General features: G+C 46.5%; 1 protein-coding gene across 1 annotated transcript; it reads left to right on the plus strand.

Annotated features, from left to right (window-relative positions):
• The first annotated feature begins 16,708 nt into the window (after positions 1 to 16,708).
• LOC148524686 (5-hydroxytryptamine receptor 3A-like) lies at positions 16,709 to 100,813 on the plus strand. The gene is made up of 9 exons (XM_088471934.1): positions 16,709 to 16,780; positions 29,973 to 30,124; positions 72,927 to 72,971; positions 75,914 to 76,023; positions 81,641 to 81,813; positions 85,560 to 85,696; positions 93,445 to 93,646; positions 95,256 to 95,462; positions 100,518 to 100,813. The coding sequence occupies exons 1-9, from the start codon at positions 16,738 to 16,740 to the stop codon at positions 100,811 to 100,813; spliced, it is 1,365 nt and encodes a 454-aa protein (XP_088328060.1). The 5' UTR covers positions 16,709 to 16,737.
• Positions 100,814 to 144,179: the final 43,366 nt, after the last annotated feature.

The following is a 144,179-nucleotide window of genomic DNA, read 5'->3' on the forward strand; positions in this document are numbered from 1 at the left end:
TTTTTTCCATGCACAAGATGATGGCTGTGTGGAATATGTGGAAGAGGTTGCTTAAAATACCAAAAGCGTTCTCCACAATCCGCCGTGCCCTGGATAGCCGGTAATTGTATATCCGCTTTTCCTTGGTCAGGCCCCTTTGCGCATACGGATTCATCAAGTGTTCGTGTAGTGCAAACGTCTCGTCAGTCATAAATACAAAGTTAAGGCCATGCTTCGTTTCCGCTGTTGGCAATTTCAGGCTATTGGAGGTAAGCCTTTCATAGAAGCGGCTGTTTTAAAGGACTCACCATTCGAAGCACGGCCATTTTTCCCAGTGTCCACAAAGATGAACTCATACTTGGCGTTCACCACTTTTTATATTACCATTATAAACCATGTTGGCTGATAACACATTAAAATGCAGCCTTGTTGGTAGCTTTTAATTTCAAATATGAAGCCATAAAGGTTGCCATGTTACATATATACACCCATGTTGGCTGTTTTGTTTCTACATTTTGTTAAAAAAAACAAATAATTTCTTTCACCAGAAAAACATGTGTAGTGTTTTTACTCACTTTAAAGTAGTGGTACTTCAGGACATTCACAATGGCTTTGCAGGTGTCCGGGATGATGCGCCCCAAAGCCTGGGGGGAAATGAGGGTCTCAAAGGACCTTCCTGTAGCCAGGTACCTCAGGATAGCAATGAGCCTCTCCTCAGCAGGGATGGCCCTCCTCATATTGGTATCCTGCCTCCGTATATAGGGGGTCACCAGACGCAGCAACTCCTGGAAGGTGGCGTCATCCATGCGCAGGTAGTTGCGGAAATCGTCAGGGTTATTCTCCATAATCTTCATCAGCAGGGGCATGTGAGAATGAGTCTCCCTCCTCATTAGCTACCCCTTCATCCAGCAGGTCCTCATCCTCCTCCTTTCCTCAGCTCCATCACTTTTCTGCTTCAGATAGCCATAGCGATAGGAATCCATCACCATAGAATAGAATGTACTGTAAGTCAAGCCAAAAACAAAGCAGAGCACAATAGCAATGTACAGTGTTCAGCAGGTATAAACTAGGGGTGAGCGGGTTCGGATTTCTGAAATCCGAACCCCCCCGAGCCCCCCCGATCCGAGGCCGATCTGAGTCAGGCTCGACTTTTCCACCTGACTCGGATCTGAAATCGAGGCAAAGCGTCATCATCCCGCCTTCCGGGTCTCACGGGTTTTGGATCCTATATAAGGTACCCGCGTTGGCGCCATTTTCTCACTCGGCTGTGGACAGTGAAGAGGGAGGGTGGGAGTTAGGGCTGGCTGGGCTGTGTAGTGTAGTGTAGTGCAGAGTAGTGTTGTGCTGTGCTGTGCTGCGCTGTGCTGCTGCTGTCCATAGGGGCTGTGTCCACTACTTCAAAGTCCATAGGGGCTGGCTGTGTTGTGCTGTGCTGCTGTTGTCCATAGGGGCAGTGTCCACTACTTCAAAGTCCATAGGGGCTGGCTGGACTGTGTTGTGCAGTCAGTTGTCCTAGGGGCTGTGTCCACTCCAAAGTCCTGTGCAGTGTCCCAGTCCTAAAGGGGTGCTGTAGTGTTGTCCAGGGGGTGCTCTGTCCATCAGGGGTGCTCCCCCCATGTGCTAAAAAAATATATTTTTTTTCTGTGTTTGTGAATTGTGTGCGCAGTAGCCGCACGTGCATCAACAAAGCAGCGCCAAGCGTGCGCCTGTGTCATAAGTAAAGGGCCGGCTGGCTTGACCGTTAAAGGGTGCTGTAACCCCCAAAGTACACTCCAAACCAAATAAAAAAATATTTTCTGTGTTTGTGAATTGTGTGCGCAGTAGTCGCACGTGCATCAACAAAGTAGTGCCAAGCGTGCGCCTGTGTCATAAGTAAAGGGCCGGCTGGCTTGACCGTTAAAGGGTGCTGTAACCCCCAAACTACACTCCAAACCAAATAAAAAAATATTTTCTGTGTTTGTGAATTGTGTGCGCAGTAGCCGCACGTGCATCAACAAAGTAGTGCCAAGCGTGCGCCTGTGTCATAAGTAAAGGGCCGGCTGGCTTGACCATTAAAGGGTGCTGTAACCCCCAAAGTACACTCCAAACCAAATAAAAAAATATTTTCTGTGTTTGTGAATTGTGTGCGCAGTAGCCGCACGTGCATCAACAAAGTAGTGCCAAGCGTGCGCCTGTGTCATAAGTAAAGGGCCGGCTGGCTTGACCGTTAAAGGGTGCTGTAACCCCCAAAGTACACTCCAGTCCAAACCAAATAAAAAAATATTTTCTGTGTTTGTGAATTGTGTGCGCAGTAGCCGCACGTGCATCAACAAAGTAGTGCCAAGCGTGCGCCTGTGTCCCATAAATAAAGGGCCGGCTGGATTGACCGCTAAAGGGTGCTGAAACCCCCAAAGGGCACTCCAAACAAAATAAAAGAATATTTTCTGTGTTTGTGAATTGTGTGTACGCAGTAGCCGCATGTGAATCAACAAAGTAGTGCCAAGCGTGCGCCTGTGTCATAAATAAAGGGCCGGCTGGATTGACCGCTAAAGGGTGCTGTAACCCCCAAAGGGAACTCCAAACAAAATAAAAAAATATATTTCTGTGTTTGTGAATTGTGTGCACTGTGGCTGCACGTACATCAACAAAGGAGCAGCGCCAAGCATGCGCCTGTGTCCCATAAGTAAAGGGCCGACTGGCTCATTTCTTAAAGGGTGGTGTAACCCACAAAGTGCACTAGTCTCCACCAAAAATAAAAAATTATTTTCTGTGTTTGTGTGCGCCTTAGCCGCACGTATATATCAATATAACATAAATGGAGGACCAAACTTTCTCCGATAAAAATAAAATAGGGAAAGATCAAGAACCACTTCCGCCTAGTGCTGAAGCTGCTGCCACTAGTCATGACATAGACGATAACATGCCATCAACGTCGTCTGCCAAGGCCGATGCCCAATGTCATAGTAGAGGGCACATACAATCCCAAATGACAAAGTTCAGGAAAATGACCTTGAAAAAAACATTTAAATCATCTGAAGAGAAACGTAAACTTGCCAATATGCCATTTACGACACGGAGTGGCAAGGAACGGCTAAGGTCGATCCCTATGTTCATGACTAGTGGTTCAGCTTCACATGACGATGGAAGCCCTCCTCCCACTAAAAAAATCAAAAGAGTTAAGCTGGCAAAAGCACAGCGAAGAACTGTGCTTTCTAAGAAGATATCACAAATCCCCAAGGAGAGTCCAAGTGTGGTGGTGGTTGCGATGCCTGACCTTCCCAATACTGGACGGGAAGAGGTGGCTCTTTCCACCATTTGCACGCCCCCTGCAAGTGCTGAAAGGAGCACCCACAATCCACTTGCTGATATGCAAATTGAAGATGTCACTGTTGAAGTACAACAGGATGAGGATACTGGTGTAGCTGGCGCTGAGGAGGAAGTTGGCGAGGAGGATTCTGATGGTGATGTGGTTTGTTTAAATCAGGCTCCGGGGGAGACAGTTGTTCTCCGTGGGATGAAAAAGCCCATCACGGTCATGCCTGGGCAGAAGACCAAACATTCCACTTCTTTGGTCTTGCAATATTTCTATCGAAATCCGGACAACAACTGTCTTGCCATATGTACCATATGTAAAGGTGAAATAAGTAGGGGTAGGGACGTTAACCACCTAGGAACATCCTCCCTTATACGGCACCTGCAGCACATTCATAAAAAGTTACTGTCAAGTTCAGAAAGTTTGGCTAAGACCGTAAGCAGTCCAGGGACACATAAATCCCGTTGTCCTGTTGTATCCAAGCACCTGCAAACCACACCGTCAACTCCCTCCTCGTCAATTTCCTCCTTAGTCAGGATCGGAAGTAGTCCTGCAGGCCATGTCACTGGCATGACTGACTCTCCTATGCGGGATTCCTCCGGAGGATCCTGCATTGCTACGCCTCCTGCTGCCGCTGCTGCTGTTGCTGCTGCTGGGAGTCGTTCATCATCCCAGAGAGGAAGTAGGAACACCACTACTTTTACTAAACAATTGACCCTCCAACAGTCCTTAGCGAGGAGGATGAAGTACGACAGCAGTCATCCTGAAGCAAAACGTATAACTGAGGCCTTGACTGCTATGTTGGTGTTAGACGTGCGTCCGGTATCCGCCATTAGTGCAGTGGGATTTAGACAATTGATGGAGGTAGTGTGTCCCCGGTTCAAAATCCCGTCTAGATTCCACTTCACTAGGCAGGCGATACCGAGACTGTACAGAAACGTCAGAAAAAGTGTCCTCAGTGTCCTGAAAAATGCTGTTGTACCCAATGTCCGCTTAACCACGGACATGTGGACAAGTGGAACAGGGCAGACTAAGGACTATATGACTGTGACAGCCCACTGGGTAGATGTATCACCTTAGGCAGCAACAGCAGCAGCGTCACCAGTAGCAGCATCTCAGAAACGCCAGCTCGTTCCAAGGCAGGCTACGCTGTGTATCACCCGTTTCAGTAAGAGGCACACCGCCGACAACCTCTTAGAGAAACTGAGGGAAATCATCGCCCAGTGACTTACCCCACTTAGACTCTCCTGGGGATTTGTGATATCTGACAACGTCACCAATATTGTGCGGGCATTACATCTGGGCAAATTCCAGCACGTCCCATGTTTTGCTCACACAATAAACTTGGTGGTGCCGAATTTTCTGAAAAGCGACAGGGGCGTGCAGGAGACGCTTTGGGTGGCCGAAAAATTTCTGGCCACTTTCGCCATTCAGCGACTGCGTGCCGAAGACTGGAGTGCCAGCAAACATTCTTGAACCTGCCCCGCCATCACCTGAGGCAAGAGGTTGTGACGCGGTGGAACTCAACCCTCTATATGCTTCTGAGGATGGAGGAGCAGCAAAAGGCCATTCAAGCCTATACATCCACCTATGACATAGGCAAAGGAGGGGGTATGCACCTGACTCAAGCGCAGTGGAGAATGATTTCCGTGTTGTGCAAGGTTCTCCAGCCCTTCGAACTTGCCACACGTGAAGTCAGTTCAGACACTGCCAGCTTGAGTCAGATCATTCCCCTCATCAGGCTTTTGCAGAAGCAGCTGGAGAAAGTGAAGGAGGAGCTAAGACGGAGCGATTCCGCTCGGCATGTGGGACTTGTGGATGATGCCCTTCATTCGCTTTGCCAGGATTCCAGGGTGGTCAATCTGTTGAAATCAGACCACTACATTTTGGCCACCGTGCTCGATCCTAGGTTTAAAGCCTATGTGGTGTCTCTCTTTCTGGCCGACACAAGCCTGCAGAGGTGCAAAGACCTGCTGGTGAAAACACTGTCAGCTGAAGCAGAACGTGACACGTCAACAGCTCCTTCTTCATTTTCTCCTGCAACTGGGGCTGCCAGGAAAAAACGTAGGTATCCTAAGCAACCCGCTGGCGGTGATGCAGGGCAGGCAGGACCAAGTTTGGACATCTGGTCCGGACTGAAGGACCTGGCAACAATTTCTGACATGTCTACTGTCACTGCATATGATACTGTCACCATTGACAGAATGGTGGAGGATTACATCGGTGACAGCATCCAAGTAGGCATGTCAGACAGTCCATACCTGTACTGGCAGGAAAAAGAGGCAATTTGGAGGCCCCTGTACAAACTGGCTCTATTTTACCTGAGTTGCCCCCCCTCCAGTGTGTACTCCGAAAGAGTGTGTAGTGCAGCTGGGAACCTTGTCAGCGAAAGGCGTAGGAGGTTGCTTCCACAGAATGTGGAGAAGATGATGTTCATCAAAATGAATTATCAGCTCTTCCAGGGAGACCAGCCTCCAGAACGTACAGAGGGACCTGTGGTGGTGGATTCCAGTGGGGACGAGTTAATACTCTGTGAGGATGAGGATGTACACAACACTGAAGAGGGTGAGGAATCGGTGGATGAGGAGGATGAGGATGACATCTTGCCTCCGTAGAGCCAGTTTGTGCAGGGACAGATTAATTGCCAGCTTGTTTTGTGGGGGCCCAAACGAACCAATAATTTCAGCCACAGTTGTGTGGCAGACCCTGGCGCTGAAATGATTGGTTTGTTAAAGTGTGTATGTCCTGTTTATACAACATAAGGGTGGGTGGGAGGGCCCAAGGACAATTCCATCTTGCACCTCTTTTTTTTCTTTGCATTATGTACAGTTTGGGGCCTAGTTTTTCAAACTGCCATCCTGTCTGCCACTGCAGTATCACGCCTAGATGGGTCACGTGTTTGTGCCGCCCACTCGTGTTGCTTAGCATAGTCATCCAGCTACCTTGGTGCAGCCTTTTGGACATAAAAACACTATTGTGAGGTGTGAGGTGTTCAGAATAGACTGGAAATGAGTGGAAATTAAGGTTATTGAGGTTAATAATAGCATAGGAGCAGAAAAACCTACAAATTCTGTGATTTTAGCTGTTTTTATGCTTTTTAAAAAAAAAATACAGATCCAAAACGCAAAACCCAGAACCCAAAACACGGAAGGGTGGTTTTGGCAAAACCAATCCAGATCCAAAACACGAAGAAAGATCCAGATCCAAAACCAAAACACAAAACACGAAAAGTGGCCGGTGAACACCTCTAGTATAAACTAAGCCTCACTAGTCACAGAGCAGAATGTGCACATACATAAAATGGATGCTGTCTTTTATACACCCTAGTTAAGCCCTCCCATTATTAAAATTCCAGCAGATGAATATCGGTTTCGATCTGCAGTTGTGTACGACCCATCTATAACGTTTGGTCGTTTGTACAATTGTTCCGTGTGTGGGCACAATATTGTATGACCGAGAGAGTTCAGGAATTCAGGGGGAATTGCAAACGAGATTGGATCATAAGCAAATCGCACCCTGTATAGGGGCCTTTAAAATAAAGCTTTCCTTAATTTGCAGGCTACAATACATGCATAAGCAGCCAGTATTTACCCCCATACAAAAAAAAAAATTATGTATTTGCACCCATTGCATTGTTACATGGTTTGTCCATGTACACAGTTACTTATACTGCTTTTATACCAAAGTTCCGGGTCTGACCCGGAGGTTGGGACAGGGTTCCAATCCACATCAGAGTCGGAACTTCCCCGGCGCCGGTCCAGGATATTCCCGAGTCTGCGTCATTCACATCGGAGCCGGGTCTGCAGTGACCCAGCTCTTCCGGTGTTGAAGTGGATGCTTGGAGATGATGTCATCTCCAAGCGCCACTGAGGCCGGCATGCGGCGCGATCCAGGTCATCGTGACCCGGATCACGCCATTTACACTGCAGGGTGGTACGGGAATGACACGTGGCCAACCCAGCAAAATACCTGATACCTGAGGTGGATCCATTTACACCAACAAAAATCCTGGGTTCATGCGCATATAACCCTATCTTACTCTATTCCCAAATCTAAATCAGGATCCTGTTAGGTGAAGTAGTAGCTTATATTTAAAACATACTTGCCGACTATTAGCTCCTTCCGGGAGGGAGGGAGCTGTTGGGCTTCCACTATGGGGGAGAGTGTGTCGCTGCATAAGGGGGCATGCCAGCGCGATCGCGTCACCGTGGCCCCTCCCCCTCTTCACACTGCTGATATTAATCAGAATTGTGAAGCAGGGGGCGGGGTTTATGATGATGCGATTCAGCCGGGGTTTATACTGTAACCGCAGGGGGGGGGGGTTGGACGGGTTACCGGGGCCGGGAGGCTTGTCTGCCTTTCCGGTGGGGCTGGGATCGGCACCCGATTTTTTGGGAGGCTCCCGGCCATAAGTATGATTTAAAAAGGAGTCTTTTATTATGTTAAATTTGTAGTTAGAACAAGCAGTAGTAGACATATACTTCAACTTGTTTCTACAGCATAGGGCTGGATTCAATTAGAGGCGAAAAATGGCGTGCAGATTCGGACTTTCCACCTGTTTTCACAGTATCTCCATATTCAATTCCAGGACGATTTCACCTAAGAGGAAACTCGCAATGTAATAGGCGGAAAAGTATCTCCTATGAATAGCAGGAGAAAAAAGTGCAAAATTGTTATTTTGGGGTGCAAATGTGGGGAAGCGACTAAGAACCCTTGGGACAGCCCCTGAAAGGAAAATGACCTCAGAATACACCAAAAAATTACTTTCGTTTTGGGGGCAAAAAAATTAAAAGTGGGGGGACAAGCATAAAAACTAGCAAAAGAGACTTCTTGGGGGTGCTGTAAGGATGGGTCAGGTGTTTTATGATTGCAGGTGCATGTAGCAGGTGCATTTTGACGTTTTTTAAAAGTTCACTTTAGAAACATTAAAATATGCTTCACCCATTTCAAGTATATGGGAAAGATTTCTGGACTGCACAACCTGACTATATATATGATGGGAGGTGCTACCTGATGAGACTAATTGCAGGCACAGAAACAGACAAATCTCAGATGCACAACTCCAAATTATTAATAATATATATAAATGCAATAAAATTTTGCAATCAATAGAGGTTTTTAGCATAATCATGGCCAAGGTTATGGGCCCACCCACCATATCCAGGTAACCTCTTTCGGATAGGTCCCTAACATACTAGGGTTCAAATCCAGAGCGCAGGACCCCCCTAAACTGGCCCAGCTAAGCCGCCCCAGGGCACCACCATAGTAAGAAAAGTGCAGTGTAAAGAGATAGTTAGAAGCAGCTGCAGCTGCATATAAAGAATGAAAATAAAAAGTGAAGTACATATATATTAAACACACACAGTGAAGGGTTAAAATGTGTTATAAAGGAAAATGTGTTATAATGCGGTGCCCTGAGACAGATTAACCAACGCAATCCAGGGGGACCCACACCCCAAAAATGAACCAAAGTTGCACTACAGTATATAATATTTTCATTCTTTATATGCAGCTGCAGCTGCTCCTAACTATCTCTTTACACTGCACTTTTCTTACTATGGTGGTGCCCTGGGGCGGCTTGGCTGGGCCAGTTTAGGGGGATCCTGCGCTCTGGATTTGAACCCTAGTATGTTAGGGACCTACCCGAAAGAGGTTACCTGGATATGGTGGGTAGGCCCATAACCTTGGCCATGATTATGCTAAAAACCTCTATTGATTGCAAAATTTTATTGCATTTATATATATTATTAATAATTTGGAGTTGTGCACCTGAGATTTGTCTGTTTCTGTACCCATTTCAAGTACCCCAAATGTGACTGAACTACTTATTTTGACCAAAAAATACTGCGTTATGCCATTCTGAACCACTATTACAATAACAGTAATACGAAGCAATTTAAACTACTTAAGTACCCCACACTTTTATTAGGGCTATTAGTACACATGTACATTGATTCCCTATGTTAGTGCATCTTTTTGGGGGGTACAGACTGATTTCCCCACTTCTGACAGTACTTTCCGCCTGTTCCACATTCGCCACTTTCCGTTTTCGCCTGTTTAGGAATTGAATAGGGAGAAAAGCGAGGACGCACGCGTAAAATTTCCACCTCTGAAACAGGCGAAGGAAGCGGAAAGTCTGACAGGCTAAACTTTTCCGACTTTTCGCCTCTAATTGAATACGGGCCTTAGTATGGACAGGTTTTGTGCACAATAATTTAAGTATGTGACATATATGAAGCAAAAACATTCCTTACAATAATTTAAACACACTTTTCTGCCAAAGGCCTAGCTCATTTAAAAACAGGTTAGTCCATTGGCTGATCTGCAATTATACAGGTGTAATTTACTGTTTGGCATTTGGTTTGTGTCTGACACATAATTCTGAGCTTATGTGTACTGTATTTAATTTTCACTATTATGGGGTAAGAGCAGAAATAATGAGTTCCTGCATATATTATTGGTATGCAGTAATTATATCCCAAATATCTTGTTTTAAACAGGCCAATTCCAATTGTGGAACTATGGAGGCAATTCAGAGGTGGACGCATGAGGGATCAGTGCTGCATCTACACTAGCAGCAGACCTGAAAATTTCTGCAAATGCTGCAGGTGCTGTCTTTTGAAATGAGCCGCCCACTACCGGTTTCTCAGACCCGGTGAATGCATCCGAAGATGCATTTTGTGGACCATCGTGCATCTGGGCTACCCTCAAGGTGCCCACACACATAGTGATATTTTCCACGATCTGGCCGATTCCGACACATTGGAACGACAGATCGTGTAAAATATGGCCAAATCGTGAGAAAATCGTGAGTCCCAACTCACGATCACAATGCGATGCGCCTCCCCGCTGGTCGCACATCGGATCTTCAGATCTGCCATGCAGTAGGGCAGATCTGACAATCTAGGACACGATGCACTGTGAAAGTCTGGATGCAGGAGAGATCGTTTGAAGATTGGACACCAAATTGTGTGCAAACCATGTGGAGATCGTTTGCTGAGCTGCCGGGGAGAGTTTCAAGGGAAATCGTACACATCGGCTGATCGTGGGCAGATCGGTATGTGTGTGGGCACCTTAAGGTTGCTAAGATTGTCCACCGCAACTAAGCTTCTGAGGCCAGTGAATCTGTGTCGGAAGGCACAGTTGCTGTCTTTAGGACGCTCCCCATACGGCAACAACACGCCTCACCTCCCCAAACGCCTGCAAAATGTCAATCACTCTGCAAGTAATAACACAGTATGACCGTGGCCGCAAGACCATGGCGCACATACGCACTGCGGTACCGGTGCATGCACAGAATAGAAACCATCAGTCGTTTGCGACAGAATCAGAACAATGTTCGCCTCTGAATAACCCCTACGGGCCTAATTCAGAGCTGTAAGCAATGCCGAAGTTTACGTAGTTAAATAATTTTCATTTTTGCGTGTGCCTGAAAATCCCTAAAAACTCCACTAGTGCATGTGCTACAGAGTGTACCCACAGAGGCACTGCTGCAAATGAGATGCAAGGTATCAGATATGGTGGAGAATCAATGGTGAGTGTTCCTGGACGGTGACAGGTAAGTGGCTCAGTGCACGTATGAAGATGGTACGTCTTATGGGAGTGTTATGGAAGCGTCGGGGGCGTGTTGGTGAATTGGTAGTGTATACAGGGTCTGATTCAGATCTGCACGCAAATGTTTTTGCAGCTGCCACATCTTATGGGTCGTCAATTGCTAAAGACTCACTTGCCGTCCAGTTCTTAGAGACGCCCGCTGACAGCATCTCACATCCGCTGCTCATGCACAAATCCGGAAGCATTGAAAAGATTGAACGCAGATCCGGTGGCCATCAGCCTTCTGAGTAAGTCTAGGCTGCCACAGACACAGCGTCTGCGAGCAAGAATACAGTGGCTAATTTATGCACGCCCGGAAAACAGAGTTAAATGGTCAGACATACCTGCGTTTTTCTAACCACCCTGTTACCACTCTAAAGACTGACTTCCTGTCACTCACTTTGCTAGTAAGTCCTCTGTGTGTGTGTGATCACATGCTAAGTGCGGCTTTCATGCATGCGCAATTTGCTAGCAATTGCTCTATCTGCGTAAATATCGGCATTGCATGCAGATCTGAATCAGGCCCCCAGATGCACAACCACTCATATATAGGCGGAGAACCTGCATCTGCTATAGGGCTAATGCACGTTTTGAGGGTGCGACTGATGGTGGCATCTAAAGATACCCCAATCGGTATTCCAGCGTTTAGGGATGCTGAGAGTGTGCGTCTGAGTCCTTGCACATTCATACTGTACGCACTTCTCCATACACCTCTATATCAGTCCCTAGGTGCCACTATACCGCTCAGCCAGCGACTAATGGTGGCTTCAGTAACAGTTGTGAGGTATTTTGCCCAGGGCCAGATTAACAATGGGGCGGATGGAGCTACAGCTCCAGGCCTCCACATAAAAATAGGCCCATTGTCATGACAACATGATGATGACCAGCCATCTGCTCTCCACATGGTCAGCCATAAATCATAAGTAGTGAAATTGTATTCTATTTACCTCACAAAATGAAGATTTTTTTTTCTTTTACATATTTAGGGAGACATTGGGGCTGAGAGTATAGGGATGTACATGCCCACATGGCACTGGCCACATCCACACAGCACTGGTCACACCTCCTCTGCTTCTCATACTAGGCCCTTGGTCATTTGCAGCTCCAGGCCCATGTAGCCCTCAATCCGGCCCTGATTTTGCCCACATTTCCCAGTGGCAAACACAGGATTTCTAGAGGGGGGTTTCCAATGCTTGATCTTAGAGAGAGTGTGGCAGGTCCATGAAGAGGACATAATTATTAATTACCACTTATCCAGCTGTAATATGCATCAAAGGACCTGATTCAGAGCCGCTCGCAAGTGGCCCAATGGTATGCGTATGCGCATGCACACGCTTCGTTCTGCATGTGCGCAAACTACTCTGCGCCATCGCAGCCCACTCGCTCGCCCAGCAAAGACAGGCCAGGGAAATGAGTGACAGGAGAGGCCGTTTGTGGGTGGTAACAGGGGCAGGACACTAATAACGGGGGAGTGGAGGTGTGAACGCAGGCTTGCCTCGGTGTTTCCACAACGTTTTTAAGGCGTGCATAATTAACAGGCAGCGTCACAGTACCCGTCACATGCCTGGGTTTTACACTGAAGTCCTTACAGTGTTTGTGGTAGGATAAGGCAACCACAAGCGCTGCTATCGCATCCGATGGTGCTTGATGTACCAATGTTTTAAAGCACTTCCTGGAGATGACGTGCGCTAGTGGGCGCCTCTAAATACGCTAGTGGGTGTCTGCATACACAGAGCGATCGCTCACACCGCAAACGTGGGTGTGCTTATGCCTTGGCGAGCGAGCGCTTCCTATGGCGTCACTTTGAAAAATTTGCATACGCTGGATGTGAGTGATCGCTTCTAGCGAGTGGCTCTGAAAACTGTATTGTGTATCATAATTCCAGCATATACAGGACCAGTTATCACAGTAAGCCATTATGTGCGACAGTTTTGCCCTCCTGCCTGAGCTGAATGTTTTTATTTTACATGTGGGCACCATTCCAGAGTATGGGAGCAAGTCCGGGAGAGCAGCAGAAGAACCTTGCACTGCCCTGGACGTATATGTACATATTGGGCTCTATAGCAGTGCATCCCTAACAGTGCATGTTTTCCAAATCCCCTAATTGGAGCACAGGTTATTTATTACTGGCTGATCCACAGGTGGTGCTATTTATTTAAGTTATGATACTGAGAAGAACATGCAGCGCTAGTAAAATTCCATTATATTACTATTTCTATTGTGGTCATAGTGTGGGCTGGGAAGGGGGGTTTCCAGGCAGATGGAAACCCCCCCTGCGTTTGCCTATGGTTCCCCTACATACAGGGCCTGATGCTGAGGCGCACACAGGGCTGTAATGTATGCATGTCTATCTTGACAATTTCAGCAAACCGAGCCTGGATCTCAGCCGTTTCTCTCCATACGTGAAATAATCTTTTCATGGTGACAATTGGAGAACCTTCTTGTGTGAGTGTGGTGAGGGTGTAGTTGGCATGTTGCCAGAGTTACACCATATTCTGAGCTATGCGTATGCCGAGGGGATGCCTATTTCAGACTGTCCTCTTGTACCCAGTGTGTGTTAGGTGTAAATGCAGATACTAGCGATGATGCTAACAGATGGAAAACAGTGGGGTGGTGCGAGTGCTGTGATGTACATATACAGGGCCGGAACAGGGCTCTATGCCGCCCCCACTGCCTGTGGGCCCACCCCCTCCTCTAGTGATTAGGTTCAAGACTGCACTTGAACTATACATTATACATATGTTACATTATTCTACACAGGACTATGGTGTATTTTCTACAATGCATTCCAGTTATTAATCTGGTACATTATCATGCATGCACTAGCAGAATTCACTATATATACAATTTTAAGGAGCCCAGTCCATGCACTCTCTAATGGTTAGCCAAGCCTCTGTGGAGGCTGGCCACACCCCCTTTAGAGGCTGGTCACACCCCTAAATATGGGCTCCTATCACTTCATTTTCCCGGTGGGCCCTTCATGTCCCAGTCCGCCACTGATGTCATGATGCAGTGGCGTCACAAGGAGGGTGCGGGGGGTGTGGACTGCACCTGGGTTTCACCCACCAAGGGGTAACACCAAGGTGCAGACTCCCCCATAGTGACAGGAGCTGGGTGCTGCACTGTATAATTAAGTGCAGCACCCGGCTCCTGACACTGTGAGGGAGCCGGCCGGCACTGCGCACATTGCAGTCCGCATCTCTGGCATCCCCCCTTCCCCCCAGTAATAACGGGACCACGGGGTTTCACCTGCAAGGCTACACCTCTTCCCGCGAAGCCACACCACTTTTTCATCAGCACGCGGCTTCGCCACGCACGCAGCATCCCTCCCCGCACCAGGTGACACCGCGTGGAGGGACGCTACTGCATGATGTCACGTCTGAGGGCGGGGCCACTGGCTCTGGGAAGTAGAGCACTGTCCAGAGCATCCTAGGGACACTCAAGGCAGCTTCATATATTGCAGGGTGCCTGCCATTAGCATTCCTTTGATGCTCCGGGGGCTCTGCAGCAGTGCTGCTGGGTGCCATTCCGGTATGTGTTGGGAAATGGAGGTGCTGCTTCGAATGCTACTGTATAGTTAATGGCTGTCCAAATCACAATACAGCAAACAGCTTTGTTGATATTTGATGGGGTCACCTTGATGTGGTGAATGACAATGCATTTTCAACGAAATGTGATAAGAACCTAATTTATACTCCATGTTAATCATAAGTATTTTGTTTTCTTGCTTAAAGTGTGCACCTGCGTTTTCTTTTTCCTGTATGGTACGACAAGTCTCGGCATGGTAGCACCTCTTATTATGTTTAAAATTACAGTTGTGCCGTCCATCCCCCCGTCCTTTAATCTGTCACTTGTCCCTGTCCAAGTTAACAACTTGCCTCTACAGCTTACGGTGCACTTGGAATCTCTGGGCCTCATTTATTATGGATCGCAACCTCAACAGCGTACGCTGATCGGCCAATGGTGCGTACTGCGCATACGTATGCACCCAAACTAAAGAGCAGACTAAGCTCAAGTAGGAGAAGGTAATTGGGGCGGCCATTGAACATGCACAAATAGGTTCTCCCTTTCCATTTGTAGCTGTAATAAAGGAAACACTTATTATGTTATAGGTGGTATATGGTTCCCACCAGGGTGTACGTCTCTTCCACAGTTCATCCCTCTATGGTGTAGATTCCAGTACCCATTACGTGCCGCATTTACTGGACTTGCAGATTTCTGGTTGCAGCCCTATGGAACAGCGTACAAAATCCACGATTCCAAGGTGAGATCGAGCTGTATGTACCAGCAACGTAGGTCGTTATATGCAACAAGAATCATAAAGTTGAATGAATAGATGATTATTACCTTTACATCTTAGACAATGTCGGCCTCCCACTCGTCATTCACTAACCTCTAACCACTCACCTACCTACCTCCATCTGTGCCATAACACATTTCAGATCTTGATTGCTATGAAAAATATTAATCCTAGGGCCTGATTCAGCAGAGGACGCTAATGCGATCGCAGCTGCGATTACGCACGGAGCGCAGCTACGAAAATATGGTAAGAGTTGAAAAGCTTAGCCGGGCATAGGGACACCCAGTACTGACTTCTCATCTCGTCCGATGTTGCATACCTGTGTAAGCAATGGTAACATCGACGCAGATCGGACAACCATGCGGCCATTGCGGCAGGTCTGACCTGTCTCAAATACTGCATCTCTATTCGCACACAGAGAGGTCTCATGCTGTGAAAGCAATCGTAATAGCTAATTTATGCACAGAACGGCTTTTATTTGGTCAGACACGCCTGCGTTCACCTAACCACCCCCACGTTACAACAACCCCCAAACGCTGACCACATGACATTCACTTTGGGAGTGATTCCTATGTGCGTACGTAATCACAAAGCGATCACTATGCGCGTGCACCTTACCCCTTGTTTTTAAAACTTCTCCAAGTAAGTCGGCACTGGTCGCTTCATACTACAGCAGAGCCGGACAGACTGGCCTTTCACCATCGCTGTTTATACAAGCAGGATGTCAAACATTGATTGATGGCTGAAATTGCTGCGTTCTCTTACAGTGGAATTTAGTTGATACATTTTCTTATTGTTTTAATCCCTGTGGTGCAGTCTATCGGAACACTGATTCTCCATTACCCATTAGGAGTACCCACTCTCCCCTTTTATTTCTTGTTACCTTTTTTGATTATTTTTATTATTAATGAGTTTTAATTTTTGATATTTTCTTTTGTTTATAATAAATGTGTTTATTTATTATCATGAGTTTTTGAGACATTAATTGCTCAGGAATGGTGCGCAGTTTATACATTTGTTTTCTTTGTTTTTTTCTGAAGGGTATTGCACAACCTCCTATTACACAGCTGCACCTGTTCCTTTTAGTGCTTTGATTAGCGCCAGACTTGGTTTAGATTTCTGATTCTGCAACTAATACGTATGCGCAGCGGCAAATATTTACCTGATCTGTGTAAATCGCAGAATTGCATCAGCTGCTGGATCAGGCCCCTATTTCATAACTACTTATGGGATGCTGATATATGTTTCTCTCTGTTTGTAATTTATCAAAGGGAACAGTGAATCATTTTATTTATTTAATGTATACAGTATATTATCAGCTCTGGGAAATATGCTACATTTCAAAGTGAACTCTTTACAAAACTAAAGTCATGAAGAAATTCGATATCTGAACAATTCACATATATAAGGAAACTGACATTTTCCCCTCTGTCATCAGCAAGTTTAAAATCTTTGAAACAAGTTTAGCTACTTGCGTAGAATCTTTTACCCTGTAATATAATAAATCCCTCCTACAGAGAGAGTGTTCTTACACACAGTAACAGCGGGTGACATTTTCTGCCCTGTCTTCACAATGTCTGTACACAGAGTGTCTCTGCTACTCACAGCCTACCTAGGTATGTCATTCTATATTATCTATAATCTATTATCTATATTGTGAGTCTTTCCTCATAGTTACTGTACAGTCATTTCTAAATAGGCAGCGTTCCGGTACCACAATATTGCTTAGCCTTGGGTTCCATGTGTGTTTGGTGATTGCATCTACTACAATTGTCAAAATTCAAGCAAGACATTCAGGATTAGAGTAGGCTGAAGCAGGGCCATAACTAGGGTAGTGCGGCCAGTGCCATGGCACCACAGGTCAGGGGGCGCTGTTTGGGCCTGTCAATTTTCAGTTTATTATCAGTCTCACTTGTAGCTTCCACTTATTCATCTCCAGCATCTCCTGGCCTCCCCTATCTCTTCCCTTGCCCTTCCCCATGAGGCCATGGCCCTTTTTGGGTGCGTTATGTGCCTATTTGAAAAATGGGGTGGGCGCCAATGCTCTTTCTGGCACAGGGCACCAATAAGTCTAGTTACGGCTCTGGGCTGAAGTCTCAGAAAGAGCTACAAACAGTGTTTATTTTGCAGCTACTGTAATGCTAATCTCCACCTTTCCCTCTCCATTATTGCTAATTACAAATTATAAAGTAGATTGAAATAATTGAACCAGAAGTGAATAGCTATTGTAGCCGATGATTGTGCGAGGTTGAGGAAATCAGTGGCATTTTATATATACATTGGGTGGTCTTTATGTTCTTTATGGGATGGGTACAGGATGCCGGCGTTCGGGATACCAGCGGTCAGAATCCCGATGCCCTTAGTGCCTAACCCTAATGCCAACCCTCCCCGTAACCCCGCTACTTACCTTTGGGATTCTACCTTGAGTCTGACAGGTATCTGGATTCTGGTGCCGGCATTCTGAGCGCCGGAATCCCGCATCATTGACCACATCATATTCTTTATGACATGTATATTGATAAATCTGTTATGAGCTATCCACATTAAGACTCCATCTTGCCACAAGATGGTGTGTGTCTTTTAAGTATTCATAAGCTTTAAATGTGTAAAATTACAAAGAATGATTTCTGCAGAGCTTTGAGCTGAAGACAGTGGCGTCACTAGGGGAGTGCGGGGGGTGCGGCCCGCACCGGGTGTCACCCTTCAAGGGGGTGACACCAAGAAGAGCAGTATGTCACACCTGCGGGCCGCACACCAATGGCACCACCGCAGACCATGAACTGCTGGAGCCAGAGACACTGTAAATGAGCCAGAGACGCTGGTCCGTCTTGCCGCTGGTCCTCTGTTCTGCCCCCCGCCGCTGCCGGGTGTCAGCTGCACATTCTATCACTGCGGCCGGCGTCCAGAGCCACACACAGGCACAGAGATTTCACTGTGCCTGTGTGTGGTTCTGGATGCCGGCCGCAATGATGTCATTGCGCACGCCGGCTCCGCTTGTAGTTTTGGGGGAGCCGCCCGGCGCCCAGCCTGATGGAGGAGGAGGGACTACGGGCCTGTGAGCGCGCTCCCAAGAGGGACTTAAGCCGAGTGCGCACCCCACCCGGACACACCCAGTGCAGGCCAGCAGGATGTGAAGAGAGAAGAGAAACCGAAAGATTGCATAAGAAAAGAGGTGTTTTAAACCTCTAGGATGGGGGCAGGCATGTATGCAAATTACTTGTGGGAGTTAGCCTATGGCAAGCAGGGGCGGGTTTGTAACAGGAACATTATATAGTGGGATAAAAGTGTGGGCCAAAGCCTCTTTGTTCCAGATTCCTCCAGGACAGGGAAGTGCATTTTGTCAGTTGTCATTTTCCTTAATAAAACTCTCTTAGTGCTTCTCCTTCTTCTCTTCTTCTCTCCTCCTTTTCCTTATTGTATTTAGTCATTCTTTTCATTTACTTCATATCATTGCTTTTACTTTTCCTTTCTGTCCTCAATCACTGTCTTTTCTGATTTCTTGTTCTGCTGGGGGTGGGTGTAGCTATGTCCTGCCTAGTAATGAGCCTCCCCAGACCCTGGTCCCTGGCTCCACAGTGCCCCCATGTTATTAGGAGCTGCAGGTGTGGTTCCCCTATTGATAGTTCTATCCCCCCTCAGGCTGCTGCAGCAGCTTTGTGGAAGGTGTGCCAGTGCGGGGGAGGGGTGCTTCCCTTCAGTCCTTAATGCCCCTGGTCAATATCATCTTTGTGGCTGCAGTGGCCAGCACCATAGGCAAATGCAGGAGGGGTTTATGAGTGCCTTGCCTGAACCCCCCCTCAGCCCACACCATGATGACTACAATAGAAATAGCATATAATACTAAAGTTGCATGTTTTTTAGGATCCCCTCAGTGTCACAAATGAAATAACTAGCACTACAGTCCCTGTTGATCTTTTAAATGTGTCAGCCAGTAGAAAAAGTTAAAAAGCCAGTAATGAATATTGTTGTGCACCAACTAGATCTGGAAAACATGCACTGTACGGGGTGCACTGATATGGATCACCTATTGGATCAATTATTAATACTGGATAATACACCATCCAGTACATAAGGGGACCAATCTGTGCATCTATGTCCAGGACAGTGCATGGTTTCTTTTTCTGCCCTCTCCCAGATTCCCCAACTTGCTCATATGTAAAGGAGCCTGCACATGAAATAAAAAGATTCAGCTCAGACAGGATGGCTCTACTTCTACATATAATTGCTTACTGTGTTTGCTGGTCCTGTATATGCCAGAATTATATCATTCAGTACATTCGTATGATGTATTTTATAGATGGTCTAAGTGCTGATTATGCCCTCTTAATGGTAGAAAACAGTTGCAGCAAACAGTGTCAGTATTATGCTGGGCATTGAGGTATCATTGGGGGAATAGAATGCTTTAGTGATGCGTTATCTGACAGTAAGGGGTAATGGCTTTGACACTGCTTTATTTATGTATGGCACCTTAGATCTAGCTTTTATCTCCTTTGAATCATATTATCAGTCAATAGAGGAGATTGTATTATATACTGTATTCTGAGCATTTAACTTACAAAATAGACAGAATACATGTGCTACAGTGAATTTCTACAGGGGTGCACAGCTTATTATTGCAATCACTGCCCCAAGCAGCTATCACCGGGAAGCTCCATTCTCAGCTATGCTCCTACTTCGACAAATATACATTGCTGGAGGTCACGCAGCCTTCGCGTCCTGCCTATGAGGGGTACAACGCGAGCAAAGCAGCTAGTTCAGTTCGTCAGGGCTAACAGCAGGCGTCTGGGGAAAATGCTTCGCCTTTAATAATTCCACCTGTACGCAGGGACGAAAATGTCGTTTTCGTCACCTCTGCTTGCGATGTGGTGGCAATCACCCAGTTGCCAAGTGTTTCAAGGGGGGTGCCCAGCAGCAGCCTGCACAGCCAGCAAAAGGCACAAGTGCTAAGTAAAGTTCCATCCCCTGTCCGTGTCACAGCGATAGCAAAATGGTTGAGTTGGTACCCGGTTCTGCAGGACGCAGAATTTTCGTTAAAAGGCTTCAGTTTTGGTTTTTGTTTACCTATTTGCAGGGATGTCGACACATATTCGCCTAGAAATTTGAAGTCTGCCTTTGAATTGCCTCACATTCTTAGGGAAAAAGTGGCTGGCGAGGTTAGCGTCAGGCGCATTGCAGGGCCTTTTGCAGAACCCCCATTAGGGATCTTGTGAATTCCCCGGTGGGAGTGGTTCCCAAGAAAATTCCAGGAAAATACAGGCTCATGCAACATCTGTCTTATCCGCCAGGCTCGTCAGTAAATTATGCCATACCAGTTGAGGTTTCCTCGGTGGTGTACCAGTCTTTTGACGATGCTTTGGACGTCATTAGGTGTTATGGTCCGGGCGCACTGATGGCTAAGATAGATGTTGAGTCAGCTTTTCGTCTACTTCCTTTGCACCCAGAGTCATTCCAGTTTATGGGTTTTTAGCTTGGACAACGGATATTGCATAGACAAATGCTTGCCTATGGGGTGTTCTGTGTCCTGTGCGTTTTTCGAGCATTTTAGCACCTTCCTACACTGGTGCGCGGAATTTATTTATTTAATTTTTGCGGTAGTCATGGAATAGCCCACTATCTCGATAACTTTCTGTGTGTCGGCCCTTCCGGTTCAGGCAGATGCAGTTATCTTTTATTTTCTTTACGAGCGCTGTTTTCTCATTTGGAGTTCCCGTTGCTGCGGACAAAACGGAGGGCCCTTCCCCTTGTCATTCCTGGGTATCGAGATCTGTACCTCGGCGGGTTCTTGTCGCATTCCTCTCAATAAGCCTGTCAAGTTGCGTAATGCCATAGCGGAATGCACGGCTTCCAGTAGAATTACCCTGCGGCAGGCGCAATCCCTCCTGGGCCTGTAAAGTAATTCCTATGGGCAGAGCTTTTTCACGTAAATTGGAAAGGGCCACGGCTGGTGTCACTAACCGAGACATTTGCTACGTTTATCCTCAGAGATTAAGCAGGACCTCTCTGTCTGGGTCTCGTTTCTTCGGGATTTTAATGGCGTTCGGTTGTGGATGTCTCCAGCCGCTGACAATTTGCAGCTGCAGCTGTTCACCGACGCAGCAGACACCACAGGGTTCGGATGTTACCTTGATGGCTCCTGGTGCGTTGGCCGTTGGCTGGAAGAATGGGTGGGAAAGGGTTTGACTAAGGACTTACTCCTTCTCAAACTCTTTCCCATAATGGTTTCCTTGGAAATCTGGGGGGAATGGTTACGCAAACGCAGCATCATTATCAGGTGTGACAACCTGGGCGTGGTCCATGCGATACAATCAGCAACATGCGGCTTCCCTGCTGGTTTTGCGCTTGCTAGCGCAGCTGTGCTCACATGTTTGCGCTGTAACATCATGTTTAAGGCAAGACACGTTCCTGGGGTGGAGAATGAGATAGACGATGTGTTATCACGTTTCCAGTGGGCTAGGTCCCGATCTGTGGCCCCTGGTGCTGACGTTGTGCTTTGCCCCTCTTATGTTTGGCAGGTGATCGAGCCGGCATGGAGGGCTTAGCAGAACAGTCTTTAGCCCCCTCCACGTTGTGAGCATATCGGCAGGCATGGAATGAATGGGAAGATTATTCCCGTAGCAGCAAACAGGCAGGTAAGAGTCAGCATCGTTCGATGCTTTCTTTTATTTGGAGTCTCCATTTGGCTGGCAGATCCAGGGCTTCTGTTGCGCGCTCTTTGGGGGGCATTGCATTTTATTGTAAATTGAAGGGCCAACCTGACTTTACTAAAAGTTTTCTGATTGTGAAGGCTTTAAAGGGTTGGGCACGGGTCTCCCGGCCAGTAGCTGACCGTAGGAGACCTGTGGACGCTCATCTGCTTCCGGCAGTATTAGGGGCGGTTCTCGGAGTGGCTCTTACTGCGTATGAGGCGGTCCTGATTCAAGTGGTGTTTTCAGAGGCTTTTCACGGCACCTTGAGGGTATCGGAGCTGGTGGCATCATCCAAATGGGTTGATGCCGCCATGCTCCTCTCGGATATCCTGGTCAGTGAGAGGTCTGTTCTCTGTAGGATTCGGCGGTCAAAGACCGACCAGACTGGTAGGGGTAGGTGGATCTCGTTGGGTCCATCTAGGTACGAACAGATCTGCCCCGTGGCACTAGCTATGCGGTATGAGTTATTGCGGCCGGATGTTCCTGGTTCATGACTCATGCATATGGACAGGACTCCGCTTACCAAATACCAGTTTGGTTGGTTTTTGAAGAGGTGTGTATCAGTTTTAGGCCTCCCGCCTCAAGATTTTGGTACACACTCGTTTCTGATCGGAGCCGCAACTTCGGCGGCAGCTGCGGGTTTCTCGGCATCAGAAATTAAGGTCCTAGGACGTTGGAAATCGGATAGTTATAAAGGTTACATTCGACCTAGGCGTGAAGGCCCTTTGTTTTAAAGTCATTTCACAGTCTGTTCCGGTTACGTTTATATTTTATGCTTGCCTGGTTTTTGTCTTGTCTCATGTACTGTCCTGTCTTGTCTGTTACCCCTGTCCGTCCTACTCGGGATTAGCTACTCGCCATTGCTGGCAATGGGAGTCTTGAGGGATTTTACAATTTTTACCTGAACTGACGGATTCAATTCGGCTATTCTCAATCATTTAATTAGGCCATAGTCCATCCCTCAGCAGGTTTTTATTTTACCTCTTGCCGAGTTCACCTGTTTTTTCCCAATTCCCCACCCATTCTTCCCCTTTGTGTCTTCTGTTTGTCTCAGCCACTTCAAATAGTAAAGTCGGCGACCAATAGAAAATTTTTCTTTTTGGCAGATACTCACTTATGTTCTATCAGATCCCACTAATACACCATAAAATTTTATTGTTTTATGACAATTACTAATTTTTTATTTACTGCTTTCCTCCACCTTTAGGATTGCTCTTTGACACGCAGGACATTTGGGTTATAGGCCACTCATATATTTTCTGGGCTGCTAGGTTTGAGTTCAGATCAAGCTCCAATTTTTGAATATTCAGCTAGGGTCCGTTGGATAGGTTCCAGAGGTATGAGATGGCATTCCTTTTGTCCTAAACTGTTAGAGTATGCAAGGCTTTTTGGTAGGCCACGTATTTTGGTGGCTTATTTAGGAGGCAACGACTTAGGGCAGAGGTCCACTGTAGAATTACGAGTTGATATTGTCAACGATTTGGCGAGGGTGCTATCGGCCTGGCCCTTGTGTAAATTAATTTGGTCTTGCATTGTACCTCGACAGGTCTGGCGTGGGGTTAGGAGTTTTCCTGCTAATGACGAAGCTAGGAAGAAACTTAATTTCGCAGTTGCCAAATTTGTGATGGCCAATTATGGCCGTTTCATTTACCATAAGAACATTCAATTTCGATTTAGTTATATGTATAGACCTGATGGAGTTCATTTAACAGAGGAAGGTTTGTCATTGTTTATTGGGGATCTTTTTGAGGAGTTGGCGTTATTGGGGTAGTACTTGGTATGGTGGCGGTGCGGCGGTTCTATAAGCAGAACCTTGCTGTGGCGGGAAAGAACGGCAGGTCGCCAGTCCGGGTGCAATTATGATTTAAGGGCGCTCCCTTCGTTGACTGGTAGTTGGCTGTACCAACCTAACGGATGGCAGTATCACCACCTAAACGGGTGGGAAGTCAAGATGGGGGTGAGCGTTACCTTTTGTTGATGATATGAGTTACATGGTTATGTGTATGCACTCTGGGCGATCTACGCCTGCTATGCCTTTTGTTGTTTGTGTGTGGGCATAGCAGATCTGGCTGATTTCTGGCCGTCCTTTCTTTGCCACCATACATCCTTAAATAAATAATAATTATTATTGCTCCAATAAATCGCCATCAAGTTATCTGCCAAATCCACGTCTCAGTGTCTTTATTTTATGTTAGTATGATAAGTGGTTTGCACACATGACAACACCTCATCCGATAGAAGGTTTAGAGAAACCGAAAGATTGCATAAGAAAAGAGGTGTTTTAAACCTCTAGGATGGGGGCAGGCATGTATGCAAATTACTTGTGGGAGTTAGCCTATGGCAAGCAGGGGCGGGTTTGTAACAGGAACATTATATAGTGGGATAAAAGTGTGGGCCAAAGCCTCTTTGTTCCAGATTCCCCACCCTCCCTCCCCTATAAATTTTGGTATGTTGTGGGTTTGGTTTTGGGTGGCGGGAAAGAACGGCAGGTCGCCAGTCCGGGTGCAATTATGATTTAAGGGCGCTCCCTTCGTTGACTGGTAGTTGGCTGTACCAACCTAACGGGGGGCAGTATCACCACCTAAACGGGTGGGAAGTCAAGATGGGGGTGAGCGTTACCTTTTGTTGATGATATGAGTTACATGGTTATGTGTATGCACTCTGGGCGATCTACGCCTGCTATGCCTTTTGTTGTTTGTGTGTGGGCATAGCAGATCTGGCTGATTTCTGGCCGTCCTTTCTTTGCCACCATACATCCTTAAATAAATAATAATTATTATTGCTCCAATAAATCGCCATCAAGTTATCTGCCAAATCCACGTCTCAGTGTCTTTATTTTATGTTAGTATGATAAGTGGTTTGCACACATGACAACACCTCATCCGATAGAAGGTTTAGTAAGTACTGACTGACTGCTCAGGGGAGGGGGCACAGCATAAGGGGGATTACTGGGGCCACTGCATAAGAGGCGCTACTAGGGGCACAGCTTAAGGGAAATTGCTGGGGGCACTGCATAAGAGAGACAATACTGGGGGCACTGTATAAGGGCACTACTGGGGGCACTGCATAAGAGAGACAATACTGGGGGCTCTGTATAAGGGCACTACTGGGGGCACTGCATAAGAGGCGCTGCTGGTGGCACTGTGAGTGTATAAGGCATACTGGGGCACTGTATAAGGGGCGCTACTAGGGGCACAATTTAAGGGGCATTGCTGGGGCACTGCATAAGAGGTGCTACTAGGGGCACTGTATAAGGCGCACTTCTGGGGGTACTGTATAAGGGGCACTGTATAAGGCGCACTTCTGGGGGTACTGTATAAGGGGCACTGTATAAGACACACTACTGGGGATACTGTATAAGAGGCACTCCTGGGTGCACAACATAAGGGGGCACTCAAGGGGCATTACTGGGCGCACTGAATGAGGGGCACTACTGGGGCACTGCATAAGGTGCGCTACTGGTGGTAAAGTATAAGGGCACGATGATATCACAGACTGTGTGCGGCTGCGCCGGGTGAGTGGTCCCGGTCCAGCCTTCGGCATACACATGGTGAATTGTAGTTTTCTATTTAAGGTGAGCGTTGTTTTGTGTTAATTAGCCTGATTAAACAAGCACTGAAATGTTGCAAATTTAATGCCAGAGTTGTGTTATCTGTAAGAGCATGGAATGCTGCACCCTCTGCTACTGTGTGTGTGTGTGTATATATATATATATATATATATAATTATATATATATATATATATATATATTATATATATATATATATATATATATATACATATATCTCTATCATACAAAAAATGTAAGATACAGATCAGCACACCACCGTAGGTTGCAAAAAATATATACTGTATTTAAATGTCCATAATAAGGTGCATTAGCATATTTAGCAGCAAGTGTATACAGAACGTATTTGTAAATAGGAATGTTACTTATCTAGTATAACAAAGAAGCCATGTCAACCGTCTTGGTCGATATCCGTCGGCTTGATACGATGGTGACCTGGTAGCCAGATAGTAGTCACTTTTGGGCAGGCTATTGTCCCTCCCCCAGCCATATCAGTGAAAGTAGCAAATGGCTGCTTTGACTGATATGGCTGCTTTGTTATACTCGATAAGTAACATGCCTATTTACAAATATGTTCTGTATACACGTGCTGCTAAATATGGCACATAATAAACTTTATTATGGACAGTTAAATATATATTTATTGCAACTTATGGTGGTGTGCTGGTCTGTATCTTAAATTTTTTGTATGATATCTATGTCTATTGAATCCTTATGTGATTTCAGCACCCAATGAAAATTTGAAACAGGCTTGTGTGCATTTGTCAGTGGGGCCGGCCCCAGACGGTAGGCGTTCCCATGGGAACGCCTCCGTCTGAGCAGCAACGCCCCTGGCACGCCCACCATAGGGGGCGTGCTGTCACTCACCATCGACAGCACGACCCCTTTGGTGTGAGACCCATAGCAACGGCTTGGTCGTCGCTATTCGGGTCTCGCGCATGCGCACGACGGAGCTTCCTCCGTCGTGCGCATGCGCACTAGGGCAACATCGACCCGCTTGCGAGCGCTCCGCTCGCGAGCGGGTCTGAATCAGGCCCTGTGTATCCTAACCCCCCTTAACACTCCCACATGTACCAGACAGTGCTAACAAAGACTGCTATAGTGAGATATAATATGTGAATATTCTGCTATGTTGCAATGTAATGAATGCTGTGTTTTTAATTATTGTCGACATGTAAATAGAACCAGAGAGAATCTTGTAGCCAAGTGTGGTGGTGGTGATTCTGTCTACTGAGGTTTCAGTAATAATTCAGGGGTCTGACATACACTGATGAACTTGGGCTGGTGATTCATCACAATAGATTAGCTTCGATCTATCAATGTATAAACCTCAGCACTATTGTAAATGAAATTAAAGTAGGGGAGAAATTACATTGTTATGATGTAATACTATAAAGGTCATTTACAGGAGTGTAAATTGGGCTTGATTCATTACCGACCGCAATTGCGATTACGCACGCAATCGGAAAATTGTTGCGTTCTGCGCATGCGTACTCATCAATCACACTACGATTGCAGTGTCTACACAGACACATCGCAAAGTGATTGACAGGAAGTGGGCATTTGGGGGTAGTAACGGGGTGGTCAGCGAAACGCAGCCGTGTCAGTGCATTTGAATGCCGTTACAGAGGCGTGCATAAATTAGCCACTGTGATACCATACGCAGTTTGGGCTTTTACTGCGTGCGCTGAGATTAGAAATTTCTGAGTAAAGGTCAGACCTTGTGCAAGTGTGTGTGAGGCTCCGATCGTACTCAATGTTACCGATGGTTTCGCAGACTTGCAAACTATTATGGATATGTGTATAAGGTAAAGTGGGCGTCCTTATGTTAGGCTGCGACGGCATGGCAATAGTATTCAGTAGCAAATTTTCGCAGTGGGACTGCGTGCGTTATCGCAGCTGCGATTGCAATAGCGATCCGTAATAAATCAGGCCCATTGTCCGCTTCTTACACAACACTTGACATCTGTGCAGAATCTGATTAAGGGTCAGATTCAGCAAGGTTCACAGTTGCTAATATGTACGCAACACGGGGGGTGTGGTCCGGCAAATGCAGGCCTGCCAGTGTGTTTCAACGGTGTTGCATGGGCATGCAGAAATTATCCACTGCGATGTCCTACGCAGCCTGAGGCCTCATAGCGTGCGCTGAAGTTAGCAGTTCCTGAGTGAGGTCAGACCTGCCGTAACTGTGCGTATGGGTTCGATGTTACTGAATAATTTGCTATGTTGCCAAAGTATACAGATGTGAGTAAGAGGAAGTGGGCGTCCTTATGTTAGGCAGCGATCGTAATGCAAATGCAATTATTTACATATCACCGCTGATATTAGCAACTGCGTTGTGTGCGTATTAGCAGAATAGCGATTCTTGCTCAATCAGGCCCTATGTCCACATAGAGTCCTAGGCAAGGCAATCATTTGGATATCTACCTCACTAACCTCCATTTGTTAAAAATCTATCTATGCAGTAATATCAGATGTATGACAGCGACTAGCCTGCAGTACAATAGAGAATAACACAATATGACTTAGGCCATCCCTACAGACATATCTCCTAACCCCCTGGAAATCAAGACTATTGTGGGACTGCTGAACTGGACAGTCCCTTCAAATCTGGATTTTCCTACTGAGATCAGGGCAGTTGAAAAGGGATCCGAATGTCGGCACCAAAATGTCGACAGGTTCTGTATATCAATATGGACATAAGGTAGACAAGAAAAATGTCGACATTCACACATGTTGACATAGTTAAAATGCTGACATGTTCATAATGTCAACACTTAACATGCCAACACCAGAATGTCAACAGTACATTTGTGTGTTATTTGTAGGGTTAAGTGTAGGGGTTAGGGTTGGGCTAAAATATGAACATGGCGACATTTCTGAATTTTCATACCACACCCGTTTCAGTGAATACGATAGTTTTTAAATAATTGCGCTGAATTGAAATAATGCTGTCATGAGAAACAAGAGATTTTAATACTAATAAAAGTGACGTTTTAATGTCATCTGAAACTGTGGATCATAAAGGCATAAAAAAAATTTCTAGAGTATATTTAAATTTTTTTAAATATTTGGAATTCTTTTGTAAAACAATAGAACAAATAAAGCTGAAACTTTTCTAGCTCAACATACAGTACTTACAATTATCCAAATGATCTAATTCCTGACACCATGCTATAGGGTATATACTCCTCACTAGGCTCTTCATGGAGACCACAAGAGCCTCTCAGTGTAAACCAAATGGATTTTACAATCTTAATCCAATATATACTACAGGATGAAAAGGATTTTTATGCTTTCATATAACCAGTCTATATTCTCATTCATTCAGGGAGATAATTGAAAAATTGTGTTCATTACATTAGACCTCTTGGAATATATAAGGATGATTTTTCTGTCTTTCAAGGCCTCAGCTAGTCTTGGAATACAAATTATTTCAGATGTGATCTTCATACATTTCTTGCTTCCATCCTCTGTCTGTGCCATCCAAACTTTACACTCATCCATTGATAGAGTTAATTACAGACTTATGCTGCATACACACGGAACAACTTGAACAACCATAGATATCATTGATAGCTTTCCCTCCAACTTTCTGTAGTGCAGGTCAAACGATTTTGGTTGTACACACTGATTGATATCTACGATAGATATATCAGTAAAGCTATCTTTTTACAGGCAAATCTGTACCAAATCGTCCAGGTTGGCCTACATGTATGAAAGACCATAGATATCGTTATCGTTCATGCGGGAACACGCATCGGTGGTCGTTGTAAGGTTGGTGACTGCAAAAAAGTGAACGATATGAATGATAACGATATGAACGATATCGTTCAGATCACTCATAAAAGTCGTACCATCTGTACGCACCATTACTATCTTGTTAAAGGGCTCACTATCATGCGTGCCATTAACGGATGCATTTGAGAAGTCTCATTTTGCTACTTTGAAACATTCACAAAAATGAAGGAAATTGTTACTGATCAAGTTCTGTGATTTTCATTCAGCACTTCGTAGAGTGGAAAGTCTTAAGGCCGGTACACACTAGACGATCTCTAGTGTGTAACGACCTCATTAGCGTACACACACTTGCTGATGCCGGGAGTGACGATATCGCCCGTCAGACCTGCATGCATTTAGTAAGACTCATACTTCTGTAATTCACCCGTTCTGTAATGCTACTGATTCTTTGGGGTCTATTTACTAAGCACTGTTAGGAGACAGAGTGAAAAGTGATAAGAAAGTGATAAGGTGCCAGCCAATCAGCTCCCAACTGTCATCTCACAGGCTGTATTTGTAAAATGACAGTTGGGAGCTGATTGGCTGGCACCTTATCACTTTCTTATCACTTTTCGCTATGTCTCCTAACACTGCTTATTAAATAGACCCCTTAGTGTACTGAAAGGCTGTTGACACATTTTTTTCAATATTTCATTGCATGGCTGACTATGACTATGAAAATGTAAAAAAGTGTTGCTGTTTAAAACTGTTTTGACATTAGAAGTGTAATGTATATATAAGATCTTCATCTTTGTCCTTTTCTCTTATATTAGGCTTATGTCACTGCCAGACAAACTGCAGTTATGAATCGTTGATGACATATTTGAGTTTGGGAACCCATAGTCCCGATGTGCGCCCAGTAAGGAACTGGACAACACGAACCGAAGTACCTATAGACATAACCCTTTACACCATTGTCAAACTGGTGAGAATTTCATCCTGACTTTGTGCTTTGGAATGTTTTTAATAGGTCATTGTAGCCCACAGGACAGCACACTTGAAAGATACAGTAGTTCCTGACTGTGAAAGTGTTGCCATGACTACTGCTCATACAATTCTCTGATTGGATGCTGAATCGCTGTCTGTGCTGTACAGGAAGTAGTGGACATTATAGAATGTGCGGTTTTTTTGATATTATGATAATTTGGACATTGTACTCTTGATAGTTGTTACCAAACAGCAGATAACATTCATATTATTTTTATATATCTAAAGACTGTAATCAGTAAACATGCCTACATCAGCATTTTTTCAAAGATGGACAAAATTAAACAGCAAGCCACAATATCCACAGTGTCAGCAATGCCCACTAGCATCATCCCTGGGAAGACCAGAGGAGAGAAAGAACCAGGATAGATGGTGAATCTTTCCCACAATGGAAATAGAACACACTGTTTAGTAGTGACAATGATCTTCACCCGGTGAGTGAATGGTCATCATCGGCCCTAGTGCCCCAGTTACTCTTTTCCACCACTTGTGTTTTCACACAGCGGTGGTGGAGTGTACATTGTGCATGGGCATGCAGAGGGTTGACTGGAATGCCTTGGGGCTCTGACACTGCCCCCGCCTCCGCTGTGACGCCGCTGTCTCCCCCTCACCTCCCGCTGCTGCCGCAATCTGAGCTCAGCTCCGATCGGGCAGTACAGCAGACAGCCGGTCAGGTGACGCACTGACTGCCTGGTAGCCAGGTCAGAATGAGCTTCTGCACAGAAGCTCATTCTGACTATTGGCTACAGTAGGAGACAAGATGGCTGCGGGAGGGCATGCTGTGCATGCCCAGCCACGGCCACTCCTCCCATGGGCCTTTGCAGAGCTGCTTCCAGATAAGCTGCCGGCCCGCCACTGCAGTGCCCAGCTCCCGGCCCTTGGACCAGGCGTCAAGAGGAGCAGCATTAGCTGCATCGAAAAGTAGGTGTAACCTGCTCAGGCAGGTAGGCACTGTGGGCAGAGAGGGGGGCTGTGCAGCTGTGTCATTTATATATATATATCTATATATATTTTATTGATATATATATATATATATATATATATACATATCTAGAATATATATATCTCAAATGCAGAAGAGTGGCAGCAGTCCGTGGACTTCAAGGAACTAACCACAGCACAAGGCTTAATGTTGGTAATATTATGCATTGTGGTGTGGTCATCTCCTTGAAGTCCATGGAGTGCTGTGTAAAGGGGTCTGCAATGGTCTCTGGATGTGCATCTGTATATATATATATATATATATATATACATATATGTATATAAGTATATATGTGTATATAATATGTGTGTGTACTAACGATACTGCCTTTGAACCTCTATACACCCCTGCCTATACCTTCTGATATCCTGCCTATAAACCTCTAAGGATGACGCTATTTTGCGTACGCAGTCATACAGTAAATAAAGACTCCAGACCTAGAACCTGTGGTTCCAAAGCACAAAGTATTATTCAAGTAAAAGTACAGTCAGTTACACGCTATGATCTTAAATACAATTCTAGCGCAAAGGAATTATACAGACCCAAGTACAGTTATACATACGCAGCGCTTTCTGGTCCAGATGTAGGCATCATCAAGAAACCCCCGTCAATCAGCATTCAGCACGAAGACTAGAAACCCAGGGTCAGAGCGCACATATTTATACCCCCCAGAAATAGACAACACAATAGAGAAGTTTGTTGCTAATACCATTGGTCCTGAAAGGAGATGGCATATGTTACAAGGCATCTAACAGGTTGGTTCAAATAGACACAGTCCAGCCTCTAACAACTGGTGGTCTCTGGTTTTCCGCCTTATGCAAATCCTAACAGTTGGTCATATAATGTACATTTTGTTGCTGGAAGTCTCTGCGGTCCATAAGTTGAGAATGCATGTTGCGATCTCTACATCGATATTACCGGAATACTGTTGAGAGAGTACGCATCAGTACAATACCAAACATGGCTTACTTATCACGTATAAAACCTTGGCTACAAAATAATCTTTATTTCATTGCAATTATAGTAAATGTGCATACTTGAATCTTATACCTTAAAGCTTATGGAACCTTGTATGTGAATATGTAATGTGTGAGTAGGTGGGGTTGATGTAAAGATGCTAGTTAACTTGGGGCAGATGCGTGTGCATGAAGCTAATATTCGGTGTTTTCATACAGGATCTAATGCATTCGCTAATATGCGACTAGTTAACTGCGCAGTTCTGCGTATTAATGTGTGTATGAGAAATGGTGTAAGATGTAATCGCATGATGCTAATAGTAATATCGCCACATGTACTAAAGTGTGAGTTTATCTAAAAATGGCGCTTGGGTGGCCATTCGCAAAATGGCGTCTTGTGATTTCATTTCCAAGATGGCATCTTGCGGCCAGTCGCAAGATGGCGTCGCTGCGATTCAATTTTAAACTGATCTTGTCTCAGCCAATAATCCAGCTTCGACAGTCCACCCTTTGATAGCGAACAACATGCTATCACAATCTGATTTTAAAATATAATTTAGGCTTACATTTACCTGTATATACTATTTTGTGTTATTATGGGATGGCACAAGGTGGTTCTTAATCCATAAATAATGTGTCTCTGAGTGGGGACATAAAACTACTATTATACACACACTGCGGATCTTTGAAGTTCATGTGAAAGGTGTGGGGATACACCAGTCCTATAAAGGCAGTCTTGAAGGGGAATTTCAGACTTTACATTATCTGAGGTGTTTTAAAAATAACATTTCAATAATACATTCTATGTAGGTCTAAATATAATACATTAAATGATGGTATTTCCTAGTTCAGGGTTGTAATGCAGTTCTGTATTTACCTCGGTATTCATACTGACCACCATCATAATTTCGTTCTTTCATTTTACTCTATTTTTACATTTTCCACACTTCAACACAATAGGAACACACCGGACACATATGCCAATTATTATGATGACAATCAGTATAAGGATTAAGAATTTGCCTATGCTGGCGATCCCTTCCTGGACCCATTTCCCTAGACTTGAGAACCATTTCACTGGGTTCAGCCATGAAACCCATCCTTCTATCTTCTCCCCTACTTCAGCCACTGAAGCATTATGGTTCTTACGAAATTCCCATTTTAGCTGCAGAATTTCATCCATCTTTCGGTCCATCACCTCCTTGGGGTCGCTGGTATCATTGGTGACATAGGTGCAACATTTTACTCCAAATTGGGTGGCCAATGTTACGCAATACCCTCCAGTAACAGCAGTTAAACAATTTAACACTAGCCTGTGTTGCACCAATTCTTTCTTGTACGCTTGCAATTCTCTCCCTGTATACCTGAATGTGTCATCGTACATCTTGGTGATATTATCTATTAATTTAGCAAGTTCTTGAATATATCTAAAATTTAATGTACCCCGAGCGATCCTGGTGGGATCCAATGCGACTAAAACTTGAAAGCCAGTTGTCTCACTAATTAACTGAGTGGCTTTATGCACGTCACCAGGTATCATATATCGTTTGCCTCTGTGTTCATATTGCGTGTGAAGATATGGTGATGGTGTGTTTTTATGTATACCAAGCATTTCAACATGTGTGAGGGTCATAACTTCTGGGACTACTCTTCCCAGGTAACACAAACCTTCGGAACTCGGGGAGAGCCACTCATACGCTTTTCTTCCACATATAAAATATACATTATCAGGGAGAACTTAAGGAATGGTATGCATCATTATCATTAAGCACATTTCCCTTGCAAACAATCCTATTTCTGGGTCTTCCATCTGGTACATGCAAGTCTCTGGCTGTATTATTTTAGCACAATAACCATCTGGCACCTTACCAATAATTTCTTTGGTGGAACTCAATGCATACCGGTACCTAAAATGTCTCCCACTAGATTTAATTGAGCGTAACAGATCATGATTTATGGACTCATTATCAGCTCTTTGTGAGAAGGTCACCATCTGATTATTCCCTGTCACTTCCCAACTCCCGGGTTTATTGGGGTTGGTTATGTTTAAACACAAAAGTGATCTATCTACTTGGAATTCACAGAGTTTGAAATGAGGTGGTTTGGATGAGAGTAATTTTCCATCCAATGTTTTCCCTTTTTGTAATTCTAAAATTTCCGTGATATTCAGCGGAAATGGCACCAACCCTACATTATGCTGTCCCTGTGGCACATGTGAACACACCCAGCAATCAGTTTGATTTAACACTTTGCCTACCATGCTATGATAATCCTCTAAAGGATACCCACCCCAGTACGGGTTATATTTAGGCTGGCACCGTTGGATACAGTTCTCATCAACTAGGGACCCACAAAGCTCACAAATACAGGAATCTTCAGACGATAAACCTCCACACCGTCCCCGAGTATCCGTAATAACAGCTATCTTAACAATAACAGTACTAAGATTGGTCAGACACTCCCCTGATTGGCATTGCACTCCTTCTGACTCCACTCCATCAGCACTGCCATCAACTCTCCTCTCCACAATCGGTCCCCCTTCACAGAAACCGGACATTCCCGAACCGACCAGGATGGTGAACACTCTAAAAGAGAACATGAAAATGAACACAGCAGGCCCGTCCATTGCCACAACAAGACCTGCAGATTTCTTTTAGTTCAGGTATCTCACTACGACCATTTCAATCCTCCTGTGACAAGCTCACGAGTGACAGGTCCACGCTATCAGTCTTGTCTCCGACTCGTTTCTCCACCAGTTGATTGACCTTTTTGCAGTGAGTGGAATGGACCCAGGTATCTCTCAGCCACCTTCAAAGATGTAGTACTTGTCAGCAGCACCTGGTATGGACCTTCCCACCGATCAGTCAAACGACCTGAACGCAAGAAATTTCTGATCATAACATATTCTCCTGGTTCAACATCATGCCAGTTAGTTTCAGGCATATCATTGGACAACAATTTCAGTTTCTGCTGCTGTTGTTTTAACTGCTCACTCATTGATATAAGATACTTTACAGTTACCTCGTTGTTACCCTTCAAGTCTTCCTGTGAACTTATAATCAAATGAGGTTGTCTACCGAGCAGTATTTCAAATGGGGACAGATTTAGAGGGGGTCTAGGAGTGGTCCTTATACTATGTAGGACCAAAGGTAACGCTTCTGGCCATCCTAGTCCAGTCTCTGCCATGATTTTACTTAGCTTATTTTTAATAGTCCTGTTCATCCTCTCTACCTTGGCACTGGCTTGCAGTCGGTAGGGGGTGTGAAGTCCACTATTAATACCCATCAGCTTACACATATTTTGAAAAACATCACCTGTGATATGAGTACCCCTGTCACTCTCAATGATTTTAGGGATACCGTACCTGCATACAAATTCCTGAACTATTTTCTTGGCAGTAAACGCAGCAGTATTAGTGGCCACTGAGTAGGCCTCAACACAATTAGAAAATACGTCATTGCACACTAATACATACTTAAGATTCCTGCAGGGTGGTAATTGGATGAAATCAATCTGTATCACCTGGAAAGGTCCATCAGTCGGTGGAATGTGGGACGGTTCGGTAGGGATCGCTTTCCCTATGTTCTTCCTCAAGCAGGTCAGAAAGGACATTGCTATCTTTTCTGCTTGTGAAGAAAAACCTGGTGTGCACCAGTATGCTCTCACCAACTTGCACATACCATGCATTCCCAGATGAGTCAGACTGTGTGCTGCCTCAGCCAGGCTGGGGTAATATGCCTTGGGGGCTACTGGCTTACCTTGTCCGTCCCTCCAGAGCCCGGAGGACTCTTGCCCACATCCCTTGGACTTCCAAATGGACTTTTCCTGAATTGAACACAAATTTTGCATCTCAATTAATTTCAGCATATCAATTGTTTGGAAAGACATAATTTTTTCAGTGGGAAAAAACATTTTTAACCCTGCTGCCCATTTTGCAGCTTCATCGGCTCTGTTGTTGCCCAGTGACACCGGATCATCCTCACATGTATGGGCTTTACACTTGATTACTGCCACCGCTTTGGGCAGTTGGATTGCTTCTAAAAGCTGTTTTATGTGTCGGGAATGTGCAACTGGTGTGCCTGCTGCTGTCATAAAATTTCTCAGACGCCATAGAGCCCCGAAATCATGCACCACCCCGAACGCGTACCTCGAGTCAGTGTAAATGTTAGCAGATTTGCCTGCTGCCAGTTCACACGCTCTAGTTAGTGCTACTAACTCTGCCACCTGGGCTGATGGAGGAGGACCAAGAGGTTTAGCTTCAATGATGTCTGTGTCATTTACAACAGCATAACCTGTACATAATTTACCTGTGTCTGTTTGTCTATGACAACTCCCATCCATGTAAAAAGTCACATCTACATTCTCTAAAGGTGTGTCGTGAATGTCAGGTCTAGCAGTAAAGTTCTGATTCAGATATTCCATACAATCGTGTGTATCATTATGTCCGCTGAACTCACCCACTGCCAGCAACTCGTCTCCTTCCACCCTTTGTACATCATGTTGCACATATGGTAAATACGTTGCTGGATTCAGCGTGCTGCAACGTTTAACAGTGATGTTTGCAGGTGCGATTAGAGCTAGTTCCCATTTGGTAAACAGGTGGGGAGTGATCTCGCTACAGTGTCCAATTGGGCACTGTAGTATGCTACGGGCCTACTGGCATCACCATGTTTTTGTGTAAGGGCACCTGCAGCACAACCATCGGCTTCCGTACAATACAAATCAAAAGGTTTTTCATAATCAGGTATTCCCAATGCAGGTGCTTTTGTCAGACTATCCTTAAGATCAAGGAAAGCCTGCTCTGATTCCTCTGTGTGTATGACACGATCGGGCTTTGAGGAAGGAAGGGCTTTATTCAGAGGCGGCCATACGGTCTACGACCGCACGGCCGCCTCGATGTTTGTCTACTGCGCATGCGCACGAGGGAGCCGGCTCCTTCGTGCGTATGCGTGAGACCCGCTATGGCCGACAGCGCCGGTCGTAGCGGGTCTCTTTCCAAAGGGGGTGAGCTGTCGATGTTGATTGACAGCTCGCCTCGTTTGGAAGGTGGGCCGGGGGGGTGGCAGCCCAAACGGAGGCATTCCCATGGGAACACCTGCTGTTTGGGGGAGGCCCCACTGACATCACTAGTGATGTCAGTGGAGAGCTTCTGGCTCTGAGAGAGCCAGAAGCTCTCAGGGGCTTACAACAAGTGAGACCCTACCCTAGGGTCTCGTCGTAAGCCAGATGGTCGCGATGGTCAATGACCATTGCGACCCTCACCCTAGCGGTCGTTAGAGCTGTGGGTGTTAACCCACATCCTAACGACCGAAACATAGGCGGCCGGTCAGAATGCAAGCGGCCGCCCAGTTTCTGAGCGACCGCTTGCATCCTCCGACCGCCTCTGAATGAGGCCCTAAGTCCTGTAAAGGCAAGGCCAAAATAGAAAAACCTGGGATCCACATTCTACAGTATCCACACATTCCCAAGAAGGTACGAATTTGCTGTTGATTCTGCGGCAGTGTCATGTCCTGTATGGCCTGGATTCTATCATTTGTAAGATGTCTTAACCCCTGGGTTAGGCAGTGTCCCAAATATTTTACTCTGGATTGGCACAGCTGCAGTTTCTCCTTAGCCACCTTGTGTCCTGTATGCGAGAGATGAAGCAACAAAAGTTTAGTATCATTCAAACATGACATAAATGAATCAGAACACAGCAATAAATCGTCCACATATTGAATTAGAACAGATCCATTGTCAGGTTGAAAAGATTGTAAACAGTCGTGCAATGCCTGGGAAAAGATACTGGGGCTGTCTATGAAACCTTGGGGAAACCGTGTCCATGTATATTGCACACCTCTGTATGTAAATGCAAATAGATACTGACAGTCAGTGTAGAGAGGCACAGAGAAGAAAGCAGAACAGAGGTCAATGACAGTGAAATGGGTTGCATTTGGAGGGATCTGCATCAGGATGACACCTGGATTTGGCACTACGGGGAATTGGCTCTCTACGACCTTATTAACACCTCTAAGGTCTTGTACCAGCCTATAACCCCTCCCACCACTCATTTTCACCGGAAAGATGGGACTGTTGGCTACACTAGCTGTACGGACTAAGGCCCTCATTCAGAGCCGTACGCTCTGAGCAGAGCGCACGCTCTGAATGAGGGCCGCCCTCCATAAAAATGGAGCGTCCTCCTGGACGCTCGTATAGCTGTGGGTCACCACCCACAGCCTATACGAGCGTGCAGTTTGATGGCCGCGATGGTCGTGACCATCGCGACCATCGAAACTGTGAGCCGGAGCCTGCGGTTGAGGTTTTCAACCGCAAGCCCCGGAGTGATTTTGGCTCTATCAGAGCCAAAATCACTCCCACTGACATCACTAGTGATGTCAGTGGGCCGGCTTCTGACGGGAAGAGTTCCCGTGGGAACGCCCCCGTCAGGGAGGCACGCCCCCGGCACGCCCACCAAAGGGGGCGTGCTGTCAATCAACATCGACAGCACGCCCCCTTTGATCAGACACAACGAGCGAAGGACTTTCCTTCGCTCGTTGCGTCTGGTGCATGCGCACGATGGAGCTCCCTCCGTCGTGCGCATGCTCAGTGCAGACCATCGACCCACTTGCGAGCGGACAGCCGCTTGCGAGTGGGTCTGAATCAGGGCCTAAATTCCCTGTTGCAATAATCGTTCAATTATTGGAAAAACCCCTAATTCTACCTCCTGTTTTAGTGGGTACTGGGGAATTTTTGGAGCTTGCCTACCACTTTTCAAATTTACCATTATGGGGCTTACGTTTGCCATTAATCCAGTGTCCTGTCCATCCTTAGGCCCTGATTCAGAGCCGGACGCTCTGACCAGAGCGCTCGCTCTGAATCAGGGCCCACCTCCATAAATATGGAGCGTCCTCCTGGACGCTCGTATAGCTGTGGGTCACCACCCACAGCATATACGAGCGTGCAGGATGATGGTCACGATGGTCTTGACCATCGCGACCTTCGCCACTGCGAGCAGAAGCCTGCGGTTGAGTTTCTCAACCGCAAGGCCAGGAGTGATTTTGGCTCTATCAGAGCCAAAATCACTCCCACTGACATCACTAGTGATGTCAGTAGGGCCGGCTTCCGACGGTAGGCATTCCCTTGGGAACGCCTCCGTCTGGCAGGCACGCCCCCGGCACGCCCACCAAAGGGGGCATGCTGTCAATCAACATCGACAGCACGCCCCCTTTGATCAGACACTACGAGCGAAGGAAAGTCCTTCGCTCGTCGCGTCTCGCGCATGTGCACGACGGTGCTCCCTCCGTCGTGCGCATGCGCAGTGCAGACCATCGACCCACTTGCGAGCGGACAGCCGCTCGCGAGTGGGTCTGAATCAGGGCCTTAGTCCATAGGGAATCTGGAATTTGGGACAACATTTGATCTACCTTGGATGGATTTTCATTTAAACTGGTAGAGTGATACATTATCCTTTGGGGAGTGTCCAACATATCCCGCACCTCGTGCGCAACTCTCTCAGGGATATCTAAAAATACACCATCAGGGGTGCAATATATAACACATCCCATCTTACATAACAAGTCTCTGCCCAGCAGAGGAGCCGCAGCAGCCAAAAGAAAAGAATGCTTGGTATGCAACGGCCCAATAGTAACCTCTGTGGACTTTGTTAAATGATAATGTTCCACTTTACCTGTTACACCCATTGTTGGTACTGTCTCGTTGGTCACCTGTAAATTAACGGGAGATTTTATCACTGACCTGGTCGCCCCTGTGTCTACAAGAAAAGGATATTCAGTACCTGCTACATCAACCATCATGACCGATTCATCCCTAGTACTCCCCGTTAACCTGACTATCTGTAGACTACAGGTATGACCTGAACCCTAGCGTTGGCTACCATTCTCCAATAAAGCATTAATGGCCACAATTGGAGCTGGTGCCTGCTGGACATTTGCTGTTCTCTGTGCATATCCCTTATGGGGATATCCAGGTACTGTCTGGTTTGGAGGTCCTACCCTTTTTACTCTGCAGTTTTTAATTAAATGTCCTGGCTGGTTACAATTAAAACATATTCATGGATCGGATGAAGACACGAGTTGTTGTGAGGTTTGAGCAGGGGGAAAAGGTGGTGGATATGAGTAGGGATATGGAGGATAAGGGTATTGTGGGGGATATGAAGTTTGTGAGTAGTGTGGGACCTGTGGTTGTGTAGGGTTAGTAGAATAGAGCTGTGTTTGCTGTCGCGTGGGATTAGTGAGGGCATATAACTGTTCAGGTGTAGGTGTGTGTGTAGATGCAAGTGTGTCTGTTGGCTGTGATGTTACTGTCATTCCTTCCAGAGCTTCAATACTGACAGCCATTAGTTTTTCGCTCTGGGTCTCTCTTCTTTGAGATGTTCTTATCATGTTCTATGGCACATTCTAAGAGTGTATCTATTGTGACTCCCCTCCAGCCAGGTTGTGAGGTCTGAACCCAAGTCTTTAAGTTTTCCTTAAGACCGTCCATGAATACCGTGACTATCATTCCCCTGTGGTGAGTGCTATCTTTAATATCTTCTATCCCAGTGTACTGGGTGATAGCCTACAGAGCCCGGTCGCAATACTCTTCTGCAGATTCACTCTCCTTTTGCTTTATGGTGAAAATTTTGTTCCAGTTAACTACTACCGGAAAATATATACCCAATTGAGTTACAATGTGGGAAATGTTACCTTGGTTTACTTGGTCTTTTAAGGGAACGTCACCATCCAATACACAATCCATGATAAATTGTGTGGTAGACAGGCCCTTAACACCACCCGCCAATCTTTATTAGTTGGCTCATGAGAACTACCCAAATTCCTCAAAAATCTTTGACATTTGGCTAGTTCCTTTTTGGGATCGGGGAAATCATTTATGATGGAATTTAGTTCTGCTCTTGTCCAAGGACAATGCATTACCACTTCCCTTGTGGGCACTACACCGTTCGCATCTGCATTTCCATTCGGAACAGTTATTGTCCGAATGGGATGCAGACCGGTAGCGCTGCTACCTTTGACCTTATTACCTTGCTGGGGGTTTAATCTGTTGCTGCTACGTATGGTATTAACAACCTCCTCTATGGGAGCAGAGGGTGTTAGCACTTCCCTTGCTGTTACCGATGGAGATGGCGGCACCACTCGTGATTGTCGTGGCGTAGCATCTATCATTTCTACAGCATGTGAAATGGCAGACATTACAATAGGCTCATCATCCACATCATGAACATTTTCTTTATAGTTGCTTAAGAGATGGTACAAATTGCTTGTTACATTTTTATGGGTATTTTTTATAACTGTACTTGCACCTCCATCCACATAAGGTGGGGGTGGTGCGCGTGATCTGCTGGCAATACCTTCCGCAATGCGCGCCATTTTGCGGCTCTCCCGCATTGCAATTCAGCATCGCGAATGTATTCTCTGGCAATGCGCTCGCAATGCTAGTTTGCGTCGCTTGCGCATTTTTAAGCCACGGATCCCCTTCATGCTGCCACAACTTTAAACATTCATAATATTTGACCTTTTTCTCTCGGGAGTGCATCAGACTGATGTGATCCCGGACTTTATCTAATACATCTTTATGTAAACTACCAATTCTGGGAAACGGTCTAACACTCTTCTTCGTCTTCTTAAACCATACATCACAATACCTTATTGCATAAGTACCGTATTTAGTATGCATAATACGACGGGCCTATCCAAGCGGCGCTTCCATTAGCAGCACATCATTGTCTAACATCTCTATTGTTTGCGTAGCTCCCATTCTGAGACAACTCCTACGTTTTTCAATAAAGATTTAAACTGGTGAAAGACAGTCAAGATACTTTCACTTACCTGTGAACGTCTTGGAAAAAAGGCGTATTCGCAAATCTTATGGAGGACCTCTAGACGCTTCCACTCACCTACGGAAGTAAAGGCCGCTTCCGCTCAGCAATCCCTTTTTGACTACTTCTCAACTGCTAGGGGGCAGCAAAGTACCCATTGTGTTCCAGTTGATTTCATCCACTCTCCCACCAGCTCACAATCACAATCTAGCCAAGATTATGCGGTTCAATTATAGTGTTCAAATAAGCCTAACAGATCACAGACATTGATTACTGAACGCTATAATCATGCTGGGGGCTGAACCCTAACAAAAATAACAAACCATACACCTGCTTTGTGTAAAGTAAACAGTATGCTGCTACCGAGTCACTAGGCCAACTCCTGCGCCTAGCACTTAAGGGTCCTATGATACCTTTAACACTTAGGTCCCCTGTTACACCATAAACAAACACTCACAGTTACACACTTTTTTCCTGAAAAATACACGTTAACCCAGATATTTAGCAACAATTGATAATGTAAACTCAATAGCTTTGTTTAAACATGTGGCAGCACAACCGGAAGTACGTATACGCTATTGTGCGACCAGTCGCATACACAATAATGCGACTACCACACAATCGTATGACAACCTTTAGCTGCGTACACAAAAGTGCATCTTTACTGTGCGCAAAACTGCGACTCAGCCGCGTGTTCAATACTGCGGCACCCCTTTAAATGTTAGGTTCTATCAACAAAGGAAAACAAACTTTTTCCTCTCTTGTCCCTGGATTCTAGTCAGCGTCCCTGGCTCACACGAAAATGGGTAGCGATCTCTCAGCACCGAGCGGTTGCAGGTAAACCCTGCATGTGGCCACTCCACCCTTTGGTGAGATATCGGTAACCGTATGTGCCGTGTGAGTGGGTAAGTGACTTCACTACGAGCCCCCAACTAACGATACTGCCTTTGAACCTCTATACACCCCTGCCTATACCTTCTGATATCCTGCCTATAAACCTCTAAGGATGACGTTATTTTGCGTACGCAGTCATACAGTAAATAAAGACTCCAGACCTAGAACCTGTGGTTCCAAAGCACAAAGTATTATTCAAGTAAAAGTACAGTCAGTTACACGCTATGATCTTAAATACAATTCTAGTGCAAAGGAATTATACAGACCCAAGTACAGTTATACATACGCAGCGCTTTCTGGACCAGATGTAGGCATCAGCAAGAAACCCCCGTCAATCAGCATTCAGCACGAAGACTAGAAACCCAGGGTCAGAGCACACATATTTATACCCCCCAGAAATAGACAACACAACAGAGAAGTTTGTGGCTAATACCATTGGTCCTAAAGGAGAGGGCATATGTTACAAGGCATCTAACAGGTTGGTTCAAATAGACACAGTCCAGCCTCTAACAACTGGTGGTCTCTGGTTTCCCGCCTCATGCAATCATAACAGTTGGTCATATAATGTACATTTTGTTGCTTGAAGTCTCTGCGGTCCATAAGTTGAGAATGCATGTTGCGATCTCTACATCGATGTTACCAGAATACTGTTGAGAGAGTACGCATCAGTACAATACCAAACATGGCTTACTTATCACGTATAAAACCTTAGTTACAAAATAATCTTTATTTCATAGCAATTATAGTAAATGTGCATACTTGAATCTTATACCTTAAAGCTTATGGAACCTTGTATGTGAATATGTAATGTGTGAGTATGTGGGGTTTGATGTACAGACGCTAGTTAACTTGGGGCAGATGCGTTTGCATGAAGCTAATCTTCTGCGTTTTCATGCAGGATCTAATGCATTCGCTAATATGCGACTAGTTAACAGCGCAGTTGTGCGTATTAATGTGTGTATGAGAAATGGTGTAAGATGCAATCGCAAGATGCTAATAGTAATATCGCCACATGTACTAAAGTGTGAGTTTATCTAAAAATGGCGCTTGGGTGGCCATTCGCAAAATGGCATCTTGCGATTTCATTTCCAAGATGGTGTCTTGCGTCCAGTCGCAAGATGGCGTCGCTGCGATTCAATTTTTAACTGTTCTTGTCTCAGCCAATAATGCAGCTTCAACAGTATGTATATATATATATATTTATATATATATATATATATAAACATGTGTGTATATAAGTGTGTATGTGTGTATATAATATGTGTGTGTATATATATATATGTATATATATATATATATATAAATAATAAATATATTGTGATAGGATCACTGGTAAAGTGGTCTGTGGCAGGTACATTTGTCCCAGATTCCTGTCTTATGTGTTTTAAACCCCCAGGAGAAAGTCTGCAGTGTAGCAGGCTTGAGTCTCGGCTTTTTGAAAAGCCGGTTTGGGACCTGGGGGTTGTGGGTGAGAGGAGAGGGAGGGCTCCACCCACGGCCACTCCAGGTTTTGGTTCTCGCAGCCTGGTAACAGGCTTGTTAGGGTTCCCACCTGAGAGTGGCCAATATAAGCCTTGTGTGTTTAGGGCTGAGTGTCTCACCTGGGAGAGCAGGCAGGGAGTTTGCTCAGAGACACTTGAAAACCTAACTGTGAGTGTTGTGCTGTGCCTTTGTTGCTGGTGAGGGCATTAGGCCCTGCCAGGTTCTGGTAGTGAGGGAACCCCCTGTGAAGTTAGTGCCCCGACAGGGCTAGGATTTATGTTTGTTTTCTTTATGTTGTTTCTGACATTGTACAATAAAGACTGGCACCGACCAGCTTGTACTCGCAAACAGACTGGTGTGCTGCTTCCCTGCTGCTGTGTGTGTGTGTAAGGAAGGAGACCTCTACCCAGGAGAGGGACCCCTAATCTGACTGTGTCACAATATGGTGGAGAATGCGGGCACCCACACACGCTGAAGTTGCAGCAAGAGGAAAACTTTCCGTTTAAAAATTAAAGGGACAGACACCCAATTGGTGAGTGTGGAAATAACACTGTGTCCTTGGAGTCCCATAGAGGAGGCGTCAGCCAATGCTCAGAGAGGCAAGGTTCAGTTTCCAACCTACACCCCAGGACAAAACGGAGGACATTATTAAGGCCTTGCTCCAAGCTACAGCAGCTCAGCAGGAGACAAACAGAGTTCAGCAGGAATCCACCAGGGTGCAACTGTTGGCCTTGGAGACAGCCCAGAGGCAACAACAGGTCGCCGTCGAGGAAACCCGCCAGGCCTTAGCGGAAAACAGCCGGGCCTTAGCGGAAAACAGCCAGGCCATAAAAGAGGTGGTACAGCACCTGGTCGCCCAGCCCAGAGATGTTACTACTGGTCCTCCCACCACCACTCACTGCATACGAGCCAGTCACTTCCTCCAAAAGATGACTTCGAGCGATGATGTGGAGGCCTACCTCACCGCATTTGAAAGAACGGCCGAAAGGGAGAGTTGGCCCAAGGAGCAGTGGGCAAGTCTGGTGGCACCTTTTCTGTCGGGGGAGCCACAAAAGGCCTATTTCGACTTATGCCTGGCTGATGCCAAGGACTATAAAAAACTAAAACAGGAGATCCTAACTCGCTTGGGAGTCACCACCTTTGTTCGTGCCCAACGGGTCCACCGCTGGGAGTTCCATATGGATAAGCCTCCACGTTCACAGATGCATGACCTCGTCCATCTGTCCTCAAAATGGCTACAGCCGAGACGTTGACGGGACCACAGATCGTGGAAAGGGTCGTGATGGACCGGTACCTGCGATCATTACCTGTGACTCTGCGCAAGTGGGTGAGCCATGCAGACCCTAAGTCCGTGGACCAGTTGGTCGAGCTGGTGGAGAGGTACGTGGCAGCTGAGGAGCTGATGAGTATGCCCCACCAAGCCCCGATGGCGCACCGGCGAACTCCCACAGACACTGGTAAGACTGTTCCAGGGGAGAAGGGTGCTGGGCGGTGGAATGTACCTAAGACTGAGGGTGTAGAACCTGGAGACAGGCCTGCCAGGCCGAGAAGGTTCTTGCCCCGTAAACGACTAGGCATTAATATGACTCAGTGTTTCCGATGTGGTGGCTTCGGCCATATTGCCGCTAATTGTTCACTTACAACTGAACCTATGCAATGTGATACTGCTCTTGTCTACCGCAGGGGGTCTTTCTTTGCACAGATAGCCTGTACGGCTGACCGGTAGGCTGAGACTGATAAGCACATGTGTGTACTCACTGTAGATGGCAACCGAGTAGAGGCACTATTAGACTCTGGTAGCTTGGTGACACTTATAAAAGCTGAGCTGGTGAACCCCTTGCGGCGTGAGGGGAAAACTGTTGGTGTGACCTGCATACATGGGGATACTCGATATTATGTTACTGCCGAGGTGAACATCGAGACACCATGTGGTTCTGCTATAGTTTCTGTGGGTTTGGTGCATGGTCTGATGTACGATGCAATATTGGGGAGAGACTTTGCTCACTTCTGGAAGTTGTGGGAAAGCCGTTTTGTTCCAGAGGTGAACAACCACGATCCATTTGAGAAGGTTGTCGATGTAGTGGAGGAGGGAGTTTCTTCTGAGTCAGAGTTATTCCCTTTTTCTACTATGATTGGCGAACTAGAGAATGCGGACCGTGACGGTGGCCCGCCAACTGATGTGCCTCCCATTGAGGTGGGAAGTGTTGTTGGGCCAGGTGATCGTCTGCCTGATTTAGAGGTCAGAAGAGAGGTCTTTGCCGTGGAGCAGTTGAATGACCCTACTTTGGTAAAAGCCAGGGAGAATGTAAAAGTAGTTGATGGTAAACCCGTAGACCCTGATAGTCCTTTGTTCTATCCCCACATGGCAATGTGGCAGGATTTGTTATATCAGGTGACTAAGAAGGGGGAAGATGTTGTGGAACAACTAATAGTTCCCAAAGCCTACAGAAGAACAGTGTTGGATCTGGCCCATGGTCATATAACGGCAGGCCATCTAGGGGTAGAGAAAACCACTGAGCGAATAATGCAGAGGTTTTTCTGGCCCGGGCTTCATAAAGAGGTATCTGACTTTTGCGCATCCTGCCCTGAGTGTCAGTATCATGCTCCCAGGCCACATTTTAAGGGTCCACTAGTTCCATTGCCTATCATAGAGGTGCCGTTTGAAAGAATAGCGATGGATTTGGTTGGACCCGTAATGAAGTCTGCCAGGGGACACCAGTATTTTCTGGTCATAATGGATTACGCTACCAGGTACCCGGAAGCGATCCCGTTGCGCAATACATCAACCAAGACCATTGCCAGAGAGCTAGTTCATGTCTTTAGCAGGCTGGGTATACCTAAGGAGATACTAACTGACCAGGGTACACCGTTTATGTCAATAGTCATGAAAGAGTTATGCCGCCTGTTCAAAATCGAACAATTAAGAACTTCGGTTTATCACCCCCAAACCGATGGGCTGGTCGAGAGGTTTAACAAGACGTTAAAACACATGCTTAGGAAAGTGGTCGACAAGGATGGTAGGGATTGGGATTACTTATTGCCGTATTTATTGTTGGCCATAAGAGAAGTTCCCCAGTCCTCCACCGGGTTTTCACCCTTCGACTTGTTGTATGGGAGACACCCAAGGGGGTTACAAGACATTGCCAAAGAGACATGGGGGGGCAGTCTAGTCCTTACAAAACGGTGATTGAGTATGTTTCTCAAATGCAGGAGAGAATTGCTGCGGTAGTGCCGACAGTGAGAGAGCACCAGGAACAGGCTCAACAGGCACAGCAGAGGGTATACAACCGCAATGCTTGGTTACGCAGCTTTGCTCCTGGGGACAGAGTGTTAGTATTGGTTCCCACTGTGGAAAATAAACTTTTGGCTAAATGGCAAGGGCCCTTTGAAATCTTAGAAAGAGTGGGGCAGGTCAATTACAAAGTTTACCAGCCGGGGAAAAGAAAGCCGGAACAGATATAACATATAAATCTGTTAAAGCCCTGGAAAGATAGAACGGTACTGTCGGCCGTCCGAGCCCTTCCAGTAAATCCAGGGCCCTTAGTTCCCGAAGTGACAGTGGCAAAAACCCTGTCGGCAATTCAACAACAAGAGGTCAAGGAGTTTCTGATCAGAAATAGGGTGCTGTTCTCTGACGTACCTGGGAAAACCTCGGTCATTAAACATGACATCATCACTGACCCAGGGGTTAAAGTTAATCTAAAGCCCTATAGGTTACCAGAAGCACAAAGAGAATCGGTGTCGAAAGAAATTAAAAATATGCTAGAGTTAGGGGTTATTGAAGAATCACATAGTGAATGGTCAAGTCCCATTGTGTTGATTCCAAAGCCCGACGGGAGTGTGCGTTTCTGCAATGACTTCCGAAAGTTGAACAGTGTTTCAAAATTCGATGCCTACCCGATGCCAAGAGTGGATGAACTGATTGAGAGACTAGGGACGGCAAGGTATTTAACCACTCTTGACTTAACCAAAGGGTATTGGCAAGTACCGTTAACCGAGAGCGCTAAACAAAAGACAGCTTTTTCAGTGCCAGAGGGCTTGTTTCAGTACAAGATGTTGCCCTTCGGGCTACATGGGGCACCTGCTACCTTCCAAAGAATGATGGACAGGATTCTAAGGCCCCATAGACGGTATGTGGCTGCTTATCTGGATGATGTGGTCATTCATAGTCCTGATTGGCAGTCTCACTTACCCAGGGTACAAGCAGTGTTGGACTCCATCTATAAGGCAGGTTTGAAAACCAACCCAAAAAAGTGTTGTCTAGGCATGGAGGAAGTAAAATATCTGGGATACACCATTGGCAGAGGCCTGATAAAGCCTCAGCTCAATAAAGTTGATGCCATACAAAACTGGCCACGGCCTCTGAATAAGAAGCAGGTGAGAGCCTTCTTGGGAATTACGGGGTACTACAGGAGGTTTATACCCAACTTTGCCACCATGGCAGTCCCACTGACTGACCTGACCAAAGGCAAACAAAAAGTCATGGTAGAATGGAGTCCTGAGGCAGAGAAAGCTTTTCAGGAGTTGAAAGTAGCATTGTGTTCCCAACCAGTCCTGATGACTCCTAATTTTGAAAGGGAATTCATAGTACAAACCGATGCATCAGAAGTAGGTATAGGAGCGGTCCTGTCCCAGAACAAGGAGGGTGAGGAACACCCTATTTTCTATCTAAGCAGAAAGTTGAATGTACATGAGAGAAACTATGCCACAGTGGAGAAGGAGGCGTTGGCCATAAAGTGGGCGTTAGAGGCTCTCAGGTACTACTTGGTTGGAAGAAATTTCAACTTGATCACTGATCATGCCCCTTTGAAGTGGATGTCTGAAAATAAGGACAGTAATGCGAGAATTCCGAGATGGTTCTTGGCGTTACAAACTTTTAAATTTTCAGTGGAACACAGGCCAGGAAGCCAGCTGGCCAATGCAGATGCGTTGTCACGCGTTCATTGTTTGGGGGCTTCAGTTGTTCCACCCCACAGGTCAAAACAAAGGGGGGGGATATGTGATAGGATCACTGGTAAAGTGGTCTGTGGCAGGTACATTTGTCCCAGATTCCTGTCTTATGTGTTTTAAACCCCCAGGAGAAAGTCTGCAGTGTAGCAGGCTTGAGTCTCGGCTTTTTGAAAAGCCGGTTTGGGACCTGGGGGTTGTGGGTGAGAGGAGAGGGAGGGCTCCACCCACGGCCACTCCAGGTTTTGGTTCTCGCAGCCTGGTAACAGTCTTGTTAGGGTTCCCACCTGAGAGTGGCCAATATAAGCCTTGTGTGTTTAGGGCTGAGTGTCTCACCTGGGAGAGCAGGCAGGGAGTTTGCTCAGAGACACTTGAAAACCTAACTGTGAGTGTTGTGCTGTGCCTTTGTTGCTGGTGAGGGCATTAGGCCCTGCCAGGTTCTGGTAGTGAGGGAACCCCCTGTGAAGTTAGTGCCCCGACAGGGCTAGGATTTATGTTTGTTTTCTTTATGTTGTTTCTGACATTGTACAATAAAGACTGGCACCGACCAGCTTGTACTCGCAAACAGACTGGTGTGCTGCTTCCCTGCTGCTGTGTGTGTGTGTAAGGAAGGAGACCTCTACCCAGGAGAGGGACCCCTAATCTGACTGTGTCACAATATGGTGGAGAATGCGGGCACCCACACACGCTGAAGTTGCAGCGAGAGGAAAACTTTCCGTTTAAAAATTAAAGGGACAGACACCCAATTGGTGAGTGTGGAAATAACACTGTGTCCTTGGAGTCCCATAGAGGAGGCGTCAGCCAATGCTCAGAGAGGCAAGGTTCAGTTTCCAACCTACACCCCAGGACAAAACGGAGGACATTATTAAGGCCTTGCTCCAAGCTACAGCAGCTCAGCAGGAGACAAACAGAGTTCAGCAGGAATCCACCAGGGTGCAACTGTTGGCCTTGGAGACAGCCCAGAGGCAACAACAGGTCGCCGTCGAGGAAACCCGCCAGGCCTTAGCGGAAAACAGCCGGGCCTTAGCGGAAAACAGCCAGGCCATAAAAGAGGTGGTACAGCACCTGGTCGCCCAGCCCAGAGATGTTACTACTGGTCCTCCCACCACCACTCACTGCATACGAGCCAGTCACTTCCTCCAAAAGATTACTTCGAGCGATGATGTGGAGGCCTACCTCACCGCATTTGAAAGAACGGCCGAAAGGGAGAGTTGGCCCAAGGAGCAGTGGGCAAGTCTGGTGGCACCTTTTCTGTCGGGGGAGCCACAAAAGGCCTATTTCGACTTATGCCTGGCTGATGCCAAGGACTATAAAAAACTAAAACAGGAGATCCTAACTCGCTTGGGAGTCACCACCTTTGTTCGTGCCCAACGGGTCCACCGCTGGGAGTTCCATATGGATAAGCCTCCACGTCCACAGATGCATGACCTCGTCCATCTGTCCTCAAAATGGCTACAGCCCGAGACGTTGACGGGACCACAGATCGTGGAAAGGGTCGTGATGGACCGGTACCTGCGATCATTACCTGTGACTCTGCGCAAGTGGGTGAGCCATGCAGACCCTAAGTCCGTGGACCAGTTGGTCGAGCTGGTGGAGAGGTACGTGGCAGCTGAGGAGCTGATGAGTATGCCCCACCAAGCCCCGATGGCGCACCGGCGAACTCCCACAGACACTGGTAAGACTGTTCCAGGGGAGAAGGGTGCTGGGCGGTGGAATGTACCTAAGACTGAGGGTGTAGAACCTGGAGACAGGCCTGCCAGGCCGAGAAGGTTCTTGCCCCGTAAACGACTAGGCATTAATATGACTCAGTGTTTCCGATGTGGTGGCTTCGGCCATATTGCCGCTAATTGTTCACTTACAACTGAACCTATGCAATGTGATACTGCTCTTGTCTACCGCAGGGGGTCTTTCTTTGCACAGATAGCCTGTACGGCTGACCGGTAGGCTGAGACTGATAAGCACATGTGTGTACTCACTGTAGATGGCAACCGAGTAGAGGCACTATTAGACTCTGGTAGCTTGGTGACACTTATAAAAGCTGAGCTGGTGAACCCCTTGCGGCGTGAGGGGAAAACTGTTGGTGTGACCTGCATACATGGGGATACTCGATATTATGTTACTGCCGAGGTGAACATCGAGACACCATGTGGTTCTGCTATAGTTTCTGTGGGTTTGGTGCATGGTCTGATGTACGATGCAATATTGGGGAGAGACTTTGCTCACTTCTGGAAGTTGTGGGAAAGCCGTTTTGTTCCAGAGGTGAACAACCACGATCCATTTGAGAAGGTTGTCGATGTAGTGGAGGAGGGAGTTTCTTCTGAGTCAGAGTTATTCCCTTTTTCTACTATGATTGGCGAACTAGAGAATGCGGACCGTGACGGTGGCCCGCCAACTGATGTGCCTCCCATTGAGGTGGGAAGTGTTGTTGGGCCAGGTGATCGTCTGCCTGATTTAGAGGTCAGAAGAGAGGTCTTTGCCGTGGAGCAGTTGAATGACCCTACTTTGGTAAAAGCCAGGGAGAATGTAAAAGTAGTTGATGGTAAACCCGTAGACCCTGATAGTCCTTTGTTCTATCCCCACATGGCAATGTGGCAGGATTTGTTATATCAGGTGACTAAGAAGGGGGAAGATGTTGTGGAACAACTAATAGTTCCCAAAGCCTACAGAAGAACAGTGTTGTATCTGGCCCATGGTCATATAATGGCAGGCCATCTAGGGGTAGAGAAAACCACTGAGCGAATAATGCAGAGGTTTTTCTGGCCCGGGCTTCATAAAGAGGTATCTGACTTTTGCGCATCCTGCCCTGAGTGTCAGTATCATGCTCCCAGGCCACATTTTAAGGGTCCACTAGTTCCATTGCCTATCATAGAGGTGCCGTTTGAAAGAATAGCGATGGATTTGGTTGGACCCGTAATGAAGTCTGCCAGGGGACACCAGTATTTTCTGGTCATAATGGATTACGCTACCAGGTACCCGGAAGCGATCCCGTTGCGCAATACATCAACCAAGACCATTGCCAGAGAGCTAGTTCATGTCTTTAGCAGGCTGGGTATACCTAAGGAGATACTAACTGACCAGGGTACACCGTTTATGTCAATAGTCATGAAAGAGTTATGCCGCCTGTTCAAAATCGAACAATTAAGAACTTCGGTTTATCACCCCCAAACCGGTCGAGAGGTTTAACAAGACGTTAAAACACATGCTTAGGAAAGTGGTCGACAAGGATGGTAGGGATTGGGATTACTTATTGCCGTATTTATTGTTGGCCATAAGAGAAGTTCCCCAGTCCTCCACCGGGTTTTCACCCTTCGACTTGTTGTATGGGAGACACCCAAGGGGGTTACAAGACATTGCCAAAGAGACATGGGGGGGCAGTCTAGTCCTTACAAAACGGTGATTGAGTATGTTTCTCAAATGCAGGAGAGAATTGCTGCGGTAGTGCCGACAGTGAGAGAGCACCTGGAACAGGCTCAACAGGCACAGCAGAGGGTATACAACCGCAATGCTCGGTTACGCAGCTTTGCTCCTGGGGACAGAGTGTTAGTATTGGTTCCCACTGTGGAAAATAAACTTTTGGCTAAATGGCAAGGGCCCTTTGAAATCTTAGAAAGAGTGGGGCAGGTCAATTACAAAGTTTACCAGCCGGGGAAAAGAAAGCCGGAACAGATATACCATATAAATCTGTTAAAGCCCTGGAAAGATAGAACGGTACTGTCGGCCGTCCGAGCCCTTCCAGTAAATCCAGGGCCCTTAGTTCCCGAAGTGACAGTGGCAAAAACCCTGTCGGCAATTCAACAACAAGAGGTCAAGGAGTTTCTGATCAGAAATAGGGTGCTGTTCTCTGACGTACCTGGGAAAACCTCGGTCATTAAACATGACATCATCACTGACCCAGGGGTTAAAGTTAATCTAAAGCCCTATAGGTTACCAGAAGCACAAAGAGAATCGGTGTCGAAAGAAATTAAAAATATGCTAGAGTTAGGGGTTATTGAAGAATCACATAGTGAATGGTCAAGTCCCATTGTGTTGATTCCAAAGCCCGACGGGAGTGTGCGTTTCTGCAATGACTTCCGAAAGTTGAACAGTGTTTCAAAATTCGATGCCTACCCGATGCCAAGAGTGGATGAACTGATTGAGAGACTAGGGACGGCAAGGTATTTAACCACTCTTGACTTAACCAAAGGGTATTGGCAAGTACCGTTAACCGAGAGCGCTAAACAAAAGACAGCTTTTTCAGTGCCAGAGGGCTTGTTTCAGTACAAGATGTTGCCCTTCGGGCTACATGGGGCACCTGCTACCTTCCAAAGAATGATGGACAGGATTCTAAGGCCCCATAGACGGTATGTGGCTGCTTATCTGGATGATGTGGTCATTCATAGTCCTGATTGGCAGTCTCACTTACCCAGGGTACAAGCAGTGTTGGACTCCATCTATAAGGCAGGTTTGAAAACCAACCCAAAAAAGTGTTGTCTAGGCATGGAGGAAGTAAAATATCTGGGATACACCATTGGCAGAGGCCTGATAAAGCCTCAGCTCAATAAAGTTGATGCCATACAAAACTGGCCACGGCCTCTGAATAAGAAGCAGGTGAGAGCCTTCTTGGGAATTACGGGGTACTACAGGAGGTTTATACCCAACTTTGCCACCATGGCAGTCCCACTGACTGACCTGACCAAAGGCAAACAAAAAGTCATGGTAGAATGGAGTCCTGAGGCAGAGAAAGCTTTTCAGGAGTTGAAAGTAGCATTGTGTTCCCAACCAGTCCTGATGACTCCTAATTTTGAAAGGGAATTCATAGTACAAACCGATGCATCAGAAGTAGGTATAGGAGCGGTCCTGTCCCAGAACAAGGAGGGTGAGGAACACCCTATTTTCTATCTAAGCAGAAAGTTGAATGTACATGAGAGAAACTATGCCACAGTGGAGAAGGAGGCGTTGGCCATAAAGTGGGCGTTAGAGGCTCTCAGGTACTACTTGGTTGGAAAAAAGTTCAACTTGATCACTGATCATGCCCCTTTGAAGTGGATGTCTGAAAATAAGGACAGTAATGCGAGAATTCCGAGATGGTTCTTGGCGTTACAAACTTTTAAATTTTCAGTGGAACACAGGCCAGGAAGCCAGCTGGCCAATGCAGATGCGTTGTCACGCGTTCATTGTTTGGGGGCTTCAGTTGTTCCACCCCACAGGTCAAAACAAAGGGGGGGGATATGTGATAGGATCACTGGTAAAGTGGTCTGTGGCAGGTACATTTGTCCCAGATTCCTGTCTTATGTGTTTTAAACCCCCAGGAGAAAGTCTGCAGTGTAGCAGGCTTGAGTCTCGGCTTTTTGAAAAGCCGGTTTGGGACCTGGGGGTTGTGGGTGAGAGGAGAGGGAGGGCTCCACCCACGGCCACTCCAGGTTTTGGTTCTCGCAGCCTGGTAACAGGCTTGTTAGGGTTCCCACCTGAGAGTGGCCAATATAAGCCTTGTGTGTTTAGGGCTGAGTGTCTCACCTGGGAGAGCAGGCAGGGAGTTTGCTCAGAGACACTTGAAAACCTAACTGTGAGTGTTGTGCTGTGCCTTTGTTGCTGGTGAGGGCATTAGGCCCTGCCAGGTTCTGGTAGTGAGGGAACCCCCTGTGAAGTTAGTGCCCCGACAGGGCTAGGATTTATGTTTGTTTTCTTTATGTTGTTTCTGACATTGTACAATAAAGACTGGCACCGACCAGCTTGTACTCGCAAACAGACTGGTGTGCTGCTTCCCTGCTGCTGTGTGTGTGTGTAAGGAAGGAGACCTCTACCCAGGAGAGGGACCCCTAATCTGACTGTGTCACAATATGGTGGAGAATGCGGGCACCCACACACGCTGAAGTTGCAGCGAGAGGAAAACTTTCCGTTTAAAAATTAAAGGGACAGACACCCAATTGGTGAGTGTGGAAATAACACTGTGTCCTTGGAGTCCCATAGAGGAGGCGTCAGCCAATGCTCAGAGAGGCAAGGTTCAGTTTCCAACCTACACCCCAGGACAAAACGGAGGACATTATTAAGGCCTTGCTCCAAGCTACAGCAGCTCAGCAGGAGACAAACAGAGTTCAGCAGGAATCCACCAGGGTGCAACTGTTGGCCTTGGAGACAGCCCAGAGGCAACAACAGGTCGCCGTCGAGGAAACCCGCCAGGCCTGAGCGGAAAACAGCCGGGCCTTAGCGGAAAACAGCCAGGCCATAAAAGAGGTGGTACAGCACCTGGTCGCCCAGCCCAGAGATGTTACTACTGGTCCTCCCACCACCACTCACTGCATACGAGCCAGTCACTTCCTCCAAAAGATGACTTCGAGCGATGATGTGGAGGCCTACCTCACCGCATTTGAAAGAACGGCCGAAAGGGAGAGTTGGCCCAAGGAGCAGTGGGCAAGTCTGGTGGCACCTTTTCTGTCGGGGGAGCCACAAAAGGCCTATTTCGACTTATGCCTGGCTGATGCCAAGGACTATAAAAAACTAAAACAGGAGATCCTAACTCGCTTGGGAGTCACCACCTTTGTTCGTGCCCAACGGGTCCACCGCTGGGAGTTCCATATGGATAAGCCTCCACGTCCACAGATGCATGACCTCGTCCATCTGTCCTCAAAATGGCTACAGCCCGAGACGTTGACGGGACCACAGATCGTGGAAAGGGTCGTGATGGACCGGTACCTGCGATCATTACCTGTGACTCTGCGCAAGTGGGTGAGCCATGCAGACCCTAAGTCCGTGGACCAGTTGGTCGAGCTGGTGGAGAGGTACGTGGCAGCTGAGGAGCTGATGAGTATGCCCCACCAAGCCCCGATGGCGCACCGGCGAACTCCCACAGACACTGGTAAGACTGTTCCAGGGGAGAAGGGTGCTGGGCGGTGGAATGTACCTAAGACTGAGGGTGTAGAACCTGGAGACAGGCCTGCCAGGCCGAGAAGGTTCTTGCCCCGTAAACGACTAGGCATTAATATGACTCAGTGTTTCCGATGTGGTGGCTTCGGCCATATTGCCGCTAATTGTTCACTTACAACTGAACCTATGCAATGTGATACTGCTCTTGTCTACCGCAGGGGGTCTTTCTTTGCACAGATAGCCTGTACGGCTGACCGGTAGGCTGAGACTGATAAGCACATGTGTGTACTCACTGTAGATGGCAACCGAGTAGAGGCACTATTAGACTCTGGTAGCTTGGTGACACTTATAAAAGCTGAGCTGGTGAACCCCTTGCGGCGTGAGGGGAAAACTGTTGGTGTGACCTGCATACATGGGGATACTCGATATTATGTTACTGCCGAGGTGAACATCGAGACACCATGTGGTTCTGCTATAGTTTCTGTGGGTTTGGTGCATGGTCTGATGTACGATGCAATATTGGGGAGAGACTTTGCTCACTTCTGGAAGTTGTGGGAAAGCTGTTTTGTTCCAGAGGTGAACAACCACGATCCATTTGAGAAGGTTGTCGATGTAGTGGAGGAGGGAGTTTCTTCTGAGTCAGAGTTATTCCCTTTTTCTACTATGATTGGCGAACTAGAGAATGCGGACCGTGACGGTGGCCCGCCAACTGATGTGCCTCCCATTGAGGTGGGAAGTGTTGTTGGGCCAGGTGATCGTCTGCCTGATTTAGAGGTCAGAAGAGAGGTCTTTGCCGTGGAGCAGTTGAATGACCCTACTTTGGTAAAAGCCAGGGAGAATGTAAAAGTAGTTGATGGTAAACCCGTAGACCCTGATAGTCCTTTGTTCTATCCCCACATGGCAATGTGGCAGGATTTGTTATATCAGGTGACTAAGAAGGGGGAAGATGTTGTGGAACAACTAATAGTTCCCAAAGCCTACAGAAGAACAGTGTTGTATCTGGCCCATGGTCATATAATGGCAGGCCATCTAGGGGTAGAGAAAACCACTGAGCGAATAATGCAGAGGTTTTTCTGGCCCGGGCTTCATAAAGAGGTATCTGACTTTTGCGCATCCTGCCCTGAGTGTCAGTATCATGCTCCCAGGCCACATTTTAAGGGTCCACTAGTTCCATTGCCTATCATAGAGGTGCCGTTTGAAAGAATAGCGATGGATTTGGTTGGACCCGTAATGAAGTCTGCCAGGGGACACCAGTATTTTCTGGTCATAATGGATTACGCTACCAGGTACCCGGAAGCGATCCCGTTGCGCAATACATCAACCAAGACCATTGCCAGAGAGCTAGTTCATGTCTTTAGCAGGCTGGGTATACCTAAGGAGATACTAACTGACCAGGGTACACCGTTTATGTCAATAGTCATGAAAGAGTTATGCCGCCTGTTCAAAATCGAACAATTAAGAACTTCGGTTTATCACCCCCAAACCGGTCGAGAGGTTTAACAAGACGTTAAAACACATGCTTAGGAAAGTGGTCGACAAGGATGGTAGGTATTGGGATTACTTATTGCCGTATTTATTGTTGGCCATAAGAGAAGTTCCCCAGTCCTCCACCGGGTTTTCACCCTTCGACTTGTTGTATGGGAGACACCCAAGGGGGTTACAAGACATTGCCAAAGAGACATGGGGGGGCAGTCTAGTCCTTACAAAACGGTGATTGAGTATGTTTCTCAAATGCAGGAGAGAATTGCTGCGGTAGTGCCGACAGTGAGAGAGCACCTGGAACAGGCTCAACAGGCACAGCAGAGGGTATACAACCGCAATGCTCGGTTACGCAGCTTTGCTCCTGGGGACAGAGTGTTAGTATTGGTTCCCACTGTGGAAAATAAACTTTTGGCTAAATGGCAAGGGCCCTTTGAAATCTTAGAAAGAGTGGGGCAGGTCAATTACAAAGTTTACCAGCCGGGGAAAAGAAAGCCGGAACAGATATACCATATAAATCTGTTAAAGCCCTGGAAAGATAGAACGGTACTGTCGGCCGTCCGAGCCCTTCCAGTAAATCCAGGGCCCTTAGTTCCCGAAGTGACAGTGGCAAAAACCCTGTCGGCAATTCAACAACAAGAGGTCAAGGAGTTTCTGATCAGAAATAGGGTGCTGTTCTCTGACGTACCTGGGAAAACCTCGGTCATTAAACATGACATCATCACTGACCCAGGGGTTAAAGTTAATCTAAAGCCCTATAGGTTACCAGAAGCACAAAGAGAATCGGTGTCGAAAGAAATTAAAAATATGCTAGAGTTAGGGGTTATTGAAGAATCACATAGTGAATGGTCAAGTCCCATTGTGTTGATTCCAAAGCCCGACGGGAGTGTGCGTTTCTGCAATGACTTCCGAAAGTTGAACAGTGTTTCAAAATTCGATGCCTACCCGATGCCAAGAGTGGATGAACTGATTGAGAGACTAGGGACGGCAAGGTATTTAACCACTCTTGACTTAACCAAAGGGTATTGGCAAGTACCGTTAACCGAGAGCGCTAAACAAAAGACAGCTTTTTCAGTGCCAGAGGGCTTGTTTCAGTACAAGATGTTGCCCTTCGGGCTACATGGGGCACCTGCTACCTTCCAAAGAATGATGGACAGGATTCTAAGGCCCCATAGACGGTATGTGGCTGCTTATCTGGATGATGTGGTCATTCATAGTCCTGATTGGCAGTCTCACTTACCCAGGGTACAAGCAGTGTTGGACTCCATCTATAAGGCAGGTTTGAAAACCAACCCAAAAAAGTGTTGTCTAGGCATGGAGGAAGTAAAATATCTGGGATACACCATTGGCAGAGGCCTGATAAAGCCTCAGCTCAATAAAGTTGATGCCATACAAAACTGGCCACGGCCTCTGAATAAGAAGCAGGTGAGAGCCTTCTTGGGAATTACGGGGTACTACAGGAGGTTTATACCCAACTTTGCCACCATGGCAGTCCCACTGACTGACCTGACCAAAGGCAAACAAAAAGTCATGGTAGAATGGAGTCCTGAGGCAGAGAAAGCTTTTCAGGAGTTGAAAGTAGCATTGTGTTCCCAACCAGTCCTGATGACTCCTAATTTTGAAAGGGAATTCATAGTACAAACCGATGCATCAGAAGTAGGTATAGGAGCGGTCCTGTCCCAGAACAAGGAGGGTGAGGAACACCCTATTTTCTATCTAAGCAGAAAGTTGAATGTACATGAGAGAAACTATGCCACAGTGGAGAAGGAGGCGTTGGCCATAAAGTGGGCGTTAGAGGCTCTCAGGTACTACTTGGTTGGAAAAAAGTTCAACTTGATCACTGATCATGCCCCTTTGAAGTGGATGTCTGAAAATAAGGACAGTAATGCGAGAATTCCGAGATGGTTCTTGGCGTTACAAACTTTTAAATTTTCAGTGGAACACAGGCCAGGAAGCCAGCTGGCCAATGCAGATGCGTTGTCACGCGTTCATTGTTTGGGGGCTTCAGTTGTTCCACCCCACAGGTCAAAACAAAGGGGGGGGATATGTGATAGGATCACTGGTAAAGTGGTCTGTGGCAGGTACATTTGTCCCAGATTCCTGTCTTATGTGTTTTAAACCCCCAGGAGAAAGTCTGCAGTGTAGCAGGCTTGAGTCTCGGCTTTTTGAAAAGCCGGTTTGGGACCTGGGGGTTGTGGGTGAGAGGAGAGGGAGGGCTCCACCCACGGCCACTCCAGGTTTTGGTTCTCGCAGCCTGGTAACAGGCTTGTTAGGGTTCCCACCTGAGAGTGGCCAATATAAGCCTTGTGTGTTTAGGGCTGAGTGTCTCACCTGGGAGAGCAGGCAGGGAGTTTGCTCAGAGACACTTGAAAACCTAACTGTGAGTGTTGTGCTGTGCCTTTGTTGCTGGTGAGGGCATTAGGCCCTGCCAGGTTCTGGTAGTGAGGGAACCCCCTGTGAAGTTAGTGCCCCCACAGGGCTAGGATTTATGTTTATGTTTTCTTTATGTTGTTTCTGACATTGTACAATAAAGACTGGCGCCGACCAGCTTGTACTCGCATCCAGACCTGGGGGTTGTGGGTGAGAGGAGAGGGAGGGCTCCACCCACGGCCACTCCAGGTTTTGGTTCTCGCAGCCTGGTAACAGGCTTGTTAGGGTTCCCACCTGAGAGTGGCCAATATAAGCCTTGTGTGTTTAGGGCTGAGTGTCTCACCTGGGAGAGCAGGCAGGGAGTTTGCTCAGAGACACTTGAAAACCTAACTGTGAGTGTTGTGCTGTGCCTTTGTTGCTGGTGAGGGCATTAGGCCCTGCCAGGTTCTGGTAGTGAGGGAACCCCCTGTGAAGTTAGTGCCCCCACAGGGCTAGGATTTATGTTTATGTTTTCTTTATGTTGTTTCTGACATTGTACAATAAAGACTGGCGCCGACCAGCTTGTACTCGCATCCAGACTGGTGTGCTGCTTCCCTGCTGCTGTGTGTGTGTGTAAGGAAGCAGACCTCTACCCAGGAGAGGGACCCCTAATCTGACTGTGTCACAATATATATATGTGTGTGTGAGTGTGCCAGGTACCACAGGTGTTTAGAACCAATGACTCCCTCAAATATATATATATATATATATATATATATATATATATACATTAATATATATATAAATATATTTACATATACGACATGGGCGGCAATCCTCAGATTTCACTTAAATAAATGCTTTTTATTACACCTTTCGTATATATATTATATATATATATATATATGCTACTGTGATATTTTTGGCGTCCACGTATATACACTTAGGCCCCCATTTATCAACGATGGTAAACACCAGCGCAATTTGTTGTTTAGTATCACTGTGATACAAACTAAAAATGTACTGGTATTTACCAATACTTAACCCTCCAGCGAGGTCCCGTGAAGTCCTCCTGCGCTGGGCTGGTGGCTGCCTAACGCTGCCAGTGTCAGGGCTCTGGTGTTATGCGAATGAGCAATGGTCCGTCTGCGCATGTGCATAACACGGCGACCCGGCAGTGCCCGAAAGGCTTCACCGAAGCCATAAATGCACCACTGGATCTCATTGCAGGCAATGTGGACTCGCCATCTAAAATATGGCAAGAGCGAAGCTTGACAAACAGTGTTAATCTTTGATTACCGCTGTTTGTTAAATCGAGAAAAGAAGGCATAATTCCATTAACGATCGCTAAAGGGGTTATACTTCGTTGATAAATGGGGGCCTTAGATTGGTGTTGGGATTATCTGCGAGGGGGCACCACTCAAAATTTTGCCTATCGCACCAAATTGGCTAGGGCCGGCTCTGCATGTAGGAAATAGACACATCCCGAAAGCATCTACGATCTGAGTGCATCATCATATCAATGGTCACATCCTACCCTCTTATCTTAGATGAGGGGGCTGCCGCTGCCGAGAAGGAACAAACTTATCGGCTCCTGGCCGCCTGCACAATGAAACTGACAGGTGCCAGGACTGAAGCATGCGCACTAGCGGCAGGGAGCCACGCATGCACAAATCCCCTGCTTCCAAAGGGCTGCATCGTCTGCATCCCCAAGGAGCCGGACTGGCCACTGTAACTGGTCAGCCGAGTCTAAAAAGTTTTTGTCCGACGACACAAACCCTGGGCTCGTTATACCTACAAAACGAGGATGAAATGCCCCCATTTGGTAAAATGGGCCCAGTCTCTGCGCCCTAAATGCCTCAGCATGTCAATCATACTGCGGCTAAGGGAGTACTGCGAGCAATCATGCACAGGGCCGGCTCCAGGAACAGAAGTGCCGAGGTCAGGTTGGAGAAGTTACCCGCCCTCCACCCATCTGCTACTGTAATTATTTTATGCACGGGGGAGGGCACAGTGAGGGAAGGGGGGAGGGGGAGCATGGGACAGCACAGACCAGATTCTGCACATGAGGAAATCCCCAAACATTGGAATTGCAGCACACCCGATGGCCGATATATCTGCAGATATATCGGCACATCGTGCTGTGTGTATGGGCAGTCAGCTGACCGCCCGTAGACTTGCTGCAGAGGCCTCTGGTGACTAACATCACAACTGGACGGGCACATATAAATGCCCACTCACAGTTGTGAAGTCAGGCATGACACATCGGGCCGACAACTGCACTTACCAATCATTAGATAGGACAGGGGATCGTCCGGAAGGATGATCCACCATCCTGGGGACAGGAGGGTGGTGGCAAAGAGAGGGGACAGGGGGAGCTGCTGAAGAGGCAGGGAGGCAGATGTCAACTCTGTTTATTTTTGAGCATGCTGCAGAGGACACCCAGGACTGTAATTTCTTTGCATGGGAGTGCCATCCATACCTGATATATATATATATATATAGTTAATGTTATAAATTTGGGCTTTCTGCTATTTATAATTTATTTTGGCTATAGGCAAATCAGACAACCCTAACCTCCCCCCCATTCTTTTCTGCTGCAGCTTACCTGATAGCTTTAACCAGTGTTTAGCTAACTGTCTCCCTCTTCTCTCCTATTGGGCAGGAACAGGCAGCTGTAACCACTCTCAGGGCCTAACTCAGACCCGCTCGCGAGTGAAGGACGCTCGCAAGCGGGTCGATGGTGCCCGAATGCGCATGCCACGACGGAGGGAGCTCCGTCATGCGCATGCGCGAGACCCGGCGAGCGATGAGGAATCCGTCGCTCGGGGTCTCGCAGCAAAGGGGGCGTGTTGTCGATGGTGAGTGACAGCACGCCCCCTTTGGTGGGCGTGCCAGGGGCGTGGCTGCCCAGACGGAGGCGTTCCCATGGGAACGCCTACCGTCTGGGGCCGGCCCCACTGACATCAGTAGTGATGTCGGTGGAAGTGACTTTGGCTCTGATAGAGCCAAAATCACTCCAGGGCTTGCGGCAGCGAGACCCTACCGCAGGGTTTCGTCACAAGCCTGATGGTCGCGATGGTCTTGACCATCGCGACCATCATCATGGACGCTCGCTATAGCTGTGGGTGGTAACCCACAGCTATGCGAGCGTCCAAGAGGCCGCTCCATTTTTAGGGAGGAGGGCCCTGATTCAGAGCGAGCGCTCTGGTCATTGCGTTCGGCTCTGAATCAGGCCCTCAGTCACACTGGGTCTCTCACATACTGTACAACTAAGATAAATAGGTGTCCTCTGAGTGCTGCAGTCTGCTAGGATACAGCTCCTTCTCGGATCTTTACACAGACACACAGGCCGCACGGCTTTATGTTACGTCGCGCTCGTTACCAGCCAAAATCCTTTTGATTAGGGAGGCAGGGGAGTCAGTGCTGCAGCCCTATCAGAGAGAGCGGGGCGGACATTACCAGGAATGTGTAAATAAATACATTCCTGGACTGAGGCGGGCACAGACAGAAAATGGATTTACTGTAATTACAGCTGAATCGGTGATCAGGCTAATGGGTGGTCCTGTGCATACCCTGACCACCCCTTCGTTTCGCCTATGGTCCTGCCATCTATCAGCACCGATCATCACTGCTGAGTACTGCTTCTAATTCACAGACAGCTCTAATTCATAGACAGCTGTCTGTGAATTAGACAGTTACATGCGGTGAGGTCAATGGCTGGGGAGGCACACATGGGGGTGGGTCTGAGTGCCGGGATCCTGTCTCACCGCCTACTCACTGTAACTCTCCCCTACACTACACTAAGCTTCAGTGTCAATGATTCTCCTACCTGCATGTCTCTTCTCTTCCTCCCCCTGCTGCTGACTGAGTTCTGGTGGGTCTCTGAGCAATGCACTTCCAAGGTTACATGACACATCCAAGTTGTCCATCAGTGGTCAAGACACCCCCCCCCCCTCCCCACAGTGAGGCATGCCTCTTTTGGCTCTCTTTCTGTGCAGTATTACTGCCCGTGGTGTGGCCCCACCCCCTGCTCTGCGAGCAGTGTCTGAGAGGTGAGACTGAGCTCTTGTTTCCTCACCTCTCCTCTCTCCCTGCAATTCTAGGGAGCTCTGCAGATTTGTCCAGTTTTAAATTAAAAATTATTACAACTCACAAGGAAGATGTTTATAAGTTATAAATATCCTCTTATTATTATTCTAATTGTTTTATATCAAAATAACAGTATGTTAGGGAGGGAGTATGACAGGGGAGGCTCTGCCTTGTGACCCATTGCCTCTCTGTCACCCTCTACCTCTCCATGTCACCCACTGCATCCCTGTCACCCTCTACCCCTCCCTGTCATGCTTGTCTCTCCATCACCCACTACCTCTCCCCGTCACCCTCTGCCTCTCCCTGTCACTCTCTGTCATGTGGCATATTATGAAATTGGAGTGTGGCATATTTTTGCACCTGTGCCCATGACTTACAAGTTCGGAATCGGATGTGAGCCCGGCGGTTCAAATCCCTGGCACAATGTTGACATAACATTGATGTATGTTCTAACCAAATGATCTTGACTATTATTTATTTTATTAACAGTTATATATACAGTACATACAGCCAGAGTGCCCAGGCTATCACTGTTGGAGAGACGTCATCATTCCTTTCTAATTCTTCCACATTTTGAGAATATGTCCAAAAATAGAGGCTTTTTGGGATGAAATCTCAGTTCCTATAAGCAAAGTGTCAGGAGGTCTGGTTCAGACTGTGCTGCTATTTATATACAGTGCACGCCTGTTACTTTAACCCCCTTCTCTGGCAGTTTGGTTGGCAACACTTTGCTGCCATTTCTAAGGAGCTAAGATGAGAAGTACTTGCCGGGCCTAAATTCTGCTGTCCACAGTTTATGACACGCCCCCAGATGTAGCAGTCCACGCCCACTTTACCGCCGCGCTCATACTTGTTGCTTTCACAATCTCCCTGAAATGCTTTTTCAAAAGTAGGCGAGTATGCCACAAGTGTATCAGTCTTGAACTGTGCCTTATATCGGACCGGAATTTGTGGGAGGCTCCTGATTTTTCGGGTAACCCCGCGCACCCCCGGAAGGGTAGGCACTTCACCCTAAGCACTTCCTACTGAAGTAGGCAGAATGGGGAGACTTTTAGGGGCAATTTTCGTGTCTGGGCATTCTATGAGATTCGTGTCATTTAGCCCCATCCCCTGTTTAAAATATGTGTAGTCGCTGCTTATTCCCGCAAGGGCGCGGGGCTTAATGATGAGATTTCAGCCGGCCTGCTCCCAACTCCACCCACCTGCTTCTCCTCCCCGGGAGGAGAAATACAAAGTTGGAAAGTTTGTATCATACCCAGTGATGGTTCTAGGGGCGGGCTAACAGGGCCGTCGCCCGGAGCGCTGGCCCCTAGAGGGCGCCGTTGAGGGCCCAGGAAGAAAAAAAAGGTCCCCAGATAAAAAAAAGCCCCCCCCCCCGGCTAGCCGCCGTTATACTTTAAGCAGTCCAACACTGTCTGTAGCTGATTGCCATGGCCGATTAGTCATCAGATGTTGACTGACCCGGTGGCCGAATCCTGCGGGCGGCGGGAGACAAGCAGCATACAGCAGCAGATGGGCAGTGATGTCACATGGAGGGAGCTTAGCAATGCCGCTTCCAGTCTCAGCCCCTCCTCCGTGCCGGCACACGTGACATCACATAAGGGATTCCGATCTGCTCCTCTGCAGTAATTATCCTGACACAGGCGCCGGGCTGTCTGAAGAGATGCTGGGTCCCAGCTTCCCGGCAGCACAGCTTCTCTGTACTCCATAATGAAGACCCTGCTGACGGGGAAAGAAGGCTGCCTATGGTAAGTTTACTACAGGGTGCTGCAGTAGATCGGCGGAGGGGGTTAAACACAACTGGGGACACTACTATTGGGGGCACTACTACTGGGGGACATTACCAATGGGGGCACTACTAATGGGGACATTACTACTGTGGGCACTACTATATGGGGCATTAGCTATGGGGGCATTACCACTGCAGGCACTACTAATGGGGGCACTGCATGGGGGCACGACTATCTGGACCACTGTGTAAGGGGCATCACTGCTGTGGGCATTGTATTAGGGGCACTACTACTGTGGGCATTGTATTAGGGGCACTACTACTGTGGGCCTTGTGTATAAGGGGCACTAATTTGGGCATTGTGTAAAAGGGGCACCACTGTGTGTCATAACATGAATAAGGGACTAATGTGTGACATAATTTGAATTGGGGATACTGTATTATAAAGGGAATTACTGCGTGTGGCACAATGTATTATACAGGGCATTACTGCATGTGGCACAATGTATTATAAAGGGCATTACTGCGTGTGGCATAATGTGTTATACAGGTTCTTACTGCATATGGTGTAATGTGTTATAAAAGCCATTACTGCGTGTGCCATAATGTGTTATAAAGGGAATTACTGTGTGTGGCACAATGTATTATAAAGGGCATTACTGCATGTGGCATAATGTATTATACAGGGCATTATTGCATATGGCATAATGTGTTATACAGGTTCTTACTACGTGTGGCATAATGTGTTATAAAGGGCATTACTGCATGTAGCATAATGTGTTATAAAGGGAATTACTGTGTAAGGAGCATTACTGCACATGGCAATTATTCGCCACGAGGAGAGAGCTTGGGTGAAGCCCAGCACCTTCGTAAGTGCTGGGCATGCCCCACTGTGTGATGAATTGGTGATGTTCCGCAAGGACACGCCCCCTTTCAGGAAGCGCGTGCGCTTTCAGTGCGCGCAGAGGAACGCAATCTACAAAAAGTTATTTCTTTCTTTTTTTGGGGGGGGGGGGAGGGCGCAAATGAGAACTTTCGCCCTGAGCTCCACAATGTTTAGAACCGGCCCTGATCATACCTGATGCCTACTCCCCTTATGTGTCCACTGTATGTTCATATATTTGCTCCTGCATACATGAACTGTAAAGTGACTGCCACTGTTTATGATGAGTTCTAATATTACCCATGTGCCCCTGTCAGCTCCCCTGTGTTCTTGCTGCTTAGACCCAACTCCTAACTCCTGTCAGCTCTGGGTCAGTAACACTCCAGCTCATACATCTACGGCTATTGCATAAAAGTCCAAACTTAAATGGCTCTTTGGTTGGTTTTGAATAACTGTGCTCTCGTTCTGATCTGCAATGAATGACCCGTCCCTAGCACAGTGAACTTTTACATAAACATACAGTCAGCTCAATACTCCTGTAGGGGTAAAACCCATAGATGTAAGCTTTATATATATTTCCTGCAAGTTTCCTAAACCATACTGCTGCTTGCTCACTACTTTTTAGTCTATTTATGCGGGTAAAATTTATCTCCTTAGTAACTTGATACTTTTGTTGCAATTTAGAGTTGCTACAAGAGATATACCTCTTTAAGTTTGAATTTAGCTCAGTAGTACACTGTCAGTTTATCAAGTGTAACCTTATCATACTTTTTCAAGTGTCTCCTTATCTTAGCTTATACTCTCCCAAGGTCTCGCTGTCCCTATGCCGCTGGGGATGCTGTGGATATATATATTAAACGGTCACCCCTGCGCAGGCTTCCAACCCCAACCCTCTACAAGGAATCGGTATGACATGCCGCCGGACCTAAGCCCGGAGGATGCAATACCGATGCCAGAAGACAGAAGAGTGAAGATCCCGACAGGGTGAGTATTTTAACTATTCCTAACTCTTTCTCCCCCCTAACCCTAACCCTCCTTTAGGGGTGCAAAACAGTAATCTCCCCCCTAGTGCCTAACACTAACCTCCCCCAGGGGTGCCTAAACCTAACCCCCCCTTCCCGCACCCTAAACCTAACCCTCCCGGGGCGGTGCCTTGCCCTAACCTCCCCCCTAGTGCCTAACCCTAACCTCCCCTTTCCCTAGCCTAACCCTAATCTTCCCCAGGGGGTGTCTAACCCTGTCCCCCCGAGGGGCCCTAAACCTAATCCCCCCCACCCCCGGGCTAAGTGTTCTACTTACCCGTCGCGGACGATGGGGATGGTGGGGGTCGGTGTTCCAGCGTTGGGATTAACATAGGCATCGGTATTTCGATGCCTACAGTATTTTAAATCCCTTGCTGGGATTACGCTGTCGAGAAGCCGGCGGTTGGCATTTTGAACGCCGGCTTCCTGACCGCATACCCCTCTACAATATCCACAAGACTCCTGATGCTCTGTGAGGCTTTGTATGGGATGCAGTGTATTGCAGTTACTCACTACTACTGGTGGGCTTTACTGCCACTACCAGTCAGCCACTTGTCACTATTGGTGCTTTTCACTGATTTCCCAACAAAGGGGAAATCCCTCCTCCACTGACAGTATCCAGACCTGCCTCTCACAGCTCAGGATGGCTCCCGGCAGCCCGGCTCTGATCAGCAGCTGACCTGTTGATGCAGCCGATGCTGCTCCATATCCATGCCTGCAGACACGCCCCTCTTCAGGAACACAGCCTCTCAACAGCGGGGGTGTGCTGCGACTCCAGCCAGCTCACAGCCTCCGGCTGCTCTGCCAATGGAGCCGCTGAGATCTATACATCCTGTCATGGTAAGCTTGAAAAGCCACTGCTGATGCCTCCTCATTGGCTCAACCCTTCTGCGCCCAGCAGCCCACAGTGACTCAACTGCCTGGGTCACAGGGAGGTGGGTACTCAAGAAGGGGAATGCCAGACTGGCCGGCAGAGCCGCTGGACGTTCTATTTATACCCCATGCTACTTGGCCACACGACCCTTACTCTGGACACAAGCCCCTCTCTTTCCTGCCTGCAACGCGAGCCACTGATGCTCGCGCTGCTTCTAGAATTCCCTTCTATAGTGCGCACCCCATGCCCACTATGGGGTTATTATTATGCCACATGAGCTGTTACCTCAGTAAATGTGCCTATAGACACATATAAATCACAACTACTCCATTTTCTATACTGTGACTTCACACATATACATACATTTTACCTCACAATTGTACATACATGAATGAAATCGTATATACCTATACACAAATCCACCTCCTGTAAATACCTCACATAATCCTATATTTTTTTAATTGTAGATATATGAATTATAGAAATATATATAGTACTGAGCTTATGCACACACTTTCTTCATCATCACAGCGGTGCTCTTCAATTGGTATACCAATGCAAAGTACTCCTATCAGTATAGCCAAATAGAATGAAACACTACCCTTTAACTCTGATTTCTCTTGCAATGTTCCTTTTAATATTCACCACCCAGTATAAAACACTAGCGAACAGGTGCCATTTTTAACTCCATTAGAGGTAAGCTTTATAAGTCCGTTCTAGGTGGGGGGAAGGTGAGCCATGTGGTGTTGGTGACATGTTGTTGAAGGTCTTGAACAGCCCTTTTTGGACCGAAGTCGACAGACAAGCATAAGTATTATGATGAACACCTGAACTGTCTTTATTTACCTTGATGGCTGAAATATATACAGCAGTGGTGTTTTATACTGGGTGGTGAATATTAAAAGGAACATTGCAAGAGAAATCAGAGTTAAGGAGTAGTGCTTTCATTCTATTTGGAGATTATATATATAATGTTCCAAACAGTAGATTTGGCCACACCTAATGTTTTTGCTATCTCTCTGATGGGTTTGTTTTGATTTTTCAGTCTAATGATGGCTTGCTTCACTGATTATGACAGCTCTTTGGATCTCATACGGAGAGTCGACAGCAACTGATTCCAAATGCAAATGTCACACCTAGAATCAACTCCAGACCTTTTACCAGCCATGAAATAGCTTTTGAGTTGATAGTCCCATTACTTTTGGCCCCTTAAAAAGTGGGAGGCACATATAGAAACCGTTGTAATTCCTACACCGTTCACCTGATTTGGATGTAATTACCCTCAAATTAATTCTGAAAGTCTGCAGTTAAAGCACATCTTGTTTGTTTCATTTCAAAGCCATTGTGGTGGTGAATAGAGGCCAAAATATGAAAATTCTGTCAATGTCCCAATATTTATGCACCTGACCAAAAACTGTCAAATTAGGATCATTGTGGGGATGAGAAAAGCCTCAGTGGTGAAGGGCGCTAAGTACCTTTTTATATAATGATAGGCATCATACACAAAACGCATGGAATTTAGGCAATGTTGCCAATGAGAACCATATGTGTTATAAATTGCCCTGTGGATTTATATGTAATCTTGCAAATTGCTGCTTAAATCATTGTGCCATACCAGCATTGAGATTTGTGATCAATAGATTTTTCAAAATGCATCTTAATATATAATGTGTGGTTTTTTTAATTTAATAAATTGCTTTTGAAAATCACACCAAAAATTTGGGAAAAAAACAATTAAATTGTGATATGGAAAAAAAGCCTTGTGATGCATTGTAGTCTATTTTTTAATGTCACAGACTTGCTTGAAACTTGTAAATTTAAAAAAGTGATGATATATAGGGCTCTATTTATTAACGTTATTTGTACTAAAATAAAGTGAAAAAGGGTGTTTTCACACCCTTTTCACATTAGTTTAGTATCACCTAAAGTTACTATAGGGCAATTGGAGTAGAATTCGTAAAATTCGACTCCAACCCCTAATTATCACTTATTTTTAGTAATCAGATCGCATTTCCCATAATTGTAATCAGGGATACCGAGAGGGGGGGTGGGTACAAATTCCCTGGGCCCGGCAGGGGCCCAGGTTCGACGCCGCCCCCCCCCTCCCTCACAGCAGCCCAGCACACAGCATGTGCTGAGCTGCAGTGGGAGACTGATCGTGGTTGCTGAGCAGCAGCCACAGCAGTCTCCTATGCCTGTGTGGGGGAGTGATCACTCTGATTGCACCTCCCCTGGCTTTGCGCCGGGCTCAGAGCGCTCCCCTCGCCAGTGCACAGCGCCACTTTGCGACTTTTAAATCTTTTTTTTCCAAAGGGGGCGTGGCCACGCCTCCCACGATTAGGCCACGCCCCCTGTTAACAGGGCCCACCACGGCTCTTAGCGGGCCTGATTGTAATGGGAAATGTGATCTGGACGAAATTACTAAAAATAAATTGGGGAAAGAATACCGGGGAAGCACTGTGATAATAACGCCACCTGGAAGTGGCGTTATCCAGGGTCTCCCCCGGTTACCGGACTCCTGCTCTGCTCTAACGGGCAGAGCAGAGCCCGGAGCCGGCCCAAGTGATCAGCTGTGTGGTCTAAACAGACCACACGCTGATCACTGCTAAAAAAAAATTAAAAAAAATAGTAAAAAAAAAAAAACTTACCTGAGTCCAGGGACTGGCGATCAGGGCTCCCGTGATGTCCTCCCTCCGGTCAGCTGATCTCCCAGCCTGCACTGGTGCCCGGTCATCACCTGACTGAGGGCCTCATTCAGAGGCGATCGGAGGATGCAAGTGGTCGCTCAGAAACTGGGCGGCCACTTGCATCCTGACCGCCCGCCTCTGTTGTGGTCATTAGGCTGTGGGGACCATCGCGACCATCGGGGATTACGACGAGACCCTAGGGTAGGGTCTCACTTGTCGTAAGCCCCGGAGAGCTTCTGGCTCTGTCAGAGCCGGAAGCTCTCCACTGACATCACTTGTGATGTCAGTGGGGCCTCCCCCAAACGGTAGGCGTTCCCATGGGAACGCCTCCATTTGGGCTGCCACCCCCCCAGCCCACCTTCCAAACGGGGCGAGCTGTCAATCAACATCGACAGCTCGCCCCCTTTGGAAAGAGACCCGCTACGACCAGCGCTGTCGGTCGTAGCGGGTCTCACACATGCGCTCGAGGGAGCCGGCTCCCTCGTGCGCATGCGCACTGGCCAAACATCGAGGCAGCCGTGCGGTCGTAGACCGTACGGCCGCCTCTGAATAAGGTCCTGAGTCCCAGTGCAGTATGGGATGTCAGCTGACCGGAGCCACGGAGGACATCACCAGAGCACCGATGACTGCAGGTAAGTGTAATTAAGGGAGGGGGTAGGTCGCGGGGGGTCAGCGATCGCGGTGAGTGGGGCTTAGCGCCGAGGTTCAGCGACGGTCGGTCGGCGCATGCGTCGGTACTTGTCATGATATTTTTTGAGAAAATACCATGATAAGTGTGCGGACGGGATTCGCAGGGACAGAGGGTCTCATTCAGATCCGCTCGCGAGCGCTGTTCGCTCGCAAGCGGGTCGATGTTGCCCAAATGCGCATGCGCACGACGGAGGCGCCTCCGCTGTGCGCATGCGCGAAACCCGAATAATGACGGGGTAGCCGTCGTTATGGGTCTCGCACCAAAGGGGGCGTGCTGTCGATGGTGAGTGACAGCACGCCCCCTTTGGTGGGCGTGCCGGGGGCGTGGCTGCCCAGACGGAGGCGTTCCCATGGGAACGCCTGCCGTCTGGGTCCGGCCCCACTGACATCACTAGTGATGTCAGTGGGAGTGATTTTGGCTCTGATAGAGCCAAAATCACTCCAGGGCTTGCGGTCACCGAGACCCTACCACAAGGGTCTCGTTGCAAGCCCGATGGTCGCGATGGTCTTGACCATCGCGACCATCATCATGGACGCTCGCATAAGCTGTGGGTGGTAACCCACAGCTATGCGAGCGTCCAAAAGGCTGGTTCGCAGAAAAAAAAAACACGGCCTGATTCAGAGCGGGCGCTCGTTCAGAGCGTCTGGCTCTGAATCAGGCCCAGAGCTTTATCGCAAGCTCTGTCCCTGCAAGGGATTTGTAGTAACTCCCTGTGATATTGCCTGAATTCGCAATGCGAATTCAGTAGGTAATATCACACTACAATCTGCATTACAAATGCGGATTGTAGTAAATAGAGCCCATAGTAACTAACAGTGGACACTACACTTATAGAATCAGCTGAAACTTGACTAGATACAGTAGCTTAAAAAAGCATGTGTATGTATATATGTGTGTATATATATATATATATTTATATATATATATATATTATACACACACACAGTATATACATGGTATATTGTAACAACTTCAGATTTATTGCAATTAACAAATTTCTGTTTCTATATTGTTTTCAGGATACCAGCCTGCAAAGTCTAACCTTATATGTATGGTTCAGCATGGTAAGATCCTTACTCGGTTATTTGTGGTAGGCTACTCTATGTTATATGATGTATGGAACTGTAGGTAATAATATATCTTACAGGGCCGGCCCCAGGGCTAGTAGTACCTTGTGCAAAAATTACTTTTTAGTCCATGGTACTATAAGTGTCAGCATGGTAGCACCTCTTATTATGTTTAAAATGACTACAGTATGTGCAACCAAGCCCCATCCTTTGAGACTTCTTCTGCTTGGTATTAGCGCCCCTTCCATCTGCCCTTAGGTGATTTTAATCAGCACAGGTTCCTGCATTGCTGTCTGCATACTAGAATGGGCACTATTATGGTAAGTCCTTGATAAATTGATAAACTGGGCAAAATTTACTAAGCGGCGGTTTGACGGCGGGTTCTATTCTGTTCTAAACCCCGGCGGTTTGGTGGCGGGTTCTATTCTGTTCTAAACCCCGGCGGTTTGGTGGCGGGTTCTATTCTGTTCTAAACCCCGGAGGTTTGGTGGCGGTTTTGCAGCAGTTTCTAAATGACAGCCCTGTTCTATTCTATTCTAAAATGTGTTTTGATGGCAGTTTTGCAGCTGTTTTGGCCTTAGGAAATCTGCAGATAGCAAAACCGCCGCCAAACCACAATCAAAACACATTTTAGAATTCAATAGTACAGGGCTGTCATTTAGAAACTGCTGCAAAACCGCCACCAAACCTCCAGGGTTTAGAATAGAATAGAAACCGCCACCAAACCGCCGGGGTTTAGAATAGAATAGAACCCATCGTCAAACCGCCGTTTAGCAAATTTTGCCCAATGTGTTATTATTAGGGATGCTAGGGACTCATATGATGGGATTGACCTTATGTGGTGCATGGGCACGAGGTTTTGGCCAAATGTGTGCTATGAACCTCACTTATACTCAGAGATGTGCAGTTCGGTTTTCCTGAAAACTGAACACAATGGAATTTTGGACCTCTGAGTAGATTCGAGTCACAACTCGAGTTGCTATAGGTTTGGAACTTGTATTTAAAAACCAAATTTCGGGGTTCGGTTTGCATGTAAACATGTAAATTACATGATTTTAGCTGTTTTTATCAATTTTAAAGAAATCCAAATCTGAAACTGAATCCAAACCAAAACGCTAGAGGGTGTTTTTGCCGAAAACCATAACATTTAAAGGTAGTTTTGCCAAAACCAAAATACAGGGGTCCGCGCACATCTCTACTTATACTCCATGTTAATAATCAGTAATCCTAGTGTTTAGACTGTACACCTCCATTTACTTTTGTCTGCATGGTACTACAAGTCTCAGCATGATAGCACCTCTTATTATATCTAAATTTTATAGCACTCACACTCTAGGGTACATTTAAGTCAGCAGCAAATTAACTTAACTGTAGGAGTGTGGTAGGAAATTGAAGTACACAGAGGAAACCCATGTAAGCACTGGGAAAACATACAAACCGTACACAAGTAGCATGAATGATAATTTGAACCTGATTGATTGCTCTCCACTTCTAAAAACCAGCACTTTAGTAAGTATAGCCCTTAATCCCATTGCTCTGAGACAGCAATGCTAACCCTGTGATACCATGCTGTCCAAAGAGTGAGATATTGAAGTATATTACACTGAAAATTAGAGATGAGCGGTTTGGTTTTGACTTGGTTCTTTTTAAATTAGCTCAAATTTGGATTAGTTTGGATTTATCCTATTGGCTATACAAAACACGTGAGAGCTGGATAGCCAATAAAATCGAACCGCTAATTTCTTCATCGGGATTCTGACTGTCAGGCTTGCGGGCGCCAGCATCCTGGGCGCTGGCATCCCATATCTATCCCCTTTAAAGTAATCACACCTAACATGGCGCCTGAGTGCTTTGCAATAAGTGTAAAAGTACATTGGGCTTGTGGGTGATGAATAGTTTGGTGGATAAGAGGTTAATGAGGGAAGTGGGTGAGGGATTAGTGAGGCTGGTACAGTCATGAGATTAGGTTGGAATTGCCTCATTGATGCTGGAAGTACCCCCCCCCCCATCCCTCCCTTGTTCTATTGTTTGCGTGGTGAGCCTGTGTTGCTTGTTTGTGCTGTTGGTTTGGAATGGGTTTGAAATAGGGTTCAAATTCTGACAGCAGAACTCTAACCCTTAGTGGTGCCTAACCCTAACCTCCCCTCCCCTAGTGCCTAACCCTAACCTCTCCCGGGGGTGCATGACCCTAATCTCTCCCTCGGGGTGCCAAACCCTAACCCTCCCCCCTAGGGGTGCCTAATCCTAATCTCTCCCCAAACCTAACCCTGCTAGACTCCCTAATCCTAACCCTCCCCCCCGTGGCTAATGCTAAGGGCGCCCCGGACTTACCTTCATTTGGGCTGGTGTTCCGGCGTCAGGATTAACATAGGCGTTGGTATTTCGATGCCTATGTTAAATCCCTTGCCAGGATTCCGATGTCGGGATTGATGCGGCTGACAGTCTCATTACTACATCCCGTTGGTTTAGTATATGCAGGAAAGCATTGCTTTTCAGCGGCAGAAGTAAAATTCCAGGATGTAAGTCACCTATCCCATTGTAGTAAGGCAATAGGTCCTGCTTTTGAAAGGGGACCTGGACGTGTCCAAAAGTAAGGTTCAACTGACCCAGTAGGGGAGGTGACTAGTCTCACAAACCTGGTATATGTAGGGGCGGAGATGTGCTCCCTGTTGTCATCTTCCTGTTCTGCCGTGTGATGGTAAAGCAATGCTTTCCTAGCCACCCTTCATTCACTGAATAATAAATTGTCATTCAAAAAATTAAATGACCTTTAACCGCCAATCATTTTATTGTGTCTTTATTTTAGTGGAGCGGTAAGAAAGAAAGAGAATGTTATTTGGTGCTATTTAGTTTAGCTCAAGATATCCAGAAATCATCAGCTCATATGCGGCTTATTGAGTATGTACGTTTCTTTTAACCAAAGACTTTACTCATTGCAGCAATGGCAAAATGAATTCATATCGTGGGATCCCGATTCCTTTTGTGGGATTACAGATGTGTTTACAACAGCTGACAAAATATGGAAACCAGACCTCTATATTTCAGAAATGTAAGTTTAATAGCTGCATACATTTTTGATTACTGCGAAGTTACAGGGCAGGATTTACAGTTATGAGCAAATACAGCTAAATGGGCTGATTCTAAATTGCAGATACTGTAGGTCTTGCGGATTTCAAGGCATATGCACACGATCAGGGATTGCCGGCTTGTATGGACTGACCCGTCTGTTCATAGAGCACTCTTTCAGTTATATGGTCGTTTCTGAGCAGCAAGTGGGTGGGGGCCATGTGGGCACACATAACTGATCCATCTGAGGCGGGCGGGTCGGACTGTGGAACAGTGCTCGAAAAGTGGGACTGCCCCGCCAAAATTGGGGCAGTTGGGAGGTATGCTATGATAAATATATTTTATTTATAAAGCTCTAACATATTACACAGCGATGTACACTGAAGGGATCATAACCCAAACGTATTACATATTATATACAAACACAGACATGAAAAATGTGAAGATGGACTGGGCCAAATGGGCTTACAGTCTGATATAAGTGGTGGGGGACAAATCAGGGCTGTAACTAGGGTGGTGCGGCTGGTGCCACCACACAGAGGGCCTGTTTCAGACCCACTCGCGCACGTTATGCGCTCGCAAGCGGGTCGATGGTGGCCCAGTGCTCCGTCGTGCGCATGCGAGAGAGCCAGATAGCGACGGGCAAACCGTCGCTCCGGGTCTCGTACCAAAGGGGGCGTGCTGTCGATGTTGAGTGACAGCATGCCCCCTTTGGTGGGCGGGCCGGGGGAGTGGCTGCCCAAACAGAGGCGTTCCCATGTGAAAGCCTCCGTTTGGGGGCGGCCCCACTGACAGTGATGTCAGTGGGAGAGATTTCGGCTCTGTCAGAGCCGGAATCTCTCTGGGGCTTGCGGCAACGAGACCCTACCACAAGGTCTCGTCGCAAGCCCGATGATCTTGACCATCGCGACCATCTTCCTGGCCGCTCGCTATAGCTGTGGGTGGTCACCTATAGCTATGCGAGCGGCCAGGAGGCCGCTCTAAAAAACAAGAAGACCGGCCCTGATTCAGAGCGAGCGCTCCGTCAGAGCGTCTGGCTCTGAATCAGGGCCAGAGTGCAACAGCTCTGAAGGCTGAGCACCAGTCGCCCACCACAATCTCTCCGATGGGCGCCCACTGCTTAATGACAGTGCAATGCGCTACGCCCAGCTCTACACTGACTGAAAGGACAGCAGCCGGCAGCCTCCCCCTTCATGTCACTCCACCTACCGACAATTTAAGTCCCGCATAGTCCTTTGGGCGCGAGAGATATGTCATTACGATGACATCTCCCCTCTCAAGCTCCCACAGTTCGAGCTGTTGGGTGGGTCAGGTGTGCTGCGCAGTAGATGACACGGTGTCGGTGTCCAGCAGCAGTATCTGCCAGTCCGGTCCAGTCCAGTGAGTGAGAGAGTGAGAGCGGCGGCGTTGTGCAGCAGGTCCCAGTGCTGTGCCACTCCCAGTGAGTGACTGACAGGTCAGCTCTCTTACTAGCCTCTCTAGACAGGTGTTAGTGCAGAGATAATGGGTTCCAAGAGACAGAGAGGAAAGTGTGCAAGGTGCTTTGGCAGAGAGAAGGGGTCCAGGAATGAGAGAGAGAAGACAAAGCGAGGACAGAATGGAGAGGAGGGGTCCCAAGAATGTCGGAGAGGAGAGCAGAGACAATATGTCAGGAGAGAGAGAGAGGAATGGGGACAAGGGACCTCATTCAGAGTCGGTCGTAAGCGGCCGCTCGGTCGTACGCCTAACGACCGAGAAACTGAAAAAGGAAGCAATCGCACGGCCGGTCAGTCGCAAACAAAGTGACGCCCATACATGAACAATGCACCTCCTCTAGCTAGGGAATGATAGCAGTCAATCGTTGTCAGTCGCTGTATGTTAATTTTCTTCTGATGGTTGCGGCCGCTTGTGTTGTATTGTTCAAATGTCATTTAGTTCATGCTGATGTTTTACTGGTAGTGCGTTTGTAAATAAAAAAGATTTTAAACCCGGATTTTGGAATAATAATGTTGTGTTGTTGTTAAATGCATGTTAAAATTAACAAAAAAACGCATAGAATAAGCCATCCCCGTGAAATGTATTTATTCTTAGTTTTCGCTAATGCTAACGCAGCTGAATCAATTACAAGCCAATTAGCAGTGTAATTAGCTACAACAAACGATTATTAGCTGCTTGCATTGTGTAGCTCAAAATAGACACATCACTCCTAACATCAGTAACATTCGATAGTATCGACTATACTCTGGGCCTTGCGAGAGCACGTACCCAACCTCAAGCTGTACTATCAGCCAGGCCTCTAACCTGCTCGCAGAGTGACGTTTTACTACTGCCGGCCTTCTATGTTGGTCTTAGCATGTAAATTATGTACACCCCTAAAACGCCCTCAAAACGCTGAGGCACGCCTGCGTTTTTAGGCCACCACTCCCATCAACACCCACAAACGGCCTTTCATGTTAATCAACTCTCGGAAGCAGCTTCCTGCTCGTAAGCCGTACGATCTACAGCATTTTGGATCGCAAGGGCTCGTACGCACATGTGCACAACTAACCGTACGCATGCGTGGTTTGGAAACATCGGATGCGTACGACCGACTCTGAATGAGGTCCAAGGTGCCATGGCAGAGAGAAGGGAGAGAGAGAGAGAGAGAGAGAGAGAGAGAGAGAGAGAGGACAAGGTGCTAGGGCTGTGATAAGGCATCTCAGAAGGAAAAAAGGAGAGGGAGCAGCCGGGTAGAGAGTAGGGCTCTCAGGAAAAGGGGACAAGGTACCAGGGCTGACAGGAGGGATCCCAGGAGAAAGAAAGTAGAGAGGACAAGGTGCCAGGGCTGAGAGGAGGGGTCCCAGAAGAAAGAGAAGGAGGGGACAAGGTGCAAGGGCAGAGAGCAGGGATTACAGGATATTAGTACCTTATTCTTGCCAGAGTAAAGATCATTTTAATTTACTAGCCAGGTGACAGCTGCAAGATCTCAGAGAGGCAGGGCGGTGGTGGGGAGAGCAATATCCTAAAGCATGGCAGCCATTTGTGGGGGAACCATTGCTTTTTCTCGCACAGGTCACCAAAAAGTCTAGTTACGGCTATGGAACATCATAGCTGCTGGTGGGGAAAGTGTGTAGGGCTATTGGAAGGAAGCGGTATTATCAGGCACCAATAATAAGGCAGTCATTGATACCTGGCTGTGCTGCTGTGGTACGCTTTACCTGTCAGCAGAATGCAGAGACACAAAACATAAATCACTCACTGTAACAGTCAGGGGAACTGAATGATTGGTGTAAGAATGAGATGGTTTACCTCTACATTGGGGCCAGCTTCTGTGTACATCCTATCAAGTTAGGGTGTGTATTTCTATATAAGGCTTTGACTTGCTGGGCCAAAGCATCTTTTGTTGCTGACTTCCCACTCTCACTTATTGTTTGATTAGATTTGGTGGCTTGTTTCATTGGCTGTTTCCTCTTTAAACCACTTCCCAGTACTAGCCCAGGAACGCCTGTAAGAGTGTATTTTCCGGTGCGCGACCTCCTCTCCTCTCTGAGGGTCTAATAGGGGATGTAGTCTGGAACCCGACGGTCTAAATGCCGACCGCCGGCTTCCAGACTACTTTATCCCGACTAGGGACAAATGACAGGCGTCTAAATGTAGACGCCTGTTATTTACCCGACGTCGGGAGACTGGCGCCCGGCATCCTGATCGAGCGGATGCCGGGCACCGCAGCGGACAGCCGCGGGGGGGGAGGGTTAGGTTTAGGGCTCCCGGGAGGGACTTAGGGTTAGGCACCCCCCCGGGAGGTTAGGGTTAGGCTAGGGGGAGAGAGGGTTAGGGTTAGGCACCCCCGGGGGAAGGTTAGGGGTAGGCACCCCCCCGGGGGACTTAGGTTTAGGCAGCGGGGAAGAGGGTTTAGGTTTAGGCACAGGGGGGAGGTTAGGGTTAGGCACAGGGGGGGAGGTTAGGGTTAGGCACCCCTAAGGAGGGTTAGGGGGGTTAGTTTAGGTTAGTAAATACTTACCTTTACGACGATCGGGATGTACAAGTGTATCCCAGGCTCCTACTGGCAGCAACCCCTGGTGCATCCGGAAATCCTGCTGGTTCCCAGACCAGTTTATCCAGTAATCCTGCTGGCATCAATACCTGGCATATCTAGAAATCCTGCTGGTTCCCAGACCAGTTCATCTAGTAATCCTGCTAATAGCTATATTTGGCGCATCCAGAAATCCTGCTGGTTCCCAGACCAGTTGAATCGGCAATCCTGCTAATAGCTATACCTGGCGCATCTGGAAATCCTACTGGTTCACAGTCCAATTCAGCAAGTCTATCTACTGGTTCTCAGTCCCATTCTGCAAGACTACCTACTGGTACCCCGTCCAGCTCAGCAAGCCTCCTTCCCAGTCCCAGTCCGGTTCCTCCAAGATTTCTACTGGTTCCACTCCAATGTTACAAGTTTCCTGTTCCTGTCATTTATCATCAAAGGCAGTTCTCACTGCCATACAATTCATATAGAGCTATTTACATCATCCAAGGTTCAGCCGGTCTCCGCTGCATCCAGTTCAACATCTGAGTCAGGTAACTCTCAAGCACCTACCGTGACAGTGAGACCCTGCTTGGTGCTATTTCCTGTTCTTTGAATTAGATTGCTAGCTCCTATTACAGTCATGTTTCTTTGGTATGAGCTGGTTTGGAACTATTTAAAATCTAATTCTACGCAAGTTGCTTCTGGCCCCTGCGCATCTATTTAGTGGCACTGAGATTATGTCAATTTTTATGTAAATTTTTATGAGCTCCTTCACAACACCCATCACTGTTCCAAGAAATTTCTGATACCGTCCATGTCGATTGCAATCGCGCCTTTGTGCGTACACGATGTGTAATGTATTAGTCATAGGAGTTATTATGGATTTTCGCACAGGCACGCAGTAGGAAAAAATTGCTTAATTACGTGGTCTGCGGCATTACATGCGGCTAAGTATCAGGCCCTACATGGTTATTCATTGGAGCTGGAGTTACCCAGGTCATTGATGTTTGTCATAACTAAGTTATTGTCGTTCAGTTCATTCATTGGAAGCTACAGTACCCCATGTCCTGATAGATATAGGGGGTAAATTTACTGACATGAGTTTTTTTTTAAAAGAGGAGATGTTACCCATAGCAACCAATCAGATTCTAGTTATTATCTTCTAGTTAAATGTTAAGTAGAATCTGATTGGTTGCTATGGGCAACATCTCCACTTTTAAAAACTCTAACGTTAGTAAATATACCCCTATGGCTACTTGTTATCAATGGGCTTGTTGTTACTCTGCAGGCATCAGAGTAGATTGAACTTTCAAAATGTTTACTTAACCTGAATAGAATATGTATAAGAAGTACACATCCAATTTTCATCTGCATAAACTATATGCCAACTGATTTTATATGTTTGTGCCGTGATATAATAATTTAGGTGTGCGCACATGTGGTCAGATTACAGGGTCTGTGGGATGTACAATAATTTACCAAAAAATATTTCTCTGACCTACAGGTAAGAGATAAGGTGGTTACACTAGTCACCACTGCTTGGAAAGATGATGGAAAGTGTTGATCACAAGTCTGTATATAATTAACTATTTTGTGCCATATACATTTTATTATACAGGACAGAGACAGATGATAAGAATCCAGTAATTCTCTACTACAATATTAACAGCAATGGAACCATCAAAGCTGCGTACCCTTTACGGATTGTCAGCACTTGTAACCTAAAGATCTTCTTGTTTCCATTTGACACCCAGCAATGTTTTCTGACCTTTGATTCTTATATTCAGCCAGGTACGTTCCTAAAATTATTGTAATTCCACATCCAATTATCCATGAGCAACTTGAATGAATGGCTAAAATGAAATAGCCTGTAACCCACAGGTGCTCATATGCAAGTCCCCTTGCCATTCTCTCCATATACTTGACACAAAGGTGCATTTGATCCCCAAATTCGCCACAAAGATATGTTTGTCCTTTTTCTTTTATCTATGTATGTACACTCACCCAAATAGTTGGAATGGGCCTCATTCAGTACAGATCGCAGCTGTGAATTTGCACGGAATGCAGCTGCGAAAATATGGTAATGTCTGCCACAGCTAAGCTGGCATAGGGACGCCCACTGCTGCTTTCTCACATCCGTCCAACCGCGCACTCCTGTGCAAACATCGGTATCATCGATGCACATCAGGCAGTCGCGCAGCATTTACAACAGGTCTGACCAGCCGCAGACACTGCTGCATGACTGCCCGATGTGCACGCAGAGAGCTCTCATGCTGCGTATGCAATCGCTGTGGCTAATTTATGCACGCCCATGAAACAGCGTTCAAACGGACAGACACGCCTGCGTTTTTCTGACCACTCCCCTGTCACCACCCCCAAACGCTGACAGCCTGTCAGACACACAATGAATTTCTTTGTGCTTCCGTAATCGTAATGTGATTGCTGCGCATGCACAGTGCGGCTTTTAAGCTTGCGCAATGACAAACACTTGACTGTGTGCGTAATCGCCATTGCGTACTCTACTGAATCAGGCCCACTGTATGCACCAACACACATGAAGGGCCTGATCTGACACCAAGCACTGCCAATAATTAACTCAGTTGTGCAACTTTTTTGACTGCTCAGACAGTTTGGTCGCACTGCGTATGCGTTCCGATTGTCTTCACAGTCTCAGTACTGATTGAGACGCAGGGTCTCAGAAGTGTATAGAAAGTGTTTTGGATTGGATGTGTCTGGGTGGTGACAGTGAGCTGGCTATGTGGGGTCACAGAGATGAGCCATCTTAGGGTCGTGTTATGGGAGTGTCGTGGGCGAGTCGTACAATTGCTCGCATTGGAGGCCGTACTCAGACAGTGACGTAGGCCTGTGTAAGGTTCGATGGTGCGACCGATGGTTGCGTCTAATGAAGCACCAAGCGTGATTTCAGTGACTACAGAGGCGTAAAGTTGGCATCTCCGTCCTTGCACATCCCGATGCACAGGGCTACACCAGGGAAGAGCTTGTAGTGGTATTTGCATAAAGTCACAGACGTGCAACTGGCAAAAGGCGCATACACAGACGCTGCTGCGTGCGACTCAGAAACAGGCCTGTAATAAAGATATAGGGCCTGATTCAGAGCCGCTCGTAAGAGGCCGCTCGTTCGTTCCGAGCGATGTTTGCACAACTGCGCATGCGTACGGATCGTTATACGCATGCGCGAACCAGTCAGTGCGGTCGAAATTCATGTGCTCGCAAAATAGCGAATGCCTGCTAATTTGAGTGACAGGAGTAGGCGTAAGTGGGTGGTAACGGGGGAAGGTGCTTGAAAACGGGGAGTGGAGATCCGAACGCAGGCGTGCTTAAAGGTCAAAACGGGCGTTTTATGGGTGTGCATAATTAAAACAGCAGCGTTATTGACCACGTCACTGGGTTATTTTATAGCCAGAACTGCTCGCAAAATTGTGGTAGCAAAAACCAACCCCAAGAATAGCGAGCAGTTCATACCCTGGTCAATGTACTCGATTAATCTAATAAATAGCGGACATGACGTAGGATGCGAGCGGCCAGGGGGCGTATTTTTAAAAAAAACGACCGCAAGTTTTGTTCGCTCGTTCTGACCTAGAGGCGTGAACAGACCGCAAAGAGCGAACGGTTGATTTGAATAGCCACCCCTATTTTCTGGACGAGCGAGCGCTAATTGCGTCCGGCTCTGAATCAGGCCCATAAGTGTTTCAGTCAAGAATGACTTCCAATCATTCATGAGTGAAGCAGACATAGTTGGATAGATGTATTATAGAGGCACTGGTGGCTGTGTCCTAATGTCCTGCTCCACCTCCTCCAGTGACAGACAGTCCACCCCTCCTCCAGCCACATTGCAGGCTATTGCGCACACCTCAAATTGCGGGTGACGTCATGACGGCAAGTGTGTACCCAGCATAACTCCCATTATATTTGTAATATTTATTACCTAAATTTTGTGTAGTATGAGAGTATTTTTATATTTTGTATTTTTGCCTGATTGGAATCAGCATTTTAATTCATTCATTCATTATTATATTCACAGTCAGGGGTGCCGAGAGGGGGGGGAGCAGGTACAAATTACCCGGGCACGGGCTTCCTGAGAGGCCCGGCGGGGGCCCTGGTCCGACGCCCCCCCTCCCTCACAGCAGCCACTGCAGTCTCCTATGCCTGTGGGGGGGGAGTGATCACACTGATCACGCCTCCCCTGGCTTTGCGCCGGGCTGAGGGGGCTCAGAGCGCCCCCCTCGCCGGCGCACAGCGGCGATGAAAATCTTTATTGTTTTTTTCGAAGGGGGCGTGGCCACGCCTACTGCGAATAGGCCATGCCCCCTGTTACCAACGCCCGCCGCGGCTCTTGGCGGGCCTGTTCACAGTAAATGTATTACTATATATTTATTTGTGATTGATTATATATCAGGAAGGAAATAGACTGTATTAAGCACCCTATTAGAAAGGATGATATCCGTTTCTTCCTTAAAGATAGCCTACTGCGAATAGGCCATGCCCCCTGTTACCAACGCCCGCCGCGGCTCTTGGCGGGCCTGTTCACAGTAAATGTATTACTATATATTTATTTGTGATTGATTATATATCAGGAAGGAAATAGACTGTATTAAGCACCCTATTAGAAAGGATGATATCCGTTTCTTCCTTAAAGATAGCCTATATTATTTTATTACCCTTTGTGTTTGCAAAACAGCCTCCTGATAAGCCAAATATTTAACTCTAAGGAACACCACCAACTTCAGGAATTTTTTAAGTGACATTTAACAATACAAATATTATACCATTTTTAGTTTATCTTTGCCTTGAGACGGAATGTAGTTTATATCCCGGCTGTTGGGATGCCAACGCTTAAGGTACGTACACACTGGGCGATAAAGTGGACGACTGAACGATAACGATATCGTTATCGTTCAGTCGTCCACTTTATCGTCCATTATTAACCCCTAAAAGATGAACGATAACGACGACACACGTTCCCGCGGGTCGTTCGTCATTATCATTCATCGGGCTGACATGCAGGCCAACCTGACGACCTCGTCAGGTTGCTGCATGTCAGGGAATGGGGGAGAGAGCCCGGCGCTGAACGATATCGTTAATGATATCGTTCAGCGGCTGTGCTCAATGTCATGAACGACATTGAGCACAGCCTGCCAGGGACAACACTACACGATATCGCTCAGGGAGCATATCGTGTAGTGTGTACCCACCATTAGAATGCAAGCACCAGAATCCCGGCACTAGTCAGAATCTCGGCGTCAGCATCCCGAAGGTAAGTATTGGGGTTAGGGGGAGGGTTATGGGTTAGAAACAAGGGGGAGGGTTAGGGTTACGCTGTGGGGGGGGAGAGCTCGGATTTTCTCTCCAAGTTTGGATTTTTCCAGACAGATTTCGGGTCTCAGAAAGAAGCAAAAAGTAATCTTTCATGGACAAACATCATCTTTCATGGACAAAAGTCCATGTTATTAAATAGTAAATGTTTTTGAAATTAAGTGAACGGTAAGATACCTTACAAACATTGCGTTCTTTTACAGATACAGACATTTATATGGAACCGAGATCCAATTCCTCTGAGGTGTTTAAAATCTCAAGTGATACTTTTTACAGTATAGGAGAATGGACCCTGATGAACATCACTGTGAATAGGATGGAGTCTACAGTTTATTACGCGGTAAGACAGGAGTTCTATATTTTTATAACTTAACAATGTTAGTTTTATATCATGTTCATCTATTACAAGTTCTATTTGCCAAGATAGAAATATGTATCAAAATTAGAGATGTGCGGGTTTCTGAAATCTGAACACAACCGAAATTAGGGGTTCCGATTAGAACCAGGTCAAGATTCGGATTCACTGTTGTGACCTAGTTCGGGCCGAGTCCCAGTTCGGATCTGTTGCTGGTTCGGAACTCGGATTTAAAAACTGAACTTGGGTTTTGGATTCGGACATTTTAGCTGTATTTATCGATTTTAAATTGATTCCGAATCCAAAACACGAAGATGAATCCAGATCCAAAATCAAAACCAAAACACAGTGGTCAATGCATATCTCTAATCAAAATATAATCAAAAGAAAAATAAAACTAAACAAACATCTATAAAAACTGAAGAAGGAAGATGAAGAAAACCAAACATCAAGAGAAGGCCCAAAGGGTACTCCCACTGGTTGTCCGCCTACAACAATTGCTACACTGCATTATGGGCCTGACTCAGAGTTATAAGCAAACCCGATGGTTTGCCTACTCCAGTGGCGAGGAGACTCCACGTGCTCTTGACCATACTGCGCGTGTGCAGAATAGGCCCTGTGACGTCGCACACAGTTCCCGCTAAGCCGCAGCCTGATTGACATAGACTGTAGTCTTTTGGGTGCAGGGAGGGGGTGGCGCTGGGTGACGTTTCTGAAAACGGGGGCGTGTTGCACCCGTTTTCTGGGACTTCTGAGGCCAGTGTCTGTGTCTTCGAGGCAGATTTCCTGGCCTCGGCTACAGATGTGAGACAGCCATTCTAAGTAACCTGAGGGCAAGTGATCGTATGCTGCATCCTCAGATGCAGCTGCGGATCATACAAGCAGGCAGGAGGCGGCTATTTACACAAGACGTCTCCTGCTATTTTTGTAACGTGAAACAATAGACTCAACAGATATATTTATTTTCATGAGTGTAAAGAAAAAGATAAATACATAGGTACACTGGGCCTAATTCAGACCCGCTCGCGAGTGTAGGACGCTCGCAAGCGGGTCGATGGTACCCTAATGCGCATGCGCACGACGGAGGGAGCTCCGTCGTGCGCATGCGCGAGACCCGGCGAGCTACAGCCAAGCTGTCGCTCCAGGTCTCGCACCAAAGGGGGCATGCTGTCGATGGTGACTGACAGCACGCCCCCTTTGGTGGGCGTGCCGGGGGCGTGGCTGCCAGACGGAGGCGTTCCCATGGGAACGCCTACCGTTTGGGTCCGGCCCCACTGACATCAGTAGTGATGTCAGTGGGAATGATTTTGGCTCTGATAGAGCCAAAATCACTCCTGGGCTTGCGGCAGCGAGACCCTACCGCAGGGTCTCGTCGCAAGCCTGATGGTCGCGATGGTCTTGACCATCGCAACCATCATCATGGACGCTCGCTATAGCTGTGGGTGGTAACCCACAGCTATGCGAGCATCCAAGAGGCCGCTCCATTTTTAGGTAGGAGGGCACTGATTCAGAGCGAGCGCTCTGGTCAGAGCGTCCGGCTCTGAATCAGGCCCACTGTACAGCCATGGCCAACAGTTTTGAGAATGACACAAGTATTGGTTTTCACAAAGTTTGCTGCTTTAGGGGTTTATTTACTAAGCAGTGTTAGGAGACAGAGTGAAAAGTGATAAGAAAGTGATAAGGTGCCAGCCAATCAGCTCCCAACTGTCATTTTTCAAACACAGCCTGTGAGATGGCAGTTAGGAGCCGATTGGCTGGCACCTTATCACTTTTCACTCTGTCTCCTAACACTACTTAGTAAATAGACCCCTTAGAGTTTTTAGACCTTTTTGTCAGATGTTACTATGGTCTACTGACTGAAGTAAAATTACAAGCATTTCAGAAGTGTCAAAGGCTTTATTTGACAATTACATTAAGTTTACTTTAAATTAGAAATAGCTATAATTCTTGCATTATTAGATGTGGGACAACCGGCAATCTCCAATTAATATTAAGATTAGCCAGTTGAATTTGTTGCATCTACTAATCATTTCATCATAGGAAACATAATGAAACAATTGCTCCATGAATACATGTCAATAATGGAGACTGACTCTCTATTAAAAAAATTGATCACAAAAAGAGTTAATCAGTAAGTTAATGTAATTAATCATGTTACTTGTGAATGACTATTCATTATAAGTATATTTATGGACAAATAGGCTATAGAAACAAACATTATCAGATAATATCAATAACAGCTTTACTATTGGCTTAGAGAGCTGTATATAACAAAAACCCCATAATTGATACCAGTAAATACTATTAGCAGAGATAGCAGTGACAGCAGGTCATAGTGTAAATTGTCAGAATGATGCACATACAGAATTTGCTGGGAGTAGTAGTTCTTGATACACTGGTCAGAGTGTGAATGATGTTGATTAGATGTATAACGCAGTAGTTGGTGCTGGTGGCGGTTAGTCCACACGTGGTATACTAAAGCAGTTCTTTTATTATTTATTATATATCAGGTAAAACAGCAGGTAGCCTGTGACACAGGAAATCAGACAGGTGTAACAGCGGTAAATGTAATACACTGTTTATGGCAGCCTGGGGCTCAGGGTATTGCTTTGCATTATAGTGCATCATGCATGATCGTGGTTCTGACACCGGTGGATAGTAGCAATGGTGGCCTAATGTACAATGGTGGAGGTATAGTATACTTGTGGGCATACAGCAGACCACTGTAGGACTCTTTGATGGTGAGAGTTTCCTGACCTGTCCTCTTGGACACTGGGGAGTAAAGACGCGTGAAGTCTCCGTGGTCAGAGCTCTCTTAGCAAACTATGGCTACTTCCCACTTCCCTAATGGCTGAGAAGACTGAAACCATATATGAAGTTTCCTAATAGGACATGCAACAGTACTTTTGAATAGAAAAGCCATAGCGGATCGTAAATCAGGTTTACCTGTGAACACTGAAGTCGCGCATCATGATTTAGGGCCTGATTCAGACCCACTCGCGAGCGGCTGTCCGCTCGCAAGTGGGTCGATGGTCTGCACTGAGCATGCGCACGATGGAGGGAGCTCCGTCGTGCGCATGCGCCAGACGCGCCGAGCGAAGGAAAGTCCTTCGCTCGTTGTGTCTGATCAAAGGGGGCGTGCTGTCGATGTTGATTGACAGCACGCCCCCTTTGGTGGGCGTGCCGGGGCGTGCCTCCCTGACGGAGGCGTTCCCAAGGGAACGCCTACCGTCAGAAGCCGGCCCACTGACATCACTAGTGATGTCAGTGGGAATGATTTTGGCTCTGATAGAGCCAAAATCACTCCGGGCCTTGCGGTTGAAAACCTCAACCGCAGGCTCCGGCTCGCAGTTTCGATGGTCACGACCATCGCGGCCATCAAACTGCACGCTCGTATAGGCTGTGGGTGGTGACCCACAGCTATACGAGCGTCCAGGAGGACGCTCCATTTTTATGGAGGGCGGCCCTCATTAAGAGCGTGCATTCTGCTCCGAGCGTACTGCTCTGAATGAGGGCCTTAGTGAGCAGTGAGCAGCATTTAGGATCTATGAGAAGTGCTCCATTGTCTGCATCTCAAACAAGCGGTTCTACAAAAGCAGACTGCTCAAACCCTGATAGAGGTGTACCAAAATACCATTTTTAGCTAAACGGAGGTTTAACTGCTCCCTAAATTTAGAACACTGGCCATTTCAGGGGCTCAATAAAATGTGTAAACCATGAATGAGAAAAAATGTATATGAAAAATTATAAACTTTTGCACCCACAGTCTGATTTAAAGTAAGTGGCAAAATGGGTGTAATTTACACCTAAATAAAGTGCACTGAGGTATGGCATATTCCTCTCATATGAAGAGTTTGAGCTGTGATCAAGATGATCACAGACATTTAAGACCCACTTATAACCATGCTTATAACCATTTCCAATTCATGTGCCCCCCTCCCTTTTTATATACACACAATCCCATTCCCACCCCTTTCTGGCCAAATATATACAAGCCTCTGGGAACAGGCGGAAGTGGCTTAATGTTAGAAATCTGCAGAGCTGTTCTTAGCATGTGATCAATGATTTCATACAAATTACGCTATGCCCAGGGGTGTATCTATAATGGGTGTAGGGTGTGCAGGGAACATGGGCCCCTGGGTCCAGGGGGCCCCGCACCGCACACCCTGCACCCATAATATTACTCACCTCTCCGGAGTCCCATGTCGGCGCGGGGGTCCGGCGCTGTAAAACTACTGGAAAATGGCCATGGCGGCCATTTTCCCATCGTTTGCGCATGTGCAGTAAAGGGAAAATGGCCGCCTATGCATTCATTATAGACTCTGGGCATGCTCTAGTGCCCTGAGTCTATAACTCCGGCGCTGGCCGCGCACAGCTCAGTGCGCTGCCAGCCGCTGGGCAGAGAGGAGGGGGCCCGTGTCGGAGACTGCACACGGGCCCCCTCCTCTCTAGAAACGCCCCTGGCTATGCCAACTGATGATGTTCTCGCTGTGGATGAGACCCCAGGCAGTATCTAATACACAACGCAGAAGAAGAGCACATTGTATTATACAACTCTCATCACAAAACAGTTCATTTAAATATTGTATAAAAAATGCACTAAAGGTGCTAATGGCAAAACTATTCAAATGTGATAAAGTAATAACTTTACATTTTATCAAGACAGTTCCAATTACAGATTACGCACATCTGCTAATTGTGATTGCAATCTGTATCTTTGTTTCTATCAGTACATTTCAGTCAGTGTTGGCAGGGACGAAACTAGGATTTTTGTCACCCGAGGCAAGACAGTAATTTGGCGCATTCCCCCTCCCTGCAAAAATACCAAAACAGAGGGCACTCCTGAAAAGGGTGTGGTATTGTGGCTAAAGATGAGCAGGTTCGGATCTCAGAGACCGGAACCCACACGAATTTCGGGGATCCGAGGCGATCCGAGCCAGGATCTCCCTGCCTGCCCCGGATCCCTCACCCGAGGAAAAAACCTTGCGATCCCGCTGTCGGGTTGCGAGGTTTTGTATTGAGCGGGCTTAATGCTGATTGGCTGAGAGACGTCTGTCACGGCTCTCAGCCAATCAGCGTTAAGCCCATTTAATATGCACAGTTGCAAAAGAAGATGGCGCCGCCATCCCCCGCTGCCTGACAGCGCCGTCACCCCCCGCTGCCGACACCACCGGCACCCCCACTGGCAGCATCCCTCGCTGCCGACACCAACACTGCTTGCACCCCTGCACTGCTGCCCCACGTGCTGAGGACACATTCAGCGACCCCCACACTGCTGGCACTCCCACACTGAGGACACCACCAGCACCCCTGCACTGCCGACACTGTCAGCACACATGCACTGAGGACACTGCTGGCACCCCCGCTCTGCCGACACCGCCAGCACCCTGCATTGAGAACACCACTGCACTGCCAACACAGTCAGCAAACCTGCACTAAAGACACCACTGGCACTGCCGAAATCGCCGGTTCCCTTCACTGAGGACACTGTCAGCATTGCCATTCCATGTACTGAGGACACCGTCAGCAACCCCTGCACTGAAGACACCGCTGGCACCCCTGCTCTGCTGACACCGCCGATACCCTGCACTGAGGACACTGCCAGCACCGCAGCACTGCCATTCCATGTACTGAGGACACCGTCAGCAATCCCGCTCTGCCGATACCGCTGTCACAGTAAGTGCACTATTGGTGTATCCAACCCACACTGTATAACACACCATGGCCCTGATTCAGAGCCGCCCGCAAAAAGCGAGCGAACGCTCTGAATAAGGGCGTCCGCTTTTTTTTTTAACTGGCCTCCTGGCCGCTCGCTAAGCTGTGGGGTCCACCCACAGCTTTTTGTGAGCAGCCAGGTGACCATCGGGCTTGTGACGAGACCCTTGTGGTAGGATCTCGTCTGCCGCAAGCCCCTGTGAGCTTTCAGCTCTAATAGAGCGGGAAGCTCACTACTGACATCACTCGTGATGTCAGTAGGGCCGCCCTCAAATGGCAGGTGTTCCTTCAGCCACCCCCTCTCCCCACCTACAAAATGGGGCGAGCTGTCGATGAACATCAACAACCGCACCGTTTGTAGTGAGCCCCGAAGCGAGCGAATTTCTCACTCGCTCCAGGGCTTGCGCCGCGCGTGCGCAATGACTCAACATCGACCCGCTTGCAAGCGGGTCTGAATCAGGCCCTGTATCTGTGTTGGAATTTGGAAGCTGAACTGCCACATGTTAGTGCCGCCCACTATGTCACTTAGCTTAGTCAGCCAGCTAGCTGGATACAACCTTTTGGCCTTAACTAGATGAAAAAAATAATATTGTGAGGTGGTCAAAATTTATTGGAAATGACAGGAAATAAATGTGATTGAGGTTATTAATACTGTAGGAACAAAAAAAGGCCAATTTTATGTGATTTTAGCTGTTTTTTGGATTTTTTAAGAAAAAATCCAGACCAAAACCAAAACCCGAAAACAAAACACGGAGGAGAGGTTTTGGCAAAACCAATCCAGATCCAAAACCAGGGGAGATCCAGATCCAAAACCAAAACATGGGGGTCGGTGCATATCCCTAATTGTGACACAGTAATGCCCCTTACACATTATGCCACACTAAGTAATGCCCCTTACAACACATTAGGGGAGATGTACTAAGCTCTGAATAGTGATAAAGTGGAGAGTGATAAACGACCAGCCACTCAGCTCCCAGCTGTCATGTTAAAGGCTGTGTTTGAAAAATGACAGTTGGGAGCTGATTGGCTGGTGGTTTATCACTGCCCAGTTTATCACTTTTCAGAGCTTAGTACATCTGGCCCATTGTACCATACAGTAATGCCCCTTACACATTACAGTGTGCCACACAGTAATGCCCCTTATACATTATGCCCCTCACCCTCCATGAACCTCTCACCCCCCCCTCTATCAGCCTCTTACCTTTCCCCTATCCCCCTCCATGAGCCTCTTACCATGCCTGCATCATCAAGTGTTGATTTGGAGCCACACTGGTAGCCGCCGTCCGCAGCCCTTGAGAGAGTGACACAGTGCTGTAGTCATTCTAATGTGGCACCGGTCACAAGCCTATCAGAGCTCATGGACCGGCTGCCGCTGCTGATTAGCGGCCGTTCCATGAGCTCCTATTGGTGCCGCCTTAGAATGACTGCACCGCTGTGTCACGCTATCAAGGGCTGCAGTGGGCAGCTCCAAATCAACTGCAGCCACCCAGACTCCCGTCTCCTCCTCGACACCACTCTAAAGTCTGGTGCCCAGGGCACATGCCCCCTAGCCACACACCCCCTCCCCCTAGTTGTGGCCCTGGTGTTGGGCTGGAGCATGAAGGACCATGGGTGTAGCCAGTTACCACAGGGATACAGGCCAGCCCCACAGAGGCTTGGTAGATAGACATTAGAGACCATGTAACTGACCATATAATAGAGTAACAATGACACCTAGAGCAAGTGGTGGGACCCTCAGGTAGTGGGGTCCACCGGAGATTTCCCCTGTACTCCTGAGGGCCAGTCCAACCCTGATTTCGGTAGAATGTGCAATATTATGTACAATTATTGACAGAAGGCAAGACCCTAATATTCTAGTACAAAAAACATGCAGTGCCATGTTCAGATATTTGTTCCATCTCTTCTTAATATTTATTATTGCAATTATTAGTTAATTCCCTGTCTATTTTAACCCCCCCCTTGTTTTCATTTAATCATTCACATGTTGTATATGCTGACTGATTTATCTTACTTTATAGATTACCATGAAAAGGAACCCTGCAGTGCAGATTATTGCCTTTATCATCCCCATGTGCTTCTTGGTTTTTCTGGATGTAGTTGGAACTTTCATAAATCTAGAGAATAGACTTATGTTCAAAATCACTGTTGTTTTAGGATTCTCTATGCTCCTCATCGTTCTGAACCAAATACTCCCTACATCTGACAGCCCTCCATTGTTAAGTATGTTATTCATATGATTCTCCCCTCCTACTGTGTTTGACCTTCGCCCTTGTTCCTGTATGTAGTCCCATTCTTCCCTCCTTCTGTGTCTGTCCATGTCTCTTATTCCAGCCAGTGTATTGTCTACTGTCCCATTCTCACCTCTCCTCTGTCTGAATCTGCCTTCCCCTTTATTCCTGCCTGTGTCTTATGTGTGGTCCATTCTCTGGGATCAATTTTCCTTTCTCCCCTCATATGATGTCTTTGCTTTGCTTCTTCTCTAATCCTACTGTCTCTCATTGTGCTTGTGACTTGTCTGCTGTTCATGTAACCCTTCTCCTTTGTCTGACCATTGTTCCCTATTCCTGCTATATGCTGTTGTAGATGGTGTACCTTCGTCCGATGATGAATGCACATCTCCGATGGTTTGGGGTCTGCTCATGCGTTGAAAGAGTCTTGTGATTATGCCTGCAGACCCTTCCAAGCTGCAGCATGATTGACAGGCTGACACTTGTCACCGCTCCCGGAAAAAGGGGATGAGGCCAGGGTATACGTTGGCGGACCGAGATTCCTTGCCTCTGAAGTTAGCAGCACCTGGTCAGGCTGCGGGAAGCTTCAGCTCACACAGTCTGACCAAAGGAGCAACCATTGTGGCCATTGGTCATGATGGTTGCAGTGGCGCTGGCAAATGCAGCATGGAGGTCTGACACCTCCTTCTGCATTTGTATTAAGATGGATAGGTTTGCACAGCTTCTTGTGCGTGGCCCTGCAATCATGTCCATCACTAAATCAGGCCCTAGGTTCTGTGGTCAGCTATTAATTCTGCTCTTCATACTCTTAAGCTGGTCACACACTAGACCAACTTACATCCAACTAGCCAATTTGTTGATTGGTTGGAATGAAAATCTGGTAAGGAATGAAAGCAAATGACAATCAGCAATTTGCTCACAAACGATGGAAATTGAACAAAAACTGTTGTTTGAACAAATTGTTTAGATCAAACATTTAACAAACATGTCTGACGACCATTTTCATCTGTTTTCTGACATTTAGGAGCAAATTGCTGATAATCATTAACCAGATTTTCATTCCATCCAATCAACAAGTTGGTTGTTTGGATGTAAGTTGGTCTAGTGTGTGGCCAGCTTTACTTTTCATTGCAGCCTTTCCTGCGTTTTGTCCAATCCTTCATTCAACTACTGTGTATCAGGCAAAGATCCCCCATTCCTGCTTGTGTTTTACCTGCTTATCCCAAACCACATCTCTAATGTATGTTCAGGGTAGGGATGTGCAGGCTCGGATAGGTTCGAGTTTGCACGTTGAGTTCGGATTTTTCCCTCCAAAAAAACGGAACTCAGAAAGAGGCTAAACGTCATCTTACATGGACGAACATCATCATTCCTGGACTTTTGTCCAGGAATGATGATGTTCGTCCATGTAAGGTGACGTTTAGCCTCTTTTTGAGTTCCGTTTTTTTGGAGGGAAAAATCCGAACTCAACGTGCAAACTCGAACCTATCCGAGCCTGCACATCCCTAGTTCAGAGTATATAATAAGACACATTTACTTTTCGGATATAGTTGTATGTTTATCATATTTAAACATACTAATTTTTGTCACTTATCTTTTAGGTATATTCTGCTGTGCATGTATGGCAATCATGGTGGCTAGTATACTTGCCGCCATTACAGCTTCATACATGATAACACTTTCTGAGACAAACAGTGATGTCCCCCGCTGGATAAGATTCTTAGTTATAAAGTGTCTGTCACGTGTCCTGTGTTTCAAATTAAATTCCTTGAGCGAAGATGTGAGCGCTGTGGTGGTAGCAGAAAATGGTAAGTACTCACAGTGTTGCAAATAAAAGGGACTGAGTTGTAAGGTGGCCAGGTACGATGTAGGGATCAATTTTGCTCCCTATGATACTCTATTTTTCCACTGGGAATAATTTACTTGGAATACTAGTTACCTTATAATTCATACTGATGTCTGATGTTATGGTGGATGCTCATCAAGGTGGTGAGTGAAGATAAGTCTGTTATGAGGTGTTTAAACAAAAAAATTGTCTGCATTTTTCCTTGGAAAGGAACAGAAATAAGTGTTACACAAGTTGCTGGAGAATTGTTTGCTTATGGGAGAGGCAAAGATTGCCAGAAACAGAAGTATTGAAGTGTTTTGCAAAAGTGAAATTGCAGGTGTATTTTCTGCTGATGAGAAAAAGTTAAAGTCTGTTTTGAAGTATTTTATGGACAAGTTGTATGCATGTCTGAAAACCGTGCTACAAAGTTTGCTAAAAGTTATGCAACTTGCAAATTTATGGAAAAATTGCCAATTGTGAGATATATGTCTGTGAAGAGAAATGTGCACTCTCCTCAGCATTGGAAGAGTTAAAAGAAATTGTGTTGTTTTATTCTGGTGATATCCTCAAGCTCATTAAGTCAAGGCGTGGTGCTGAGGGAGCAGAGATTCCTATTGAAAGGCTGTTGAGACTGCTTGATACATGCTGGTAATTGTAGTGCCACATGAAGAAAAATGTTTTGCTGTGTTGAAAATACTTTTGAAGGCAAAGTGTGATTTAGTGAAAACAAAACCAAGTTGTTCCTGTTTATTTTGTGCCAAGAATTATAGGAAATAAAAATAAATATTCTGAAGGTAGAAGACCTTCTACAAAAGTTAATTCTCAATCTAGAGAGATGGAAAACCCGGGCTGGAGTTTACAGTCTGAATGTGAAGAAAGTATGTTACATGGAAGTGAATTAAAGCTGTTTGAAATCCTCTGTGGTGAATCCTTTCAAAATGATGGGGTAAAAAGTGTAATTCCACAGAAAGAGACATTTAAAAAGCAGAATAAAAATGTCAGTGTGTTTGGTCAGTGTAATAAGGTGCAAGGTCCACTAGAAGAGGACTATATCAGCATAGAAAAATTTTACTCTCTGTGTGAAGTTTGGCGTCAAACACTTTTGCACTATTGTGATCAGATGACTTGGAGGACAAGTCTACAAAGAGAAGCTTTTGCATGAGCAAATTGAAAAGACATTGCAGAGTGAATTGTCTTCTTTGAAAATGGCATTTGTGCAGGATAAAATTAAAAATTAAAAAGACAGACCTCAAATTGGCAGCATTGTCTGAACGCCTTGAGGAGCCTGAAACATTCAAATGTGTTACAAAGTATGAGAATGGGCTCCTAGCAAAAAATGACTTATTAGAACAATATATTGTTGAATTGCAGCAAAAGTGTGTGGTACTTCAGCAGAAAGTGGAAGAATTGAAAGAATGTGTCCAGAGACATCAGAGTGATGCAGTGCGCATGCAAGTGAAAGTGGTGGATCTGACTCTGGTATTAAAAGAAAAAGACTCTTTAATTGTGTCCACACAAGTAAAACTTAAAGATTGTGAACTGGAGAAAAGTTCTTTGGCTGAAAAGCTTTGTGAAGTGAAAGAGAAGTATCTCCAGATGCTGCAGACTCACGCTCAGTGGGAAACTGACTGTGAAGGAAAAGAGATGGAGATGGTCAGTCTTTAAGTCAGCTGGAAGGAGCAAGTACAAACGCTCCAATCCAATTTAGCTGCAGCTAGAGCAGTTTCAGAATGTCTGACGGAAAGAAATGTATTCCTGGAGGAAAGTCTGCATAAAGCCGCAGAGCAAACTGAATCCTTGGAGAGAGAGCTTAACCTTGCCCATGGAAGAACTTGGAAGTTGCAAGAACAGAGGGAGAGTCTTGAGTAGTAAACAGGACCAATTGCAAAGATTCCAAGTGGAGAAGAATACCAAAGAACTGGAGTTGCAATGTAAATTAAATGTGGCAGAGTCTGAAACAATTGTACAAAAGTTGAGAATTGCTGATTTTGAAGTTGTGAAGAGCAATCTGCTACAATCTGAAAGTAGCTTGGAAAGACCCATGGCAAAAATTGCCCAGCTGGAAGAGCAACTATCTGCGGCTCAGAAAAAGTTCCACATGGTAGTGGGAAAATCACAAGAGGAAAATAAGTTAAATAACATTCTGAAGGATTCTAGACCCAAAATGGTGTCTGATGTCTTCGCTGAACCCAGTGAGGCAGACGTACATAAACACAAGCAGCAATTTTTACAGGTTGATCCTGAAAAGACTGGCGCGAACAGTGAGATGCTTAAAGAAACTAAGATGTTCCACAAGAATGATGTTTGTCAGCAGCAATTTGACAAAGATGTCCTCATTAAATGTCACATTGTCCAAGATGAGACAGAAGTACTGGAGTTGGGAAATTCCGTAAAGGATTGTCTAATATAAGTGGATGAGATTCCTTGCAGTGTCTTTCAGATTACAGTGATGGCTGAGAGGGTGAAGTCCTCCCAAAGGGACACAGGTCCAGATGGCAAAACCATGTCTGAAGTTGGTGATAAAGAATTGACGTATACAGATGGTGATCGCATGCCCTGTAAAGCAAAGATGCAGGATGTGCAGAAGTCTACGGAGATGGTGATGGCTTCAAAGGATGAGACTCTCGATGCCGTGTGTTCAGAGTGGTATGAATGTGACTCAATCACATAGTTTTGCAGTGCAAAGCACAACCTTGGAGAAAGTTAATTCTGAGAGCCTTGTGAAGAATAATACTCATGTATGTGAACCAATGCCTTCATGCAAGCTGGATGGAACTTGCAATGCTGCTGAATTTGTCTATTGGGAAGTGGAGTGGTCCCACATGATAAAGCTTGAAGCAAGTAGTCCAGCTCGACAGTATTTGAAAATAAAGACCTGTGTGGAGGGTGAACTTCAACCTGTGCTGGTGAAACATTTGGAAGTAGTTCATCATATTTTCAAGGCTCAAAAAATGGGAGCAGAGGAAAATGCAAGTGATCTATGCCTTAATGAAGTGGAAAATAGCCATCAAAGCCGTGAGATAAAGTCTGCGGATCAATGGAGCAAAGATTCAAGTATCTTACATGGACATGAAAGTCCGGAATCTGAGGGTGACAGTGCCAGTACATTGTCTATTGACATAATGCCAAAGTCCAGAAGTTGTGATGCTGGTGATTCTCAGGATAATGTTGGCCCCTTGAAAGAAGAGGAGTTATCAGTGAAATATGCCAGTAGCCAATACAGGGCTTCAAGGCTGAAGGTTAAAGATGTGACAAGCAAAAATTGGCCAAAAGATGTGCCTTTAATAGCTTTACGTGGCAAGAATAAAGATGAAGTATGTCGCTTTGGAAAAAGTTACTTCAAGTTCTTAATGCCTGTTGTGGTACCCAAGGGTGAGCCTCAAGTATTGCATAAAGAAAGCAAGTACCATAAAGTGAGGAAAAAAGTAAGGAGAAAAATTAACTCTGGAACTTGGAGGATGCGATCCCCAGAGATTACCAGAGTCTGGATGATCTTGGATGTGGTGGATGACTCTGAGAAGAAACCAGAGGGATTTTGCAATGAGAATGCCTCGTCCAATGTAGCTGAACCCAGGGGTTTCAAGCTGGGGAGGGGGATATGTGGCAGTATCACCAGAGATGGCATTGGTGAGCAGCAAATTCTGTGTGGGGCAGGAGAGATCCGCCCACTCAGGAGAAAAGGATTCTGGGAAGATGTGTAATGGCTGCCATATGACCAGCGCCCAGGTGAGGCTGCTGGTGGACTGTCAGACAGTCCAGGTGGGGCTGCAGTCAGAGCGAAGCAGACCAGGTGGTCAGGATCATACCTGCAAGGAGGCAGGAGAGATCCCTATACCTCTGACACTGTCCTTGTGAGAGGTGGCAGCCAGCAAGCTAAGAAAGCTATACCAGGCCAGGAGGCCAGTGTCCAGTACTGCATGTGGCAGGAAGGACCCCCAATCTCAGAGACTATGAGAGACTTTCATGCAGACTAGCTGCTTCTATAGAGAGGGTTCAAGAAGTGAGCTAGTGCCCTAAGAGAGGGCTAGGTTGTTTGTTATTTTCTATTTCAGTTTCCTGGTTTCCATGCTGGAAGTAAAGCTCCATTTTCATTTATATTTACTGGAATGCCATGTGTGGCCTTTAATTATGCACCTTATCACTGCACCACTGACCCCAATCTACCGAGTAATTACCCCAAGTTATCACACTATATTGACCTATTGTGTATAATATAACGCCCAAAAGGACACAAATCATGGATTTTATAGACTCTGTAAATGTTACAGTCATAACGCAACTAAGATAGCTCTAGTAGGAACACAGAAGTGTTTGAAATAGGAACATATGGCATTTTATCCACTACCTTCTGAAGAAACTGTCTGAGATGGTGAAACTAGTTATGAATATTGGGAATGACATTTGACATTATTATACTGCAATGTATGCAATGACTGGATTGACTGGGCTTTGGCACTATTGATTCAGGAGTTACCAGTTACAATATTCAAGGGAGAGTGGCACAGTTTATTCAGCTAGACGAGACTGGTGATATTAGGTTCTCTACTACACTGGAGAAATATCACCTCAGCTACACATATATTTGCAACTCCTTAGCACAGAGACTTACAAGGACCAACCAAATGCTGGGTGACCTCAATATCTGCTGGATGCTGAGCTGCTCTGCCCCCACTTCCCCGCTCTGTCCCGCTCCAGCCCCTTGCTCTGTCCAGACCCCCAGGTTCTGTAATGCCCGCCCCGCCCCTAGTCTCGGTCTACCCCTGCCGCTCTGTAAAGCCTGCCTCCTGTTTATTCCCATTCTCCCACAGCCAGTGATTCCCCCCTGCCACTCTGTAGTGCCCACCCCTTGCTCAGTCCTATGCCCCCCTGCTCAGTTCCGCATCCCCCAGCACCGCCCCTTTACTTTATGCATTTTTATTCTTTTTCTTTTCTTGTTTAATAAAGTTTACGTCTGAAGCATGTCTTAGTTGGTAATGGAAATCCTAAAATGACCAAATCCTCTCCCATTATCTTCCCTTGTTCATTACATTTCTAGGTGCTACAAATAAAAATAATGCAAACAGAAAAAAGGTTAAAGGGAAAGGAAACCTCTCATCTACAGAAGTAAGATATGCCACCGAGGCACGTCTGCTAAAGAGAATGTTGTTGGAAGTTAAATATTTCCACCGGAAGTTGATCCACTCTAAGAAGCAAGATGAAGGCAAATCAGATTGGCACTTCGCCGCTCATGTGGTGGATCGTCTGTTCCTAATACTATATCTCATTGCTATAATTAGTGTATTTGTTACTGCGATTGCTTTATGGAGCCAAAAATTTGAACCTTCTGAATAAACTAGCAGTAGCCTATATCTGTGCAGTGTAATGCATGTTGTATAAGGGAAGTTTTTGTAAATAGTAGGGCATTGGCCTATATAAATGAAAAAATATGCCAGACGCTAAAGTATATAGGCGTTCAACTTATATAAAATTGTACTTATCCAATTTGATATATATTTTAAAACACTGCACTTTTACTCCTGATGCTCACCTCTAAATTTGGGTGCTGAACCCCAAAAAGAAACAATTAAAAAATAAAGGGAGAGAGCAGAGGAGTAGGAACATATGGCATGGTTGCTTGGAAGGTGGATATTGTCTATACAGAGATGGTTATATGAACGGGCAATTAGGGCTATCACACAGGGTGGGGTGGCCTGAGGGTGCAGCTGTAGTCACCATGCCGGTGCCCATCTGCTCTTGCTCACTGCAATATTTACAAGCTGTGCCGGCCGCAGCACTATATGTTCCCTCTCACTTGGAGTCCCAGTCTCCCAGAATGCCGTGAAATGGCATGGTGCATGGCATTCCGGAAGCGGCCACTGGGAAGATTAAAGCGTTCTATTAAATAAATGTGGCGTCGCAGCAATTACCCTGAGTACAGCTGCCCATAACACATATTTTGCCCAGATATCTCTCCATATTTTCACCAAAAACAACCAGTGATCAAAACATTAATCACATTGGGACCTATAACATTTTTATTTTGCTTCCCATAAAATGTAGCTGGGCAGTGACTGCAGTCATTATGTGCACATGGCATAAGTGTCTGTTTTTATCCTTCTGCCTCAGGGAGACTTCCCAGCAGCGAGCATGAGGTGGCCACTGTAGGGGGGTCACATTGCATAATTTGGCCCCAACCCCCTTGCAGTGGCCACAGCATATTACAGAGTGTTTGGGGTTATAATGAAGCAATTCACTGAGTATCGCGTCATCACTCACCCCATTTCACTATTGTAAGAAGTGGGTAGGATGAGGGAGAGTTCTCCCACTCTTCCAAGAGTCCATGGTACTTCCCCAAAAGTCTGGAGTGTTCCTGAATTTCCTGCAGAGTGGGAAAGTATCACATATGCTATTTAGTCATTGGGCTCCATTTGATCCTGTGGTTCGGTCTGGCCTCCACATAAGTCAGACCAATTTACTACCCATATTCTAAGTATCAAATGACTGTATTTGCCCCACTGTTACAGTCAAATCAAAATTATGTACTCTTAACCCTTCGAGTGTGTAATATCATTAACCATTTAACTGTGTTACGGTTCTCACGCGGCTGTGTAAGACCTATAGAGCAAGGGAGAGGAACTTCCACCAACAACAGCCACCCGCTGTTCCCTTAGTGATTTATTTACACACCGGTAGTTAGGTGGATTTACGCCTCCAGCAGTAGAGGCTTACACAACCCACGAGAGACCGCAGGACTGCTGACTGAGGGCTAGACAAGATGATGGGTGGCAGTCCTTCCACTTCGAGGACTAGCTGGAGTATGGCTGTGGGAGTGTAGCACTACACTGAACAATATGGTCGTAGGTATGTCAAGGACTGAGGAGCAACTGAGTAGTCAGGCAATGAGTGGCACGACAATACTAATTGCTGCTGTGCGGGAGTGACCTGGACAGAGATGTAGCAGGATACAGGCAAAACTGGACTGGACAAGATAAGATAAGAATGGACTATGACAAGACTGACAGAAAAACAAACAAGGACTGGACAGGCAAGATGCATACAAAAACTAGTGGCTGAAGTAACAAAGTTCAAGGTGCGGCCTTGTGGGCCGTAGTGCGGCTATGACTGCCGAGATGAGCTGCAGGCTATGATGCTGCCTTGTGGGCCGTGGTGCGACTATGACAGCTGAGATGAGCTGCAGGCTATGATGCTGCCATGTAGGCCGTGGTGCGGCTATGACAGCCGAGATGAGCTGCAGGCTATGATGCGGCCTTGCGGGCCATGGTGCGGCTATGACAGCCGAGATGAGCTGCAGGCTATGATGCGGCCTTTCGGGCCGTGGTGCGGCTATGACAGCCAAGATGAGATGCAGGCTGAGGTGTGTCTGGAGCAATATGGCAGACAGGTGAACTCTGGCACGACAGGAACACAGGCAGGAAGCAGACTGACATGGCTTGACTGGACTCTGGAATGACAGTGCCACAGGCAGCAACAGGTTATATTCCACAGGCTAATACTAAACAGACAGACAGGTGCAGGATACTGGAACTGTAGAACTTGGGGAGACATGCATACACTGGTTGTCAGACAGTATAACCAGCAATGAGAGCAGGGCTGGCTGTATACTTATGAGATGCAGGATCCAATCAGAGACCATTCCTGGAGAGTAACTCCTAATCAAAGGCATTTGTGTACCTGCTCTATAGAGAGACAGCTAGTAATTAACCAGAACAAACAGGACATGATGCAGTATCCCAGTAACAACTATGACTGGGAACTGCCACCAAGATGATTTGCTAACCGCAAATCCTAACAAACTGGTCCGGTCATTTGTGTGATGATGGCAGCCAGTAGTGCTTAGGCTGGTCATCGCACATACGACCTTCACCGCCCCACTCCTAGCCCCATCTGTAGAAGAGGAGATCTGTTTTTGGGGCCGTGGCTGTTGAGCTGTGAGGAGCTGGTCTGCTAGATATTGAGAATACAGCTGCATGCAGTAAAGCAATAAAGCCCCATGAATCGGAGGGGGTGAGCATTGCCTAAGGAAAGTTCTTAATAATATTATATACCAGCAGAATAATATTGGAAAAAAAATATTGCAAGCTAATCTATACCTAGCTAATTGGGGAATGGAATTATAGCCCTTGTAGAGGATGTACAAGATAAATATCACTAGAGTGATCAGACAGACAGTAAAGTAAAGGGTTGCAGGGTTAAGGGGCCTATCCATTACCCGACGTTGTGAACAATCCGACCAAAACCAGGAGGTTTTGGTTGCATTGTTCACAAAGTCGGGTAATGGATAGCCTGCAAGACCAGCGATGCGTGTGCACGCTGGGTCCTTGCTGTCCCCGACTATCTACTGAACATGCCTGTCAGCACGACGACGCTCATCAGGTTTGGCATGTTCACAGATAGGAGGTTGGGCTCCTTCACTGAATGACGTTCAGTGAACACCGTTCAGTGCGGGCACCACACCTCGGCGACCTGAAGGTCTGAACGCTAGACGTTCAGACTTTCAGGTTACCTAATGGATAAGCACCTTTACACTTCACAAGGTAAGGGATTTAATGCATATTCAGATCTTCTATAGCAGAAAAACACTAATGGTGTGTACACACGTAGCGATAAAAATGCACTATTTGAACAATAACTATATCGTTATTTAAATCGTTCATTTTTTGGTCCCTACAAACTCACCAATGATGTGCTGCCATGTATGGACGATAGCGATATCGTCCATTGGTTGTGCACGCAGGTCAACTTGCTCGATATCGAGCCAGTTACTATAGGGACCCGCGATCATTGAACACGGGTCACTATAGTCGTCGGTGAGTAGGTGGTGTGCTGGATGATCGATATCAATCATCCAGCACCCCAGGGAGGGTGCAGGACGATCAGCCAGCGATATCGTATCGCTGGCTGATCACTACGTGTGTACGCACCATTAGACGAGCTGGGGGAGAAATGAAAATTATAGTTCATGTGTATTTGAATTACACAAGCAACAAAAATTAGCTTCTACTATAATATTAAATAATTGACAGCTTATGTCTAAATTGTCTATAAACATCTGTTCCCTTTTGAGCAAAGGCAAAACTGTAGTCCTGCAGTCATAGATCTGGCAACATTTTTTCTTTGTGTCAGTATCAGGAATAACCCCTCTTATTATAACTAATATGGCTGTGAATTCCAAAGGAAAAATTGCAATTAAATGACTTTCTCATAACTGCAAACACTAAAACAAGCTATTTGCCAGCTCTGGGATGGGAAATAACTGCTGCTAGTTTACCTCATAAATAGCAATGGATTAAAGCACAAAGGCAAGACTAGGTTTATGGTAGCTCACAGCACTTTGGATCATGCGCAAACAAAGAGAAGACCGGTTGCTCCTAGGTGGCGAGTCTCTAATAACCACTCCTAGCTAGATACAAACCTATAGCTCTTTCTGGATGTTTCATGCTACTGAGAGACAGTGTAGGACTCTCTCCAATTGTTACATTATAGCTAAGTGAAGTGCTACATTTTATTTGCTGTGTCCCCAATTAAATGTAATAAGCTTATATTTCAAAGAAAGACGTGTAAAGATGTTGGTATCTCATTAAGGAAAAAGTAAATTGCTATAACCTATATGTTGTGACATTCACATGTATGTAGTGACAATTATCATTTGCTACAATCGAAAGCTTTGCTAATTATATTGGTGAAATACTGGTTGAGGTTTCATTATATTAGGAATGTATTGTATTTAAACACATGTATATTAATGCAATAAACTTGTCACATCTCTTAAGTATCTGCTAAAAAACAAACAATTGTTTAACCACAAAATATGATATTATAAATAAGTACATGTCGACATTCTCAGAATATCGACATTAGAGTTAGCATGTGGATGGGAGGGTTAGGGTTAGGCACTAGGGGGAGGTTAGGGTTAGGCTATACTTGCCTAACCTTCCGCATTCTACAGGAACCTCCCGCTTTAAGGTGTGAGCTCCCGTTTCCCTGGAAAGTACATAGAATCCCCCGGTTCCGCCACTGTACCATTGAAGATATGGACTGCGTATGCACAAGTCTGGATGTAGCAGGGCGGGGCTCGAGGATATTGTTAATACTATAGGATGGCCAAGTTGTGGGTAGCGGTGGCTGCCTAGCCCTCGCACTGATTGCATTGCCTTCCTTCTCGTCCAGAGTCTGATGCCATCGACTAGCTGCAGCAGTGTCCTCTCCTCCCCCCCAGTGGCGAGCAAAAGCTCATCCTATTCCGGACCCAGTGGTGTAATGATGACAGTGCATGTGCCTGGGACACCAGTATGGGGCTTTCTTTCAGCATTCAACCGGACATCAAGCATACTATTATGCTGCCTTCTTCCCCACATTCCGTTTGCTGAGCAGAGTGAGCTGAGTGCCTGAGGCTGTGTCGGGGAACAATCGCTCTGCAGCAGGACTGCAGCAGGAAAAAGGGGAGCCCACATGGTCAGTACTAGTAATGACTCTGCTAATACTACTGGTGTCAGGGCTTGTTCAAGCAAATATATATATATATATATATATATATATATACATACTGCCTCTCCCTGTCACCCACTGCCATTCCCTGTCATCCTCTCCATGCCACCTACAGCCTCTCCCTGCTACCCTCTACCTCTCCCTGTCATCCTCTACATCTCCCTGCCACCCACTGCCTCTCCCTGCTGCCGTCTTCCTTCCACCTACTGCCTCTCTTTGCTCCCCACTGCCTTTCCCTGCCACCCACTGCCTCTCCCTGGCTCTCTCTCCCTGCCACCTACTGTCTCTCTTTGCGCCCCACTGCCTCTCCCTGCCACCCACAGCCTCCCCCTGCCATTCACTGTCTCCCCAGTCACCACCTGACACCCACTACCTTTCACTGACTTCCTCTGCCTCCCTCTGCCACTGTCTCCCAGTCACCACCTGACACCCACTGCCTCTCCCATTAACCCACTACCTAGCCCTGCCACCCTCTGCCTCTCCTGTCACCCACTGCCACCCTCTTCCTCTCACTGTCACCCTCTGGCACTCCCGCCAAGCTTTGATTCTCTACGCCAACCTCTGCCTCTCCCTGTCACCCTCTGCCTCTCTACATAACTCTCTATGTTTCCCTTTCTCCCTCTGCCTCTCCCTGTCAGCCCCTCTACCTCTCCCTTTATCTGTCCCTGTTACCCACTGCCTCTCCCTGCCACCCACTGCCTCTCCATTTCACTAACTGCCTCCGTCTGCCACCCACTGCCTCTACCTTGCATCCACTGCCTCTCCCTGTCACCCTCTACCTCTCCCTGTCATCCGCTACCTCTCCCTACCACCCACTGCCTCTCCCTGCCACTCTTTGACTCTCCCTGCCATCCTCCTCCTCTCCCTGTCACTCACTGTCATTCTCTGTCACCCTCTTCCTGCTACCTACAGCCTCTCCCTGTCACCCTCTGCCTCTCACTGTCACCTATTGCCACCCCCTGCCACCCGCTGTCTCTCCAGTCACCACCTGACACCCACTGCCTCTACCATCCAGCCACTACCTAGTCCTGCCATTCTCTGCCTCTCCAGTCACCCACTGACACCCTCTTCCTCTCACTGTCACCCTATGCCACTCATTGTCACCACTGTCTCTCATTGTCTCCCACTGCCCCCTCCCGCCACTCTGTGCCTCTTCACGTCACCATCTGATTCTCTCTGTCACCCTCTACTTCTCCACATGCTGCCCTAGATGTACAGTAGCAGCTCTAGAGCAGTGAGCAAGAGGGGAATCTGGGCTGCTGAGGAGGGTCACACAGGTGACATGCTGGGATTGGACGCCCAGGATATTTTCTTATGGCCCAGCCATGGTGGATGTTGCGCTCTCTCTTCCATGCAGGATTACTGTTGTCTCTCATCACCTAGTATAAAAAACAAATTCAGATGAGGCCACACAAGTGCTTTTGAGGTTTATAACCAGCTCACAGTTTGTTAGATGCTCTAGAATAAAGATACACATGTTGTGGGGCCCAGAATGTGTGTTTTGGGAACCTGACTGTCAGATATGATTGTCTGGGGCTCATGCAGAGTTGGTTAGAAAATTAGTGTTACTATTATAAAAGACATGTGCAAAAAATAACGTATTTCTGCCTTGATGTAGTCAATAGGTCGACATTTATAATGTCGACATACTGAATGTCGATTCCACAATGGCAACGGTTATTATGGTTATCCCTATAGATTGTAAGCTTGCGAGCAGGGCCTTCCTACCTATATATCTGTTTGTTATTACCCAGTTTTGTTCTGTTAATGTTCCAATTGTAAAGCGCAACGGAATATGCTGCGCTATATAAGAAACTGTTAATAAATAATAATAATAATGTCAAAATTGTTAAGCTGTCGACCGACAACATGTCGACATTCTCAGAATGTCGACATTAGAATTAGGATGTGGATGGGAGGGTTAGGGTTAGGCACTAGGGGGAGGTTATACTTGCCTAACCTTCCGCATTCTACGGGAACCTCCCGCTTTAATGTGAGCTCCCGCTTCCCTGGAAAGTACATAGAATCCCCCGGTTTCGCCACTGTACCATTGAAGATATGGACTGCGTATGCGCAAGTCTGGATGTAGCAGGGCGGGGCTCGAGGATATTGTTAATACTATAGGATGGCCACTACAGAGTTGTGGGTAGCGGTGGCCGCCTAGCCCTCACACTGATTGCATTGCCTTCCTTCTCGTCCAGAGTCTGATGCCATCAACTAGCTGCAGCAGTGTCCTCTCCTCCCCCCCCAGCGGTGAGCAGAAGCTCTTCCTATTCCGGACCCAGTGGTGTAATGATGACAGTGCATGTGCCTGGGACACCAGTATGGGGCTTTCTTTCAGCATTCAACCGGACATCAAGCATACTATTATGCTGCCTTCTTCCCCACATTCCGTTTGCAGAGCAGAGTGAGCTGAGTGCATGAGGCTGTGTCGGGGGACAATCGCTCTGCACCAGGACTGCAGCAGGGAAAAGGGGAGCCCACATGGTCAGTACTAGTAATGACTCTGCTAATACTACTGGTGTCAGGGCTTGTTCAAGCAAATATATATATATATATATATATATACATACGGCCTCTCCCTGTCACCCACTGCCATTCCCTGTCATCCTCTCCATGCCACCTACAGCCTCTCCCTGCTACCCTCTACCTCTCCCTGTCATCCTCTACATCTCCCTGCCACCCACTGCCTCTCCCTGCTGCCGTCTTCCTTCCACCTACTGCCTCTCTTTGCTCCCCACTGCCTTTCCCTGCCACCCACTGCCTCTCCCTGGCTCCCTCTCCCTGCCACCTACTGTCTCTCTTTGCACCCCACTGCCTCTCCCTGCCACCCACAGCCTCCCCCTGCCATTCACTGTCTCCCCAGTCACCACCTGACACCCACTACCTTTCACTGACTTCCACTGCCTCCCTCTGCCACTGTCTCCCAGTCACCACCTGACACCCACTGCCTCTCTCATTAACCCACTACCTAGCCCTGCCACCCTCTGCCTCTCCTGTCACCCACTGCCACCCTCTTCCTCTCACTGTCACCCTCTGCCACTCCTGCCAAGCTTTGATTCTCTACGCCAACCTCTGCCTCTCCCTGTCACCCTCTGCCTCTCTACATAACTCTCTATGTTTCCCTTTCTCCCTCTGCCTCTCCCTGTCAGCCCCTCTACCTCTCCCTTTATCTGTCCCTGTTACCCACTGCCTCTCCCTGCCACCCACTGCCTCTCCATTTCACTAACTGCCTCCGTCTGCCACCCACTGCCTCTACCTTGCATCCACTGCCTCTCCCTGTCACCCTCTACCTCTACCTGTCATCCGCTACCTCTCCCTACCACCCACTGCCTCTCCCTGCCACTCTTTGACTCTCCCTGCCATCCTCCTCCTCTCCCTGTCACTCACTGTCATTCTCTGTCACCCTCTTCCTGCTACCTACAGCCTCTCCCTGTCACCCTCTGCCTCTCACTGTCACCTATTGCCACCCCCTGCCACCCGCTGTCTCTCCAGTCACCACCTGACACCCACTGCCTCTACCATCCAGCCACTACCTAGTCCTGCCACTCTCTGCCTCTCCAGTCACCCACTGACACCCTCTTCCTCTCACTGTCACCCTATGCCACTCATTGTCACCACTGTCTCTCATTGTCTCCCACTGCCCCCTCCCGCCACTCTGTGCCTCTTCACGTCACCATCTGATTCTCTCTGTCACCCTCTACTTCTCCACATGCTGCCCTAGATGTACAGTAGCAGCTCTAGAGCAGTGAGCAAGAGGGGAATCTGGGCTGCTGAGGAGGGTCACACAGGTGACATGCTGGGATTGGATGCCCAGGATATTTTCTTATGGCCCAGCCATGGTGGATGTTGCGCTCTCTCTTCCATGCAGGATTACTGTTGTCTCTCATCACCTAGTATAAAAAACAAATTCAGATGAGGCCACACAAGTGCTTTTGAGGGTTATAACCAGCTCACAGTTTGTTAGATGCTCTAGAATAAAGATACACATGTTGTGGGGCCCAGAATGTGTGTTTTGGGAACCTGACTGTCAGATATGATTGTCTGGGGCTCATGCAGAGTTGGTTAGAAAATTAGTGTTACTATTATAAAAGACATGTGCAAAAAATAACATATTTCTGCCTTGATGTAGTCAATAGGTCGACATTTACAATGTCGACATACTGAATGTCGATTCCACAATGGCAACGGTTATTATGGTTATCCCTATAGATTGTAAGCTTGCGAGCAGGGCCCTCCTACCTATATATCTGTTTGTTATTACCCAGTTTTGTTCTGTTAATGTTCCAATTGTAAAGCGCAACGGAATATGCTGCGCTATATAAGAAACTGTTAATAAATAATAATAATAATGTCAAAATTGTTAAGCTGTCGAACGACAACATGTCGACATTCTCAGAATGTCGACATTAGAATTAGGATGTGGATGGGAGGGTTAGGGTTAGGCACTAGGGGGAGGTTATACTTGCCTAACCTTCCGCATTCTACGGGAACCTCCCGCTTTAATGTGAGCTCCCGCTTCCCAGGAAAGTACATAGAATCCCCCGGTTTCGCCACTGTACCATTGAAGATATGGACTGCGTATGCGCAAGTCTGGATGTAGCAGGGCGGGGCTCGAGGATATTGTTAATACTATAGGATGGCCACTACAGAGTTGAGGGTAGCGGTGGCCGCCTAGCCCTCACACTGATTGCATTGCCTTCCTTCTCGTCCAGAGTCTGATGCCATCGACTAGCTGCAGCAGTGTCCTCTCCTCCCCCCCAGTGGCGAGCAGAAGCTCATCCTATTCCGGACCCAGTGGTGTAATGATGACAGTGCATGTGCCTGGGACACCAGTATTGGGCTTTCTTTCAGCATTCAACCGGACATCAAGCATACTATTATGCTGCCTTCTTCCCCACATTCCGTTTGCTGAGCAGAGTGAGCTGAGTGCCTGAGGCTGTGTCGGGGGACAATCGCTCTGCACCAGGACTGCAGCAGGGAAAAGGGGAGCCCACATGGTCAGTACTAGTAATGACTCTGCTAATACTACTGGTGTCAGGGCTTGTTCAAGCAAATATATATATATATATATATATATATATTAGGGGTGAGCGGGTTCGGATTTCTGAAATCCGAACCCCCCCGAGCCCCCCCGATCCGAGTCCGATCCGAGTCAGGCTCCACTTTTCCCGCCTGACTCGGATTCTGAAATCGAGGCAAAACGTCATCTTCCCGCCTTCCGAGTCTCGCGGGTTTTGGATCCTATATAAGGTACCCGCGTCGGCGCCATTTTCTCACTCGGCTGTGGACAGTGAAGAGGGAGGGTGGGAGTTAGGGCTGGCTGGGCTGTGTAGTGTAGTGTAGTGCTGCTGTTGTCCACTACTTCAAAGTCCATAGGGGCTGGCTGTGTTGTGCTGTGCTACTGTTGTTAATAGGGGCTGTGTCCACTACTTCAAAGTCCATAGGGGCTGGCTGGACTGTGTTGTGCAGTCAGTTGTCCATAGGGGCTGTGTCCACTCCAAAGTCCTGTGCAGTGTCCCAGTCCTAAAGGGGTGCTGTAGTGTTGTCCAGGGGGTGCTCTGTCCATCAGGGGTGCTCCCCCCAAGTGCTAAAAAAATAATATTTTTTTTGTGTTTGTGAATTGTGTGCGCAGTAGCCGCACGTGCATCAACAAAGTAGTGCCAAGCGTGCGCCTGTGTCATAAGTAAAGGGCCGGCTGGCCTGACCGTTAAAGGGTGCTGTAACCCCCAAAGTACACTCCAGTCCAAACCAAAAAAAAAATTATTTTCTGTGTTTGTGAATTGTGTGCGCAGTAGCCGCACGTGCATCAACAAAGTAGTGCCAAGCGTGCGCCTGTGTCATAAGTAAAGGGCCGGCTGGCTTGACCGTTAAAGGGTGCTGTAACCCCCAAAGTACACTCCAGTCCAAACCAAAAAAAAAATTATTTTCTGTGTTTGTGAATTGTGTGCGCAGTAGCCGCACGTGCATCAACAAAGTAGTGCCAAGCGTGCGTCTGAGTCATAAGTAAAGGGCCGGCTGGCTTGACCGTTAAAGGGTGCTGTAACCCACAAAGTACACTCCAGTCCAAACCAAAAAAATAAATATTTTCTGTGTTTGTGAATTGTGTGCACTGTGGCTGCACGTGCATCAACAAAGGAGCAGCGCCAAGCGTGCGCCTGTGTCCCATAAGTAAACAGCCGGCTGGCTCATTTCTTAAAGGGTGGTGTAACCCACAAAGTGCACTACTCTCCAGCAAAAATAAAAAAATATTTTCTGTGTTTGTGTGCGCTTTAGCCGCACGTATATATCAATATAACATAAATGGAGGACCAAACTTTCTCCGATAAAAATAAAATAGGGAAAGATCAAGAACCACTTCCTCCTAGTGCTGTTGCTGCTGCTGGGAGTTGTTCATCATCCCAGAGAGGAAGTAGGAACATCACTACTTTTACTAAACAATTGACCCTCCAACAGTCCCTAGCGATGCGGATGAAGTACGACAGCAGTCATCCTGAAGAAAACGTATAACTGAGGCCTTGACTGCTATGTTGGTGTTAGACGTGCGTCCGATATCCACCATTAGTGCAGTGGGATTTAGACAATTGATGGAGGTAGTGTGTCCCCGGTTCCAAATCCCGTCTAGATTCCACCTGCATCCTCAAAGCAGCAGCGACAAGCGTGCGTCTGTCTGTTAAAGGGTGGTGACACCCTCAAAGTGTGCTACACAAACAATAAAAATATTGTTCTTTTTTTTTTGGTCTTTGTGAAATGTGTGGGTTGTAGCCGCACCTGCATCCTTAAAGCAGCAGCGACAAGCGTGCGTCTGTCTGTTAAAGGGTGGTGACACCCTCAAAGTGTGCTACACAAACAATAAAAATATTGTTCTTTTTTTTTCTGTCTTTGTGAAATGTGTGGGCTGTAGCCGCACCTGCATCCTTAAAGGAGCAGCGACAAGCGTGCGTCTGTCTGTTAAAGGGTGGTGACACCCTCAAAGTGTGCTACACAAACAATAAAAATATTGTTCTTTTTTTTTCTGTCTTTGTGAAATGTGTGGGCTGTAGCCGCACCTGCATCCTTAAAGCAGCAGCGACAAGCGTGCGTCTGTCTGTTAAAGGGTGGTGACACCCTCAAAGTGTGCTACACAAACAATAAAAATATTGTTCTTTTTTTTTCTGTCTTTGTGAATTGTGTGGGCTGTAGCTGCACTTGCATCCTCAAAGCAGCAGCGACAAGCGTGCGTCTGTCTGTTAAAGGGTGGTGTAACTCTCAAAGTGCTCCAAAAAATAAAAAACTATTTTTTTAATGTGTTTGTGACTTGTGAGCGATGTAGCCGCACGTGCATCAACATAGTAGCAGCGCCAAGCGTGCGCCTGTGTCATAAGTCAAGGGCTGGTTTGGACATCTGGTCCGGACTGAAGGACGTGCCAACAATTTCTGACAAGTCTACTGTCACTGCATATGATACCGTCCTCAAAGCAGCAGCAACAAGCGTGCGTCTGTCTGTTAAAGGGTGGTGACACCCTCAAAGTGTGCTACACAAACAATAAAAATATTGTTCTTTTTTTTCTGTCTTTGTGAATTGTGTGGGCTGTAGCCGCACTTGCATCCTCAAAGCAGCAGCGACAAGCGTGCGTCTGTCTGTTAAAGGATTACATCGGTGACAACATCCAAGTAGGCATGTCAGACAGTCCGTACCTGTACTGGCAGAAAAAGAAGCAATTTGGAGGTCCCTGTACAAACTGGCTCTATTTTACCCCCCCTCCAGTGTGTACTCCGAAAGAGTGTTTAGTGCAGCCGGGAACCTTGTCAGCGAAAGGCGTAGGAGGTTGCTTCCACAAAATGTGGAGAAGATGATGTTCATAAAATTAATTATCAACTCTTCCAGGGAGACCAGCCTCCTGAACGTACAGAGGGACCTGTGGTTGTGGATTCCAGCGGGGACGAATTAATACTCTGTGAGGATGAGGATGTACACAACACTGAAGAGGGTGAGGAATCGGTGGATGAGGAGGATGAGGACGACATCTTGCCTCCGTAGAGCCAGTTTGTGCAGGGACAGATTAATTGCCAGCTTGTTTTGTGGGGGCCCAAACGAACCAATCATTTCAGCCACAGTCAAGTGGCAGACCCTGGCGCTGAAATGATTGGTTTGTTAAAGTGTGCATGTCCTATTTATACAACATAAGGGTGGGTGGGAGGGCCCAAGGACAATTCCATCTTGCACCTATTTTTTCTCTTTGCAGTATGTACTGTTTGGGGCCTAGTTTTTCAAACTGCCATCCTGTCTGCCACTGTAGTGTCACTCCTAGATGGGCCACGTGTTTGTGCCGCCCACTCGTGTCGCTTAGCATAGTCATCCAGCTACCTCGGTGCAACCTATTGGACATAAAAACACTATTGTGAGGTGTGAGGTGTTCAGAATAGACTGGAAATGAGTGGAAATTAAGGTTATTGAGGTTAATAATAGCATAGGAGCAGAAAATCCCACACATTCTGTGATTTTAGCTGTTTTTATGCTTTTTTAAAAAAAAATACAGATCCAAAACACAAAACCCAGAACCCAAAACACGGAAGGGTGGTTTTGGCAAAACCAATCCAGATCCAAAACACGAAGAAAGATCCAGATCCAAAACCAAAACACAAAACACGAAAAGTGGCCGGTGCACACCCCTAATATATATACATACTGGCTGTCCAGTGTATATACCAATGGATGTGTACCATAGGTGTGAAGATGATAAGGGTAGTCCTCCAGGTGCACAGACACACCCTTTTGGGCAGACATGGCCATGCCCCCCCTCAACAGGGCGCGCTGCGCGTGCATTCTACTGCTATCTATTGTCTCTCTGAAATCAAAAGTAGGCAAGTATGGGCTAGGCTGGTGGGTGGAATGTTAGGGTTAGGCACTAGGGGAAGGTTAGGGTAGGGACTAGGGCAAGTTGAGAAATATTTAGCAGAACACTGGAGCATCGGAGGTCTGACCCGGAAGTGACAGTCACATGACTGCTGTGACCAGGACCCTGCAATGAGAGCCACTGCAGCCACCAGGAGCAGGTACCAGGGAAGATATGTCAACATTCTAAAATGATGGCTTTTCATTAGTGTCTACATGATGAAAGTTGACACTATGACCATGTCGACATTCTTTTGTTGAGATGATGAATGTCAACATTATGGGGCCTATTCATTATAACTAAAAATTCTCTGGAGGTAATTAGGTTTAGAACTCACATGGAGTTCTACCTAATTACCGGAGGAATTCATCATTCCTCCTCTCCATAACTATCTATTCCGAAAAGCTGTCATTTTTGCGATGACAGCTTTTCGGGAAATAGATACTTTTCCCTGCCTGCTCTAACTTACCGCAGCTATAATCAGTGATGCGTATGCGCCGTTACATCCGTAAAAGCAGTGCATGCGCAGCACTGCCTACAGCTGTGGTAATTGTCTCTCCCCCACAAAACGTTTTTTCTTTTAAACGTTACTGTGTTCTGCCGGGAGAACACAGTGTCAGTGCAGCAGCCGGGGCCTGAGAAGGGACCAGAGTGACGGAGGGAGCCGGCGGATGACCAGCACAGCTGATAGCAGGTAAGTGTAACCCGCTGTACACCACCTCACAGTGGCGTATATTAACACCATCAAATTCGGAAAATACATAATTTTCGGAATATGATTAATAGCCTAAGTTCTACATCCCCACACTAATGTACTAATGTATGGGGAGTGTGGAAATTAACACAGGGGAACTTAACCAGGAGATATCAGTGATATCTCCTGTGTTAAGTGTCTTCATGAATACTAAAAAAGCGGTAATTAAGGAAAATGTCTGTTAATTTAGTGTTGATGAATAGGCCCCTATGACTGCTGACATATCATACCACCATACCACACCCATCACAGACATCAATAACACGACTAAGCTCTCTCTGCAGAAATAATTCCCCATCTCGTGTGATAATCTATGCCCGGGTGACAAAGAACCATGTTTTGCAGAGCAATGTGACAACTGAATTAACACCTAGAAAAGCTCAGCACCAGCGCTCTGCAATAGTTCCTTCTGGTAATAGGAGAATGCTGGGAAATTGTTACCATGCATAATAAGGAAAATGTTCCCTTTTACATGTATCCTCACTGACACACGTGTGACCAATCTGGTCAGGAATCAAACTCCATTCCCTAGCGGTGTGAGAGAACAATGCTAACCACTATGTCACTGTGTTGCCCAGTTCTCATGCAGAGAATTCCCAACCTTACATTAATGAGTATGAAACAAGGGAGCACAGCCTATCTGTAAGGGAGATTCTGTCTCAGATCCTCAGCATACTTTGAATACACTATGGGTAGAGCATTGGCCATATAAATGGCTTTCCCAGAAACAATTTATCCTCATATGAATTTGGGTATTAGCATACTGTAACTAGCAGGGACTGAAAAGACTGAGATGATTTGTTAATGTTACAATGATGTTGCAGCTGATGCAGAGTATCTGTAACCTGCACAAAGCACATTATGTATTCTGGCCCTGATTCAGAGCCGGACGCTCTGACAGAGCGCTCGCTCTGAATCAGGGCCGTCCTTCCTAATTTTAGAAAGGCCTCCTGGCCGCTCGCATAGCTATGGGTGACCACCCACAGCTGTAGCGAGCGGCCAAAAAGATGGTCGCGATGGTCTTGACCATCGTGACCATCAGGCTTGCGACAAGACCCTTGTGGTAGGGTCTCGTGGCCACAAGCCCTGGAGTGCTTTTGGCTCTATCAGAACCAAGAGCACTCCCACTGACATCACTTGTGATGTCAGTGGGGCCGGCCCCAGACGGTAGGTGTTCCCATGGGAACGCCTCTGTCTGGGCAGCACCGCCCCCGGCACGCCCACCAAAGGGGGCGTGCTGTCACTCACCATCGACAGCACGCCCCCTTTGTAGCGAGACCCATAGCAACGGCTTGGCCGTCGCTATCCGGGTCTCGCGCATGCGCACTGGGCAAACATCGACCCGCTTGCGAGCGCTCAACTGTTTGTTTATGGTTGGACATTTATAAAAAGAATGTGGTCATTGTACTGGCCCCAGAAATAAATTGTATTTTCTAGGAAGAGGTATTAGATATAACACATACTTGCCTACACTCCCGATTCGGCCGGGAGACTACTGAAGATTGGCAGCGACTCCCCCCTCACCGCCTACAAGGACGTGTAATACCCCTACAGCGTGGGGGGGGGGCAGTGATGCAATTCCCTCTGAATCGTGTCATTTTGGCCCCGCCCCTGCTTCACAATGCCTGTAATATCGGTATTGTGTAGTGGGGGCGGGGCCAAAATGATGCGATCGCGTGACCCCATCCCCGCTTCACCCACAAACGGCCATCATCTGTCCGGTCATGCCCCCTTGTACTGACCACACCCCCTGCCCTGCCGATCTGGCTGCTCCCTCCCGGAAGGGGCAGCCAGAAAGCTGGCAACCATGATATAACATAACATAAGTTATACCTAAGAAATATTTTCATAATTGAAACTTTTTTAAAATTCTGACTTCCAGTTACAGGTGTGCACCAGGCCCAGCACATGCTCAGAGGTGAACTGGGCTCTGCAAACATGTCTAGTTACAGGTGAGCACCAGGCCCAGCACATGCTTGGAGGAGAATAGGAATCTGCACATATCTCTAGTTACAGGTGAGCACCAGGCCCAGCAAATGCTTGGAGGAGAATGGGAGTCTGCACATATCTCTAGTTATAGGCGTGCACCAGGCCCAGCACATGCTTGGAGGCGAACGGGGGATTGACAAATCTAGTTACACACATACACCAGGCCCAGTACATCCTCAGAGGAGAACAGGGGTATTATAGATTGGTCAGTAACTATTATAGCACTGAAGGGTATCTCTATGGGCCCTGGGTATTGCTCAGCTGTCACTGTGACAAATGAGTAGGAGTCAGTGTGATAAGAACATCATCACTGCCATGATACACAGTGATAAACATGAGAGGTACAACCGTGGGCAGTCTCTTAGTGACACATATACCCCAGTGTGCTTCCCGGTGTGCTGATAGCTATGTGCTTTTCTTATACAGCAAATTGGGGAGAGAAAGGGAGAAATCTTACTCTTATGTATTAAACCTTTTAAAAGGGTGAAGTGGAGAAGTTGTCCATAGCAACCAATCTGCTTCTAGTTATCATTTTATTGAATTTACTTGATAAATGCTAAGTACAAGCTGATTGGTTGCTATGGGCAACTTCTACACTTCTACAGTCTTTGGAAGGTTCGATACATCTCTCATAGGATGGGATATACCAAGTATTATATATACTATGTGATACATCCTGCTCTGTATTGCAGTCATATTGACATTTAGTAACGCAAGTATGCACCATTACTTACCTCCCAGGACAGCTCTTCTGATGTACAGCTGATGTTCTGACTTCCGGGTTTATGACCCACAAGTCCTATTGTGCATGCGCAGCCATCAGACTGAGCTTGTGCATTCGTCCTTTGGTTCCCTCTCTGAGAATTTCTGTGGAAAGTATCCCATTGGCTTCTATAGGTAATGCTAGCTACAGAATGCAGTGACTATCATGCAGAAGCTCCGGGAAGTTTCTCACTCATAGTTCCTGTATAATGTGGAATATAGTTTTTGAGCACATTGGGCTAAATGTAATAGTCTGCAATTTGTCAAAAGTGCAGAGTTTTATATTGATTTTGCCACTGGACTTAAAGCGGCAATTTTATCAATGGTAAAACCAACCTGGAATAGGTTTTTTAAATATATCTCTGCTTTAAATCCAACTGCATCTAGCAACAGAAAATGTGCACTTCTGACAAATCACATCCTATTACATTTGGCCCTGTACCCTTCATGTGGACACAGGGTAACTAGTATTTATGTGAGTAAATAACCTATAACTTGGCTAATAAGTTATTCAGGGCTATATCTCCAGCTGTATCTGGCTAACCACAGAGGGAAAATACTTACAGTGCGCTGTAAAATCTGATCCTGGTGTATTCTCTAACAGTCAGGCCGGATCTATGGAAATACACCATCACCATGGCCAGCAGGTACTAGGATAGAAATACCAGTTATATAGTCAGAATGGAGAAATGCGTGTGTATGTACATACCTCAGCTGTCCTATTTCCCACCTATTACATACTACTGAGTAAGAATATAAGGAAATAGTAATAGATAAGTAACATAAATACCTTGTCTGACACTTCCCTGCACTGATCTGATGCCAGGAACCTCTTGATAGAACCTTCCTCTGCAATGAGAAGCAGTAATGGTGACATGGTATATGGTATATTGGGTAATATTTATATAGGCTTTTCTGCAAGTAACTGGGAATAAGAGTTGGTGTTATCCATATCAGCCAATCAGACATTTGCTTTCATTTATATACTACTAGAAAATGACAGAATCTCATTGGATGAAATGGACACTGACTTTCCTACACAGTTACACAGATAATATTATCCCTTATGCCATATATGTAATAATGTAGCATATTAGGCAAAACTTTACAAGGGAATGTTATCATATTAAAGGTGAAATCATATTGCGCTGGGATGAGCTCTGCCACCATTATTTAAAGGGCCTGATGCTTGTGTACTGTACATACAACACTCACATGGGAACACTATTAGTATAGACCACAGGGCCAGGAACAGGACAAACCTAGCCCCATTGCTGGACACTCCGGCTGAGATGTGGGGGTGCAGGTATGAGGGGGGTTCGTACATCTGTACAGCGGTGATTAGTAAAGTCACTGTAAAGGTGCGTACACACTGGGCGATAAAGTGGACGACTGAACGATAACGATATCGTTATCGTTCAGTCGTCCACTTTATCGTCCATTTTTAACCCCAAAAAGATGACAGATAACAACGACGCACGTTCCCGCAGGTCGTTCGTCATTATCGCTCATCGGGCTGACATGCAAGCCAACCTGACGATTTCGTCAGGTTGCTGCATGTAAGGGAATGGTGGAGAGAGCCCAGCGCTGAACGATATCGTTAATGATATCGTTCAGCGGCTGTGCTCAATGTCATGAACGACATTGAGCACAGCCTGCCGGGGACAACACTACACAATATCGCTCAGGGAGCATATCGTGTAGTGTGTACGCACCTTAACAGTAGGGTCTTTCATAAACGTTGTTTGTGGTATTAATAAATGGTAAAGCAATAAGCCGTACCCAGCAGTACATAAAAGGCCACTTTCTCCTCCGGTGTTAGTCTGGGAAAGTGTCGGCCTTGGTCTTCTCCACCGATGTCCAGTCTTCTCCTCTTTGCTGGATGCATCTCTGCATAGGTCCGGCTGCCTTCCTCTCCAGCGACGTCTACTCTCTTCCTCTTTGCTGCCATCATCTCTGTGCTCGTCCTGCAATGATAAATTATTCTCTTTTATATATGGTAATAATAATACTTATAAATGAAAGAATAGATAAGTGATCTGTCATCCATAAATGTACTGTATGCCTGTAATTCATATTTTTAATGCAAAAATGCACAATAATGTTCACCTAGCACATGAGAATTGGTGCTGAGAGAGGGAGCGGGTACTAATTACCTGGACCCAGGCTTGTTGGAGAGTGCCCGTGAAGGGGAGCGATCATACTGATCACACTCCCCCCCCTGGATTTGCACCCAGCTGAAGGGCTCACAGCGCCCCCTCCCTGGCGTGCCGCGCTGCTAATAGGTTTACCTGCTACTCTTTCTCTTAGGAGGCGTGGTCACACCTGTGATTAGTCTATACTTAAGGGAAAGGGGAAAGATCGTCGCACTGACCAAATATTATAAATAGTTGTAACAAACCGCTATTCCTATCATATATTCTAATGGTGGATGTTTTTTAAGGTAACGGTGGTGCTCACTAGAGTTATAATGTATGGATAACAAGGGAGAAGGATAGAAAAGAACTCTGTTTTGTGAGCACTCAATTTATGTAGTATAAGGATTTAAAAATTAACTTTTAATAGGCAATATTAAAACGACAAGAAAAGTTCAACAGAAAAAAAACTTAGATTGTAAGACAATTATAATTGCAATGCATCATTCCATCTCAATAAATACGCCTGGATATATCCTTTTTATAGTATCTAAAAGATATACTCCAATGCTATTTTAAACTGATTATTATATACATTCAAAAATAAACGCTGGAGATTAGGAAAAGCGTACAAAAAGAATGCAACTAGGTAATATACGATACAATGTATGATATATAAAAATGAGGCAGTTCTTATATTAAAAAAAAAGCCACAGGGTCTTATTTATTTCTCTATTCAGAATTTACTTAGATATTTATTGTGTTACTTCTTTCTAAAAACTGATATGTATCAGTCTGTTCTCTGATATATGCAATAATTTGAACTCAAATTTGGAAACAACTATTTTTTTTTTATTCTAAATACTCAGTTGCAGGGATATCCAAATTACTTTACTATATAAGCATAGATGGATGGTATTGTGTGACATAGATGATTTATGCTTCATATACATGCTGGACCCTGTTTTCTGTCTCTCTATTAACTGCTAACTACCTCAGGAATAGTAATTCTCTCATTGCGGGTCCAATGCTTAATCAGTAAGACCCACAAAAGCAGAAACTTAAATATTGTTACAAGGATTCTTGCCCAAAGATTTTTCTTAATAGCAAATCCCAGTATGTAACATAAAGTCACAGTTACAGCAGATGCCTGTTGTTAAGTTAGAATAGGTACATTCATTAAAGACGGTTTTACCAGAAAACATGGACCTGTTTGGTGGTATCAATAAACCAGCTCCGTTAATATTAATGCTTAATCAGTAAGACCCACAAAAGCAGAAACGAACATCTGAGAAAAATCACTGTTATTCTGTTGTTTCTATGGGTAATCTGTTATTTATGGTCACTCACTCCTCATAGATGGACTTAGGCCCTCATTCAGAGCCGCACGTTAACAGTACGCTCGTTGCGTTCCGATGTTGACTAACCGCGCATGCGTCGGTGTTACACTGCGCATGTGCGTACGGCAGATTGCGAGTTTTTTTTCTCTCGTTCCTAAAATAGCGTACAGGAAGTGACATGTCAAATGTGATTGACAGAACAGGGCGTTTTTGGGTGTTGACGGGGGTGGAGATGAAAAAACGCAGGCGTGGCGAGGCGTTTTTGGGGCGTACATACATTAGCAGATGCGAACGTCAAATGTGTTCGGACCGTCTCATACGTCACTGGAACATCCGCTTTCCCTTCAAAATGCTCGCACAGCTTAGGGTCAGGATTACTCGACCACATTGGCGATGGCCTTCTCCTCCGTCCCGGGACTCAACGATGGTGCTGCGATTAATCGCGGCTGGTCATTAAAGTAATTAGTGTTGGATTGAAAACCGGCTTGGTATGTGTTTGGAAAGCAGTTTATTGGGATAGCACAAAAGCGTACGCAGGTGGAAATCAGAGCTGCTAATGTCATGATTACACAATCAATTAGCGTACATTTTTGGGGTTTTATTTTGGCCACAATTTGTTGGTTATGGCCTATTGTAACAATAATGTCATCATCTTTTAATTAGCTCCCCTTTTTTTTGGTTTACTGTGGAATTTGCATCGCTATGTGATTTTTTAAACGTTCCTTAAAGAGGCCTTTTTTTTGTTTTAAGAGGGTCAGTTTTTGCCTTTAGGGCCAGGATTAAATGTAACCCATTTGTACAATAATGTCACAATACAATCTCATTTTTTTGTTTTTAATTTATTGTTTAAACACAAACAAATTGGCCTAATATTTTGTTGCCTTTTTTTCTGGCAAAGATATTTGTTCAAAAAAAAAAAAAACCATAACTGCTAACATAAGCGTAAATACAAAATTTAAAAACATTTCACAAGAAAGGAGAGGGAAGTTTTGACCAGAAAGGAATATGAGCCAAGCACAGAAGGAGTGTGGGAAAAGTCGCCATTGCTGTCACCGTTTTCTCGCCCGTTTGGCTGGGTGAGGGTGGGCACCAGACCGGGTCCGGGATGCCATCGGGCTGGCCTGTCCAGAGGCAGATGTTGTGGCCTCTGGACTAGGCACAGGGCTAGGCACATTTGGAGGATTGGCTGATGTTGTGCCAGAGGTGGAGGATCCGGATGTTCCGGCAGTAAGGGAGGTCGGCTCCACCATGTGTTGGCGAACGAGCTGCTCCAGGGCATCGGCGATGCGGATGTTGGCCCTGGTATTTTCCGCCAGGGCCTGACCAATGGTCACGTTGGCCGCAGCATTTTGCTCCAGGGCCTCAGCCACCCGTATCAGACTGGCGTCCATCCTCTGCAGAATCTCCGTATGGCAATCCGATTTAAAATTGAGTTCTGTGAGGAGGCCCACTGCCTGCGAGGGGGCACGCCCTGGACTGGCTTCTGCAGGGTCCTCAGCCGGATGTACTGGTTCCTCCCCTGCAGAGCCAGCAGAAATTCTGCGGCCAAGGCTCCCCTCTGGAGCAGACTCATCCGCCTCTGTCTCTGTTAGGAAAATTGCGAAAAGACTCACATTAGAATCTACATATTGGCACAATAGCATTTCAGAGTTGGTGACATCACAAGACTTACCTTGGCCAACATGAGGAGCCGCAAAGTCTGGCATGTCCGTATCCATGTTGGACACGCCAAACACCTCCACAGCCTGCACACACCCCTGTGCCAGCTCTTCTAAGTCTGTCAACTCCAATGACACAGGGGTGGGACCCCCACCTGTCCCCCTTGCATGCCTAGCCCTGTCGGCAAGTTTTTGCTTGAGACGATATTTGAAGTCTGCCCATCTGTGGAATGAAATTGGAACCATTATCCTTTTTTTTACAATGGGGTTTGTTTATAGGATGGGAAAGTGTTTACTTACCGCCGTTTGACATCCCAGGCTAGACGGACATAATCACCCACCCTATTGACAGCAACGGCGACCTCCTCCCACATTCTCCACTTCTGGCTTTGGCTCATATTCCTGGCTGCCTGGGGCAGGATGTCAACGCACTTCTGGATCAAAACCTCCATCTCCTTGCTTGTGAAATGTGGCTGCCTTTTTTTTTTGGCAGCTTTGGCGGGTTGACTGGGGCCAGCAGTCTCTTCCATGTCATCCTCCTCACCTATTTGGGTAAATATGCAGATTTAGCCACTTCACAACTTGACCAATATATTTGTTTTAAAATAATCATGGAGACAAAATGCATGAAGGCCTTACCGCCGGATTTTTGGCCATTGTTTCCCTGGTCTGAAGCCATGTTTCTGCTTCCAGAATGAAATCAACCAGAAATTCAATGTGATTTCGTGACGTATTTATACATGCGTCCTTTGTTTGCGGCCGCATCATTGATTGTGCGTCCCTATGATTCATCCTTAATTTGTGCGGGAAAATAAACACTATTTATGGCTTGGTGTGTGTGGAGTCGAGGTGGGGTTGTTGGATTGTTGGCGGTTAAGTTGTTTGGATTTGGTTGTTTGCGGTTGGAGGATTTGGCAGAGTTGGTTTTTTGTTTGTTTTTGCTACAGTTCTTTTGTTTTTCCGTTCGCATTTTTTTCCTTTTTTCCACATCCTTTCCTGATTTGGTAAGTTTTGTGCAGTCTAATTTGTGGCCAATTGGTGTCTACTTCTGTTTTTTGGTTAGCTCATTTTTTTAACACTAATTTCATCTTTTTTAGTTTTTTTTGGCTTTCGGACCCAAAGACCTTTTTTTTGGAAATCTTATATATTCGAGTTGGGTAAGTCCATTTTATGTCTTGCATTTGCGAACTAATTAACGCATTTTTGACTGTTGGTGTAGTGACTTGCATTTGCGAATTAATGACCGCATTTTTGACTGTTGGTGTAGTGACTTGCATTGGCGAATTAATGACCGCATTTTTGGCTGTTGGTGTAGTGACTTGCATTTGCGAATTAATTAACGCATTTTTGACTGTTGGTGTAGTGACTTGCATTTGCGAACTAATTAACGCATTTTTGACTGTTGGTGTAGTGACTTGCATTTGCGAACTAATTAACGCATTTTTGACTGTTGGTGTAGTGACTTGCATTGGCGAATTAATGACCGCATTTTTGGCGGCTTATTCATCATGTAAACCAGTTTTGCTTTTCCCTTTTCCATTTTTGGGGTCCATTTGAACCCTATTTGACGTACGGTGTGCAATGTCGTTTTCATCGATGGCCAAATGTGTGTTTCGGCTATTTTCTGTGTTGGCTTGCAACAATTTGAAAAACAAAAATTCACCCTCTAAATTTTTGATGTCTCATTTTTGGCTTTTTTACAGTTTATACGTATCATGACAATACCCCGGCATGTAAGCAGCTATGGATGGTATCAGAAAGCTAAGTTGTTTTTTGTTACTTTTGGGGTGGCTCAAAAGCCTTACATTGTAAACTTTGAATTTCAGGTAGATCTGGGGCGAATTGTTCTGGCCCTGCTCCCGGAAGACGACCAACCTCAAACTCGTCCCAGGCGTAGGCATCGTAGGCATGCAAGGCCCCAGATATTTCGAACACGTGTCACCCTTTTTGGAATGCCCGATGATGAGGTTTTAAGACGCTACCGTCTACCTCCCAAAATCATCATAGACACTCTCTCATTAATAGAAAGTGATCTTGAGCGGCAAATTGACAGTCCAACAGCAATACCACCACTGACGCAATTTATGGCGGTGTTACATTTCTGTGCCTCAGGATCGTTTCAAACAACGGTGGGAATAGTGGCGGGCATCTCCCAATCCTCCTTTTCCCGGATCCTGAGGGCAGTGATGGAGGCACTTTTCAAGCACCTCCATCATTTTATTAAAATGCCTTTGGATATGGGTGCCCTTAGTGTGGCCAAGGCCAATTTTTACCAAATAGCTGGCTTCCCACACATCATAGGGGTTGTGGATGGTACTCACATACCACTTCAGCCTCCAGCACGGCTGGAGGCAATATTTAGAAACAGGAAACACTATCACTCCCTGAATGTAATGGTGGTATGTGATGCCTCCCTCCAGATCCTGTCCCTGAATGCTAAATTACCCGGAAGTGCTCATGACTCCTTCGTCATCCGGCAATCAGGGATATGGCAGAAATTAACCAACCTACAAGCTGGTGATGCGTGGCTTCTGGGTAAGTGGAGACCTTTAGTACATAACAATGTTAAGCTTGATACACAGTGTTCCTGATGTGGTCTATTTTTGTTCACAGGAGACAGTGGATACCCTTGCATGTCCTGGCTGCTCACTCCTTATTTGGCTCCCACACCAGGGCCACAAAGTGCGTATAATTCCGCACTTACAGCCACCAGGCAAGTGGTGGAGCGCTGTATCGGCCTTTTAAAAGGCCGATTCAGATGCCTCCACCGCTCTGGTGGCGAGCTCATGTATGTGCCGGATATGGTGTCTAAAATTGTGGTCCTGTGTGGGATATTTCACAACATTGCCATAAGGAGTGGTGTCCCAATGCAGCCAGAGGATGCCTTACCTGAGGATGGCCCCCCCGAGGTTGGTCGAAGGTCAGTATGTGGGGGGGCCATACGCGATGATGTGGTGGCCAGATTTTTTAGGTAAGTTTGAACAAAACTCCAGTGTTTATACCTAATGTGTTTGTGTTTGTTTGCGAACATCTAATTTATTTTTATTTTTCTCACCATCTTCTGTTTGTTCACATAATCTTTGGCACTCCAACGCTCACTACTTCCTGCTACCCTTACCAAACCTGGATCTGGTCCTTTTGGGCATATATTCTGGAACCCATATCGCAACGCCATGTTTGTGGAATCATGTTGGCATGGTCCTTCGTCAACCAGTTCTTGATTTTGTGTTTTTATTTAATTATTTCTTGGTATGTGTTGTATTTGAATTTATCACTGTGTTTTTTTTTTGGGAGTGACCACTTTGTTTTCTCTGTTATGTTGTGAATAAATGTTTGGAGAGTGAAATGGTCTTCCTTTTTTGGGACGTTAACAGCAAGTGTAACCAGGTTAACACAAGTTACATTTGACTAAGGGGTAAACCAGTACTGACGCCAGTTGAGCTAAACTGAAATATGTTTTCAGCTTCCCAATCCACACCAAAAGGAAGCCTGGCCCAACCTTGGGATTTGTAAGATTGGCCTAAGCAGCTTGCGCACCAAGTAGGAACCTGGAAAATGTAGAAATATGTAATTGACACTACACCCAAAAAGGGAAATGACATTGTTACTGTTATGTGTTTCTTGTGTCTGTTTGACATACAAAGACAAAACACAATCTAACTTTTAAAAAAGGGAAATCCTTGCAGGAACAGTCTACTTATGTCATGCTAAACTATCTTGGTTTGGGTTTTTAAAAATGAGCCACAACGTATATTTGTCATAATAAATTTAATTGGAAAATATAACAAAAATAAAAAAACTACTGCCGAAGGAGGCCAGACAGCCGGTCGAGGGCCACCAGAATGCCGATGACATGTTGGCGCATCTGCCCCACAACATCCGCCACCTCTTGCCGACGCCTCTGTTCCTCTGTGGGTGAGAAAAGTGTGTGGGTTAATACAACAATAGGGAATCCACATAAAAAAAAAAAAACACAACCAAATCACTCCTAAACCCAAACCAAAAAAAAAAAAGGGGGGGCTGGCAAAAATACAAGGCCTAGGTACAAATTCCCACAGGTATGATATGTGTATGTTTAAATCACCAGGAAGAGGTAAAGGCAAACCTTCACAATCACCAAAAGTCAAGCCACAAAAACACGAAGAAAGGCACGACACATGATTACATACAAACAGTTTGTGCTTTAAAAAAAAAAAAAAAAAAACATACCGGGAGACAAAACGGGAGCTCCGGGCAAACCTCCATGATCCTCCTCGGAGGATCCGTCATTACCCAAAGAATGGGGAGGAGTTATGATGGACTCCGGGGAGGGGGTAATTGGAAGAGGGGTGGGTGGAGGAGAGGGGGAAGTGGGACGGAGGGGAAGGAGGCCCGACATTTCCGGGAGAGGGTCTGGGAAGGATGGGGAGGAGTGGGGAATAGGGGAAAGATTTGGGGTGGAGTGTTGGCTGGGGGTTGGGGATAGTGGCCGGGAACGCCGTCTGGACGGACGGTGACGGCGGAGTCTTGGCTGTCCCCCTAAAATATGTCAAAGAAATTGCGTTTAGTTTATGGACAAATCCGGGCAACCAAACTAAAAAAAAAAAAAAAAATACAACAAATAAGCCAAATAGCAGTAGAATTAATAAATCAGAAATAGAGGGGAAACATGCACACGCAGATATGAGTACAAATAATAAATAGAACAGACAGGAAAACATGCACACGCAGATATGAGTACAAATAATAAATAGAACAGACAGGAAAACATGCACACGCAGATATGAGTACAAATAATAAATAGAACAGACAGGAAAACATGCACACGCAGATATGAGTACAAAGAATAAATAGAACAGACAGGAAAACATGCACACGCAGATATGAGTACAAATAATAAATAGAACAGACAGGAAAACATGCACACGCAGATATGAGTACAAATAATAAATAGAACAGACAGGAAAACATGCACACGCAGATATGAGTACAAAGAATAAATAGAACAGACAGGAAAACATGCACACGCAGTTTGCCCCACAAACACAAACATTAAAACCACAATACATAACACTTACTTGCCAGGATCTGCATGCGAAAGCATGCCAGCAAGCGGGGCGTTCGCCGTTGCAGGTCGGACCACCTGCGCTCCAGCTGCCCGATGTTGCGGCGTGAGCCGAAGTACCGCAGGCGGGACCGTGCCTCCGCATACGCGGAGCGCTTCTGCCGGTTGGTCATGGGTTGAGGCTGGCTGGTGATCCGGCGATCCATGACCTCCGTAAGCACCAGCAGCTCGCGCCTGGTGAATGCGGAGGCTCTCATGATGGCAATGGTGTTTTTCTTAAAAATCATTTTTGATAAAGTGTGTAAAAATTTTCTGATTGGCTAATGTATTTTGGAAATTAACAGGAGCAATTTTATTGGTTAGTGTATGAGTCATGTGTTCGACAGGGCCAGAAATCTCTGGAGAGTTATGATAGGCTTGATGCAGTGACATGCGTAAGCAAATTTAAATAAAGAAATGAACCCAGGGAAATATGCGGGGATCCACAGCAATAGTACAATTGTTTAATTGTGGTTCACATGTTTTTTGAACAATAAAAGCGAATGTTTCATCCGTACGTATTCTGCGGGTAAACACAAACACGGACAAGAGTAAAGTTTCTTGCATTGTGTTGAAAAAAACAAACAATTAAGCTAATTGATACATTGATTGGCATGATACGATTGATGGAGGTAGGCAGAATAAAGGAGCAGGTAATCGACATCTGACAAGGCCACTTCCTGTTTATACTTGTGCGTGCGTTCCTTTCAAGCCATTTCGGGGATGTACGCTCGCTATTTCGTACGCTCGTTAGTTAGAGGAGGGGTCGTCAGAGTTTTGGGAGGAATTTTAGATGCGAACGAAAATACGAGCGAGCCATTGAATTTAAATATTTTTGTACGTACGCCTAACGTACGTGCGCCCGCTTGCGAGTGGGTCTGAATGAGGGCCTTAGTTCCGGGTGAGGAGTAGCAGAATCACGAATTAACGGCTTCTATACCCTGACCATCCTCACACTTTATTTTCTTCTATATACAGTATAATTTAGAGAAATTTATTGAAGTCCATGATATGTATTGGTGTTTTTGAAAATTATAAAATTCACTGTGCAATATTTCGCCATTATTACAAAACAAGGGGAATATCTTTTTTGTACGCTTTTCCTAATCTCCAGTGTTTATTTTTGAATGTATATAATAATCAGTTTAAAATAGCATTGGAGTATATCTTTTAGATACTATAAAAAGGATATATCCAGGCGTATTTATTGAGATGGAATGATGCATTGCAATTATAATTGTCTTACAATCTAAGTTTTTTTCCTGTTGAACTTTTCTTGTCGTTTTAATATTGCCTATTAAAAGTTAATTTTTAAATCCTTATACTACATAAATTGAGTGCTCACAAAACAGAGTTCTTTTCTATCCTTCTCCCTTGTTATCCACACCTGTGATTAGGCCATGCCTCCTCAATAGTATTGGGGCCTGGGCCAGCTCACTACGGCCCTGCACATGAGGCCACATGCTGCTGGGGGTACTGTCGCTATAAAATGGGGATGCAGCTACATTTGCAACTTCAAATTCCTCCTACGACACTTTATAGCATCTACTTCACTCATATTATCTTTTTCTCCTAAAATGTTACTTGTAATTAGGAGAATGAGAGGGCAGCATTATATAATTTGTCCTCTATCTCTGTTTAAATATTTTTATAAATTACAGTGGTGCACTCAGGGGGAGGGGGGTGTCCCTGTGCCCAGAAATTCACCCATCATCAAAAACCACCTTACTAAACAAACATAAAGCATCCATGGCAGGTTTATTTCTAACAAATCTATAAACTATATTTCCCAAGTTAGTGATACAGGTCCCACTAACCATTCTCATATATATATATATATACATATGTATATATACACGCACATCGAAGCCGATAATGAATCCGGCACACACAAGAATACAGTCATACATGGGTGAAAAACAGTAACTGTTGCACATAATGTGCACAGTTACCAATTACCCCCATAACGCAGGGTCATACATCTACTCCAGAGTCTGTAAACTGACAATTAGGAGCTGATTGGTTGGTGCTTTATCTCTCTTCAAGGCATAGACCTAATATCCCCTTACCCGCGTTACCCCCTCCACTTCTCTTCTTCCTATAACGTACTATATATAGCGACTGGCTTATTGCACTCACCAACTGTCCAATTCTCTGCTACTGTTCTTCCTCACACCTAGCAGAAAACGACTCCAAACAGAAGGAACTTATTAAAAAAAAGTCTTAGGTAACAATTAACAATAAATAAATAAGAAAAGATAAAATCAACAAATACAGTGTAAATCTCAATATTTTAAATTGATTTACGCTGTCTAATTTACTTTATTAAATCTTGAATAATAAAGTATTATACTAGATAAAAACTGTTCAGCTGGTAAATGTAGAAACCTTTAGTAATATATATAAGTATATACTATACCCCACCAAACCCCAATATATATTATATATGAATGTTACTGATTAGTTGTATAATAAAAATGTAATATAATAAAATGTAAGAAAAGATAAATATAGTAATAAATGGAGATAATTAGCCAGTTGTGCAGCTCCTCAGTAGTCAGGCAGATGCGTCACCATCAGTCACTACCAGGCATCAGAGCTCACGGCCAGTTTGAAAATAACCAACTGACGTTGCCACGGTGACCACCAGACTTAAAAGGCCACTACAGCTCACTTGCTGCATTACATAAGGCAACTAATAGTAACATTTACACTTACATATCTATGATATATATTTCAGGAACACCTCACCAGCTAAAATATGTGACATGAGGCAGTGATTGTTGTGGAAGACTGTCATATGCATACCCATGCCCCCATTTATAATTATAAATGAAGCATAACAACTTTAGCACTCGCTAAAGGGGTTATGCCAGGTTTTCTGGATTTGACAAACAGCGGTAATCTAAGATTACTCCTGTTTGTCACAGCATTCTGGTTTCAGCAAAGCTTCTAGGCACTACCGGGTCCCCATGTTATGCACATGTGCAGATGGACCATCGCGCATGCGCATAATGCCGGAGCCCTGTCGCTGGCAGCGTTAGGCTACCAGCAGCCCAGCGGAGGACCTCGCCAAGGATGATGACTTAGCTGGACTTCACGGGACCTCACTGGAGGGGTACGTTTTGGTAAATACCAGCAAATAATCACGCAACTGAGAGACGCTGCTCTCGGATCACAGACACATGCAGGAGATGTTGATTTCCTACAGACACCTCCCGCTGCATCTGTATTTTAGTTGGACAGTATTGCACAGCCGTTCACATCTGAGTCAGGCCTTGTATGTGATGTTGATTTTTTTTTTTTGGTTTGTTAAAATTAAAAAATTGCAAAAACAAAATATATTTCCTGTTGTCTAAAACCTGCACTCTTTACTAATTGAAATTAAAATGATTGCAAGAAGTGTTTGTTTAGAGAAGTGACATAGCATATATATATATATATTACTGTTCTGTGTGCAGTGGCATCCCCCCATCATCTGCACCCCAAAACAATTCTCACAAAGGACACTTATTCCTCCTAATGCATGAAAACAATTATAATTTTTTGACTGGTGTAAAAAAAAAACTCCATTCTTTTAATTTAACTGCATGGTAAAGGTAACAGTCCCTCCTTTCCCTATCTGATTGTTTGTTGTACATTCACTTGGAGAAATTTCAAATAAGTTGAACAACAGTAGCTTTACTGTGCTGGTGTAAAAAATAAAAAAAATCACAGATCAGTCAATAGAATAGCAGGAACAGCAGCTCAGTGCTAGTACTGCGGCTGCTGTCAGTCATAGTGCTTCAACATCTACTAGAGGTGGTCAATTAGGGTTGTCCAATTAAGCTTAATTTTTAAAACATTTTCCTTTAGAATAATATTTAGCAGTCATTTTGATACACGCAAGAAAAGATTATTTTGCATATTAATCCTACATGTGAAATATTTCCTTAAAATAAATCCTCATTAAACAGAATGGCAGGTTTTTAGTGCTCAAACGTATTCACAGATAGTGACAAAGTTTTTTGTTCAAAGTGTACAATACACAAAACTATCAAAGTTTAAGAAATTGCACCTGAAATGTAAACATTTCACAATGTTAAAGAAAACATCACCTCTAATACTAAACGAAAAATTTACTACCAAAAAACATAACATTGCTAACATGCCATACACCACATGCAGTGGCAAGGAAAGGCTCAGGCCATGGCCCTTCTTTGTGAGTGGTGGTCCTGCTAGTGCTGTTTCATGCCCTAGAATGTCTACTGTGAAAGCCAGGGCCAAACACAGTCAGGCATCTTCTGTAACCTTAGTCTAGAGGTGTCACCTTTAAAACAGGCAATTCAATTAGTTTTGCGTATGTGGAAAAGTTTTGCATGCCGTACTTTTCGCCGACATTGAGTGTTTCGGATGCAAAAACTTTTCACGCCCGCCCCCGCTATTCGCCGTATTCAATTCCAAAACACATGAAGAAGCAACCCAGCGAATGTGAACCAGGCAAGTGCTGTCAGAATTGGGGAAGTCAGCCTGACATCCCCCCAAAAGATGCACTAACATTGGGGATCAATGTAGATGCCCCCAAATAGCCATAATAAAGCTATTTGGGCTACTTAAGTTGGATCAATAGGTACTAATTAGTGTCTTTACACAAGTGGAAAAGAATAGCATTATGCAGGTTTTTTTGGAGAAAATAAGCAGTCCTGTCAAATTTGGGGTACTTGAAAATAGGTGCAAGCATGTTTTAAAGTCGCTAAACTGAAGTTTTAAAAATCGCACCTGCAGGAAGCACCTGCAATAAAACAAAACCTCCCCCATACTTACAGAACCTCCCAAAAAAGTCTATTCAGAGGTGAATCATTGCATTAACTTTCCGCATACACGAAAACTATTTGCAATTGAATACGGAGATAAGGTTCTGACTGGTGAAAAGTCACAATCCGCGATACTTTTTCATGGATCTCGACATTTCGCAGCTAATTGAATAAGGCCCTAAGCCTGAAGTCGAACTGTGTGTTTACAAAGTTAACAGATCCCAGAGGAGAGTCTAAGGGTGTCCACAAGTGCTGTGTGAATCTGACATTTCTTAAACTGTAAATGTAGAGAAGCTTCCTTCCACAACGTATGTACCCTCTGCAAATGTGAGGATGTGTAGCATTACAAGTAATGATTATGACAAAGAAGTTGTGGATGCTACTGTGGAAGTGCAACATGATTAGCGGTATATTTGTGTATCTGACACTAATGAGGACTCTCTATGTCATAGGTCAGTGGTTCCCAAACTGTGTGCCGTGCCACCTTGGGGTGCCTCAGGGCACTTGCAAGGGTGCTTCGTGTTGGTGGTCCAGTACCAAATAAAATTATTTTTAGTCAGTGTGATAGGCAAAACCAGTGCTAATGGCTGTCAATCAAACAATATGTGGACAAAAATAGGCGTAGCCCTGTCAACCACCACATAACAGCCTAAGGGTAAAATATAAGCACAATTTACTTAATTTAATTTTTGCTAAATTTCTCAATGAAAAACTTTTGGCCCAGGGGTGCCATGAAAAAATGCTGATACTCTAGGGCGCAGTGATTCGAAAAAGTTTGGGAACTACTGTCATAGGTATTTTCTTGGATTCTCCTGCTACTGTTTAATGTACTCTATGTTATATAATTTCTATTATTTTTATTGTATCTGATTGGTTTAGATATCAGTGTCAGTTTGTGAAAAATGTGTTATTTATGTTTTTGTTAGACTAGTTTATCAGCCAATTAAGAAACTGCATGTTGTATGTTTAAAAAAACAATAAAAATACATTTGATTTAAAAAATGCATATAATTCCTTTAAAAATTGCAATGTCAGAACATTGCATTACAAATAACAAACATAGAGAAAACAGAAGTACAGTATGCTCAGCACACAACTTAAAGCTTAAAATAAAACTACTACTTTATTTAACTCAATAATTCCCAGAAATATATAAATTCTGTTATGTTTCTTTCCACCATATTAAAACAAGAGAACTATGTAAAGTAGAAGTTTTGGCAGAAGATATTTGTATTTTTTAGAATTTGTAATCTCGACTAAAGGTCGATTTTCTGGTCGATTTTAAAATCAACTAAATTTGACATCAACATCGTGTTTCATTGTCTAAATTGCAGATTTAAATGATTTTGAATTCGATTTGAAAATCAACATCAATGTCAGTCGCATTTTCCAGGTGTTTTATGTTGTATTTGCAGTCAGTTCAAAAATGACGGCAAATACAATATAAAACACAATGGCAATCCCGTTCCAAAAAAGAAGCACTGCACATATCACTATGATCTCTTTACAGTAGGAACTACAGTACAGGTCCCAACAAGCCTGCCATGGGATGTTGAACCACAAATGCAAGCATGTACGGACATTTTGGGCTACTTAAAGTTTCACTGTATAGAAAATCTAATCAAAACGGGATATAGTGATGGCGGCCGCATGGGCTCAATCAGGGCCGGCCGGCCCATTACGCAAGGTTCGCAACCGCGCACGGCGCCTAGCTGTAAGGGCCCCATCTCCTCAGTCTTGCCACTGTCCCCCATAGCAGCCGGCACACTGACTTATTATACTGTACCGCTGCTCTTCCCGCCGCCAGCCAGTGCCGCAGCCTGAACCTGTCAGTGATTGACAGTACAGGCGCAGCTGGAGGGGGAGGGGAGACTGTCCTCTCTTCTTCTCCCCTCTCCTCAGCTCCTCCCCCCAGAGTGACAGCCTGGCTTATGCTGGAGTCCGTCCGCTCAAGGCTGAAGGGGGAGTAGGGGCCGCTTTCTCTTCTCCTCCCCTCTCCTCAGCTCCTCCCCCCATAGGGACAGCCTGGCTTACTGGAGTCCGTCTGTGCAAGGCTGGAGGGGGAGGAGGGGCCACGCTCTCCCCTCTACTCAGCTCCTCCCCTTTTACTTTATGTTCCCCGGGTTTCCTCCCCTCTCTGAAGGCAGTGCTTGGGTGCCGGGGATCTGACGTCACGTGACCATCCCCGGCGTTAAAAGGCCAAGGAGGAGCCGCCATCCACGAGCTACACTGCAGTTCTGGGTGCAAGTAAGAAAATTTAAATGCTGTGTATTAATCATCCACTGATTGTCACCCTCTCCCTATCGCCACTGCTGTCACCCTTTCTTGGCGTCACCCTCTCCCTGTCACCCTCTCCCTGTTGGCATTCTCTCCCTGTCACCCAGTGCTGTCACCCTCTCCATCACCCAGCCGTGTCACCCTCTCCCTGTCATCACCCTTTCACTGTCACCCTCTCCGTCACCCAGTGCTGTTACCCTCTCTGTCACCCAGTGCTGTCATTCTCTCTCTTTCACCCATTGCTGTCACCCTCTGTCACCCAGTGCTGTCACCTTCTTTCACCCAGTGCTGTTACCCTCTCCCTGTCACCCAGTGCTGTCACCCTCTGTTACCCAGTGCTGTGACTCTCTCTCTTTCACCCAGTGCTGTCACCCTCTCTGTCGTCACCCTTTCACTGTCATCCATTGCTATCACCATCTCCGTCACCCAGTGCTATCATTTTCTCCCTGTCACCCAGTGCTGTTAACCTCTCCCTGTCACCCAGTGCTGTCACCCTCTTTCACCCAGTGCTGTCACCCTCTCCCTGTTGTCACCCATTGCTGTCACCCTCTCCGTCACCCAGTGCTGTCATTTTCTCCCTGTCACCAAGTGCTGTCACCCTCTATGTCACATAGTGCTGTCATTCTCTCTCTGTCACCCAGTGCTGTCACCCTCTTTCATCCAGTGCCGTCACCATCTCCCTGTCATCAGCCTTTCCCTGTAACCCATTGCTGTTACCCCCACCCTGTCATCACCCTCTCCCTGTCACCCAGTGCTGTCATTTTCTCCCTGTCACCCAGTGCTGTCACCCTCTCTGTCACCCAGTGCTCTCATTCTCTCTTTCACCCAGTACTGACACCCTCTTTCACCCAGTGCTGTCACCCTCTCCCTGTCGTCACCCTTTCACTGTCACCCATTGCTGTCACCCTCTCCATCACCCAGTGCTGTCACCCTCTCTGTCACCCAGTGCTGTCATTTTCTCCCTGTCACCCAGTGCTGTTACCCTCTCCTTATCAACCAGTGCTGTCACCCTCTCCATCACACAGTGCTATCATTCTCTGTCACCCAGTGCTGTCACCATCTCCCTGTCATCACCCTTTCCCTGTAACCAATTGCTGTTACCCTCTCCCTGTCCTCACCCTCTCCCTGTCACCCAGTGCTGTCACCCTCTTTCACCCAGTGCTGTCACCCTCTCCATGTCATCACCCTTTCACTGTCACCCATTGCTGTCACCCTCTCTGTCACCCAGTGCTGTCATTCTCTCTCTCTGTCACCCAGTGCTGTTACCCTCTTTCATCCAGTGCTATCACCCTCTCCCTGTCATCACCCTTTCCCTGTCAACCAGTGCTGTCACCCTCCCCATCACCCAGCGCTGTCACCCTCTCCCTGTCATCACGCTTTCACTGTCACCCTCTCCGTCACCCAGTGCTGTTACCCTCTCTGTCACCCAGTGCTGTCATTCTCTCTCTTTCACCCATTGCTGTCACCCTCTTTCACCCAGTCATGTCACCCTCTGTCACCCAGTGCTGTTACCCTCTCCCTGTCACCCAGTGCTGTCACCCTCTCTGTCACCCTCTCTCTTTCACCCAGTGCTGTCACCCTCTCTGTCGTCACCCTTTCACTGTCACCCATTGCTGTCACCATCTCCGTCACCCAGTGCTATCATTTTCTCCCTGTCACCCAGTGCTGTTAACCTCTCCCTGTCACCCAGTACTGTCACCCTCTTTCACCCAGTGCTGTCACCCTCTCCCTGTTGTCACCCTTTAACTGTCACCCATTGCTGTCACCCTCTCCATCACCCAGTGCTGTCATTATCTCCCTGTCACCCAGTGCTGTCACTCTCTATGTCACATAGTGCTGTCATTCTCTCTCTGTCACCCAGTGCTGTCACCCTCTTTCATCCAGTGCCGTCACCCTCTCCCTGTCATCAGCGTTTCCCTGTAACCCATTGCTGTTACCCTCACCCTGTCATCACCCAGTGCTGTCACCCTCCCATCACCCAGTGCTGTCACCCTCTCTGTCACCCAGTGCTCTCATTCTCTCTCCTTCACCCAGCACTGACACCCTCTTTCACCCAGTGCTGTCACCCTCTCCATGTCATCACCCTTTCACTATCACCCATTGCTGTCACCCTCTCCATCACCCAGTGCTGTAATTTTATTCCCTGTCACCCAGCACTGTCACCCTCTCTGTCACACAGTGCTGTCATTCTCTCTGTCACCCAGTGCTGTCACCCTCTCCCTGTCATCACCCTTTCCCTGTAACCAATTGCTGTTACCATCTACCTGTCCTCACCCTCTCCCTGTCACCCAGTGCTGTCACCCTCTTTCACCCAGTGCTGTCACCCTCTCCATGTCATCACCCTTTCACTGTCACCCATTGCTGTCACCCTCTCTGTCACCCAGTGCTGTCATTCTCTCTCTCTGTCACCCAGTGCTGTTACCCTCTTTCATCCAGTGCTATCACCCTCTCCCTGTCATCACCCTTTCCCTGTCAACCAGTGCTGTCACCCTCCCCATCACCCAGCGCTGTCACCCTCTCCCTGTCATCACGCTTTCACTGTCACCCTCTCCGTCACCCAGTGCTGTTACCCTCTCTGTCACCCAGTGCTGTCATTCTCTCTCTTTCACCCATTGCTGTCACCCTCTTTCACCCAGTCATGTCACCCTCTGTCACCCAGTGCTGTTACCCTCTCCCTGTCACCCAGTGCTGTCACGCTCTCTGTCACCCTCTCTCTTTCACCCAGTGCTGTCACCCTCTCTGTCGTCACCCTTTCACTGTCACCCATTGCTGTCACCATCTCCGTCACCCAGTGCTATCATTTTCTCCCTGTCACCCAGTGCTGTTAACCTCTCCCTGTCACCCAGTACTGTCACCCTCTTTCACCCAGTGCTGTCACCCTCTCCCTGTTGTCACCCTTTAACTGTCACCCATTGCTGTCACCCTCTCCATCACCCAGTGCTGTCATTATCTCCCTGTCACCCAGTGCTGTCACTCTCTATGTCACATAGTGCTGTCATTCTCTCTCTGTCACCCAGTGCTGTCACCCTCTTTCATCCAGTGCCGTCACCCTCTCCCTGTCATCAGCGTTTCCCTGTAACCCATTGCTGTTACCCTCACCCTGTCATCACCCAGTGCTGTCACCCTCCCATCACCCAGTGCTGTCACCCTCTCTGTCACCCAGTGCTCTCATTCTCTCTCCTTCACCCAGCACTGACACCCTCTTTCACCCAGTGCTGTCACCCTCTCCATGTCATCACCCTTTCACTATCACCCATTGCTGTCACCCTCTCCATCACCCAGTGCTGTAATTTTATTCCCTGTCACCCAGCACTGTCACCCTCTCTGTCACACAGTGCTGTCATTCTCTCTGTCACCCAGTGCTGTCACCCTCTCCCTGTCATCACCCTTTCCCTGTAACCAATTGCTGTTACCATCTACCTGTCCTCACCCTCTCCCTGTCACCCAGTGCTGTCACCCTCTTTCACCCAGTGCTGTCACCCTCTCCATGTCATCACCCTTTCATTGTCACCCATTGCTGTCACCCTCTCTGTCACCCAGTGCTGTCACCCTCTCTGTCACCCAGTGCTGTCATTCTCTCTCTGTCACCGAGTGCTGTCACCCTCTTTCATCCAGTGCTATCACCCTCTCCCTGTCATCACCCTTTCCCTCTAACCCATTGCTGTTATCCTCTCCCTGTCATCACCTTCTCCATGTCACCCAGTGCTGTCACCCTCCCCATCACCCAGTGCTGTCATTTTCTCCTTGTCGCCCAGTACTGTCACCCTCTCCATCACCCAGTGCTGTCATTTTCTCTGTCACCCAGTGCTGTCATCCTCTCCTTCACCCAGTGCTGTCATCTTCTCCCTGTCACCCAGTGCTGACACCCTCTCCCTGTCATCACCCTTTCCCTTTCACCTATTGCTGTCACCCAGTGCTGTCATCCTCTCCGTCACCCAGTGCTGTCACCCTGTCCTTGTAGTCACCCTTTCCCTGTAACCCATTGCTGTTACACTCTCCCTGTCGTCACCCTCTCCATCACCCAGTGCTGTCATTTTCTCCCTGTCACCCAGTACTGTCTCCCTCTCCCTGTCATCACCATTTCACCCATTGTTGTCACCCTCACCCAGTGCTGTCATCCTCTTCCTGTTACCCAGTGCGGTCATCCTCTCCGTCACCCTCTCCCTGTCGTCACCTTTTCCCTGTAACCCATTGCTGTTACCCTCTCCCTGTCGTCACCCTCTCCCTGTCACCAAGTGCTGTCACCCTCTCTCTGAATTTGTATCTTTGGGTATAATTGTAGCTTAGCACCAAGGTTGATCCTGCTGTATAAGGGCGCTATAACACTTTTGCAATTGTAATTGGGTTTTTTTTGTAATTGTTACATCATTACATGTACTCCCTATATTTCACACACTGAAATATGAGGATTTATTTGAAAAGGGGCACCAAAATCTATAGTCGCTTACCAAAAAAATTAGGCTAGGGCCGACAGCGGAATCCCAGCAAGGGAAGTAACATAGGCGTCGTAATACTGACACCTATGTTAATCCTGATGTGGGAAAGCCGACGACGCCAGCCCGAACGAAGGTAAGTCTGGGACACCCTTAGCGTTAGCCGCGGGGGTGGGAAGGTTAGTATTAGGGAGTCAAGCGGGGTTAGCGTTAGGTTTTGGGGGGGAGATTAGGGTTAGCCACCCCTAGGAGGGAGGATTAGGGTTAGGCACCACCGTGGGGAGGTTAGACACCTCCCCGGGAGGATTAAGTTTAGAGTGTGGGGATGGGTTTTTAGGTTTAGGCACCCCTGGGGGGGAGGTTAGGGTTAAGCCCTAAGGGGGAAGGTTAGGGTTAGGCACCACTAAAGGAGGATTAGGTTTGGGAGGGACAGGGGAGGGTTAGTATACTTACCTACCCCAGTCGGGATCTCCTCATGTCGGGTTACCGCCAGCATTTCAAATTCCAATAAAAACGACAGAACACACACCAAATGTTTTAACCCTTATTATACACAGTCACACTCACATTACATAGTTACCTTGGACCTTGGATGTGCTAGGTCCCCTTCTCCATGTAGATGTCCCGGTTCTTGTTAAGATAAAAGAAACTCAAACACCTGTGCCCACGGACATGCTGTACAACTATGTACAGAGCTACCCGACATCTGACAGTTCCCACATGGGTCACTGCAATAGACAATGGTGATGCGCTGATTGGCTAAGAGTTGGTCACTCTCAGCCAATCTGCAGATGCTGCCATAGAAGCCATCCGCTGATTGATCGAGAAAGTCCAACTCTTAGCAATGGCGTAACTAGGGGGGGTCGAGCGGGGCTTGTGCCCTGGGCGACGTGGCAGGCCCAGCAGAGGGGGGCACCAGCCAGGGCATTGTTACCCGCACCGCCCGCTCCCCCCCCCCAGCACCGCCCCCTCTCCGCTCCCCCCGCGCTTCCCCCGATAAAATCTACTACACAGTACAGTGTAGTGAGTTACTACAGCAGCAAGCTGCTGGTGCTGACTGTAGGGGGAGCTACAGCAGAGACGCGCAGCCCCTCCAAGGCAGTCCTCCTGGTATTCTACAGCATGCTGATCCTGAGAGGCTGAGAGCTGCTGCCGGCGCCGGGGGACACGGACAGTGAAGGTTCTCCTTCTCTGCAGCTTCACCACTGGTAAGTATTGGGGGGGGAGGGCTGATGCATCATATATATATTCATATATATATGCATCAGGGTGTGTATATATGTGTCAGCGTGTGTATCTGTTTCAGCATGTGCATGTGTGTATCTGTGTCAGCATGTATGTATCTGTCAGCATGTGTGTATCTGTGTCAGCATGCATGTATCTGTGTCAGCATGTGTGTATATGTGTTACTGTCAGCATGTATGTATCTATGTCAGCATGTGTGTATCTGTGTTACTGCCAGCATGTATAATATGTATCTGTGTCAGCATGTGTGTATCTGTGTCAACATGTGTGTACTGTCAGCATGTATGTATCTGTGTCAGCATGTGTGAATATGCATCAGCGTGTGTATATATGTGTCAGCATGTGTATCTGTGTCAGCATGTATGTATATGTGTCAGCATGTATGTATATGTGTCAGCATGTGTGTATATATGTGTCAGCATATATGTATCTGTGTCAGCATGTGTGTATCTGTGTCAGCATGTGTGTATCTGTGTTACTGTCAGCATGTATGTATCTGTGTAAGCATGTGTGTATATGCATCAGCGTGTGTATATATGTGTAAGCATGTGTGTATATACCATATATGTGTCAGCATGTGTGTGTATATGCATCAGCGTGTGTATATATGTGTAAGCATGTGTGTATATGCATCAGCGTGTGTATATATGTGTCAGCATGTGTGTATCGGTGTCAGCATGTGTCTATCTGTTACTGTCAGCATGTGTGTATCTGTGTCAGCATGTGTGTATCTGTGTTACTGTCAGCATGTATGTATCTGTGTAAGCATGTGTGTATATATGCATCAGCGTGTGTATATATGTGTAAGCATGTGTGTATATGCATCAGCGTATGTATCTGTGTCAACATGTATGTATCTGTGTCAGCATGTGTGTATCTGTTACTGTCAGCATGTATGTATCTGTGTCAGCGTGTGTGTATCTGTGTCAACATGTATGTATCTGTGTCAGCATGTGTGTATCTGTTACTGTCAGCATGTATGTATCTGTGTAAGCATGTGTGTATTAGGGGTGTGCACCGGCCACTTTTCGTGTTTTGTGTTTTGGTTTTGGATCTGGATCTTTCTTCGTGTTTTGGATCTGGATTGGTTTTGCCAAAACCACCCTTCCGTGTTTTGGGTTCTGGGTTTTGTGTTTTGGATCTATATTTTTTTTTTTTTAAAAGCATAAAAACAGCTAAAATCACAGAATTTGTGGGGTTTTCTGCTCCTATGCTATTATTAACCTCAATAACCTTAATTTCCACTCATTTCCAGTCTATTCTGAACACCTCACACCTCACAATAGTGTTTTTATGTCCAAAAGGTTGCACCGAGGTAGCTGGATGACTATGCTAAGAGATACGAGTGACACTGCAGTGGCAGACAGGATGGCAGTTTGAAAAACTAGGCCCCAAACAGAACATAATGCAAAGAAAAAAAAGAGGTGCAAGATGGAATTGTCCTTGGGCCCTCCCACCCACCCTTATGTTGTATAAACAGGACATGTACACTTTAACAAACCAATCATTTCAGCGCCAGGGTCTGCCACACGACTGTGGCTGAAATGATTGGTTCGTTTGGGCCCCCACAAAACAAGCTGGCAATTAATCTGTCCCTGCACAAACTGGCTCTATGGAGGCAAGGTGTCGTCCTCATCCTCCTCATCCAACGATTCCTCACCCTCTTCAGTGTTGTGTACATCCTCATCCTCACAGAGTATTAACTCGTCCCCACTGGAATCCACCACCACAGGACCCTCTGTACGTTCTGGAGGCTGGTCTCCCTGGAAGAGTTGATAATTCATTTTTATGAACATCATCTTCTCCACATTTTGTGGAAGCAACCTCCTATGCCTTTCACTGACAAGGCTCCCGGTTGCACTAAACACTCTTTCGGAGTACACACTGGAGGGAGGGCAACTCAGGTAAAATAGAACCAGTTTGTACAGGGGCCTCCAAATTGCCTCTTTTTCCTGCCAGTACAGGTATGGACTGTCTGACATGCCTACTTGGATGCTGTCACCGATGTAATCCTCCACCATTCTGTCAATGGTGACAGTATCATATGTAGTGACAGTAGACATGTCAGAAATTGTCGCCAGGTCCTTCAGTCCGGACCAGATGTCCAAAGTTGGTCCGGCCTGCCCTGCATCACTGCCAGCAGGTTGCTTAGGATACCTAAGTTTTTTCCTGGCAGCCCCAGTTGCAGGAGAAAATGAAGAAGGAGCTGTTGACGTGTCACGTTCCGCTTCAGCTGACAGTGTGTTCACCAGCAGGTCTTTGCACCTCTGCAGGCTTGTGTCGGCCGGAAAGAGAGACACCACATAGGCTTTAAACCTAGGATCAAGCACGGTGGCCAAAATGTAGTGGTCTGATTTCAACAGATTGACCATCCTGGAATCCTGGCAAAGCGAATGAAGGGCTTCATCCACAAGTCCCACATGCCGAGCGGAATCGCTCCGTCTTAGCTCCTCCTTCACTTTCTCCAGCTGCTTCTGCAAAAGCCTGATGAGGGGAATGACCTGACTCAAGCTGGCAGTGTCTGAACTGACTTCACGTGTGGCAAATTCGAAGGGCTTGAGAACCTTGCACAACATGGAAATCATTCTCCACTGTGCTTGAGTCAGGTGCATACCCCCTCCTTTGCCTATGTCATAGGTGGATGTATAGGCTTGAATGGCCTTTTGCTGCTCCTCCATCCTCTGAAGCATATAGAGGGTTGAGTTCCACCGCGTCAAAACCTCTTGCTTCAGGTGATGGCGGGGTAGGTTCAAGAGTGTTTTCAGAAAATTCTGCACCACCAAGTTTATTGTGTGAGCAAAACATGGGACGTGCTGGAATTTGCCCAGATGTAATGCCCGCACAATATTGGTGGCGTTGTCAGATAT

Source organism: Taudactylus pleione, unplaced genomic scaffold (genome assembly GCF_031769625.1).
Source record: "Taudactylus pleione unplaced genomic scaffold, aTauple2 ptg000117l, whole genome shotgun sequence".
In the NCBI taxonomy this organism is placed as follows: Eukaryota; Metazoa; Chordata; class Amphibia; order Anura; family Myobatrachidae; genus Taudactylus; species Taudactylus pleione.

Coding starts and splice junctions, on each gene's coding strand:
- LOC148524686 (XM_088471934.1), top strand. CDS start 16,738: ATGTCTGTACACAGAGTGTCTCTGCTACTCACAGCCTACCTAG. Junction 72,972..75,913: donor TATATGTATGGTTCAGCATG/GTAAGATCCTTA, acceptor TACTCATTGCAG/CAATGGCAAAATGAATTCAT. Junction 81,814..85,559: donor TGATTCTTATATTCAGCCAG/GTACGTTCCTAA, acceptor GTTCTTTTACAG/ATACAGACATTTATATGGAA.